The following is a 144,179-nucleotide window of genomic DNA, read 5'->3' as shown; positions in this document are numbered from 1 at the left end:
AAATAAGGTGAAAAAATTCTTCCTTTTTTTTTGATTCTGAAAGTTATGAAACATGAGCACAAGATGAAATAATGCATTGCTAAAACCAGAATAATTTGCAGAAGCATTCAAATCAGATAGTTTAGAGGAAATAAAGCCCTAGCATTAGGTTATGCTAAATATAAAGAGCCAAACTAAGTCTGGATGTAACTCTTTAGGGTTTTGATTGAATAACTTGATACCTGAATGGAATATAAAAATACGTTTGAGTTTTTTACATAGCTAATGCCCTGCTGGCCTGGAAAAGGGATTAGAAATTCAAAGACACAAGGAGAATTGTGGCAGAGCAAGAGTTTGGCTGCAGGGAAATCTCAGAGCGTCTCATAGATGCTTTCGCTTAGTGATCTGTCTATGACTAAATGTCTTCTCCAAACATGAAGTGCAGAGAGGACACTGAATTAAGTATAAATTATTATAGTATTATCTGTCTGACTTGGATTTTTAGACTGAAAATTTCAGACCAGACCAAAAGTTAATTATTATTTATTTGCATTATTAGCATCCTACAATGGTACTATTAACTCTTATCTTCTGAACTTTAGCTGTCTTTTACCAGAATCTAGCAAGGGTTCTGAATCTCCACATCATTGAGAAGGCATGGAAATAGAGCTATGTAACTGTACTATAAGATCATCTCTATACTTTCTAAGCAAAGTAATCATTCAGTGTAAGCTATCGGAAGCAGAGATCCTTTCCTGTTAGTACCATTAGCATTCCTACTATTTAGCAAAAATTTTAAAACAAATATCAAAGTGCGTTAGCCTGAAGTGAAAAAAACCCAACATGTAACAAAAAGCAATCTTCTTAGGTTCTTGACGTGTCAAAAATAGTTAACTGCTCAGCAGTCCCAGCCCTAACTTCTAATAGGATAAACCTAAAAGCTTTGTCAATTAATTAACTTATCCCTACATCTCAAATTAAGAAATCAAATAAAGATAAACATGTAATTTTCTTTCCTTCCATGCTTCAATTCCCAAAAGTAATGCAAGTACATTTTCTATGAACAGCCTCAAATGATGAAAGTGATGCAAAAGGTACAGTAGATAAATATAGAGAAAAATAAACCTCTGAAATGTTTTCTCTATTTGTCTAGAAGAAGAAAAGAGGAAGTGTTGAGCTGCAGAGGTGTTCAAAAGTACGTGAATGAGACTGTACCTCTGAAAACTTACTGCAAAATTCCCAGTGAAGTTACTTCTGCACAGAAAAGGAAGCAAATAAGAGGGCACCCTCCAGCCCCTGCTTAATAAAATGTCAAATGGGGCCCTTCCTTCTGTTCACTTCTAACAAAAAGATAAAGAGCCACTTGTTATCGTCCTCTTCAAAATCATTATCAGCTTAGGACCTCTTCACTCAGAAGTGACTTTAGTCCACATCTGCTGCAAGTGTCCAAACCAATAGTTTTTCAAGAAGGTTGACAAAATATAGTGAAAGTGGGACATTTTCACTTGAAAAGGAGGAAAATAAGTGTTGCTATCAGTGGATGTTCTGCTGCTCTTCTCATGCAGGTGTGTCTCAGAGCCAATGGGGAGAACAGCAGGGTATGGCAGGCACAGGGATCTTTATGACAGTGCAGCTCTGTCCAGCCTCTAGCTCTGTCCTTGGGACCTGCAGTACAGAGATGCCATTAATTGGACTCCTGATCCTGGGACTTTCTCTTTTACTTTTAAATGTCTCTTGCTAATTCCAAAATTCAAGGAAATACGGAGTTGTTAGTCCCATTCTTTGATCAAATAGGCATCAGGGAGTATCCAAGAGAGACAAATTTAGGCTGAGAATGGTGGTGCCTTTCTATCACCTTGAGTTCAGCACTGAAGCTCCAGACTGATGTTGAAAAAGCAACTTTGAATGGGTTCCTCTTGAGTAATTCTGAACTGGTTCCTGTGAGTAACTGTGCTTGGTTTTCCAGTTCAATGGAGGGGTCTTCATTTACCCCTATGGAGCACAGTGCACAGGAGATTTAAGGACTTCACTTCAGGAGCTAGTAATCAGATACCCAAAAAGTTGCAGCTTGGCAAGTGACTCTTTACCAGTCATGTCCACTGCTGGCAAGACATTTCTATCCTCCCAGTGAATTCTGTCCCCAAAATATAAGGATCCTAATTTGGCCCTAGGGAGTTCAAATGCTGTGATATTTTTTTTCCTGAGAAGACAAAAAGAAAGATTGTGGAAAGGGTAAGTATGGGGGAAAAGAATTTGCTTATGAATTAATAGATGATCAAACAGAATGGGTTTGAATGTGAAAATCCAGCTGAAATAAATAAATTCTTAATATACCTAATTTTGACAAGATGCTGGTAGGTATTATAGGATTTTTTTTTCTTCAGGGAGCCCATTTGCTGTTTCTTCTGCAAGCCAGAAGCCTCCATCAACCCATGGTTGTTCTTGAGATATCTCACTATCTCAGGGAGAACCCCTGTTGCTATTTAAGTCATCTTCTTGTCGAACATGCAGATGATATATCTGCACGTGAGACTCTTCTATTTCTCACTGCAAGGTAAGGATATAACTAATTCATGTCAGTAGTCACTATATGAAACAGAAATTATTTCAGATTTGTCTGAATTTGTCTTAGAATTGTCTAAGCCTAAGCCTATCAGCCCAGCAAGGTATTTGGACATCCTAGCTTAAAGCGTATGAGCTACCCTAGGATTTCATGTGATTTAGATTACTTGAGTTCATTTACTGAATCAGGTTGGCATGAAACACTAATCCTTCTCTTGCCTCCCTCTGACGTGTATTACTGTGGATGGCAGGTACTCCAGTTTCACAACCGGGCACAGAATTGCAACAGTAGTTGTGGTTCTCAGAGAAATAGCATTAAAAATGATGCCCAGGAACAGTTTTACCTGTTGCTGCATTTAAAAAGGTGACATACAATTATAGGATTTATATCTAGTGTAAAACTGTACATGCATTACATGTTTGTAGAAGAGATCATACTTTCTAGGTATTCAACAATGACTCACATCAAAAGCCCTGCTACCCAGAGTGAACTGACTCCCTCAAGTTATCCATTGACAGAGCTTCAGTCTGTGGCTGAAATGACTCCTAAGGCCCCACTATTTTGACAGATCCCTTAGACTGCAGCCCTGACACAATTTCTCTTTGGGTTTTTTTGGTTTGGTTTGGGGGTTTTTTTGGTTGGTTGGTTGGTTGGTTGGTTGGTTGGTTGGTTGGTTGGTTGGTTGGTAGGTTGGTTTTTTGGCTGGTTGGTTGGTTTTTGGGGTTTCTTGGGGGGGGTTGTTTATTTCTTGTTTGGTGTTTTGTGATGCAATTATGTCCCAAGACCTACTGTACTGATACCTACAGAAAGAAGCTGTGATGATGGACACAACAGACACAGCCTGTGTGTTTCTGCAGGCACAGCATGCCTGGGGAGCTGGGCCGACATCTAAAAGATGAATGAAGCTGCCACCTGGGAGACTGCTGCTTCTGCTCCTGGCCTGGGGGTCAGACAGGCTCTTCTGGATGCTCAGGCTGGGACAGGCCAAGTGCAGTTAAGCAGGGAGATGTTTTGTGCAGGGGGTGAGTGGCCCTCACCTATCCCCATATTTAGACACCCGTTTGTACACAAAATGGGTTTTGGCTGTAGGCTGTGCCTACCTGAAGGCGTGATCTGTAGGATATTTTTGATGTCATTAATGATTAGATTTGCTCGTGTCTACTTACACCAATTTACTCACCCTGTGTACTACCATGTTGTTAGAAATCTAGAACACATGCCAACTAAGATTCTCCATGGGTAAAGCTTTTCTATTATGTTTATCACAATAAAAGGCAAACTGCCCCCGACAGGTAACTCACTGCGCATTGGAGGTAGGAACCTGAAGCCCCTATGAACAATCTGTTTTACTGCAAAAACTGGATCTGGCCCAAGACCTGATCCAATCTCTTCTCTTGGGATATTGAATTGTTCTGCCAGCCCTCTCCCCATAGCTCCATGCCATGTCTTTACAAGGCCAAAAGGAAGCACCTTCACCATGTAGCCAAAACTCCAAGGCTGGCTGGCAGGTGCCAGATCTGTGCTGCTCTCTATGGCCAGTACTATGTGCTGACCTCTCATATGGCTGGAAACACAACACTTACGTAATGGGAGTACATGGCTGAGGTTTGGGGACCTCCCTGTCACATGGGGAATGATGGCCAATCTGCCTACATGATGGAAACGTATTCTGGCCTGGGATGACAAGGGGCTGGTCTATTCCCCTAGGAAACCTTATCCAGCCTGCTCCAGTTGAGAGACTCCAGCCAGTGATGCACATCCTGATGCATTTTTTATTCTGTTGTCAGTTCCTTCCAAGCCACTGCTTATCTCGTACTTAGTATATCTTTGTGGGCTTGATCCTGCACTCAAAAGCACATTTTTATGCTAAAACCCTTGTTCAGCCACATGAGAACCAAGCACATGCTCAGGTCATTATGCCAATGAGATAAGGTTATTAAGAGAGCAGAATGACCAAGCTCTGCAGAAATATATGCCCAAGCCACCCTTTCCAGCCTTCTTTCTCCACCCCCTTCTCCACAGAAAGGGAGATGTATATTTGCACTGTAAGTGCATGACAACCTCCTTTCATCAGTGGACCCAGATTTTAGACAGAATTCAGCACAGACCACAAGCTTCACACCATTCCCTTAACAAGATTCCCTTAACAAGTGCAGCCACTTAATGGGAGAGTTTAAAGGATCAAGTAACTGAAGCAAATTTATTAAAGCGGAGGCACAGAAATTTCAATTAATGATGGTTGGCATCACACAAATTGCTCCTTTTATGAAATACACGCTAAAAAGTGTCTTCAAAGGAATTATTTGACAGTTTCATTAATACATTTCTATGGTTATAGCTCCCAGACTTATCTCTCAACCTTCTTTATTTCCATTCACAACAAAAAAAAAATTAAAAAAGGTTGTAGGGATTTTATTTTCTGCAGAGGAGTAGAGTTTATATCTCAGAGTTTGTTTTGACGGAATAAGAATCAGGATGAGCCTGGCAAACAGTACAAAAGAGATTCGGTTTTTGTTCATAGAAGGAGAGGAGGTTCCACCTGCTAAAATTGACAATTATACACCACATGAATAAATTGACTCTGGATACACCATGTCATATACATCTCCTTGTCAGATACAAGTAAGTGCTTCTTCGTGCACATGAAATCTTAAAACATTCACTTGTAGCGAAAGAAAATAATCTTGCTTCCAAAGCAGGTGGGCTGTGGTAGCCTAAAGTAATCTACAAAGCAGAAAATGCCTCAGTATTAAGTCTTTTGTTATTCAATGCATGTGCGTTTTGCAATATAGAATGATAGAATATCTCATATGTACTAAGCACATAAATATTTATCATAGTTTTATAATTACGCTTTTGCTATGTGGTTCACTGACACAGGGCTTAGAAATTTTCTGTTTCCCAGTTTTGCATTTAATAAAATGTACACCAAAGTCCAATTCTCAGATCCAATAGTGCTGAGTGAACTGAGATGTACAGACACTTATGCCTGGCTCTCCGTGCACTACATGAAATTGCCAAAGTGTATTTACAAGACAGAAAGAGAGCATCTCAGAGGAGCTACTCTCACACCTTCTAACAACACTGCAGATTTGTTTCAAGTTGAAATCTTCCTTGCTGGCTGCTTCTTCTAGAACTGTAAATATAAACAAACATGTTTAGTAATGACAAATGCTGCTTTCCACATACCAATCATACCTGCTCTTAGTTACAGCAATTTCTATCAAAAAAAACCCAAAAAGCCTACAAACCTTTGCAGCTATATAGACACTTATCATTTTTAAAGCTTGGAGTTAAGCCAGTCACTTGAATTGTGGAGATGTCCATTCCAAATATATTTTCTGTAGTGATCATTGCTGACTTGTCATCGAGATCTAATGGCCTTCTCCAGTTTCTTTACTGCTGAAAAATAATTTTATTTTTCAGTATTTAAGCTCTTCCTTTTATAAGCTTTCTGCTTTTGTTCGCAATATTATTTAACTTGTTCTCCTAAATAAATCTGGAGGAACCTTTGCCTCAAAATCACAATGCCAATTTTATCTCCTTTATCATCCTTTCAGCTGTAGTTCATTCTTTCCGACCGAGTGAGTCAAATTCCCAAGTTCTCACGGCACACTGAACCATAAGCTCTTAATTAATCTCTTCAACAGAAAGTAAAAAAAGAACTTTCAATGCAATCCACTCTGACACATATTCAGAGAATAGTGCGCACTCACTCAGCTCAGAACCGGTCTGAAAAAGGAACCTGAAGCACATTAAGCAATTTCCAATCCTTATACCTGAGTCTGACAGTTTATGATTAATGATAAATTGCAAAAAAACCTCTGTTTTGCATCTGTAAAATGACAGCAAGCAGGGAGGTGTCCAGGCATCTGGCCATCACTGCAGCATCAGGAATACCTGCCTTTACAAGCAAGTTATAAATCACTGAGCACTAAAATCCTCAAAATACTCAGTGAACAAGAAAAAAGATGAGAAAATGGAAGCAGGCACTGTGGCCCTGATACTTGGGGTCCATATGAATGTTTAAAAATGAGAGGCTTACATTTGCTGTAAGGCAAACCTGTGCATGGAAATTGCTGTTTGCCAAATACAAAAAATAGATCTTCAGCCTCTGCCTCGGTTTTCTTTTAAATTAATGGAATATATTAAGAGAAAAAGAAGTAAAGTCTTAGGGGCAGAATATATACACTGCATTCAGAATGCCCTTAAAAACTGAGATATACAAAATCCAAAATCATAGAAAAAGACAGCAACAAAAATTCTCAACTGATTTTGAAAACTTTATTGGTCACAGTATATCTTTCCAAGAAACACATCCTCTTGAGAAGGGATCTGTGTCAACAAAGGAACCATCTTCTTTTGACCAGAGAGCTATATTCTTGATAACAGTGTATCAAAGAACTTAACTTTCTCAAGCTCCTTTTAACATTTTTTATACACAGATTAATAGTTAGTCACTGGGAAAGCAAAAGCCACAAATGCAAGCAAAGCACAGCGAGGAATTAGTTCATCACTTCCCATGGGCAGTCAGGTGTTCAGCCATCTCCAGGAGAGCAGGGCCCCATCACATGTGACAGTTACTTGGGAAGACAAAAGCCACCACTCCAAATGTCCCCCCCTTTTTCCTTCTTCCTCCCACTTTATACACTGAGTATGATGTCCTATGGTGTGGAATATCCCTTTGGTCAGCTGGGGTCAACTGTCCTGGCTGTGTCTCCTCCCAACCTCCCACGCACCCTCGGGCTCCTCACCAGCGTGGCAGTATGAAAAGCTGGAAAGGCCTTGGCTCTGCAAAAGCTTTTCTGTATTATGATCACTGTGCTCAGCACAAATCCAAAACACAGCCCCATACTAGTCACTGTGAAGAAAATTAACTCTACCCCAGCCAAAACCAGCACAGCATGATATACAAACTGCTACCCCCTCTTCTCTGTACATGGGTGGAGAATGGCAAGTGGACCAAATAACATGTCAGAAAACCATTGAAAAGGCAGGTACAGGTTTTTCTCTTCCTTCAGAAATTTGTAAACCCAGACAATGACCGTGAATCTCCAGGAGATTATTCATTAAATCAGACTACAGCCATTAGCACAGCTTAAATAGACTCCAAGCAAGTTCAGGGTAAACAAAGAATAAAGGGTTGAATACAAATACAGAAATTCAGCTGCCATCAGATATGAAGAAAGGGAGCTCAACTACAATGCTCCAAAGGGAGCACAGCTCCTGCAGTGACTCAGCTCTGAGTGGGGAGTGAGACACAGCAGCTGGATCTTCTTTTCTCTGGCTGTAGCTGACAATATTTATAAGTTTTCTATGCTAATTTCCCGCAGGTCCACCTGGATTTTATCAGCTTATATATTTTCCCGAAAAACAGTTTTTACTTTATCTGCTTTACTAACATTGTGATTTACAGCAAGTGGCTTTGTTTCAGTCTAGGGATTTCTCAAGTCTTAACTTTTCATGCTTCCTCAAATAAAGATTCAGTTCTCCAACTGAATAAACATATAAACAGTGCAGCTTGTGGTCTGGTGATTGTATTGTCACAAAACTATTTTTAAAGAAAATAAGGAATCATTGAAAATCATCTTTTCCCTTTAGAACCAGTTATACTTTCAGCTCTGCTCATCCCAGCAAAGAAAACCCTTTTATTTAAGACAAATAAAGCACATGCAAACAGCATGATCTGCCCATGCTATGTTTTTCACTGACAACTGTTTACAGAAGGTATTTTCATCCATCCCTTCTTTTCTTAGTGTTCTTTAGCAGTCTTGTCCAAGACTAGCACCAACTTTAGTAATATTCAGTATACTGGGATGTAAATGAGAGTCCCATTCAGCAGTAGAAAATTGATGTGCAATACCATCTGACATGTTTATAGCAGCATTTAATTATTTAATCAATTTAATAACAGAATATTTGAACCACCATTAAAAAAAAAATCACTGGGCATAACCAATTCAGACTATAAATCAGACATTTTGCTCTCTATTTTCATTCTTCAATTACATTCTGTGAACTAATCGGCAACAGTTGATGGGAATTTAGGATGTAGACAGACTATAACAGGTGGAGCAATCAGCTCTTCACAAGAAATTAATTTGTACAGCCGCTATTACTCTCTCATACACACACATCCCGATTTGCACACACAGCCAAGCAGATAGCCCTGAGTATTGCTAATTGTGATTACAGCCAAAAGTCATAAAACACATTTCATTATATTCAGGGGAATGATAGCTGTGCTCATTCATTTATCTTTCTATTTTCTTTGAAATTATCTTTGTAATCTTCAGATATACTTTTGCTTGATTTTATTCCTGATTTTTGAACAAAATAATTATTTTGTATCCCAGTATTCATACTGGGTTTATTTGAACTTCATTAAAACCACTCTGGTAATTTCTGAATTGAATAAAAAGTATGTTGAAATGTCTAATGATGGTTCTCTTGAGACACAATGAACCACTTCAGTGCAAAAAGTAATAATAAAATGTTTATAACAATATTCCATCAAGACTAAATTTCTCCCATCATGTATCCTCATTTCAACCAGCTAAAATTCTTACTTTCAACAAAGCAAGAAATTCTGGCCCTGGGAAGCTTCCTTAGACATTCAGATTATTTCTCTGGGTGGGGTGCAGTCTTTCTGAAGCCCCCAGGTTCTTCTTCACATTCATGGCACGTCTGCTGCTTGGCCCCCCCCAGCAGGAGCTGGAACTGGTGCCTTGCCCATGGGCTGGACCTCCTCCAGCAAACATCAAAACCTGGCAGGCACTGGCCTGTAAACAGTGCTCAAGAGGGTTCAGCAGCTCAGGAAAAAGCCTCTTCCAAGGCAAACTGTAATTGAACCTCTTTTTCAGAAAGCTGTTAAAATCAGCATACAAAAGATAACACTGCATGCAAGGTATCCTGTGCTGTGTTTGCTGTTCCCAGGGACCCACACTTCTTAATGAGCTGAACTGGGAGTTGAAGGATTGTCTGTGTAATTTAAATTTTAGGGATGACTTGAGGAGCAAAGTGGTTAGTCAAAGCACCTTGTATGAACTGGCTCCTCAGAACTTCAGTGCAAGAATCTGCCAAACAGCCATTCAGCATGGAATTGGATGGAGATGCTTTAATTTCTATCCTGAATAAAAACTAGATATCTCCTTTGCTGGAGCAGGAGTTGCAGCAGAACCCTTGAGAACCTCATAGGAAAGAACAGATACAAGATGTACATTTGTAGCCCGGACAAAAGGACTGGAAACCACTTGTGGTTTCTAACTCCCACTATCTCTTATGCCCCTGGGCATCCCTTCTCAGCTCACCCACACTGCACATCTCCATTCGTGCAGGGGCTCTTTAACAGGAGGGCTCAGTGGGACTTTTAGACACCTGAAGGGAAAAAATCCTCTGCACCCTGTGTTTGAATAGTGTCTGGTCCCCTGCATCACCCAAACACATCTTGTCTGCAATTTATCATCACTGTACAAGAAAGAAGGAAGCATTTACCTTTATAGTCAGATGACTGGAGAATAAAAAGCCACATCAGTCATCAGTTTTGTATCTTGTATTTCAGCATATTTCAAACAGCAAGACATCCAGTTGCCCAGAGACTCTTTATTGGGGTTTATCTTTCCTTCTTTCAACCTGCCATTAATAAAAAGAAAATGGGAGAATATTCTAATATTCTGCAGGTAGAAGGAAAAAAGGAATAAACCAGAAAGTGACCAAGATTCTTCTGACACAACAGGAAGAACAGGAAATGATGCTCAACAGAGCTGAAGAAGAAAAAACTCCTTGCCACGGGTATGTGTCTATCTGAATTCCCAGCAGAGCAGGGACATGTTACCAGGAAAGTTGTGTCAAGGGGTGCATTCTCTGAAATCTGTGCTGGTAGGTAGTAGTAGCTCACATTCAGCCTAAGGTTTGTTGTTGCCATAGCTCAGCAAGATGCTCTGTCTTCCTCTCTCACAAACCTCCTATTTTGGCTGACATTACTGACATTTCCAGAGCAGTCAGAACTACAGATAGAGCCTGGCCGGCAGTCAGCTTCAGTTCCAAGAAATACCTTTGTGCTGAACAGTGTCTCCCAGAGGGTACTTCCAGCAGGGCCTTCTCAGCATCAAACGTCACTCTCCCATCATTAAACAGTCAACAGTTCACTGTTCTCCAAAGCATAAAGAGAAGCCCATATGTCTGCTGTCAGAGGGGAAAAAAATGAGAGAATTCTCTCATAACACCATCCAGATCACATCCATCCATGTGGTTGTGTTATGATACATGCGCCTTATTTGTTAAGAAGTAATCACTTTTTATAACAAGGTCTATACACAAGTTTTGGAGCACCTATAGCAGAGAATTGAGGCTTGTTTTCATTTTATGGGTGTGCAAATGCAAAGAAACACATTTGGGACCTGAATTTACAGCAGCTGCAATAAAGGCCTTTTGTTTTCACTTTCAGCTAAGCTCAACAGGGAATGGAGCACAGTCAAGTTAACTTACTAAAATAACATTTGTACTTAATTAATAGCAAACAGAATGGCTGCAAGTGATAAATCATCCAGACCCAGGGATGCAGAGTGAAGTCTGACATGGTGTCTCTGCTTCACACCATTAAGTTTTTGTCACAGCTTTGGGGGTTAGAGACGGAGAATCAGTCTTAGCTTTAAAATAGAAAATACATATCATTCTTCACATTGTTTCAGTTTAGCCTTTATATTTATATCACCCTTCTTATGCAGAGAGCTTATTACAGTTTTCATTTTCTCTTGTTTTCATATCAATTTTTTCTCACCATTCTGCAGTTTAGAGGGTGTTCAATGATGCTAATGTTAATGGCATATATTACACTTCTGTTCCACAACAGTGCATGTTTTTTAAAAATATGAAGTTCCCATTTTGCAGATGCTTTAACAGTCTCATACTTTTATCCCTCCCTCTACTCTTCAGTTACAAAGATCCTTGACTTGACCAAAAGGGAAGTCAAGAGACCAGAAATATCTAAATTAATTCCATCCGAGATCTCTCACAGTCTCACTGCTCAGATGGAGGGTGGTTGTCCACAGCCTTGTCAATGCAAGGAAACAGCATTCAAAGAGCTAAACAAATGTGGAAGAGCAGATGTCAACAGGAGGAATTGTCTCCCAATTTATCACTGGGCAACTCTCCAGTGTCAGGATATCATTGGAGATCACAGCAGAACTATGAAGGGAATAGGATACAGGCAGCACGTCTGCCTTCGTAGCTTAACACTCAAGCAAGTCCAGGTGGGAAGGGCTATAGTGTTTTCAATAAGGAGATTAAGGTCTTCACCACTCAACCTGAGTTGAGTATTTTCCCTAAACAAGCCTGTGAAAATAAAGAGATTAAAATCCCACTGTGCTTTACACCCCAGAGTGAGAGCTTTTCTCAAGCACTCAAAAAGATTTCTGGGAATTTGTAGAAGTCGTTTCAGAAAAGATCCTCATTTCACAGGATTTTTTTTAACTGCTGCATGAGGCCAATACAAAGGCTCTATCCAACGCACTCTTGGGACAGCTGTATCTGTTATTGCTGCTGAGCACCAAGATCAGGTCTGGTCACAGTGAGAAACTGTTCAGATCCTATTTCGAGGAAAAGAGATGTTCACTTGTATTGCTCTTTTTCAGCAGTAGTGGTCACAACTGGTGGCCAAGGTTTTTGATCTGTTATAGAAACTTGAATTCCCACATAGGCGTGTGCCAAAGGGAGTGGGAGGGAAATGTTAGGGGCTCTTGTGGGAAGGAACGTCATAAAACTGGTTTTTATTACAAACTTAAAATCCTGAACATTGAAATATTAATATTAATTAAGAAATAAAGGGGCTATCCTTCTTCCATGCCTTCCATAATGTCTCTTTTTTGCCTTATTTTTTCAATATAGACTACATATATTCCTCCCCTTCCCCTATATGCTTATCAGAATAAGTGGGTTCACAAGGAACTGATTTATTTCTTGACAGAGGAGATGGGATGCAGTTTTTCCACTGCTGCATCTAAGAAACCATTTGCAAATGTCTTTTTGTGTGTGTCACTACTAACATTGGGTACTTTAACTAATAGATTCTAATTGCTTTCTCAGAAATATGATTCTTTTTTTCCTCATCTGTGAGGAAAACTAGTGATCTACATAAATGGTTCAGACCATGATGTATAACACTGTGGGGAAAGGGATGTAGCGTGCATGGGTGGACCAAATGTTCTCCAGAGGCTTAATCTTACCTCTCATGAATGAAAATACAAGATCCCAGCTGTGGCAACACTGACCAGTCAAACAGGAGAAATGCTATTTGCTGGTTTGCTGGTTCAGTGGCAGATTTTTCACAGTATTGCTTAAAGTACAAACAGCTGCCTACGCACATTCACAGCGGGCTTGTCCCTGTTTCTTGCTTTTCCTACCTACATGCAGCTGTGGAGACACAAACTACAGATTTTGCTGTAACTTTTTACTAACCTTCCCCATTTCATCCAGGCTGTTTCTCTGTTTTATTTATTTTTTTAATTAGTTTTGAGCTTGATGAGGCCCATTAGAGGCAATAATTAAGACAGTCTTATTTTAAGGTTATGCTAGATACAGGTAACTGGCAGGATTTTAGTTCTTTTAAAATGAAATTCAATTCCTCATACTACTACCATTGAAAAAATATTTATTATCCCAAACTTTTTAAACTTTCCAATTTTTTTCCTTGTAAAACCACCAAAGGCAAAGACAGGAAAGTGATATACTGTGGTCCACATACTGCAGCAAGATATAAACACCTGATTGTGTCCTACCGACAAGGCTATTTTAGGCTTTAATTATATGAGTTGTCCTTGCTCATTAGCCATATACTACTGAAGTGCAACAAAAATAAGTGATTCATTGCTGACACATGGCATTTCATGAGCAGTCATTAATTAGCAAAGTAGCACTTGGATATAAATTGGTGAAGAGAATCAGCAAATGGAACTTTAATCAGAGATCACCCTTAACCCTCTTCTTCTTGTGCACCTTCATGGCATCCAGAGGCTGATCTCCAGTGGAAGCACAGCACAGCCCCCAGCAGCAGAGCACTCCCTGTAAAGCATCACCAGTGCTGTGAACCACCAGCACTCCAGCTGCAGCTGTGTTCACATACACCAGCCAGCACAAACAAGCCCACCAAGCAGGAAATGGAGTGTTTTCTTCCTGAGATCAAGAAAAAAGGAAATTTGCTCCTAGTCAAACACCTTCAAATGACCTTTTCATCGTGGAAGTTTGCAGGCTGGGTAGGCATAGAAGTGCAGTGGGCTTTCCTGCTGCACACAGTCCTTTTCTCCTCTCAAATCCTTCTGAAGACTGGCAAACATTCATTCAGCACTTCATGTATTTGCAATTTTGACATAAAGCACATTGAGTGCGGTGGACAAGAGGGCTTCATAGTCAACCACTCTAGGTTCTTTACAAGACACACAAAGCAGGCTCCTCTGCCTAAGTGGGGCTCAAACTTTACCCTGTTTGTATCAGTGGATGTAGAAGGGAGGTCATGCTGCTTTTGCTGTTGAAGAGTGCCGAGATCAGACTGACAACAATCCCAAAGTTAAGCACTTTGAGAATATGAGAAACAATGTATCCTGACAGGAACTTCCACTGGTGAGGATGTGGCAGAAAATGTTCCTGATAAAGGAACCAACAAGTGATAGTACTGATAACTTATCCAAAGCTGCTGAGCTAAAGGCTGCTGAGCTGATACAGCTGGCCTAGAAACATATGACTGACCATCAATCACTTTATATTATAAAAGCACAGTCCCACTTTTTAACAGCAGGCATTTCTAGCATACCCCTTCTAGGAGTGCATGTGGAGATTCCTCACTTGAGAGGGGATGCATCTCAAGGCTACACCTCAAGGCTGAGTGAAAGATATTTGGCCACAGTCATAGGTGGTAGTAACATCAATCTCTCTTAATAATTATTTTGCTAGCATGGAAATTATTGATTTAATAAATAGTGCACTATACTTGTAGCTATTACTATCTATACTGTGTAGTAATAGTATTCAGACTAAATTAAATTCAGACTAAAGTATTTTAGTCTAATCATTATCATCAATTTAAAAAAATAATTAATTGGTTTGCCATCCTTAAACCTGCAATACAAAGTCATATAAAGGCTCAATTACTCTTTTAGACACAAACTGTTGACCAAGTCTGGGACTAGGACTGGATCCAGCCACACCTTGACTCCTCTCTGAGGAGTTGTGAAAGCCAGGGGGTCCTTTCTGCACCTCATGACTCAACAGGAGATTCTCCCTGAAAATCTTTGTCTGAAGCTTCTAGGCACCCAACAGTATGTAACAGTGCTTCAAAAAGAACAAATAAATAAAGGTGAACATATAAAAGCAAGAGCATGAGAAGAAAGCTTTCAATGCCATGGCTTGTAACCTTTTTTGCTAATACAAATGGACTTCATTTTGATAAATTTCACTACTGTGGAAATCAATGGAATTAATGATTTGTCAATTCTGCCAGAAGGCTAGGACAAGTCTCTATTCTATTTTCCAGCCCCAAGAAATGGAAAATCAAACTTTTACAATAACAGAGCTTTGTAGTCCCCTCACAGTTAGTAAAAGAGGCATTTATCCACACGACATTACAAAACTGCAGAATGTCATTTACTCAAAAGTACTACACTTTAAAGGATTTCAGAGCACTTTGTAAGTTCATGTGGTGGTTCTGTGTATTGAGGTAGGGCAACCAGCCCTTGTAGGAATTGTATTTACAAGAGAGATATGAAACTTGTGCTGGTTTCAGCATAGGCTGATTATGTAGTCAGGATATATTTGCAGATACCTAAGGATAACAGGTATTAAACCAGAAGAGTACAAAAATCAAATTCTCTTTCAAAAGTTACTGTTATTTTTCTCAGCTGGAACATCAATTTAACATTTTAAGGGAACTGCTTCCTTTTTAAAGTGACGCTGTGAAGAGAAATTTCCACTGGTAGGTGACTGAGAACAATTTATTCATCCTGTTGTAGCTATGCTAAGTTCTATCATAGATAAAGAGTTATTAGACAGCAGATCCAAGCAACCCCCTTCCTGCAACGGTCCTACTCTCTCTGCAGGAACATATCTGAAATACTGTACCAGCTTTACTCATGAAATTATTTTAGAGACAACTTATCACATAGAAAACCTCAGGGAGATTTTTAGAGGAGTTGTGAGGAGCAGGCATTCCTTTAGAAGAAACTACAGGTTCTACTAAAACAACAACAGAACCAGGAGAGATTTCATAATGTGAGTGGGGAATTTTGGTGATTCCTGCCCTGAGCTGACCTTTACAGTGTTATTCTGGACTAACAGGGGAGAGCAGGTATCTACAGATGCCAGAGCATACTGAATCTACAGGTAAATAGTTTGTTATTTGAGAATTCACACTTGTAACGCCACGGTTGTAATGTATGCAGTGGGCTCTAAAGCAAAGACACCTAAAAATGATCTATGCAGTAAGCATTGGCTCTTGGATTTCAGCAAAGGCAGCCCCAGGTGCAGCTTGGAGAATAACCAGTCCAGTCTGACAGGGAGGACCAGGAAAGGTCAGAGGCATGAGGTCCATCTCCATTAGCTACATCAGTTCAGATCCATAGCAAAGTTTAGCCGTCACAATGAGATGTGGCTCAGCCTGAGGGGATCAGGGGATCAATAAGCAAATGCAAACCCCTCTACCCTCAAGCAACCAGTTAAATTCTTGTTCTAAATGTTGTCATCCATTGACCCAAGCCTTTCATTTGCTTTCTGAGCCAGAGTGAGGGTGTTTTGAATTCAGCTTCACAGACAGATGCAGTGTCACGGCTGCAGACCCTGAATGGCAATAGTAAGACCGAGACCAATGGTTTAACAAACACAAAGACACTTCCCCTTCTGTGGTGGATAATGAAGAATAAAGGAGATGTTTATGGAGTCAGGCATGGATTCAAATTTGGCTTCCTTGCACAGACACCCTTCTTTTCCAAACTGCCTCACAGTACAATTCCCCTTTTACAAATCAGGAGAACAAACACGCCCGTATGTCCAGATTTCCATTATTCCCTACAAAATCCAAAGCTATATAGGAAACACTGGTAAGGAACTGTGCAATATTTTTATTCAAAACAAAGTGCCTGAGGAGTGAAATTTAATTGCTACACTTGCGGCAATGATTCATCAAATGGCTGCTATTTACTTCTGTGCAAGAAAAATATCTTTTCTTGTATGTTATCATCTCTTAAAACTAAATAGCATTCAAGAAAAAGATACTTTTTTTCTCCAACATAATGATCAATCCTGTAAAAACCCAGGGAGGGTTACTATTGAAGTTTCACATTAAATGAAAAGTACACTCTCTTTTGATACAGTCTGAGACACATTTACCCCACCATTAAAACGGATCGGGAGTACTATCAAATCAGCAATTATTTGGACAAAGTAATAAACAATATAGAATTTAGTAGTCAGAAATTAGGTTAGAAATTAGTTCAGTTCTAAATTTTGCACTAAAATTTTAGCTAACAGCTATGGTCAAACCTCTGTGTTTCCTGAATTCATAGAGCAGCCTCTGCAAATTAGTAAGAAGTACACTACATACTCATTACATTTTTGTGCACATACATTACAAAGTTTGTTAGTTTAGGAATCTCTCATTTCAAATCATCCTTAAAACACCTCTAAGTACATTTATACCATTCTGACATACAAATCAATTCCAGGCCTTTCAGAGATAACAACTGACCTACCTAGTTTGTACGGGCTTCTAATGAAAGCTGCTAAATTATATTTGTGGTTTGGTTTATGTTTTAGGTATTTCTGTGTCACAAGAAACAAAAGACATTTTATAAAATAAAGACCAGGGCGATTCAGCACCTCAACCTGTAGTTGAGGCTAAGCATATATCACAGTTCAAAACTTCTTTCGGTATGTAAGGGTGTTGCTTTAAGATCATGCAGGTCTCTATTTGAGACTCAGATGAGATATCACATGAAAGCCAAGCCCTACCTGGGTAGACTGGCTATTCTCCAACCTGTTTGCTGCAGAATTGCTTCATCTGCTTCTAAGGCACAAAAGGCAGGACACAGGACTATAACTCTGCTCCTATATTCTTATGATCCTTGGAAAATCGCTAATGGTTTCCATAAATGCACTGGATTATTATGTTGTAAACTAGTGATCAAACACATACACATGCTAAACCACAAACACCCTCATATTCTGTTCATGTTGGTTGCTGGCAATTACAGTCATATATTTAATGATCTACCAAAGAAATTTGCTGCAGCTCCTGTTCCTGTTGAAGCATCACATGTGACTTTAGGTAACTCATTTACTCCATCTCAGCTACAGTGGCCTTTTGTGAGACTGAACAGAACATCCCACTCAGATGCCTGGAGACTACACTCACTTAAGTGCTGTGTATATTACTAGTGGGAAACAGGGAGTAGGTAGATTTCGGTATATCAACTGGCTCAAATCTAATCATGACACTTAGACAAGTATGTAAGCCACTGCAGCCACACTCCTGAGGTTTGCTGATTATAAATAGGCAGGTAGACAACAGGCAGACAGAACAAGTGTATCTGAATAGGCAGATAAACAAATACATTTGTAAGAGCCACAAACAGCTTTAAATGACAACGCCTTCCATAAACTTTGAAAACTAGCACACACATCTTTGCTGAAAAAATGGGCCAAACTCCATGTACTCTGTGCCACCATGTCCCCCACCACCACCTCACAGAGGATGAGATTATTTATTAGCTTAGCACTTGACTTGTCTCAAACATGGTGAATTCTGCAGTTGCTCAGCCAGAAGTCAGAGCAGGCAGAGGAGACTGAAAACGTGAAACAGGATGAAATTACAACATGAGCAAAAATTGTGCCAAGAACTCTGCCTCAGAAATGTTCTTTGTCCCTGCATCTGAGCTAAGAATGGTGAGTTTCAGAGGGAAAAGTAAGGCTACTATGAAATGACATCAGAGTAAACCCCAGAGAAAGGAAATATGAGACCAATGCTGATACATCCTAGATATATCTATTCTATTTCTCTGATGGAAAGCTGTATTCCCTGAATGTATGAAGTATTTTCTAACTCTCTTGCAGACAACTGATTTGAATTATACAGAGGTCTCAGGGGTATATGTATTGTTTCTCTTCTTTATTTTTGATGCATATATCCTTATTTTCATCTGTGATATAGGAACCATTGTTCCAAGAAGGCAGATTTGCCACTAAGTCTCAATATAGTTACTAGTCATATCCTAAGAAACTAGCATATATTCCTCTAGTTGCATATTTAAGAGAGATTGAGTATGTATTGTTATTCACTGGTCCATTTTAGTTTTTTTCTTTTGCCTATTTTTATGACATTTCTTTGTTAAAAGGAAAAATAAAAAAGATACTACCAGTAAATCATCTGTTACCATTTACATATACATAGCATAGTTGCAGATAAGGTTTCCTTTTCCTTCTGGATTTCAGATTTTATCTTTTTATAACGTCTGTACATCCTGAATTCAAGATATAACATGACCTTTATTTTCTTAGTCTGCTGTGACCTCTGGGATAGAACCAAAAGCCTTTTTTTTCATAAAAGCCAATTCAGATGTTAATTGAGCTGGATACAGCAACTGTCTGACTCATAGAAGTGAAGTGAACATACAAAGCTCTCAGTCAGACTCATTTTATGAGTTTACAAAAGAAAAAAATACTAAAAAACTATACATTTTCTATTACTGAAACCAGAACTGCACTCATGCAAATGAGTACAATTAACAGATTGGGTCCTAGGTTTAGGAAGAGTCCAGATCTAAATCCACCAGACACAACAGTCTATCTGGAAGCTCTCCCCACTGCCCCACAAAAAAACTGACAGATGCTCATCAGAATCATTACAAAATTTTCTGGCTAATCCCTAACAATTTCAAAGCAGATGCTTAAGTCCCTACTTTAACTCAAGATGAATTCAACAACCAAGGACATAATAAAACTGGATCAGGTGGGTATTTAAAAGTATAAATCATAAAATGGTGTGTCAAAGTGCTGTTTTCCCAGTGATAAGAGAGCAGGAAAACATAATAGTGGATAAATGGTCTGTGTGGGAAGAAGATACAATACATTGTAGCCAGCTTCCCATTGATGTTAAAAATGAAGGGCATTGAATTTAAAGGAGAGGCAGGAGAAAATACATCTTACAGGTTTTAAATGGCACAGTCCAGAGACCATTTCATTAACATTTTTGAATAATACGACACTCATTTTGCCAAAGTTTATGACTAAAAAAAAATCAAAATAATTTATGAAACCATTATTAAAACATTTCAGCTTCTGAAAACTTCTTTTCCAAGGTATCTTTTTTTCTTTTATTAGACCATAAATATGTCAATGCAATTTCATTAAAGCCATAATGAAAGACATTACTAGCAACAGTGAGAAATAGGTTCATTTGACAATTTGCAAAACAAGAACTGTCAGTATTCCTCTTGCTTTTCCTAATGACACTTCAGGCTTTGGACTGCTTTCCCAGGGGAAAAAGCAGATAAAATGAATAAATGGCTTCCCCCTAGTGATGTGAGAGTGTGTTGAATGGCTTTGTGACTCTGTGCTTTCAAGGAGCAGGCATTTGGCACAATGGAAGGCAACAACCTCTTCTGAAATAAACCAGGTAAGATTCAGGTCAAAAAAAGGGCTTAATACCTGCCTCCTCTCTGGGTGGCTATTCTTCAAGGGTGAAACACAGCAGCTCATTTCCAAAGGCACAAGGAGCTCCTGGGTAGAGTCACTACATTGGCAGAGGAAAGCGGAGTTGGTGCATGAGAGAGGACCCAAAAGGACAATGTGTACCACCAGATCAGCTCCCCAGGAAGGAGAGGTGTTCCCCACCACCGAGGCAGAACACCAGGATCTGGGCCACCAGCGCTGGGTGCTGGCAAGGCTCCCTAGGGATTTGCCCATTTTCTTTTACTCTCTCCCTGAGGATCCACAGACAGCCATCAGCAGGGACAGGCTATTTGGCACTATTCATTTCTTACAATACCGTGGCTTAGTAAGGCAATCTGTAATTTTTCCATCCTTGAATCCAGAAACCATAGAATGCAGCAAAAGCAGAGCAGAATTTCTAGAAACATTTTTAAAATAATCTCTATTGAATCCAGTGCATTTTAGGGATCTTGTTTTGACCAAAATGCTCTTTAAATCTTGACAAACTATCTCCTTTTCTAAATATACTCCTTCTTCCCACTTCCCTTACATCCCAAGGGGTGACCAGTCTAGGATATTAAATGACATGGACTGAAGCTACATTATGGATACAATTTTTCCTACCAGCAGAAAGAAATTAGAGGAAAAGAGAGGAACACATATTAATTCACAATTCCCTTAGGAGAAATAGCTCCAGACTCAGCCTCCCCCATATATACTGTTACTCCAAGGGTTGCCTTCATTAAAGAATATTCCAAGTGTAAACAAGTAAGTCTATATTTCCTCAATATTGAAAAAACACATTTTAGCTTTGGTTTATCTGAATTCTTCTGCCCTCTTCTAACCCAAGGAAAATCAAGCAAGAAAGCAGCAAACAAACACATCATCCTTCTGCCACCTTTACACTACGCATTTTAATCTTACAATCACTAAATATTTGAAACCTGTCACATCGTGAAACACCACATAAAGCCATGCAGAACGAAAATACTGTGTCACTAGAGATATGCAGCTCAAGCTCAGGCTCATGAAGGAAAATATTTTTTACAGCTTTTCCTGAAAAATTACACATAATTGGATAGCCCCGATGGCGGAGCTGCCTCTTTCTCTGCTGGGACTGAAACCACTTGCAGCAAGGAATGAATTAGTGTCTGGCAGTGGAACCAGCAATACTCTCTCTCTGCGTCATTATGACTGAGATTGGACACGGCCTTCATGTTAACACATCTTGTGTTTGAGCTCCTGTAGTCCACACGCAGGCAGTTTTTGTGATGGAATTCATTCACGGGAAAGCACAGTTTGGGATGGTTTAGGGTTTGCTTAATGAAAGTTCTCTATTACCACTTACTATGAAATATATAGAAATTGCCTCAGTGCTGGTCAGATCATTTAAGAATTGACTGTTCTTTTTCCATGAATTTAAAAGTGGAACAATTTTTGAGAGCTTTTCTGGTCAAATGCAGGCAAGATATTAAATGAAACTGGAGAATATTTTGAAGTGCCAGCAAGGAGGTAACATGAGCGCTTAGGCTGTGGGAAATCTTCAGAACTGTTTGAACACGTTGTCAAAACACATATTAGTCAAAAAAATACCGCCCTCTGCAGCCCAAAATCTGCCAGACAATGAACTTAAAGCTTTTGATTAATCCAAGACAGTCCTCTGAGGTCAGTCATCCTGACTACTGGCACACCTGCCCCAGACTGGAGATGCTGGAAGCTGTGTGGTCCCTCAGCTGGAGTCAGTCTGCTGGTGGATTCCCCCAGAGTCCCTTTTGGTGGCAGATGCCAGAAGCTACTCATGGAAATTGGCATCACTCCCCATTTGTGCTGGAAGTGGCAGTAAAAGTGACAAGAACATCAGTCTCAGTGAGCTGAAATTCCCTGTCCTGGGAGCTTGTCATTTGGCACAAAATTCAAAAATCAGAAAATTGCTTCTACCCCAAATAATGCTAAGATTAAACTCAGAGAGGGAGGGAAGGGGAGGTTATTTCATACAATGGAAGTTTCTCTTTTAGGTTAGCACATCTCAGCGGTGACAAATCTCTCCACAGTACCTGTGGTTTGCAAACACGCCCTTTGCTTGGCTCCAAAACTGCCATGCCATCTTTCACTTCCACCCTGCTTCCCTCCTCCAAGGAACCAATAGGTTTCCAACTCATCCGAATTAATTTGGACGCAATGAATTTCAATCAAACAAGGCTCCTGAAAATGTATTTTTAACACTTCTGATTGAACAATGAAATGAGTAGAAATGGTCGGGAGGACTGACAGAGACCCACTTGGGGAATTTCTCCTGCAAAGGAAATAAATAGAAGACTGTTAGGTACTTCTGCACTGCATAATCAGTTTGCACTGCAAGCATCCCCAGACAGTGATATGTGCAAAGAGGGTGCTGCAGTTGGGATCATTACTCCTTGCTGGCAAAAGCTGCAGCAGCATCTTTCTGACACCAGTTTCCTGCAAGAGACCCAGAGGACGGAGCAGCAGTAAATTATAAAATTGCTGTGAGCATGAAGTTATTGTCCTCTCTCCAGAGTGACCTCCACAAGCAAAAGGTCCTGAAAGTGTAGTTAATAAGCTTCAGATCTCTGTCCTGCCAGTGAGAATGCTCTCCTGGAAATGTAGACTTGGATCCTACCCCAACTCCAAGGACCATCCACAGATTTTACATGAAACAGTCATTGGGTAAAACATGGAAATAGCCAGCAAGCAGAATGACAAGGTGTTGCCAGCCAAGAATCCCCAGAAGTCCTCTCTCTTCCCCATGCATCTCTCTCTTACCCTGCAGACTCCCCACTGCTCTCTCCTTATTTTAGTACCAGATTTGAGCCTCCTCCACTCTGGAAAGGTCTTTCCTGCTATTGCACCCCGTTGTGCTGGGCTCCTCAAGGAGCAGAGTGAGGCACTCACTGTGAACATCCTGAGTCCATAGGAAAAGTATTCTTTTGCTGTAGCACAGCCTGAGGTTTCAAAACAGAACCTCTTTCTTCAGCAGAGTTAAAGCAAAGCTTTGGAGGCTTTCTGTAGTGCAAGTTCCTCTACTAAGTGGAAAGTGCAGGATGGGTAGGAGCTGGGTCCAAGTCTTTAACCAACATGCAGCAAAACAAAACCTCTGCAAAAATATTCAAGATCTATGATGTCATTTTCCTACGTTTGCGAACTGCTCCCACTTCATGGCATTTGAACCACATCTGTCTTCAGAACAGAGACTTCCAATCTTCCACATCAATACATTTAATTGTACCGTGTTCTGGTGCCAGCAAGGACCCTGTTTAGAACTGTTATGAAACACGTAAAACATATGCCCATTACGTAAATTTCTACGAATGCAGTGGAACTAAAAGCTGTGCCATTATGCTAATACTATTGAAAACATCTATCTATATGTATATGAATAGATATATGTGTGTGTGAGTAGCTATACTGATGCAGTAAGTGTACGTGTGAAATCCAGCCTACTGCTGCCAGTAGAAAAATTCCCTGTGGATCCAAATTACATAGAACTTCATCTTGCTTCTAATAAACACATTAACAGATATCCTAGCTGAGATTTTGAAGACCACTAGGAGGAACTGGCATCCAAATTCCATATGGAGCCTCAAAAATCTTTGCTTTGCTTTAAAAATTTGTGTCTGTGTAGTCAACTGCACAAATCAGTTGTCATATTCAACTCCAGGTTGCTGTCAAATTATTGTTCAGTAGCTGCAAAGAATTTCATGTGCACATTTGTATGAACTTTGGTTATGAACATGTTTTCTCAAGAAGCACAGCTGTGAGTGCAAATGTGCACATCCTGTCCTGACAATTCAGTCCTTACCTTGGACCTGCAATTTAGTCCCTCAAAAAAATCCCATAGCAAACAAACAAAAAAGAATTAAAAAGAGTTTCCTCAGAGTTCCCCTGAAGCAATATCTAAAATATACTGCTGGGTTTATCCCTGGTGAAATCTTGAAACAAAACAAGAAAATCCGTTAGATGAACTCCCTGGGCCTGAGCAGATTTAGTTTAATTTGCCGCAGTCCTTTGTGGAGCTGCTGTTCCCAGGAAAGCAGCAGGTCTTGATCTTGGCCTCTAACAGATGGCCTCAGCAATATGACAGTAATAGCATCTGACATGTGTTGTTCCAATGATCTCTCTAACTCTCGGAGAAGTATGCAAGTGTTACATACTGTGTGCTGCTGCAGATTGCTATTTTTGGCATGCTTCTGCTGGCATATGTTATGACGAACCATTCACAACATCTTACATTTCCATCATAAAGGGGAAATAAGAGAGTAGGTCCATGAGCCTACCATTTAACCTTGTTCCCAAGGTAACCTTTCCTTCACGTAAGGATCAGCTCCACAGAAAGCAAAATCCAAACTGCATTTTGAGGGATTAGCTGTATTGCAGGAAGTGGAGTCCTGGGGGTGGAAGAGACACAGGTTGATGGAAATATTTATGGCCCAGATCTTTAAGTGTTTCACACTGAAATACAATCAGTGTTTTCTACAATACACATTAAATAGTGGCAGTCTACAATCCGAATGGCACCCGGTGATTAAGGAGCTGTGAGGAGGGTAACTAGAGGGGACTGAGTGCCCTGTCAAGATGAAGTTTCCCTGCTAATTACAAGGGTAATGAACACGTCCCTTTTGAAGCCCAGAGGATTTTCTTAAGGAACTTGTGATCTTACTCATTGCCAGTTTTAACAAAATAGGATTTGAGACAGGGAAATGCTTTCAAATCTGAGCAGCAAAACCTAGCAAAAGGAAAAACATCAAGGATTTTCACTGAGTGTAAGTCACTGAAATGTCATAGCATCATAAACTACTCTTGATTGCTTTTTTCACAAATGAGCTGCTGCCAAATAGAGGACAGACGGCAACAGGGAAACCCATCTCAGCTGCTTTCCTCCTCAATTTGCAGTTACACCCCCTACCATTTTTCCCCTTAAAAGCTTATCTAGCTCCTCATAAAATTATTTATTGTTATTACCGTGTGGGTTATTTATTCAGTCAATGAAGGCCAGGCTCCAACAGCCCTCCCTCCCCTATCCCTCCTGGCCCTTACCTCTCCTTGACTTCAGCCAATGCTGCCTTTTGCTCTGTCTTGACTCAGCCTTGCTCAGCTCCATAGCCCCATCTCCCCCTCACAGTCCTGTTCCTTTTTAACCACCTCTTCTCCAAAGAAGTAGGGACTCATTTTAGTGCCTCTGAAGGAGTTCTTCAGTTGAGAGGTGTGAAAAAGCTACAGCACAGAGAGAGAGGAGGAAAAAAGCATGGGGTATGGTATGGTTAGTCTTAAAAGAAGAAAGACAAACATTTTGCAGCATAGCCTTGAATTTTTCTCCGTCATGCATCCAGAACAAAGGTACCAAAGCTGGAGCACACAAAGTTACAATATTCACAGCTGAAGAATTAGAGAAGAGGTGCTCCAGGAGTCCTAGCCCCTGTAAGTGGCCACTTTTATAGTTCTGGGTATAGACCAAGAGAACTGCTCAGAAAAAAATGGAAACTAAAAGCAGAGTCCCATTCAAGGGACATAGAGAAGAGTGTCTGACTGCAGTGTATTGAAAACCCTCAGGGAAAAGGTGAGGGAAAACCCAAAGAGAGGGGAAGGGGAGGTTTTCAGTAGAAGAACCTGGGCAGGGAAGGAGACGCGGCGATGGAGACATGGGCAAACACACACCGTTCTTTGGATACAGGGAAGACAGAAGACTTGAGCCTCCAGGGAGCTGCTGGGGTGTCACTAGCAACCCCAACATCTCTGGTTAACAGCACTCAGGGTATTCACAATACTCACTCATACCAGTCTCTGTGATGGCTTGAATTACAGCAGCAGAAAGAGTGGGACAAGGCAGAAGGACAAGAGGCAACCAGCCCAGTTTGCAGGAAGGATGATCTCAGCTGGTGTTGGGGAAAGCTTTCTACCCTTTAACAGCAGGGGAATATGTGAAGGGACTGCTCTCAGGGGAGGTTGCGATGGGTGAGCTGGTCAGATCTCCAGCTCCTGTTTGTTCTGCTGTCACCAGAGGGGCTTAATCCATCAACCACATGCAGGGGATGACTGATGCCTTCTTCCTTTCCATGGCATTGCTCTTCTGTCCTTTGCTTTTGTACCCTGCATGCCCCTCCAAACCTTCAGATAAAGCACACAGCAATACGAGTGGCACTGACATTGAGTGAAACCAGCTGAGTGAGACATTGGTACTTCACTGAGATGAATGGTCTGGTTCACCCTTTTCTGGTAAGGCTGTCTGCAGACTCAAACAGACAATGTTATGTTAGTTAGACTGTGGGAAGATTATCCTGGCAAACAAAATGGTTAGAAACTCAGGAAGTTTGCAAGAAGTGGAGTCCTGGGGGTGGAAGAGACACAAGAGCTTCTGTTCTAACAGAAACCTAGCTTTGGTGCTCTGTGATGCAGCCATGTCAGCCTTGTTAACTCGTTAAATAGCTGATGGACACATTGCAGTTAGAAAAACATCTAGGGGTTTTTTTTGTTTTATTTTTTAATCTGGGAAAGATAGTTTCCATGCTAATTCAAATTGCCACTGTACCTCTGGGAGGAATACTCACTCTAAGCAATGATAGTTAAGGTAAAGGAGACGTAAAACTCAAGTAACTGTCCTAACACCAGACTTTACCTTGCTCCCTCCAGCTCTTAATGCACAGAGCACAAGTTCAGAGCAGAGATGGACTATGCATTGGTGGCTGGGATCTCCAGCCCAGATAAGCAGAGCTGGGCTCCCTTCCTTTGGGCAGAAAACCTCTTATGCCTTTGGTCAATTCTACTTCCAGACAGCTGCTGTATTTGGGAGGAGGAAGGAGACTTTCCCTGCATGGGTTTTAAAAGGGAAGGATCACACATTCCTAATTTTGTGACATTAGTACTCCTGGTTCCAATCACATTGTTCATGACCTTCAGGAGACTTGCTAAGGGAAATGCCTGACTGGAAATCCCATTTGAACCTAAGCAATTTCCTAGTCCTAATAATGGCACTTCTGGGTTTTTTCAGAGATTTAGGCATTGGAAAATGCCAGAGCCAAGCCTTGGGACCCTTAAGGAATTCAAACACCTTCAGGGTGTAAACAGGAAAGGAGGTGGCATTTTCCATGTGTTTTGACTTAGGTGTCTACACTTTACCTAAACTACAGTTTTATACCCTCTGTTTTGACACTGATACCTAAGTTCAGGAAAAGTCCTGTTGAAGAAACAGCTGTTCTCCTACCAATGGTCTGCCACTTTAACTCCTACATGAACAGAAAATTGACAGCCTGATGTCAGTGCTGGTGATATTATGGTTGACAGTATGTGCTTCCCTGTTCCATAATGAGACTGGAACTTCACTGCCTCATGAAAGCAATGAGCAGGTAAGATTAGGCTGGTGGAAGATGAAAATTTATTGGTAGAAGCAATCAAGAAACGTTATAAACAATCTTTGAATAGAAGGAGTATTACTGCAGTTTGCAACTGAAAGGCCTGGTTAGCTGCCCAGCCAGCACCTGACAATCATGTAGCTGCATTAGCTAGCATGGGGTCTCCCAATTCCAGCTGGCTAGGAGCTTGCAAGACTACTGTCCATTACACTTATTATCTCCTGATTATTCTATTTACAAGATGCTCTCTCCAGGGGCCCCCTGGACAAGCTGCTGTAGAACCACTGAATGCACCAGTTGTACTGGGAAGGCTCCTACTGTAAGCACACACCTTGGGCACTCAAGAATCTGCACTGGCAAGCTGTTAGTTTTCACCTATAATTACCAAAATGGCTTGGGATCTGCCTGTCTGTAAGACACTACTCTCCCCAGGTGATCAGACTGTCACACTGGCACTCAGAGGATGAGCTCAAGCTGTCGTCTTACCAGTTTAAGAAAGGGCACAACCTGCTTGCAATGATTTTGCTGAAAAGAGCTGCAAGCTTTGAGATATTTTCCCTTAGCTTGAATAGAAAGGTAAAATTCTCTGGAATCTCTTGACTTTTACAAATACCCCATAAAATCTAACAAAGCTCTTGTAGTGAAGTGGTAAAGAGTAGCAGTGGTAAAGAGGAGGCATGCAAACAGTATCTATGAGTTGGGCAGATTATTGTTTATCTACATTTCTCTACTCAGTACCTAGCCTGTAAATAAAAAGAACACCACCAGATTATGCACTCAAATTAGTGAAATTGAAAGCCTGTATCTTTTGTAGAATTTGGGGGAGAATAGGTAAGGAAGGAAAAACAGAGCATTGACAGAAATAAATCCAGTTAATGGTAAGAGTTGCTCTGGCAAAGAGATTTTACATTTAAGAGTGGGACACAAGATCCCTCCACATTTTCATTAACAAAAGAACTGATCACCTACTATTTCCAAACAATCTGCCCATAGCATACAGATCAAACACTCAAACTATCAACACAATGAGAAAAAAAATTTAGCTTGAGCTTAAGTTGGTTCCATTTTTTCCTTTGTAAATCACTACACATCTTAACCTGATATTCATTTTGCCTACAGCTCTCTATCTAATTTACATTCACATGCCAATATACCTGCTATCAAATTTGCTCACACCATTTCCTTGTAGACCCCAAGAGCTGAGCACAGAAAGTTAATGTTGGTAGTTTAATGCCTTGAGAAGGGGAATTAAAAGCTGTTCTCCTGGCATCAAATTAACCCCAGGTTGTTTGAATATAAAGTATATAGCAAGGGGTGTGTCCCTTGTTCCTTATCAGATGGGTGAAATATGCCCACATATATAGAGATTGAGATTAGCATGAATTTACATAAACCAATGCGGCCCTGTGTGGAAGCGTGGGCTGTATGAGGGAATATAAGCACACACACACTGCCCACGGGCAATTGCTATTCAGTAGGAACAGTCACATTCCTGCCGTGTGATCCATGAACAGCAGAGTAACTGTGTTTGGGAACCGACTGACTTTGGGACAGACCTTTGAAATTAGCTGAAGTCTAGATAATGGGGTCAAAGAGATTGAGAATATGAACTTTCTGACTTCAGATAATATTTTTTTCATCAATAAAGCCATAGCCTTGCTGTATGTCCTGCTTCACCACCTCCAGAAGTTCAGGAGAATGAGGTTCCATCTGTGGCTTTCTGGAAGCTCTCCTAATCCAAGAGATTTGAACACCCTCAGAGCAGGACAAAGTGACCTGGCCTTTGGACTTTGGGCTTTGACACACAAAGCACTAAGAAAATTCTTCTGATCTTTGTCCACAGTGGGAGAATCTTCACAGGATTTTCTTGCTGAGCTGCAGGGGCTGTTAGACTCGTAACTCAAAGCTGCAGCTCACTCTCAGGAATAAACCAGCACCAGCCCTATAAACTTAATGAGCCCTAACTTGCTGTTTTCTTCTGCAAAATTTTATTGCTCCACACAAAACTTAGTTTCAAAAAAAAATTTAAGTTTTCTTGCATCCACATGAGAAGGAGGAGAGAAGAAGGATATGCTGGTGTCACTTTGTGCTATGGCCTCTCCTTCCCCCTCCTGCCTGAGCAGACCAGACAGGGAGCAGGAACTAAAATGCTGCCCATCCTTTGTGCAGGTGTGGCTGTATTTGAAGGTTTTACAGCAACAAAATACAGCCTCCTCACACCTCCACATATGCATCAGCCCCGAGATGCCACTCAGGTAAATATTGTCCTCTGAGGATCCCCACGGGGAGAGCTTCCTGCACACAACCCAAGGACATGAACCACTCCCTGTCCTCAGTGGTTCCCTCAGGTTAATTACCTCCTTTAACATAGCAGCTCTAAGATTTTCAGGATTATATAAACAATGCCTCTCTCCTTATCTATTGAAGTTCCAATCTAGCCTCTCATCACCGTACTTTCTGGGCTGTAACACTATTAATGGTTATTCCTCCTCTCTGAAATAATCTTGACTACACCGGTTAATCAATACTTGGACAAATAAACTGAACCTTTTCTCTGGGCTAGGATAGTAATTGCAATTATGACCTGTGATCAGCTGGCAAAGTATGGCTACTAACACTTGCATCTGACAGAGAAGTGAAGTTTTAAATATCTGTCTGAAGACTCTGGTTTCACAGAGACAGTATTTCTTTAAGTCTAGTTAACCACTTGTCAGAAACCATTATCTTTAGCTGATCAGTTACCATCCTTCTGAGGAACGATGAGAGAGAGTCTAGTGGGCTGGCTCTTGAGATTCCTTGTTGGCACCACCGTCCATCTGTCCAAAACCACTGAGCAGAAGGCATCGCATTTGCAGTGAGGTCACAGGGCATCAAAGGGAAAAGCATCAGAAGGCAGAGTGGAGACAGACCAAAGAAAACAGTAGTTTACTACAAGTTCTGAACACTTTGAGGCATCTGGTAGTCAATATGGGTTAGTTACATTATGTTTGCTCTGTTTTCTGCATGAGAACCACACGTGCAGCTTCTCAGAACCCTGTGCAGCAATTGAGACATGGGAGACCATGGAAAAATCTGCTCGGAAAATAGTCTGGCCTCTTTTTATTTTATGTGTACATACATACACGCATTGAAAAAATGTATTACCTAGCTAAGGAGACACACACAAGATTAATTAGGGCAAATGTCTATTTAAACACAAAAGGGAAAGAGGGCAGTGAAATATCAGCTTGTTTGTTTGCTTTAATCTTCTAAAAAGACCAAAATAGATTCGTTTTTGTTCAGGGTTTTACATGTCCCAGAACTGTGAAATGTCCAACAGTGAAGCACTCAGGCAAATGTGTGAAAGTAGATGTACTGATATCTTACGAAACAACATTTTCAGGAATCTGTAAGAAAGAAAGGCCCTTTCGGCAGTACCAAAGATGAAGCCATCTTCTGAAAAGGAAACACAAGTCACCTTCCACCACACTCCAGGTAACTGAAAATAAGGTTGCTAGAGGGAATCACAGGAAACAAATGCTGCCTACACCAGCTTTGGTGGTGAGAGTGCCAGGGAGGCTGGAAGTGGAGCAGTCACTGTCTTGAACTTGCTGATGCTGAAGAGGGAAATCTTCTGTTTGCACCAGTTGCTTACCAAGAGAGGGGAAATATTTTTTTCCCAGTTTGTGATTTCTGTCCTTTATGCTATGCCCAGTAGAAAGCATACACTCAAGAAATTTAAGGGAATCCAGAGAAATCCGCTGTAGCCCCTTAGTCACAGCAATGGTTTTGTGCAAATTCTGCCCAGACAGCTCCAGAGCCACCATGATATATGCTACTTAGCTCAAAGAGTTACTGCCAAGGACTACCACAGCATGGTAACTCTTCGGGCAGATTTCTCCTGCTCCTCCAGATATGTGATTTATTTCAGAGCTAACAAAATGGCTGATTTCACTTAAATTCTGACAACTGCCAAGGTTTGCGTGGAACTTGATAAAGTCAGAAAAACACAAAGTAAGAGCCAAGCAACTGAATGGAGGCACAAAGTAATGTTACATTTGCAGGAACTGTACCCAGGACTAACTTTACAGAGAAAAGCACTCACAGGTTACACATTCCTTTTCACTCTGTAGTAAAAACCTCATAAGACTAATTTGTCCCTCTTGCCCCATATTCACTCCTATAATTTAAAGAGAACACAGCATTTCTCTGTTTTACAGGGAGCAGATTAATTATACCACTGCAAATCTCATTCACAAAGCCAGCGCTGCTGGCTTGCCCAGCAAACCCAGGCCCAGAGCACTGCTTCCAGAAAGGGCAGCAGCAAATTCACACAGAGACTCAGCAGACATTTAACCCAGCACCTCTCTCCCCTCTCCCCCAGTGTCATTGAGGGAGCCCTGGAACTGAGGATATTTGTCATGTGCATGGACAGAGGTACTCATAGTTTAGGACTTGACAGGAATTTTTAAGAATTTCTAAGGATTTTTTAAAAAAGGATTTTTTTTTCCTTAATAGGCTAGGATTAGGTTACTCTTCTGCTATTGATAATCTTAAATTCCTCTCCCCTACCAAAGTAATTTAGGACTGTCTATCCCTTTTCTGCTATACCCAAAAAGCAGATACTTTCTCTCTGCTATGCAGAGTTCCCTCCTGAGTCTCTAGTAACAATGTGCAAAATGGCACTATGAAATTCCTACTCTTTAGGAGCTCTGATGCCACTGGTGGATACCATTCCCAACAAAGGCAGGTGCCCACTGCTGCCCACCCTACCTCCTCAGCCAGATCCCAGACTTCAGCACCTATGTTGACTGCTGCTGCTGCCATCAATTTAAGGGGCTCTCAGACTAACATCAGTTTTAGCATCAACTTTATACTCATTTTTTATGCTAAGGTAGGCTCAGGTTCTTCCATGAAGTGACTGTCTTGTCACCATCTGGCAGAAGGGGCTGCAACACGTAATTGCTGCGAATGACTTCTAATTTTTTTCTATTTTACCTATGCAATTTGAAATAAGACTCCTAAATCCTCAAATGTTCATCTTGTAATCCTTATTAATAGCTTTCATATCCATTTTTATAGTCATTATCTTCTTTCACCAACCCATTGACGCTCACTGGATTTTAGAAGCTCTACTGAATTTGTACTTTGGGACTTATAAAATATATTTGTCCAGAATCTCCTACCAAATAGTAGTGATAAATACTGATATATCAGAAATAATCAAACTTAACAAGTAATTATACTCTTCTGGGAGGCTCTTCCATTCAAACACAGTGATCCCATGAGCAAGCGATGTGCGCAGTCAGAGCTAGCTCACAAACATTTCCAGATTAAAAACTGAAACTCCTCATAGTTCAAGTGATTTCTATTCTCAATAAAACTGGGGTTAAAGGCAGAAAAATGTCATCCTGTCTTGTAAAGCAGCTTAGCACATTTACTAAATGCCTCTGGGAGAAGCATCCCTTTTTCACCAGAGTTTTGTGTGACCAATTCAGCTGTAACAGTTCTGGCTACTTTACTATCGACAATTTGACAAGTGGACTCAAACGAGAAATGTTTTGTGATTTCCTTTCACAAACCTGGATGGGGGAAACATTAAATAGAAATTGAAAACCGAGCTCCATTGGCATTTTTCTTTTGGACCTATTTTCCCTGGGAATTTAACTTTATTTTTAGAGGAATGTTCCAATAGACCGCAGGAAAGATAACACTTGCTTCATTTCCCTTCCCTCCAGCCTTAAACATTCAGGATTTATACAGTTATTTTTATTCTTTTCAGATACTGCAACCTTGCCTGCTTATAAAATGTAAGAGGTAGACAGATAATTGTACTATTTCACTAGTAAACAGGGAGCTGAACATGAAACTGAGCTCAGAATTGGAAGCCCTGTCAAAGTGTTGGTGAATCATTGTATGAAATAAATTGTTCGCTTTCTGTTCAGTCCATTAGCTACAAGGATGGAAAGAATTGCTCTCACAACACATAATGCTGCAATTGCCTATATTCACTTAGCACTTCCCCTTTCCCTTCTGCAAATCAGAGGCATTATATTTGAGGTTTAATTCGCTGCCTCTAACCATGTTTTCATTCCTAACTTTGACAGACCAAGCATTGCTCAGTGAAAATGCACCAGCTTTTACACAGCATTCGTGAATACAGTACTCTTCCTCCCCACTGGAAATAGAGTAATGGCAAGAGAATTAAATAGAGGCTCCTATGCCATCCTATGTAGCTTTTGTCTTTTGTTTCTCTGGAGTTTTTTGAGAGATGGTGTAACAAAACTGAATCCACATGAACTCCACATCATCTGTATGCCAGATTTTGTGCTGACATTGTGATGAGAAAATCAATACTTGCCTATAGGTATCACACAGTTGCCCATGCCCCTTCCTTATAGGTCTGTGGGCACCACTTACATTTTTAACAGTCCCAAGTATTAGGCTTCCTAAAAAATTGCTGATTTAAAGCAGTTCTGCCTCTGAAGTGGGGCAAGGAAGATTGTATTAGCACCACTGAGCACCCTGAGTGTCCTGGAAGGCTTCCCTCCAGCAGTGAGGCTGGACTTACTGCCCCAGACAGAGCTGTGCACTATCACACTCTACTCACTGTACTCCCTCATGGATCTGCACGAGGCTGCCCACCTCCACACAGCAATGTCCCACCAGGAAAATGCCCTGGGTGGGCACAGCAGGAACAGCTCACCAGCCCTTCAGATACACTGTGTGCTACTATTGGCCTCAGACAAGAGAAGGGCTACAGATGAGAATGGACAGATGAGAATGATGCCCTACAGAGCTTTTGCCTGAGGACTGCAGTGGCAGGGAAGCATGGATGAATGGTGCTGGTGGGCCTCTATTTTGCTTTTTTTTTTAAGCATCAGCCAGGTATGAGAAGATTTGAAAAGAAGAGTTATGGAATAAAATTCTTGGCACTTCCCAACCTCTCTTTATCTTCCCTGTACATATGACAGCATGTGTTAAGTGATCCCACTACATAGATAGCCACAGACAAAGCCTGAGGAGTTACTCTATGCAAAGAAGTCACAGAAGACAAACAGGGGCTTTCCGAGGCCACAGGAGCAGCTCAGAGTGGGAACTCTTCTCTGGGACTCAGGCAGCTTGGTAAGTTCTGCCCCTGTCAAATAGCACAGTTCAAGACTTCCCGTGGATGCATGAACTGTGCTGACCAGAACTGGGAGGGAGCAGTGAAAGGCCATCCCAGAAAAGAGCAGACGATGTTGCCTCTTCACCTTCTGCACACTGCATTTTTATTCTGGAGATAACATTTTCTTTTTAAAAAACCCTGCAAATGAAGTAAGGAACAGGCTTTGCATGCTTGACTTACAACTCTAGCTCCTGCTCCAGCAGACAAGGATCTGTCTCAGAAAACAGTGGCTGGATTGAGACCTGCAGGTAAAATGTAGCCTTTCAGTCCAGCAACTACGAAACCTATTTTGAGCTACATCCAATTGAACTGACTGGCACTGGCACTAAAACATCCTTGGAACATGTGTTCGCTTGGCAGCAGTTGAGATTTTGACTCCCTGGTTCCCATTTGATGAGAGACATTTGCTTTTTCATAACTCCACCTGCAGGTGACCTATTAATCATTAAAAGGGAACTCAACCAAATTGATCCTCCTAAGAGATTCTGCTAGAGTGGCAAATCTACTGTGTGTATAACCTTAAACTCATTTACCATTAACTGACTTTATTCACATCTCTGAGGTTTGCAATTCACTGCAAGGAGGGTGGTGAGGGAGGGTACCACTAGGTGTACCCACCAATTGTAAAGTCCTGGGAAATGGTAACATCACATATTCAGCATTACTTTCACGTAAAGTAGCAAGACTGGGTAGGGATTCTGGTGGCAACTAGAAAAGCTCAAGGCAGAAAATGCTAAGAGCTTCAACCATTCCATAATTAACATCTCTTTATAATCCTTACCAAAAAGTAAAATAGTACCATATTCCAAAAGGTTTTATAGGAAATAAAAGTGGTTTTATTTGTGTCATGCTGATCTCAAATCATCCACATTTTATGCTGTGGGAAAACAGGACTGTTTGGCTCTAGAGTGCTTTATTGCTGCTCTGTTATCAGGATTGTATTCATGCTGGAGCTCACACAGAAGCCAGTGGTGTAGGCGTATTTGGGTTGTTTCAGGTCATGTGCCAGTTTAACATGGACTGAAATCTACCTCCTGCTGATTCACAAACTCAACTCTTTGCCTCCAAAGATGAAGTGTGGCAACAGCAGCTTCTTCTCCTTTATTTTTTCTGGACATTTGAGATTTCTGACTACAACAAAATAATGTCCACCAGAATATCCATCACCCACTTGCATCTTAAAGTATGGAACTATATAACCCATTTCACACTTATTCCACCTGAATAGTCCCCTCTGGGCCAAATTCCAAGAAGATGCCAGCACTTATTTTCAGTCTTACCTTAACATCTCAGCTGTTGGCAAAGAAATACGAATTCTTACTCTAAGGTGTTGGAGGACCTTTTTAAACTAAATGTAGTTGTTTTGAATAGACATTACTAAATCCCGACTATTTTGTGTCTACTTACCTTTTCTCGAGGACCACACAAAAAATTTAACAACAAAGGTTTCATGGAGCATTTCAATTGAGGAGAACATTGTTTCAGGAAATTACCAGTAAGAATGCCAAGGACATCTCTGCAGTCTTTGGTATGGCAACTAGAGGTACTCATTTCTAACAACTTATTTCCTAATATATATTTTTAATAAGCTGTAATTTCTAGTATAACCAGAACTTTTTTCTTAGAGCCCTGTCTCAAAAGTACTTTGAAGCCCAAAATAGGAATCTGTCATTGTTGTCCAACTGTTCACTGAGAAGGCAAGAATTTGTCTGTGAAACATCTCCAGCATGGAGCGACTGATTGCACAGAGCATAGCCATTATACAAATACAGCATTATTTGGATTATTTGGAAATATGATCATGGGTCCTACTAGATAGAAGATAAAGCTGTCATTTTTCTATAAAGACATAGACTATTCTGAAACAAGAAGAAAAGTTTCCAGGCTGGGAAAGCTGATTCCCTGAGTGGAAGAACATTGCACTAATCCTTACCTAGTCCTTAATGTGACCCCAGGCTGGACGGCAGGTGCAGTCCCCAAGTTCCCTGGGAAACTATAGCAGGGCCCTAAACCAAAATTCCCTTCTGGACTACACCAGTGGGTTTCTTTTCCTTGGAAATAAGGAGAGTTAGGGAGAACAGACTGCTCTGTGCCCAGATTTCACCAAGACGCAAGGTTGATGTCTGGCTGGAGCACTCAAGTTCAGCAGCTTGGAAGAGCTTCAAGTTCTCTAGAATGTTCAAGGGAGCACAGTCTTCCTGATAACTCAAAATCAGGCACAGACAGAATGAAATATGAACTTCTATTTTGTTCATGAAGTTGAGCATCTTTAAACCTTGTTTGTAAAAACTACAAATGTTGGTTGCTCACTCTTGGTCTTCTGCCTCTGGGCAGCTGTAACTAGCAGGTGAGTCACACACAGAGCTGTCTTGGGGCTCACAGCTCTCCCAAGTCACTGATGAACTTGAAATAGAGCACCACAGTCAGCATGTATGGCTACACTCTGACCATGAATCCTATTCATTCCCTGAGGAAAGACAGAAAGATGAAGAGCCACTCTTCAGGGTTGGTCAAAGACTGAAGGAGGAGGCAGAAGGGCAGGTGATATATAAATGCTCCACAGTGGTGCCTGTTGACCACTACTGCTCTTATGAGCTGTCTGAAGCCTTTTCCAGGCTGCTGGTCCAAGGGACTTCATGACATTGTATGGCCTCTCCTCTGGTCTCAAGATGGGACTGACTGTGCCAGTCTCTCTCCTGCAAGTGAGAGACAGCAGCCTAAATTGTTCTCTTGAAAAATTATGGAGGCTCTGCAGTCTCCCCAGGCAATCTGTCCCCCATGTTTCACTGTTACATAACTTAATGCTCCTTTCCTGCAATTTAAGTCCAAGCTGTTCTTGAAGCTGAAGAACAGCTTGTCCCTTCCATTTTGCAGCTATTTCTATGTGTTTAAGAAAGGTTATCCTGTCTCCCCTCAGTCTCCTCTACTCCAAACTATGCAATCACAGCCTCCCAGTTCATCACACAGAAGCCAGGCTGCTGCTGGCTGGTGATAGCTTTCAGTAATTGCTGACTGGACTGGATTTGTACCAGCAGCCTGTAGGTGAAAGCCTTCAGCAGCTTTAGCTCTCTGAGCCAGGCTGTCCTTTCAAAGACGTGAAACTTTTTTTCTGTAATCCATTACAGTGCATCAGTAAATACACATTACAGTACAGTAAATTTCTGGAATTTTCTCCATTACATTAGGGTATCCTAACAAGAAGAAAGGAAAAGACACCTTATTTCATGAAAGTGCATTTTAGTGGCCAAACTTAAAACAGGATTCCCAACAGGTCTTGAAGAGTGGAGAGGGAAAACGTAATATACTATGTTAACACCTTCCTCATTCCACCCCCTCTACTGAGCAAATTAAATGAAATGCATGAACCATGTCTTGGTTTGCAAATGAAATTTGGTATTTGTATTTGCTGCCATGTCTCAGAGTGTTGTTTTTCATTTTAGTCTTTGCATGGTAGTAAACACTGCAATGCTTTACATTCATTAAGATCGGGCCCATTTACTCTGTGCAGGCAAAGCAAGTACATATATCTCAGACCCATAAAGCATCAGTTCAGAATTACACAGGAAATAAATGAGACTAAGCCAGAAGTCCAATTTCCAGAGTCCAGCTCACTAAAGCTAAACAAGTACCTTATATAAATATGGCCTATTCCAAATGAAACGTTAGTGTAATTTGATAACTGTCAATAATTCCCTCATTATGCCTAAATGAGCTTGTCATCCAAGGAGATTGCTGCATGGCTGATCTTAATTTGCTAATAAAAACCACAGAGAAGAATTTCAGCTAAGCTGGAACTATGTGATTCATAAAAGTGCAACAGTGCACTTTTTAAAGCATTCCTTCCCAGTACTGGCTCCTGAATGGCTGAAGCCCAAAGCCAGTTTGCTCTGCAGCCTGTAAGACAGCATCTTTGCTATGTAAGAACAATGAGTGATTGTCTCTCTAAATCACTATTATTCCTTAGCCCATTATAGTTAATTTATTTTTAATCATGTTGTATAATAGAAATAAAATCATTGGATTAAGCATATATCTAGCAGCGGGAGCCCATTATCCTTTGACAATGTTCTGTGTCATTGACATTATATCTTCACTGTAGACAGTTTCCTTGCCATCATTAGTCCTAGAAAGACTATTGGATTTCAAGGGTTTCTCCCTAATCCATAATAAGATTTACTTGCTTACAGCACAAAACAAAACAAAGATATGCTTCTATTATTTTACTGCTATGGAATTCTTATTTTAAGCTATTCAGAAAAGTCAAGAATAAATCCAGATATTATAAGTATTTAAAGTTTTCTTGTGTAATTCTGATTCAAGGGAAAGCCTTGGTAACTTTGTAAGCTTTGAATCTTTGTTGCATATTGTGGCTTTATTTTACACAAGCAAGCAACAATACCTTGCCAGTTCTTGAACCAAGTAAGAGCTACTGTTTCTTGCACAATTTTTTCAGACTGGTTAAAGCAAATCTCAGTTCAGTCCATTTTCTCCAGAAAGCACTACAAGGAGTTTTTCAGATTCCACAGAAAGAAAGAGGGAGAAACTTTCCTGCTAAGGTTGCCAGCGATTGCTCTGTGCTAAGTGCTAGCTAACAGTCAGCACTAATGTTGGGAGGTTAGAAACTCCTCCGGCATGCTGATCCCCATGAGATAACTCAACAGCTCTTCATTTGTACCAATGGCAGTCACAGTTAAATCTAAAACTAGATTTTTCCACACCCTATTAACAGCATCATTAGAATACAGCAGGGACTATCCACAGAAAAAAGCCTTTTCTGTTATCTCATAGTTATCTTTGAGGAGGTGGCAGATTTCTCCATGAAAATTATCCTTATAGATTGCCTCTTATTTAAGGATATGCTGGTACTATCAAGTGGTGCCTTTTTTATGCTGAAATTGCTAGCAATACTTAAGAGTCTCTGCACGACTCTTTCAGCTGGGACAGCAGCTTTAGTACCTACTTTCCATTTACGTAGGCAAGCTGTGACACTTTTACCCTTATTGACATGATCTGCATAAGTCATGTGGTTTCCATTAAGAAGGGTCCACACAATATAGTCAACTCTCCATTATCTTGGCTAATAGGAGAATAGAATAACCCAGATAAAGGAAAGACATGCATAATTATTGCTTCCAGATAAAAGCCAGCTCAAATATTTCTGCACTGTGCTCCCCAGACAGAGCTTGTACTTCTGTCAGAGCTTGCCAGCTTAGAGTTTATTAACTCAGGCATTACCTGCATCCATCTGATACAAGCAAGGCAGCTTGGGTGTTTCTATGATTTAATCACTCCACAAATATTCTAGTAACCGAAAATCATCTCAGCTATAATTAAATAACAACTTCCATATTCGCCCTTTTACGTGTTCTCATACTGACACAGTGTAGACCCAGTCATGCATGGCCAAGTCAAGGCTGAATGTGGAATAATGAGGAAAGGCAAACTACGCATGAAATACAAGAGGAGTAAGTTCAAGACACAAGGGAACGCAGAAGACATACAAGGATGTAGAAAGACTTTGGATTCACATGAAACAATGAAATTAAAACAAGTGCTTCCTCTCCTATTTCCAGGTAGCGCTCTCAGAGGAAGCACACTCAGCACTGTCACAAATAACATGTGTGAACTACAAATACATCTCTACATGAACTGTCAGAGGTTTCTTTTTTTTTACTGTGTTGCAATTGCTCAGCTACATTGAACTTTTGTTAGTTGTGAGTTCTCAAAATGTATAATGTTCACAGACCTTTTAGTACCAATACATATCCTTCCTGATCTCTGACACCTACTGGTATATAAATTGTATTGTTCAGTCAGAAAAGACACTAAGTTCTGTTACAGATATATGGACAAAACAGTGCCTTTACCACTATAGAAAGAGATACAGATTTCTTACCAAAAAAATGAAAATGTTGCAAACAAATTTTTTCTGGATTCTTATGGAAGGCAAGGGATTATGAAGAAATAAACTCAGACCTAATGAAGTCAGCAACACCATTTCTTAAACATTGAAGTGAATCATCTTATAGAAACCAAACCATTGCCAGGAAAGTTTTTAATGGTATACTTGTACATGACATTGTGTTGAGGAATTGATGATTATATTCTGCCACATTCCACGTTGCATTTACAAATTAGCATTGCCTTGGTTTCTCTGCACATTACGATTAGACAGAGCTACACAATGATGCAAGCCACAGGCCAAGCTGTAAAGGGAAAACTGATGGGTTTGAGAAATTAGCCATCTCATGTGATGTAACTGGCTACAGAAAGAGCAGCTGACAGCAAATCACAGTGCCAAACATATCAAATCCCTAAATATCTGTTCATTTTACTTAAAGCATCACATACAGTGTTTAGATCACTGCGGAGGTCCTGGACAACATTTTCTATACTCCTGGTATCCTTCAGAATCTCAATGCTTTGTGTATATGGATTGAAATACACAGAGAAGGGACGATTGATTGATTTGGCAAAGTCCCTGAAAGAAAAAAAAGAAAATTAACTTCCTTTATTTTTTTTTCTCCCAACTGTTAAAGAAGAGAAAATTAGATTTTTGAGTCCGGGAAAATAATTTACCTCATCTTTTCTTTGGCCTCTTCAAAACTCTCTGAAACAAAGTAAGCTTCCTGGAAAGTAGTGATAAGGCATTCTTGCAAACAGGTTGTCTTTGGATCGAATGTTTTCACGTTGGCCTTGTCAGAGAGAGCATGCTGCAAAATACACCACAGTATCTGTTAAACTGGAGTTTGATATTGCTGTGTATCTACAGCAGCTGTTCATATATACAGCTTTTATATCGCTGTGCTGTATGTTTCCCACTAATTGGTAACCCATCTTGTTTTACACACAGTGTTTTTTCTGTTTGAAAAGTGAACAGAATTTGTTACTTAAAAAGCTCTTACTGTGGGAGATTTTTTTCCCCATAATAATAAATAATAAAGAGGAGGTTAGAAATTCACCTGCCATGAACACATACAGACCTAAATGTTCAGATGGAAAAAGGAAAGTCACCAAATAACCATTCTTGAAAAATTATCTTATACAATTACAAATATGTATGTCCTCAAAATCTCATTTAACTAGCAGAATTCATCCTTGTCTTGGTGGGTAAATTGGATCTGACTAAGCTATTTACATAATCTGTGCTTTACATTTTCAGGCCAAAATCATATACTATTTTCCTGACAGTAAAAGTGAAACTATAAATTTGAAATCCCATTAAATAATGCCAATGTATTGCATGACAATGAAATGCATTACTCTTCTGCCACACAACCCGAGCAATAATGCTTCATATAGTACTGCAAAGAAAAAATAATGAAACAAACAGACATAGATAAGTACAGAAGAGACGTTGGGCAGAAAAGGCAATTCCTTCTACTCAGAGTAGAGATTTCTGATTAGTCTTTCTCTTTATATGACCTGCACAAGCCACTGGAAAAGAGAGGTTTCAGAACGGAAAATCAGGTACTGAGACATTTTCCAGGACAATCTTTTCTAGCTTCCCTTCCAACTTGAATATTTGTGTTGGCTTTTGGATCTACCTTATCTTCTAGAGCGCACATATTTTCATTCTCAGTGCTCTGTTACAGAAGTAGAGGGTAAGGAAGGAGAGCATATTTAGGTCACCTTTCAACCTTCTTTAGTCCCCTGACATCTACATAGAGTGAAGATGTGCATGAAAAGCATAAAGAAATGACAGGGAGGAAGCAGATCCCTGAGGTCTGAAGGTGCCTCTGATTTCTTTACTTTCTATCTGCATGGACATTCTTTACAGTGGAGTAAAGTATTGACCCTAAGGTATTCACCAAACTTTTATCCTTGCTCTTGCTTATGCTCATTCCTAAATCCATGTGAAAGGCTCTGAAAATATCATACTAGCTCTCAACCTGCAGTCTACAAATAACAGGACAGAAAACTGGAACAAGAGGCTCTTCCTCCCACCTCCTCTCTCTCCAAAAATAAATACATGAAAAATTAATGCATGGAATCTTAAAATGTCAGGGAATTAACTTTCCTTAGTACATGTATCTTTTCCTTCTCACAAGGATTGCTGTTTCTAGCCAGCCATCAGTTAAACAGGTTTGAAAATAAATATAAAAAATCATCTCTCAACCATCATCCTCTTCTAAATGGACTGCAGGAACAGGATCACCTGCCTATATCCCTGTTGTCACTTTCTCTTTGCAGAGCCATGGTGTGGTTGAATGCTTATAAATTAAGGCATTTACCTCCTTCTATCAAAATGAATTTGCATTTTTTCACTAGGAATTATAATAGATTCCCTGGCTGGGTAACTATAGATAAAAAACCCCTCTTAAGGTGCCTTTGTTCTTCCAGGTAAGACTTGATGCCTCAAATGTCTAAAGCACAAAGTTTCAAAACTCTGAGTGGACTGAGTGAAGTTGATTCCTTGCAGGGAATCAAGATTATGATACAGGCCATGATTTTGTAAGAACTAACTACTTCTGGCTCAGGAATTCTTTCCTGTACTGTGAAAGGTTCAACAGGAAGGGGCACAGTGTTAACTTCTTTAGTTACTAATGGCCTCTGATAGGCCAGGCCCAGTCTTTGGGACTGAAGTTATCAGAGTCGAGAAGGGAATCTCGACTGTAGTGGCTCCTACAGTGTGAACAACTGCTCTCATCACTGAGCCCTAATTTTATAAAAGGAGACAATTTAAAGAGAAGGAAAGCTGGACTCTATCACAGGGGATGTCCTCTGAGAAAGCCTTTCTATTATTCTCCTCAGATTATCCATATGAAATGACTCATACTTTCTGGATCCCAGTTTAGTCATACATGAACAGAGCTGCTGCTTCACAACGCAACTCTGCAGAGAGTGGAACGTGAAGACAGCAGAACACATGTGACCTGGAAACCAAGGGTAAAGGGTTCAGACATGCCTTCAAAATTAGGTGACAACTGATCAGTTATTCTTAGGATTGCACTTTGGGAACAAAGGGTGTTAATTGTGATGAATTCCCACCCAAGATACCGTCTCCCTTCCAGGATATGATCTTCTGCCTCTTAGATCATGTAGGAATTGTCATGGCTACCAAAGCAATGTTTGCATCTTTGCAAGTCTGGATGGTGTTTTTAAATTCCACAGCCTGGCATCTGTAACATCTGCTATTGGGTTGATACGCTGACGCCAGCAATGCCAGAGTTAAGCAACTGAACTGAGCCTGCAGATAAACCTTCAGAGAGACCATAAACTGTCTAGTGTGAACTAGAATGGTCAAGACACTGACTCAAAGCTGACCAGAGCATTTATCAGAAACATTACAGTGCTCTAAAATGCTGGTCCTTGGCACTCTCAACATTATGAACTGTATAATCTCAACCAAAAAAAATGGTCTGCTGAGTCCAAAAGCTTTCAACTTCAAGCCTGTATTTTTTTAAATACATGTTATTCACTTATGGTTTGGTTGGACATTCAGTTCTTTAGTGAACCCAAATGACTAAGTGCCCAATACAGATTTCTCCATCAGAAACCTCTTTTGTTATCCACCTCCAATGAGATGTTAGGGCTAACGTTCATATGGAAAACAGCTTTTGGTAAAATAGAGCATCTCACCATCTTGTGGATCTGGGATAACAGCCTCTAATGGCCCCTTCCTACAGACTGTACTGGTAATGCTAATAAAACTATTGGTGAGTCTACTCCAGTCCGAGAAATAAGAATTTGGAGTGAAACTTAGAAATGAATCATCACTGAGTCTCAGGAAAAGCAGCAGTATCAGACAGCTTAAGAATTAGACAATCATCCATACTGAAAATAAGCAGAACAATAAACAAATGCCTCCACTTCCTGCTGATGAAAGGTTAAAAGAGTTATTGAGGTACCTAACCTCAGGTCTCTAAGGCCTAGGCTGTCTGAAGCACTGTACAGAGAATGGAAGACACAGCACAGGATCTAAAGAAGACTTTTAGACATTTCTGCAGTGGCAGCTGGTCAGAAATACTACGGCATGTCAGATGGCACCAGGTATTTACAATGCACAGCTGTGAATCATTTCCTAAGTGACCACTATCACTGACACATGAAAAAAGAGTTTGGTCTTGTAATTTCACCTTTGAGTATAAAAATTGAGTGCAATAATACAACTCAGAGCTTTTCAGTTTTGAGAAAAAATATAAATAAAACCCAAAAAGTAAAACCTTCAGCCAGCAAGGGGAAAACTTGAGATGAGCTATAAATACTGCACTGTCTGAGAAGTACAGGAGGGCAGAATAGGAACACAGGTGAGAAGTTGTGTGTGTGCCAGTACTGATTTTATCGCCTTGTTTTCCCAGGGGTAGTACACAGAGTCTTCAAAAATCTGATCTTAAATGTTTTCCCGCTTATCTACCAAATAAGTTGGGAAACTGACAGTGTCATGATATTAACAGAAAATTTTGTTCAACAGTATAGTTTTATATATTGTCTAGAATACAGAAAAAAACTCTCTTTTTAAAGAGTCTTAAAATGAGCATCTGGGATCCAGGTGTTGTTTTCTTCATCCTCTTCAGAAACAAAGCCAAAATTTGCCTTTGAATCCTTTTGGTTATAAATTCTAATGCTGGAATTTCTTAAAATAAATTATCATTAAAACAAAATAATACAATTGGATACAGTATTTGATTTTTTTAAATTTATAAAGAGAGATTTTAAGTCTATGTCTCTGTTCAATGTAGAAGCATACAACAGGGATACATGACTTGATGTACAGCCAACTGAAGTTGATAGGAGTCTCCTTTAATGAAAGAGTTCAAGAGAGCCTCACACAAAGTAAATGGATTAAAGTTTCCGAAGACATTTGAACTGCCTTTTAGAAATAGTTTTAATAATTGAAATGTACATTATTTCCACCTTATCTCTAAGCCCCAAATACATACTGTGTAACAGTGTTAGCTAGAGTTAACCTGACTATATTAGGCAGAATATTGTATAACTACTAACTGTATTATTCGTTTCCCCCCAGGCTTCATTTTTAATCTTCTCTTTCTCCTTATTTTGTTGTGCTTTTATTTTTTTTTTTACTTGATGCTTCCATAGCATGCATATCAGGAGATGCATTTTTCATTGTCTGAAATTTTAGTCTAAATACTAAGTGGGGAAAAAGATTTCAAGGTAATCCTATATTTATAGGCTGGTGCCCACATTTCTCTAGCTTTTACAGTTCTTTTTTACTAGCGCTATTAACCAGATTTGTAAAGTGGAACAGTGTAGCACAGAAACAGGGATGACTGAACAAGCCATTCACTCCTCTAGACAGCCCAAATATTGCTCACCATTTCTACCCTGCAAATAGACTCATGTATTTCTAGAAATTTATACAAATTATATATAAAATCGGCCACCATTTTATTTCCTGTGCATAGTGCTGCATTGAAAAGAGAGCTAATAGGGACAGCAGTTGGAGAAAGGCTTTTCTTCTTGCTCACAAAAGTATATTAATAAAAAATGCCTGTGCACCCTCAGTAAATTTGCAGAGAACACCACGTTGGGCAGGAGCATTGTTCTGGTGGAGAACAGGAAGGCTCTGCAGAGGAATCTGGGCAGGATGGATTGATGGACTAAGGCCAGTTGTTGAGGTTCAACAAGGCCAAGTGCCAGATCCTGCACTTGGGTGCCACCAACCCCAAGCAGCATTACAGGCTGGGGGAAGAGTGGCTGGAAAGTGTCCTGGTGGAAAAGGACCTGGGAGTGCCAATCAACAGCAGCTGACCATGAGCCAGTGTGTGCCTAGGTAGCCAAGAAGGCCAATGGCATCATGGCCCGTATCAGCAATAGTGTGGCCAGCAGGACCAGGGCAGTGATCGTCCCTCACCACTGGTGAGGCCACACCTCAAGTTCTGTGTCCAGTTTTGGGCCTCTCACTACAAGAAAGACATTGAGGGGCTGGAGGGTGTCCAGAGAGGGGTGGTGGAGCTGGGGAAGGTTCTGGAGCACAATGATGAGGACCTGAGGGAACCAGGGTTTGTTTAGCCTGGAGAAAAAGGGACTCGGGGGAGACCTTCTCACTCCCTACAGTTACCTGCATGGAGATTGTAGCCAGGTGGGTGTTGATCTCTTCTCCCAAGTAACAAGTGACAGGAGAAGTGGAAATGGCTTCAAGTTGTGCCAGGGGAGGTTTAGATTGGATATTAGGAAAAATTTCTTCACTGAAATGGTTGTCAAACATTGGAATAGGCTGCCCAGGAAAGTGGCTGAGTTACCATCCCCTGGATGTATTTAAAGGGTGTGTGGATATGGCATTTGAGGATATGACCTAGTGGCATATTTGGCAGTGCTGGGTTACCAATTGGACTTCATCATCTTAGAGATCTTTTCCAACCTACACTTTTCTATGACTCTAAAGTCAAGGTAAGAAAATTCAACATTTCAAGATCTGCCTTCCTAGTGACAGGGATACGTAAGTATTTGAACTTCTTCTATGGGCCGCAGTCACCCCTGTGTTAAGTATGGCAGTAGTTATTTCTGAAAGGAAATAACTTTCTGTCTTCACTCTGACACCTATGAGAAGTACGAGTGTTGCATGCATGAGGGGGAGATGTCATGGCCATGCAATCTGAGTCTCCTATTCATCCCCACTCACCACTGAAATAGCCAGTGTTGTTCTCATCATTTTCAGAGCAATTGCTGCCATCAATAAGGATTTCAGTTACAATCAGAATACTAATATAATCAGGATCTCAACAACAGTCTACTAGCATGACTTTTCAGACACCTTCAGGTCAAGGAAAAAATCTACCCTCCCAGTAGGTGCTAGGAGGGAGATTGCTTTCCCAAAAAACAGTAGAGAGTGACAACGGCTTGATGCAAGGCTGTGTACCAAAGTCATGGGTGCCCAGACTGTCTCCTTCCTAAGCACCTGCCTAATATATCTTGTTGAGAAGAAGCACATTCATGCCAGGATTGTGGTCTAGAAATGGCTTCTCCCATGGTCATTTTGTCAGAAAACTTAGTACTTTTTTGCATTTTTTTCCTTAATTTTACCTTTTTTTCTACCCTGGAGCACGCTTCCACAGACTTTCTGGAGATTTTTCACCTTATCAGTCCCTTCATGGAGTCTATGTCTACTTGTTGGTGCTGTTCTGTTCCCACAGCACACAAGGGCTTAGTTTCTCAGTAACTGAAATGTCTGACTTAACTAAGTGTGGTATATGCAAGATCTGGTGAAATTTAGTATCTTATGATACACAAGAGGTCAAATCAGATGATCTAATAGTCCCTTCTGGCATCATATCCACAAAATATATATGTACTGTAATAGAAAAATATATAATATTATTGACTTATGGCAAAATTATTATGATATATATCTGGGCACAACACTGTAGCAGATCAATATAGTCCATTAATGTGCAGATTATTTAGCTTTTAGTGTTGCTTTTCAAAAGGATTATTCTTTGTATTTATACTCTGAGTTTACTGCTGAGCAAAGAACACAGGTCTGGGATCAGAAATGTGTGGCACCAAATACGCAGACTTGACAAGAATAATGCATTTGTTTATGACATTGATGGTAGAAGATTTATTATGTTCTTGACTATTCATTTCCTCTTTCTTATGCCCTTAGATTTTGTAAATGATGTGGTAGGCATTTTCAGGGTCATCACCTAGCGACCTTAACTGTTAGTTTAAATAAAAGGCCTGATTCTTTACGGAATCCTGCAGAGTTTGGGGCTCAGCACTGAATGTTGCTGGGCCAAAGGAAAACAAGTGGGATGTGTTCATCTCTTTTCATTTAACCATCTTTGCACTGTGAGCATAAAGCTTTGCCAGACAGATACAGAATGCTTCTGTGGCTGAAGTATGCACAGAACTCAGAGCAACTCTAATGCAATCAAAGAAAAAATACTGGAGATGGTAATTTTCATCAAATTTTTTACTACTAGAAGAATAACAGTCTTACTAATGAGCTTCACCACAACTATTCTCAATTACAGGTAAAACAAACAGCAAAAAGGGACTGAGATACTTCTATTAAACTGCCAGGTAGTTCACTGAAAGCCAGCCCAGGAGGCTGGGAAGATGTTTAAACACAAATAAACAATAGATATATTGCAAAATAGTTTTCAATACTCTTCCATATATGCTTTCTAAATCCAAATGTTTACCTGCAAAGCCACCAAGAGTTCATTTGTGTCCCCGAAGATAGTACTCTTGCCTCTCTTTACCCTTCCCTCCTATTTTGCTAACAGAGAGATGTATTATGTCCCAAAATACTACAGTTGTGACAAAATACCTTTTACCTGTTCCCTATGTTTTCTGGGCATAAAAAGAGGCAATAAATGATCCACTACAAGTAGTCACACCATGCAAGGTGAAAGACTTTCATCCTTAAAAGAATAGGGCTCTATGTATTGTCACACAGGCAACTTTCAACATGACTTTATATTCCTTAATTTTTAATATGAGTAATCTACTGAATCAGGACCTTAATGAAAGTTGTTCTTTTCATATCAATAATTAAGCCACTCAAGTACACTGGATTACTTAGAACAGAATCATGTCTGATTTCTAACACTTATTTGTGGGTATTAAAAATATGTGCTTCTCATCCAAACAAAGCTTTTAGAGCCCAAGGCACTCTTACCTGTTAGAACCCTTGAGCCTCCTTTTACAAGAATTGAAAATTCAAACAGAAATCACTTTTGTAGTTTATAGTTGCTTTGGTACTTTGGGCCTCACAAGTCCATTTCATGCTTCAAGTGCCAGCTGATATTTCAAACACAGCTTTTTAGGTCAATACCATATTTTAAATATAAGCTTTTTATCTTGAGATTTTAACTGTTATTTGAAAGTCGATATATTTATATCCAACTATTATATTGTTAAGATTAAAAGTTGTCTATGCTTTAAGGGTACATACCTTTAATTCTCCAATAGAAGACAGAAGTCCTGCCCCATAAGCACGCAGTTGTCCTTCTTGCTTGCAAAGGCCAAATTCAATCGTAAAGAAATAGCACTGTAAGATATACAGATATTCAGAAATAAATAGAACAGTTGCAAACAGGCACTTCAGCAATAACAATCAGTACCATATTCACTTGCTTGTCCCACTTCTGTAGAATTACCTATTCTGAATATAATCTCAGATAAAGTATTTTATTGCTGCTAAGTAATTGAAATGTCATGTTCAGCAGTAAGGAAGCTTTGCACAAAAATTTGAGATTTTGTTCTTTGTCTGGGCACCCAAGCAGTTCACAGGAATGGCCAGTTAGGAACAGACAAGGCCAGTTAAGAACAGACAAGGAAGATCATTTTTAGGTATCAAAGGTGCTGATAGTAACCCACGGAGATTTTTGAAACCTTGAGAAATAAATGAGATGTGTTAAAATAAAATCCTGCAAGGTAGTTGGCATGACTGTCTAGGAACATCTGAAGATCTCTAAGATCACTCAGTTTTAAGCTCAAGCTGATACCTCTTTAAAGTCTGCAGCATACTTAAGTGCTGTCTTGAGCTAGGGTGAATTTAATTATATGTATGTGCTTAACAGCCTTCTTGAGCTGCAGCCTTAGTCTTCACTAGATTTTACTCTGTCATAAATAAAGAATGAATATGGTATTTAGCTTCTTAAACTGCAGAAAGAAATTTATACTCAGTCAAATGAATTCACTTGACCAATGAATTCACTTGAACAATTACAATTGCTCTTTAGGTCTACATTCAATCAGATAACGTATCTGACCCGTAAAACAGATGACAAACTGTGAGAAGAGGTGCTAAACCAACATAACAGTACTGCACCCAACTTTGCCGTACTCATCCAACAAAGTTAAACGTTACAAATTAGGAAGATCATAAGAAGCACCGACGGCCCACTGTCCACTAAACGCAAAAGATCATGGTCCCTTCTGCTCCTAAAGTACTGAGTCTTACTTTGTTTTTTTTACTACAAATCAAGATTGCTTTTTGATATTAGATCAAACAGTTGAGATTAAGATAGTAACTATTTCTACATATGAAGGTTTTAGGAAGTTGAGTTCAAACATACGAAAGTATTGCGCATCTATAAACACATATCCCTGTACATGTTTGTGTTTATTACGTTATCTGACAGTTTCAGGTTTGGTGCAAAGGGGCATAACTATACTGAACCTAGAAGATTTACATGTCTTTGCAGGAGATATGAATTTAGGATAAGAAAAAAACCAATATTTTGGACTAAATTTTAAGTTTTTTAAATAACTTCAGAATGCATCCTAATACAATGATTTTTTTTCCACTCACTTCCTCCTTAACTCTCAACTCCTCCAGACTGAGTATCATGTTAAATGTAGAAGACCAGAAATTAATTAAAGTTCAACAAATCTTTAGAAATTCAGAAATTATTAATTGCTTAGCCTCATAAAAGTTTCTGTAGATCTAGTGATTCATACAGCATAGCACTATGCAGAAGGGCATAATAAAAAAAAAGAATAAAAACATGAACCCTGTGTCTGATCCAAAACTTCTAAGTCAGCTGAGAAGAAGGAACAGTTGCAGAGACTTCAGATGTCTTAAGTCAGATCCCATCACAGCAGTCAAACACACAGATATCCATGAAGGGAGGTGAAAGTACAGTATTATCAAACAAAACAAAACAAAGAGACAAACCCAAAAAAATCAAATTTTCACCTCGGCTTTGCTATTGACTCAGGTAAATCAAGCTGGCATAAAATTTTTCAGTACATCCAGTGAGCTGATGTCACCACTAAGGAGGCAGCCAAGACAACAGGTTTCCAAAAATGTTGTCTCAGGGACAAACAGCCAGCTACACAAAATAACAAAGGCATCACAGAAGTAATGAGTGAAGCTGAGAGACCTACCACAAAGAGTACAAACTTAGCCTCCCTGCCTAAATATTTTGCCAGAAGAACTATCAGTAGGCCACAGGCCTGGTTGTATACATGCTGACACTGTCAGAAACTAACTACTCAGCTTTACACTTAAATCCCACCAACATCTTTGAAATCGCCCCTCTCTTCCTCAAGGCTCCTTAAAGGAACCTATCAGATAGTGATGTGAATGTTTATGCTCTGACAGACATACAACAGGATTTGACTCCTGATAAAACACAGTGATCATGCTCACTTTCATTCTTAAAACCAACAGCAGCTAAAAAGCAGTCAGGTGTTTGTCTGTTTTAGATCTGTAAGAGCAGAACTTTGTCCCCATATGTGGGGCACCTTTACTACTGGCCTTTCTTAGGCTAAAGAAGACCAAACCAATGTCATGCTGCTGCCAGGATAAAGTCAAATGCCCACTTAGCAATCTATAGGGCCAGCAGAGGGAAGGAAGAGAAACGTTCTCCACTCCTCTGAGGATGTGCATTCCAGGGGATGGAAAGCGCAGAAGGCAGAGAGCTAACACAGGTGCAGGAGAGAGCAATCCCTGTTGTCCAGGGTGAACTGTATCCTGTCCATGAGACAGGTAGGACTTGATTCCACTTCCTCCTTGATGGATAAACAGTACTTAGAGAGGGAGCTTCTTTTATATTAGTTCAAGAGTTATTATAATTGTTACTGTTATAAAAGGGAGTCATATTTATGAGCCAACACTTGCTGGTGAGAGCCAATCTTTAGTATTTATAAGACTTATACTCTCAGTATAACTAAAAAATAAAACACATAAATGGCAATATGTCTGCCTACTACTAACTTGTGGTATCAAACTACAGCATTAAGAAAAGCCCTTCAAATTAAAAGCTGATTTATAAATTTGCCATATGCAACAACTACAATTTAATCTGTAAGAGAGCCGTGCTTAGCCAAGAAAGTGCAAAGCTCACCCAATGCTGCCATCTTCAGATCATTAGTCAGCAATACACAATCCCCCCACCCGTCTGCTCAGACACACAAAGGTGGCTCAGTGCACTAGAGCTTGCCGGCTTTGGCAAGTTGTGTCTCAACCCTACAAACATCGAGGCATACTGATAGGGAGTTCAGATATTAACTATATAGCGACACGTTTTATAGACCAGACACACAGATACCCCAGTAAATGCCTTCTTTGTATGGTAAACTACAGTTGTGATACCCTATATTACACACAGGATAAGCGCACTGGAGTGGGAATGACTGAACAAAGCAATGGCTGTCGAAATGAATACATTTTTTGAAGCCTTGTCTGAAGACAAAGTTGATTATTACACTGCTGTTACATGTAGGCTGGTGAATGCAAGCACAAACAGGGGTATCCAGGCTCTCCTGCTCTGATTTCAAATCTTATACCTGTCTCTGGCATACTCCCTAGACTGTGGCCCCAGATACTTGGTTCCTCTACAAACTACAGCAATATCTGGTTATCTGTCTTTACTTTCAGTTCCACCTCATCTTTGGGGTGAAGTGTGGATTTGATACAACCTATAGATCTAGGCTCTTGAAGCAGGAAAGGTGGCTTTCCATATTGTGTAAATTCTGAAGTTCTCAAAGAGTTTTACACTAAAATGCTGCTCTGTTCGTCAAATCAGCAAAATGAGATGAAGAATCGAAGTGCCAAATGAGGGATTAGAAATAATTTTTATAACAAGTGACATCAGTCAAGACTGTGCCAGGAGCACAAGACAGTGTTCAGTATGATTTTATTCTATTTCTCTTATTTTTTCAAAAATATATGAAAGATACTTTACAGTCATGCTCATGAAACATTATCTAATGGGTTAAAAAATTATTCCACAGATGTATAGAGGAAAATCCAATTAAGGGCTATAAAATACTAATATAGCAGATTTCTTCCTTCAGAGCCCTTGAATCAAAAGTCAATGGCAACTAAAGCAGTACATCAGGAAAATACCACCGTATGGCTTTAGACATACACTGTCCTGCAGATGTCTGCAATTTGCCTGTGTCAGAGCCAAGATACTGGTGTAGCTTCTCTGGCCAAGTGTATGTGTGATTTCAGGAGTCAGATCGGTTGTCCTGCTATTGATAGGAAAGATACAGAGAAGATCAAGCCCTGGCAAGCTCCAAACCTGGTCTCCGGTTAAGAAACAAGATAAACACAGTGTCTATTCTTTTCATTCAGATACTGCCCTGCATTATAAACTGGACTACCGAAAGAAAAAGAAAAAATCAGTGACAGCTATGACAGCTAACAGAAAAAATCGTTATTCGAGGGTGCTTAGATATTTTCAAAGGCAGGAAAAAAGGTCTGAAAGGCTCAATTCTCCTCACCTGTCTGGTTTGTAAGCCTTTGAAAATCCCTTCTCACACCACATCATTTTGCATTTGAGAATCTCCCTCCTGGGACCTGTGCAAAGAGCTTGTGCATGGTGTTGAGTCCCAGAGTCACAGAGTCAGTAGTACAAAACCTGACTTTTTCATAAAAAGGCCTTTCAAGCAATTCCACTTTGCTTAATTTTCTTATGGTATAGCTGGAGACTGACACCTGTGTTCACTTGGCAATTTTCAGCATGACGTATAGTATGAGATTTTATCTGTTCCCTAAAAGTACCTTATAAAAATGTTGTCAGGATGAGTCCTGAGAACACCAAGCATGTCAAAAGCTGATTCACTTGTGCTCCCTGCCACAAGGGGGGAAGAATGAGAGATTGTGTAATTACATGATTGCAATCCTGGTACATGGGCAGAAGACTCACCACTACATGAACAGCCAATGTCATGGGGTTACAGCCCCAAGCTGACATGTAGTAGCACAAACAATCACTTTATATGTATATAAAATTAGCTGCCATGAAGACAATACAACTATTATTATATGTAAGTAATTGCAAGACCAGTGCCAAATAAACATCCTTAGGAAAATGTATTTACCTTGTTTCTACTGGATTTCATATTTCAAAGGATATTTGAATGGACCACTCAATTCAAATGCATGTGATATCTCCACAACATGGAAAGATTAATTCATTTTTCTTTAGGAGTCCTTTGATATTTTAGCTCTAAAAATATTCACCTAGAGATTAAATCTCTCATATAGTTGTAATTATCTCATAAATAAATAATTATATACAATTGAAAGACTGTTAAAAATCCCATTGTTAGAAATTAATCCTAAGAATTAATGAAATAAAAGTGTTTTCATTTTCCCTGTAAAAGGTGCTCAAATTGCAAGCAACTCTCAACTCAGAAATATATGTGGATCTCATTTGTGTTTTCTATCTCCGTTCAGAGCTGGTGTAAATAAATTTTTGAATAGTCGCTTATTTTTCAATCTCAAAGACATCAATAGTCATAAAAAAAAAAACCAAAAAAAAAAAAAAACCAGCTGGCATTTTACATTTGACTGAATTATTCAAAATTCACAGTCTGTTGAGTAGTATCAGGAATGCTCTACTACAAGAAACAGATAGATGTAACACAGGTAACCCAGGCAACTAGCCATACAGCCCAGTATTGGAGCCCAGACCTCAAGCAATACCAGCTATTTGACAGCTATTCATGTGGGAACATTACTGAGTAGAAATGCAGGGAGATTTTTGAACAACAAATAAATCTCATGATGAGCTTGTGAACAGACCAAAAGCAGAAAAGGAGTAAAATTCAATAGCTAAGTCTCATTATAGATGATTCACCTACCTCCAACAAAGGCAGTGACCCTATTCACAACCAACAGCACTTCTAAATTAAAAGAAAAAAATTAATTCTTCAGATTTACCTTCTTGAAAAACTTTGTTTAGTCTGCCACTTTGAAAAGCATTTAGGTTCACTGAAATGAGGTTTCCTTCGGGGATTTCAAAGTGAATATATTTAACAATAGTCTCGTTTTTCCCCTCATCTGACTGCTTTGCATTCAGACCTTTCACTAAGGGTGAATACTTGGAACAATCTCTTTATAAACAATAGTTTGAGTAGATGTGGTGTTGCTCATTAGAGCACTCTGGGATAGATGCACACCAGCCTTCTCATTTCTGTTGACAGTCACAGCACACAGTACCACTGCATGCAAATTCCTCTAACGCAAGGCTTGCCATACTCAGAGAAAGCATGGCCTATAGTGAGCTCAGGGGGGCTTAACCCCTTGTGAATACTTTGAAATTATGCTCGTTTTTTCAGGAGTTTCCACAGGAAAAACTCATAATGGTAACCAAAATAAAATTATCATCATGAGTTTGTAAGGGAGCAGAAAATGTACCTCAAGCAGCACGAGTAAGGAGATAACAGCATACCTCCAACACTGGGGAGCCCAACCAAAACAAGACAATGTGTATGGCAGCTGCCAACCTTGCAGGTGAAATATGACTTCCAGAATAAGACCTGGAGAACGCTCCTACTAACAATTTTTTGTCTCTTGAGAGAATATTTCTGTTGCTCACTCTCACATGAAGGAGGCTCTCTTGCTACTCTAAAAAGCAAGCAGAAAGAAGGAGGATGAAGCACTTCTGGGATTATTCTGCTGTTGCTAAAGAAGTTAGTACCCACATAGATGAAGTCACATAATATCCCACTCCATGTTTGAATTACTTCAAAGTAATCTGAACTTAGGTTTGCTTTGTGCAAAGATGATGTCTGTCCAGCCCACTCATTTTATCTTGGTTGAAAACCTTGGAGTCCTTTGGAGGTGAAGAATCAGGAACCTCGACACTTACGCAGAAAGTCTGGTGTTTCCTGGCAAGGCAGCAATTCCCTTCCACCAAAGCTAGTGGCCACAGAGATGGTGCAAAAAATCAATGCCCCAAAAAACACACTTGCCTGAACTTGCTCAACGCTGCCAGAAAAATAACTCCTAGCTTTTTCAACATAATTAACTAACAGTGCTGAAGCTTAATATGCAGCCAAGAAGATCACTGAAACTAGAAACTGCTGCTTAGATAATTGTTAAACATGTCATTGAAGTCCTAATGCTTTGCCCTTCCTATTTCCTCTTTCCTATCATTTGACTATTATATTGAACAACTTCTAAAACCTGAGGGTTTAAGGTTTATTAATTTCATCTGGAGTTATTAAGAAAAAATGATGTGCAATAATGAGCCCCTTCCTTTCCACTTTATTTTACAGCATATAACACAAATTCACGTTCAGTGCTCCCTATTTTAGCTGAAGTGAGTATTCACTCATTTCTTTTTCAAGCTGTTGGTTCAAATTTCAGTCATCCAGAGACTTCACACAGATAACATAACAGGGACAGTGAGGTTTTTTGATGTATTAGCTGGGACTAAAAGAGATGGCGTCCTCTGAAAGTCAAACTAAAAAGAAAAAAAAATCAAAAAGGAAAAAGAAAAGCTGAGCAAACATATCACTGCTGTCCAACCACACTCTTCAGTCTATGACTGCCTCGTATGACAGGCTTGGTTCACTAAGATCTTTCAAAATTCACAGGCTGCAAGCAGGGACTATCTTTATGGCTTTGCCATTCCTGATTTCCAGATCTTTGTGCTGCTACTCTTACAGATGAGGACTTGGCATTAACACAACCTATCAAAGCAAGAATGGTCCTGATGTTATAGGCAACAAAGGCAACCCATAGTGTTCTCCTCAGCCTTGTGGCTTATGCTGCAGCTTGGAGAGTATGATTCCTGCAACAAAGAGCCAGGGACTTGAACACTGACTGGAGGCATCACACAACTGAGAGCAAAATTTGGAATAAATACACATACAAAGAGATCTTTATCCTTTGCCTGACAGCATACTCATTTTATGGGTCCTTGACCCCAGAACTGTTACCCCAAACTGAGAATTGCTTTGCTTAGAAGAATATCCAGAGAATAGACAAGAACCACCTCAGACAGTTTTCTTCCCCCAGCATCCAGAGCCAGAATCTCTATAGAAGCCTAGGAGAAGCCTCTCCTCAATCCTCAGAACACATTTACCACAGTTACCTGTAGACCTCAGCACCAGTCCAATATTGTTTGTCCCTCTCTAAAAAGACCATCTTCCACTCCATGGCAAGCATGCTAAGCAGGAGGCTCAGGAGAGAAAGCATTAAGTTGCAACATTCCATGAAATACCAAGAAAACATCTTCAGGCTGGGGAGACAGAGTTCATCCTTTTGAAAATGCTGCAATGCTCCAAGGAAACCGCAAAAGGGGAAAACTGGCACAGGATTCTCTTCCACTTATCCTGGGAGAAGCTTTTGACAGACTGGTAAAGTAAATCCACAGATTATCAAGTAGCAAAGGTGAAGCAACTAATCACAGTACAGGCAATCCTCAGTTTTAGAAGCAGGGAGTTTACTGAATCACTGCCCTGTGCCAGTCCCCTGTCAGAATTAATTACTGCAAGCTGTGAGGCCTCTTTAGTAACTACCCTTGGCCAGCCCAGAGACAGACCCCGGTGTCCTCCCTAGCAGGCATTCCCCTGGGGAAGGCACCAGGCTTGTGTGGTGCTTCTCATGATGCCATTCCCCGAAGCAGGCTGTGTCCCCACTAATTGCCAGGCCAATTACTGCCTATGATAGCTGTACTGTAGGGAAGGATGCAGGAGAGCCACTGAGCATCCCATGCCATTTTAGCCAAGGAGGGGTATGAGCTTCTTGTGTACATGATCAGCTGCAAAAGTCCTAATGTATCTACTAATGAGGGGAGGTTATATCTTCAGAAAGGGGAGCAGAAAGGGTCTCAGAACTTTTTCAAGTTCTGTAACTGGGGGGGCAAAAACACATTGAAGAGACAGGGACAACTGGCCAGTGACATTTTAAAACTCTAATTTAAAGGAAAAAATGCACTATTTCTTCACAGTCATATTAATTTCAAATTTATTTCTGAAGAGCAAAAATGGTTAGGACTTCATTCCAAAATTACTAGGATCCACACTAATTTTCTAAACATTTTGAAAAGAAAATCAAGTTCTTGCATCTATTTACTGAAAACTGATTTAATAGCTAAGACTTGTTTTCAAACATCACAGTTTCTAACAGCAACACTGCAATTAAACTCAATGTTCTTTTAATCACATAAACGCCAAGGGACTCCCAAAAGCTTTTGTGACTCTCAATGCATTAGCTCAACCTGCTTTTCAAAAAAGAAGCAAAAAAGATAGGCATAAGCACAAAAGTGTAAGTTCTATTCATGTCAAGCTGACAGACAGATCAAAGAAGAAAAGTAGCTCAGGGAATTTTAAATATCTATTAATTTTGCTACTAAAAATATATCCAAATTGAAGATGTTTTTCACAGCCCCAAACAAAATCTTTTTCAAGGATAGTTGAGCACCTTCTTGCAGCACCCTGATTTTCAGCAGTGAGGGCATGTAAAATGAATCTATCATAACCACAGAGTAGCCAACTGAGTCACCACTGACTTACTTGCCAGCAGTGTGTAAACACAAAGCAAATCACATGAATGTGTAATCAGCAAGGTGGAAAAAATAAACTGAGCAGGTACCTGTGAGCAGAGAGATTATGGCTCTTCACTGTATCGAAGTCAAAGGAATTTACAGGGCCTGTGGTCTGGAAGTGGCTTACCAAATGTGAAGATCACTCCAAAATTGTCACTAGTGATGAGACTCCCATGGATATGCAAGAATTCTGTGCTTGTATAGGTCCTAAATTCATTGCACATGTATAGTATGGATCTGTACATAAGTTAATATGCTTATTCAAAGCTGAAAAATTAATCCTATAAAGGTGTTTACATTCAAGAGATGTAAAATGTCTTGTTAAACTATAATTTTAGCTACTTTTATGTAGTCAAACTATATAATTATTACAATTACAGCCTACTGATTCAAGGTAGGGAACAAAAATCTCAAGGGGAAAAAAAGAGTAATATGCTTTACAGGAAAAAAATTATAATCTGTGAGTACCCACTCTTTCCAGCATGTCTTGAAAAAGCTCTGAGCTCAAACTGCTTTATCTAGCACTATTAGTAGACGCCATCTTTATGAATGTCACAGTTATGACCTATAGAAAATTCTCTACAAGGTACAGACTATATAAAACTTACAGCTAATAACTGAAACAAGGCTCCCCAGTCTAAACTAACGCTATGTCTGACACAAAAGCAAACTAACAAGCAGATAAGAGCGTGGAGGTGTTGTTCAAAATGTGCCCGAAAGGGCACCATCATGGTGAAATTCTGTTGACCTTGCACTGCAACAATTTCAACCACAGCTGGAACCAAACTAAAACAACCAAAATTAACAGCCATAAGGCCCTTCTCTGTAACCTTCTCTTTGGCTTCAACAATGCTTTCAGGTTTAGAGTATTTGCTTTAACTTTCCAAAATCATCAACAAATAAAAGATCAAAAACCTTTACGCAATAACTTCAGAAGGCCTGCTAGATCTAAGAAGTAGCTAACAGAATTTGTTGCATGCTGTACCACACGAATTTAGACAAAGCAAGAGACAAAACTGCAAAATCGTGTCCTCCAGAATCAACATCATCCCCACAGAAACCCGTATTTCAAAATAAGAGGTTTTGGCAAGTAAATTATAAATATTAATTTTACAGCAACAAATTCTACTTTCATTTGGATGTGTACAACTCTACATCTTTTAGGAGATAGTACACAAGGAAATGAGGTTAGTATTTAGCCCACAGACCTAGCTCATTGAAAGCAATGGCAAACTGCCCCCTGGCCTTCAGTACCATCAGCATTGGACCTATAAATATATAATTAAGCTATACTTGCAAAATTATTATGGTAAATCACCCAAAAACATCTCAATTAAAAATTCATGGAACCATACTCCATCCAACACTTTGATGCCACTTGATAGGAAGGTGATGACAGGCATAAAAACCACTTCCAAAGTTGCATCATTAAGTCATTAAGCCCTGGGCATAGTTAGCTCTCTATGGATGCCAGCAGTATTTTGTCTTACTTCCTTACTTTAATCTGTGCATACAAAGAAAGCACTCAAACATGCTGGGTGAGATAATTAGACTGTACACATGAGGTATGTCCACTCCTGTGGCTGTGAACATTAGGTTATGATCTGTTCAGCTCTGTACAGGTACATATTTTAAGACTCTTTCCATATGATACTATTTGGGTTATGCATAATAGCTAGCAAAATTATTTACTGAACTATCCCAGACAGTAGAAAGAACAGTGCATGGTTTGAGAACTTCAGTGAGGCTGAAGTTCTGGAGTGCTGTGTCCAGTTTTGGGCTCCACAGTATAAGAGAGACATGGAGCTCCTGGAGCAATTTCAGCAAAAGACTATGAAGATGACTCAGGGACTCAAAAGCATTCTTAAGAGGACAGACTGAGGGAGCTGGGCCTGTTCAGCCTTGAAATGAGACAACTGAGAGGGGACTTCATCAATGTCTACCAGTATCTGAAGGCAGGGTGTCAAGAGAATGGAGCCAGGCTCTTCTCAGTGGCAACAGGAGGCAACAGGCAGAAACTGATGCACAGAAGTTCCACCTGAACTCGAGGAAGAACTTTACTGTGGGGGCAACCACACCCTGAAACACTTTGCCCAGAGTCATCATGGAGTTTCCCTCACTGGAGACATTCAAGAACCATCTGGAATACAATTCTGTGCAATGTGATCCAGGATGACCCTGCTTGAGCAGGGAGCTTGGACCAGATGGTCCATTGTGGTCCCTCCCCACCTTACCCATTCTGTAACACTTGGACTCTGTGATTACACATAACTGTTTTGTTTTCTGCCCGAGTGCAGAACCTCTTGGCTTTCTTCTCCTTATGGGGTCACTGACCCCGGACATGAGGGTTGGGTATGCAGGGTAGCAGCCATGGTTGCATGGCACAGTGCAGCAGGATGCACAGATCCCTGAGAAAAGGGAGCCTGGAGCTGGCCCACCCCAACACCACTGTAGGTCCCAGCCAGGTAACCAGGCAGCTGCATGCAAGGAGCTGCTCCAAAGAGACCCCTCCCTGCAGTCACCAAAGCTATTTTTGCACAGTACTCCTCAGCTGCTCTGGCTCCATGGAAGGCATGGGTAAAGCCAACTCCTCCACCTGCATACCCACAGCACAGACATTCCCTCAGTCCTAAGCAAGACCTAGACATGGCTGAAATGAGCTGCCGCATTCTAACTCCTTCACTTCCCCATACACCTGTGTGCCACTGCTGGAGGATGTCCACAAATTATTTAAATAATATGTCACAGTGTGAACGATACCTACACAGAGCCCAGGATTCTCCCTTTCCTTCTACATGCTGGTGAAAGCACAGGGGCAGTCAGGAACAGCGGTAGCAATATATTCCAAACCTTTCCTTTATTGCTTCCCCCTTCCCTCCCTCCCCACCCACATTTAAACCTTTATTCCTGCCCCTTATGAGTGATTTGTTAGTAGTTGTTACCCAAAATGTTTGTCTTATTGTTGCTCACTGGAAGCTTATGCTGGGTACTTTCTTTTGTCCTGGTTACATATGTTCTATAAAAGACACCTTATGCCTTTTTGCTAATATATTATCAACTCTAGGTCAAAAGAGAAAACAAATATGCAAAAAATCCTATCAAAATTCATAGACTCCTTTCATCCATTCCTCAACCTATCTCAACTGGATCCAACACAGAATTGGCAGATGCTTGTCACTTGCATGCACTCCTAAATTCCACAATTTTTTCCTAAGCTATTTTTCAGGCTCACTTTCATTACTACTGTAGCAGAGCAAATGTTCAGAGTGTGAGCTATTGAACTACTGGCAAAGATTACTACTGCAGAATCTGCAATTTCTTAATGAAAATGAAGTTGGTTCTGAAAATAAACAAAGGTAATTAGCAAGCCAGTGCTGTGTGAAATTTGCACCATTCTCTTGTTAACCTCTATGTCAAAATGTATTAGTTGTGTGCATGAAAATTTGCATTTGCAGTTCAGTAACCTCACAGAGTATGATCTAACCACTTTTGGAAACAAAACGCTACAAGAAATAAAAGCAAACCCAGTCTCTGGCTGCAATTTGTTATTTTAATAGAGCCTTTTTCTTTAACATTTCTAACAGCTTTGGGCTTGATCTTCATAAATCACATCCTGTCTAAAATGAACTATATTATTTCTACAGTAAAATTTCTAATTTCTACTCTGCTCCCAATTAAGTCAAATTAGTTCTCTCTTGCATCTAGCTTCCTCATTACAGGGCTGTGCCCAAGGATACAAATTTATAAGTACATTATAGAACAACTCTGTTTCAGTTACTTGTAAGCACAAACATGTCGGTTAGGGCAACATGAGATCCTTTCAAGATGCAAGTTACTGACTTGACCAACTGGGCACCCTCATAGCAACAGGTGAGCCCTCTTTCACCTTCTTAATATGTTGAGGGACAAAGCACAAGATGTTTCTTTTCGAGATTAACACATCCTAAGCTGATGTACCCCTTTCTGATCAGAAACTGGAGGGACTCATCCTTGTATGGCGATGCAAGATGGATCCACTGAATCCTACTTTCCTTCTGCATCCAGGCTATTTCTTTCATCCCTAAGCAACAAATTGTGTCAGCTCTACAACACCAGGTCCACTGTTCCTACCATACAAAAGGCCCCTACTTCTATAGCAGATATATCCAAAACTGACTTGACTCCACAGTGCTACTCTTAATCAAAACTCAGGTTAGCGTTCTGGGACTGAGATACCCTGTCTCTTTTTCAGTTCTAGATGGAAAGGTGGAAAGGATTCAGGGAAGGAGTAACATCTGCAATAGCATGAGGAGTGACTAAACAAACAATTGGTTCCCAACCCAGGAAAGAACTAAGCAAGAAAATGTGTTCTGTAGTCATGATGGCATATAGAAGCCTACAGGGATGACTTGATCACTCTCTCTTCATTTACAAAAACCTAGTAGGAATCAGGTTAAAAATAACAAAATGAGACAGTTCACCAGACAGTGAATAGTTGAGCCATAGAGCTCATTGCCAAAGTTACTGCACGTACTAAAAATTTACGTGTCTTCAAACATAAACAGCTGCCTCTGGACAGAAATCCTTTCAGGATAATTAGATACATAGAAGCCATATTTGTGGGAACAAGAGTTCCCCAAGTTCCTCAATGGTGAGAAGCTTGGAAAATATTTGAAACTAATCAGATATGCTCATCCAGTTCTTTCATCGCCTCTAAGCAACTATTTATGATGGGCACAAGTCACCAGCCAGGGCCCTGACCAGCACAAGAATTCTTACAGATCCAAACCTGGAAAAGGACTCTCCAAACCCAGAGTAAAGGCCTGAGCAGACTGCCACAATTCCTGCAGAAAATATTGAGCATTATCTCCCAATTCCAGCAATGGAACTCTTCAATCTGGAGTGCTAATTTAAAGTTGGTTAAGTATCTCTGCTGATATTTTTCTTCTTGTGCCACAAATCTCTGACAGAATGACTGTAAAAATGCACTTCAGGAGAACAGTGCAGATTCTAAAATATTAAATATTGATCCCTGGAATCTACAGTGGGTTTTTTTTCCCATTTACTCCTGTTTTGTGACACATGTACTATCTTTTCTGCCCACCTTTTTGATTATGCATAGGAAGGACTTTGCATCAGTGCTTCAGTGACTTTATTGAAAAGTATTGCTGAAAGAAACCCTTAAAAATGGAGACCATTACTTTTTATTAATTCCTTTAGAACATTTTTCAGAGCAAGACCACAAATTACAGAATTTCTTAGAGCAGCAGTCAGTCAGGTATCCCAGCAATACCTCACCAAACAAAGTAATCCATCAGTAATTGTCCTTACCTCCTGATTCAAACACACTTGTGTGACTTTGTAATGGTCAAGAAAGCCACAGCATTTCATCAGCTTCCACTTCTGCTTCTTGTTAAAGTTTCAGGTTTCATACTTGGACAATTTCCAAATACGTCTGCATGTAGGTGGTTTTGCCTGGTCAAAGGCAGGAATAGAAACATTGTCCAGGCCATCTACTGATGAACAGTACAGATCATAGTATAGCAGGACAATGTCTGTCTATAGTGATCCATCATACTTGATTTCAGCTTTAGTATCCTAGCTTTTACCCTGGGAATTGATTCATGTCCCTTAAGTGACAGACAGCCCAAATCAATGTGATTTCATGTCTCCTGTAAGTCCATCAAAATTTACTTAAGCAGTTTTAAGTCATATTCACTCCCAGCTCTTCATGCTGCATCTTTATTCACTAACTACAGGTATAGTTGGAAGTAACAATTTTGTAAGAAATTCCATTATGTCACCACTGGATTTAAGGTACTCACTGTGGTCACTCTTGGCATCTGTCACACATACATGGCATGCAACTGGGATACAGAAAAAAGACTAAGCAGAGATTGAATGTTAAATTCCAGTATGCTCAGTGACTGCCATAGCTCTTGGGCTGTAATACCATATTTCAGTTGGCCAATACACAATTATTTTTGTGTGTAGAATAGCTTCAGCAGGGGAACTGGTCACAGGTTTACAATGAGGGTCAGTTCCCTATCAATCATTTCACAACTATAAATGAGAAACACACAGGCAGTCTTGATTTTTCAGATGTACAGTGGGAATGTTCGAAATCTCAAATTTTCTTTTCAGCTCCATTTGCTCATCCATGACAGAAGACAGTAAGTCAGTTCACAAACTGTACTTACAGCCTAGCAGTACCAAATAGCCCCTGTAGGAAATCTAATCTGTTGTTTGTGAAGATGAGAGGCTGTTCTATCTAGTGAGACCATGAATGCTAAGTCTTTCCTAACTTATTAAATCCTACTCAGTCTTTATCCAAAATGCTCCCATTTTGTCCATTCTGGTTATCTCCTCAGGAAACATAATGGAGAATTTTCCTGAATTATGTGCCAGATCTTCAGCATGGGAAAAGGACTAGAATGACATCAACAAGACCAGATAATATAGATTCTAAGGGAAGACAGGCAAGTAAAGTCACAAGAATTAGCACAACCCAGAGAGGTGGTTCTGAATGTTGTTTTTAAGCCAGTATATAATTTTAAAATATTTTGTGTGTGATACATACACAGATAAATTAAAGTTAGCTTTAGAAATTAACTATTGGCCTCAGTCATCCTCCAGGCAAGGTAAAACCTTTAGATTCATAACAAGCCTGAAATGCACTTACAAGATCTCATCACACACAATTCCTTCAAACTTAAAAGCAATTTTTGTAGTTTTCCACGTAAAGGACAGCAAGAACTAAAGAAATTTCTTGATTTCTACTGTCCCACGCTGTTAAAGTACAAGAACAAATATTACCAAGAAAGATGAAAAGATGAAAGTTTTACAGCTCTAAAGAACTGAATGTTTAAATGTAACTGCCAGTGAGAAATGACTGGGGAAAAAACTTAGTGCAACTAATTAGGCCCTAATGACCAAATTCTTGGGTGGAAAGATTTGGTGATAAACTGCATCAAAAAGACACCCTGCTAACCTCTTTTCTGAGCTGCCACCCACTGAATTTCACCTACACAAACACATCCTATACAAACTACATCTAGAAGGGGCAACCTGAGCTGTGCTGAAACAACTTAGCAGGAGTCAGGAGTCATTTCTGCCATTAGCAAGGCAGGCAGGTTCCTGCCTTAGCAACTTGCAGTTTTACAAAGACAGCTCCCAAGTCCACAAATTACAAGATAACACTGAAATGTAAAACGAGAAGTACTTTTTGGTACAATTTTCCTGACAAAACCTTACGTTATGTTCTGTTAAATGTTGTAAATTATATACTATATAAATTAATTGAAATACCTCATGTCAAGTCCTCTCTATATTTTATGGTTTGATAGGTAAGCAGAAAAGACAGCCTTTTTTATTTCTGTACTATGTGAAAATAGAAAGACCAGACATGCTGAAAAATCAGCTCAAAAGCAGTTTTAGAAAGTCAATCAGAAAAGGACAAGATATGAGTAATGATGACGATAAAAATTAGAACCCAGATATGCATGGCCAATATTGTATTTCCTCAACCACTAACTGCATTATACCACACTCCATAAAAAAAAGTGGATGGTGCAAATATTTCCCTCTCTTTCAGTAACATAATCTCAGTCACCTTTTTTTTTGTGTCTTTCCTCTTTTCCTCTAAAAGATTGTAAATGAAAATGGAATCTCTCAACAAACCACTACAAACACAGTCTTTTAGGTCTTTCAATATTCCACTCTCATGACAAAGCAGAAGCAATTTCTTTCTTCTTTCCCCCATCTGACTACGAGATCCCAAGAGGATGAAGGGAACTTGCATACTGTCTTTTCAGCTCTCTTCCCCTGCTGGTCCACTCTTCTCCCTCCAGCTGGCCAGCACCAGGGCCCCTGCAACTCTCTCCCATTTAATTCCTGCCCTCAGTGGGGCTGCACAGACATGATTAATTGCAATTTACCAAACACTTCTAATCTGCCCAGGCACCAGGCTCCAGCTTGCTCTATATCCAGTGTGTCAGCCCTGCAGGGACAAAAACCTCAGAAGTTTCCTTTGCAGCTAACAGGGCACAAAGAGCAGATCTATCAAAGCTGATACACAGTGTCTTTTGAGAGCAGAATAGAGAAAAAGATTATGAAATCACCTGTAATAATTCTTCTCTTTCTGGTCTGAATTCCTAAGAGGTGTTTTCTTCTCTTCCTAAAGCCATTGTCCTCCCTGTAATGGCTCAGCACTTAATGTCACTATCTTTTGAAACAGGTCATGCTAATGGCAAGCTTGCTTTGGGCATATTGATTCAATTCATTAATATGCATACTCTCTCTCCATTTGTTTCCCTATTTACTTTGAAGTTGCCTTGTTGGAACATGCAATGCTTTTCTGTGTTGAGACTCTTGGCTAGCCTTTCTCAGCTTGCTGCGTCTGTCTGGTTTTAATCTCGGATGGAAATGGGACTGAACGCGGCAAAAGTTAGTCAATGGCACCTCAGGTGACATTTGGTGCCCAGCTGAATGAATTTCTTGGCCTCCTCACCCTCACTAGTGAGAGATATTCTTTCTACTTGCTCTCAAGTTGGCTGTTTACATTGCACATTTTAGGGCAAGTAACATCTCTGTATTTGTCAAGCATCTGCGCCAGGGGAGCACAGCCCCTCATTGTGCTCCTACAAAAAATAACACCACGAGATCCTTTCCAAATGTCTCTTCCACCTGAAAGAGCTATTTCCAGCATGGGAGGAGTAATCAACTTTGACTCAGATATCAAATTCTCAGTGTGATAAGGGAAAGTGATTCAGCTGTCTTCTTTTATTTTTTGCTTTGTGATTCAGGAGCAGCTCATTGTTCAAATGACACAGTCAGTCATAACTGGGAACTTCTGTGGGGGGGAGGAGTAAAAGCATTTATATAATATTCACAGGTCACTTTATATTAGTATCTCTACCCAAAAAGACCAGTACCAACTTTGTCCTCTGTAATAGACCCATGTCATCCAAGGTTATTTTGGGGTGAAATATTTGGGCATATCATTTTCCTCAAAGTACTTACAGGGACAGCCAGTTAGGTGGTTTCTCCTGAGACTGCATGTTGTGCCAAGGTAGGTCTGCTTCCTACTAAGTCCCTCCCAAGCAAATGTGGAAATACCCACTCAACTTTCATGATTTCTCCATACAAGCAACAGTTTCTTCTCCACGGACATCCATTAGAAAAACCAGGAATGCACCCTGAATCATGTGAGAGGAGTTGGCCATGAGCAAGGTATCGAGCCTGTCTAACTAAGGAGTGAAGCCAGTTTGATTAAATTTAGTGGCTTCTTCTGGAAGGCTACAGGATTCAAATCAAGCAAATGGGTACAAACACCTTTTTTGGCAGATAGGACTCTAAACCTCTGCTAAACCAGTGCATCAAAACTTCTACAGTTTAATTGAACCTAATTTGACTCCACATCCAACACTTATTTCCAAGCCTTTAAAACCCCACTGCGCTTCTTGTATAGAAAAGCAGCAGTATGCTGCAAAAGTTCTAAAGTAACCAATTCCACTGCTCAAAGAATTTTTCAGAAGATAAAAAATGTTTAAACATGGAGCTTTTTAAATGTGCAGTTTTTTTAATCCAATATAGTTCCTTAAATTATTTGCAGCATTAGTTTTAACAGGATCCACAAAAGGAAATACACAGTAAGTCAACACAACTGAACAAAGCAAGTGGTAAAGACCAGTGGTCACTAATTTGTGTCATGATGCAAAGAGTTGCATTCAAGTTACTGGAACATGGCAATAGAGCAGGGCTCACAGGTGGTCAGGAGCAGAGAGTCATGACAACTTGACAGGGTCCCTCACACAAAGGCCATGAGGGTCCAGTAGCAGCAGCATCTAACAGCTTTAACACACAGACAGTTCACACTGTCTGCTGGCTTGTGTGCCTCACTTGATGCAGCATAAAATCCATCTCCCAGCTGAGGCACTTGGTCTTGATCTAGATCTACTGCTGCACAGCCTTGGCTTAGTAACAATGCATTCTCCAAGGGAAGCAGCAGGCAAGGGTGCAGTGTCATCTTAAAATCCATCACACACTGCAATACAATTAAGAGCTGCAAAACTGAACAGTGAGTACAGAAATACCCGTGCTAAGAGCCAAAGTGGCCACCTGTGGAGGAGCTAATAGTCTAGAGATCAGAGCACACATCAAAATGTTTTAGGTTGGGGTTTTTTTCCAAGTTTACCTTTCTTACTCGTTCCCAGCACCATAAAGCAGACAAAATTCATCTCAGCTAGCCCTGAAAATTGGTGATTATTGCAAATAAAAAGTGAAACTGATTACCTAGTGTGATTAGCTTTGGTCTTCTTAAAAACAATGGAATTACACCTAAAGCTCTGTGATTGTCACATCATAGTCACCTGGAACCTGAAAATGTAGTCAGCTCTAATAAGACAATGCACATCAGTTCGTCAGCTAAAAAGGAGGAGAGATGAGAGAGTATGCCACAAAAAGATTTTGACTCACAGTGGCTAATTTCTGAACATCTTCATCAGATGCCCCCAGTGAAGCGAGTCCTATCTCTTGCGAAAACTGTGCAAATTTGGGATCAGCAAGTAGAGGCACATGTCCCAAGAGTTCATGGCATGTATCCCTAAGGGAATGGAAATGAAAAGAGAGTCATTACAGAAATAAATTAATTAAGCAATTATTATGGTATTAAACATAAGCCATTTTACATGGGTCTGATCCCTACCTGAGAAGTCTGACAAGGAAACGTGGTTTTTGTAGTGTAGTTCTTCCCATGGTTTCTATGTGTAAGTAGAAACACACACATTTGCTTCTGTTAAATAGGCTATATGTCATTTAACCCCAGCTGTTCTGTGATTTGCTCATCATTTCCAGATTGAGTGGAAGAGCCTGATCACTACTATCTTTCAGACTTGGTGACATGAAGCCTGAACTGCCCAGAGGAAAGCCAGATGTCTCACAAGTACAGTTTTCAGCTTTTCTCTCCACATGAATCAAAATCCAACATATTCCCTCTTCCTCTTCTCCATTCCTCTTTCTGTACCTGGGTAGCACTCCACATCAAACATTTTGCCACTTGCCCCCAGAAATTTGGGGAAACATTTACAGAGGTTTCTGCGTGCTTAATTTCTCATTTAGTCATGAGATCCTGCAGCAATTACTGGGTACTCTTTTGTTGTGCAGTCTACTTTTCGGCAAGCAGATTTCAGAAGAAGCAGAGAATCCAAATAGTTTCAAAAAGAACAGCTGTTCACATCTGTAAGTGCATTGTTAGTCATGACAAAGTGCAGACATAAGTGTACAAGAAACTGCTAACGGAAGTGCACATGCATCATCTACAAAAGCTTTCAAACAATTCTGAAAGTTTTGCTGCATTTGTTCTCAGGAAATAATGGACTTGGTAGTAAAGTTCACTTTAAAAATCCAATCTGACATTTCCTTTGCTTTTGTCTCTTCAAAGACATTTCTCTTTTTTTTTTTCCCTAAGCTGTAAACAAATGTTTTAAAGGCAGGGAGAAAACATCAAGTTTTCTGCCTTCTATCCAAAATCCTCCAATTTGTCTTTTATAAACTATTTTTGTTTGAAAAGTCACAGAACATGACATTTCAGATAAATCATGAACAGAAAAACAACCCTCTATATCATTTAAAGTCTTCTTACTCAGTATCTTCACCAAGAAGTTTGAACTAATAATGGGTAGGTAGACACTCACAAATAGAAGTTTCTGAATATACAAATGAAGATAAAAGTTTTGGTATCCCTAGTTTGCCTCACCAAAAATGTATCAAATACAATTCCAATACTGGAGGGCCACATACAAGTCTTCCTTCTCAGTCCAAATGGTCTCCCTGACAGATGCAGAGCAACTTTTGCTCATGTTACAGTCACACTTTTTGGTGAGTCAAGCACCACTCTGAAGTTGTGTGTGACAAGTTTGAGCCAACTTCATATGTAATTCATTGAACAAGACCCATAGCCTAGGTGGTAGTCCCTTTCTCATTGGAACTCAGACTGAAAAAAATGGTTAGCTCTTCATGCCTCCATTTCTTTGTTCAGGATGTGGTTTGCATCATTTGACTGGATAATCATCAAAGCTAAAGACCCTTCTTTAATTAACTCAGTTCCAGTCACAACAATTTCTTCTATCACCTCCTGCAAAATTGAGATCACTAACAATGCAAAGGACAGCTGGGAAATGTAGTTTGCAGTCTGACAGACACACCACTTCCCAGTGCCAAGCAATTCACTGGAGGAACATGATTTCTCCAACCATCAACTTCCAACATAAAAATGGGCCACAAAGCCCATTCTCTGGGTGCCCAGCATACCAATTCTTACCTCCACTGAGCAAATGGACACTAATTGCTGAGCATCTGTGCTACACTACATCAGTCCAGACATATTTAGCTTTTTGTCAGTAGTTCAAGCAGAAGCCAAGAAGCTACAGCGCAACTGGCTCCAACTTCCTGGCTCCAGGTAAGCACACTCGTCTGTGGGCAGGCTTCTACAGCAGCATCACTACTACTGGCACCTGAGCGAGCGTCTACATCTCCATTTGCCTGTGCTGAAGCCGCAAGCCCCAGAAACAAATAAGCAAAGATGACTTATTCTCAGTTTGTGGTAGTCTGTTAACCCACTGTTTTCGTGATGCCATGTTCCTCTTCCCGCTCCCCCCTGCCCTAGCCTTGGCCACTCCCTCGGTTTCTCCCTATTCACTCCTGCATCCCAACCCCGCCCAGGGACCGCGCCTGGGCCCCTGACAAAACCCCCCCGCACCCAGACCACGAGGTCTCTCTGTCTCTGGGGATCGCAGGGGCAAGATGTGATTAAAGTCCTCTCAAATCCCTATGACAGACCCTTCTCGCCTTCTTCACCATCACTGGCTGTAACGCTGATAGCTGGCCGGAGCAAGATCACGAGATCGTCCGAAATGGACTACAGGATGTGACCGGGTCGCATTGCCCTAAGCAACCTCGCTGAGCTCTCAGGAAGCTGCAGCCTGCTAAGCTGAATCTAGCGACTACACCACCAGTCCTGCACTGGGACACATGGTCTTTTTTATGTTCACCCTTGCAGACAAAATGAGAACAGACAAAGCCTAATCCCATTAACTTGTCTCTCTTGGCAAGGGGAAGAGAATGAGGAGGCAGAAGATATTTCTCTCATGCCTTTAGCTTGTAGATTCTTCTACTGCAAAGTAGTATTTTGAATGTGCACTTATAAAGAGGGGAACTTGAAGCAAAAAGCTTATGAACAAAAAAAACCAAATACACAAAATCTTTCAGGCAGAAACATGAACCAGCATTTGCGATTGTCATTGGTGTCTCTTAGCTTTGCTGCCAGTCTGGCCCTTTGTAGATAGTCTAAACAATATAATTCTTCACGTAACTACCAAGGCTTGATTCTTTTGTTTTGTCTTATTCTGAAAATAATTAAGTTCCTTTAATTTATTCACACACATTGCTGAGAGAAAATAAGATTTTTGTAATGCACTTTTCACGGCAAAAGATTTTTCTTGGAGTAAATTAGTTGGTAGAGCAGAAGAAATCTACATAGCTCTGTGAATGTTGTAGAAACATAATTAAAATCAGGAAGAAATATGTTTTAAAATGCATATGGTAGTGATACAGATCAAACCAAATGAACTCTCTAATTTGTATCTAGCTCTATAGCTTGTGTGTTAAACCTGATGGAAAGCCCACTGAAGTCAAAGGGAACACTTTTACCAGGTTTATATCATTGAAATGCAACATTCACCAGCCAGGAACCTGCAGCAAACCTCATTATGGCCCCATATATCAACCAGGAGATCTCAGGGCACTGCAGCTACTGCAGAAGATGAAGAGCTGTCTACTCAAAAAAGCACCAGGCTTTCACTCTACACTTCCAGTAACAGTTACTATGTGTTTTATGTTATGGAAAAACCTAAACACATTTTAAAAGGGATTTTCAAAACTTTCCTGTGGAGCTCCTGATAGTAAGTTCACATTACTTAACTAATGTGAACCAGTAGGTCTGCAAGAAGAGAGTATAACATCATTAGAAAATAACAATTTAAATTCTCTGTTAGTCCTATTTAGAGGTGTTAAGACCATAACCTGTATTTTAAGTTCAGCCCAAATAAGGAATAAAAGCCTTCATTCTAATGCAACTGTTGTTATTACCCAGTGACTTGCCAGACAGCATGACCAGAAATGTTACAAAAAAGCAGCTGCCATTACTACTAAGGATCAGCTATGATCCACTGCATAATTCTGAATGTAAGCAGCGTCCTGAAAACTACAGCGTTCTCAAATACACAAATCAATGAACCAGAGAACATTAGGAAAAGCACAGACACACTTAAGTGCTTCCTGGAAGATGTTATTGCCTTTATCCTGTTGGAGTTACGTACCTAAATCTCTTATCACTAGATGAAAATGTTCTTCTAGTTTGTACTAAGTTAATAAACATCATCATTCTTTTGCTGGACACTGGTACATGCTGCAGTCTGAAACACTGGCTTCCCACAGGAGAGGAAATCATTGATGCAATGCCTGGTACTTCCTTTGTATCATTTATTTTTTTGAAATATCTAAAGATATTTTTAAATAGACCAGAAGAGGTTCAGCCCTTCCTTCCATTCGAGCCCTTCTTTCAAGATTTTATATTGTCTCAATTTACCTACAGATTTAAGAGATTAAATTTCTAATTACAGAGGCTATAGAATTGACTGAATTCCTTCAGGGATCACTGCCTCCTTTCCAAAAGAAACCAACACACAAAACTGGCCTCAGAGCAATTCAGCAAGTACTTCACCCAATTCAGATACTGAGGAAAAAGGTAGCTAAGTGTCTTAACAGCACCACCTGGTGACTCTTGCCAGAATAAAGCTACAGCATTTCAAGATACAGCTTAGTATGCCGTGCCATGAAACCTTTTATATTCAAAAATATTACTGCATGGTTTTGGCAGTCGATTCATGAAATCAAACTTAGGCATGAGTCCAAATTTTTACAAGACTGGAGCAGAATACATATGTATGAATCCTTTGTGTAAATTTGGGCAAAAATCAAATACACTCAAGTAGTCCAAGCTGATTAAACCACAGCTGCAGATTCATGCTAACTGCCTGGTGACTGATTCACTGCAAAAAAGTCATTCCTGTGGTTACAAGATCAGCAGATACCTTTGGTAAACTACCTCCATATTATCTAAATGACACGTGCTATTCTGCTATTACTGCACAGAACACAACATGTACAACACAAGACATACAATTTCTTTGGTCTTCTTTTCCCCCAGTTTCCATCAAAAGACTATATGCCAAAATATTTCATACTGACTCTCAATTTTCTGTTTTGGAAAAGCTGCAATGCTGTCCCATAAAAGCCATAATTAAAGTGTTTCTTATTTCTGTCATTATTTCCCTGTAACAGGCTTCATAGCTAATGTTCTCTCTTGGTAAGAGAATAGTACCCCCTGTCGTGCTTGTGCTGTGTTATAGGACAGAAACGAAGTTCAGCTGTGGAACCAGGTCCAAAAAAAAAAAAAAAGGGGAACACAGAAGACCAAATTAAAATTCTAAAAGCAGGTTTTCTCAAGCTATTCAGGGGGGTTTTATCCACAACTTCTTTCTAGTTGTCCAGCAGAAAATAAAATTGTAGACACTTCTTCAGAATTTTTAGGTGAAAACTCTATTTTCCACTGAAATATAACCTAAATAGTATTTATGACCCACTACATAAATAACCCAGTTATTTAAGACCCTTGTCAAAAGTCAACAAAAAAGTCTTTGAATTAAATTCCGGCTTGCCAACGTGAAGGATTTTGTCATCAGCAGTGTGAGAAGAATTTCACATTTTGTAGGAAGGTTCATCTTTTCAATCTTGGCAAATCCAATTGGTTCTTTTAAGAAATTAGTGAGCGTATTTTTTCAGTACTAAAGCAAATGAAGCAACTTACGGTTCTGGCGTGTAGAGGGGATCTGAGCCGTGCCGTATGTACTGAGTACAGTGAAAGACTCTGTATGCTAAGCCAGCTAAAAAATCACGGGGAGACAGGTATCCAGCAACTGGTCTCACTGTGAAGCCAGACCGTTCTGAAGTGAAGGAGATAATAAAAGACCACATTACATATATCACTGTGTCTGTTGTTAATTATTCTACCAGAAGTATGACACAAAGAATCTTGATGATCACTCCACATATTTTTCAATTATTCCATACAAGAAATACTTTGCATTGCTAGCATATGTATAATGAAAACAGCTGGAGATATTTCAAAGTTGGTCTGAATATCTTCGTCTAGAAAAAAATGCTAAGGTACCGTAAGTGATTTCTTAAAATTTTTATGTCAGGTACCAAATGGGAGAGAAGTTTCCATATTGGAAAGTATGCAAAATATGTTAAAAAATTAACAGAACAGAATAGGATTAAAACAAATCTGTCCTCATTTTTACAGATAAATTTTTGCTTGTGTCAATAAAATACTGATTTTTATAGTTGAGGTCCTCATTTAAGTATTCAACATGTTCCTTTGTCAGATTAGTCCCAGAGTGGAAGTGTTTCAGACTCAGTGACTTTGAAAAGCATGTTTCTCTCAAAAATTAATTCTTTATTCTTCCGAAGTCTTTACAGGATAATGTTTCAAGTTTTTCTGCAACAGATAGTACTACCTGCTCTATGTAGTCTGAGAACATATTTCTGAAAGATATGTGAGATTTTGAATTTCTAGCTAGGAATTAAAAATATGTACAATTTGCCGTCATTCCTTAGAGACCATAACACAATATATGAGAGACCCAGAAGGTCACAAGCAAATTCAAAGAATGATGAGTCAGCTATTAGCAAATGCAGGTTTTCACAAACAAGAATTATGGATGAAGCATAGACTGAAGAATGTAAGCCTGTCATTACAAATTATGTATTTCCTTTAGCCTTTCCATATATATATTTGGAACAAAATGCTTAGCTAATTATTCTCTTACCAGCACATAAGTTTGGGTTGTTTTTTTCAAACACCCACCTTTATAATATTTTAGTTCCTGAGTAAGAGGTTTAAGGAACAAATATAAGTATCTGAATGGACCTTTGAGGAGAAATTAAAATCTTAAATTGACTCTTTGGTGGCTTTCCTCTAGAGCTAAAAACAACAGGTCCATATCTCCCACATTCTCCATATGGGATACATTTCCATTACAAATGAAAAATAAGAATTTATTTTCAAACTGAAATATGTAATTCATGGATCCTTTAAAAAATAAAATTAAAAAGAAGCACCACATCACCTAAGGTGTCCAACATATCTTTTTCAACATACAAATATAAGAACTAGCTTCAGGTGGTCTTGAGCTCTCAGGAAAGCCTCATATTCACCAGGCTACACAACAGTGTGCCAAACCTGCTCTCCACTTTAAATTCAGTTATCTTGGCATCTGACTCCTTCTTTTTCCTGCCTGGATATTTGGGGGATGCCCAGTGTGGTTATCAGAAGTCCCCATCAGTGGCAATGAGAGAGCAGCGCTAACTCAACTCTTCCTTTTCACCGTACCAAAGGATTTTCTCCCTGTGCAAGATAACATCATGCTTTACATGTTCATTTCTCTCCATTTCATACTTGCAAATACCTACATAAAACTGTCTTGACTCAAAAAACTCTGACATGGAGAACACCAAAACCAGAATGATACTTCAGACAATGCTGTGAGTCTTTTCATTCAATGTAATTTGTACTCCATACTAACAAAAAAGAGTGTTTTCATGAAACTGCTATCTATTGATAAATCAAATATGAATCTTACCTTTAAGAAAAATTGAAACATCTTCCAACTGAGGCACATTATCTTCCCTGTATCCACAGTACTTGGTCAGCAGAGGAAAGTTTTTTAAATATTCCCGACAAGCATGGGTGGGATAGAGTTTACTGAGTTCCCTAAATACCACCCCCCAAGTTTTAACTTCTTCAGCTGTGTACTCCACTCTGGGAATGGGTTGGCCACTGCAGAAAAAAAAACCAAAATGCATCTGAATACAATTAGACTATAGACAGATTGTAGATACCAACATTTCCACAAAAATTATTATGTAAATAAAGGCAAATTAGACTATTAAAACTATATGAACTATCTTAAACTGATAGCTTGATGCTTCTTCCTTAGAATTATTTCTTGATGATATAATGTACATATTCTATCATTTCCTCAAGAACTGTGTTTCTTACTAAACAATTGCATTATTTCTTAATCTTTGTACACATCATAGTAGAAAGATGGATTTCTTATACACCATGTTCCTACATGAGACTAATATTTTTCCACTTATTGCCAAGTGGATAGCTGAAGATCCTGATTCAGTCTAACATGTAGATTCAGTAAGAACTTCAGCAGACTGCATTCTCTATCCATTCTTTAAAATACATAATATTCACACAGCATCAAATGCTGGGTGAAGACTAGACAATTACATAAATGCTTAGAAGTGTATGGATCGAAATAAAAAATGTCTATTTATTGCTTAGACTGTTGCTTACATGTGCAGATATGTTTGGAACCCCAAATTCATGCAGGACTACATTATGAGAAAGCTCATCTCAGAGCCAGCAGCTCAGCCTAAGTGAAACTAAGCCTTTAAATGCATATCTCCTTTTGTTTTATTTCTGCCCTGTTCCTCTGCCCCCTCCCCCTTGCACCAATGTACAGATATTGCAAAGCAGGAGCCTTCCAGGGTACCTGCAGATCTGTTTCTGACATCCAAGATTTGCCTTGCATAGTTACAGTTAATTCAAAGCCAACTGACAATGTGAACATTGCAAAGAGCTCCTTCCAACTTGCACTACTTTGTATTTAGCTGTAAGGAATTTCCCATGTCATGGTCATGGGCCATCATCTCACGTTATTAATTCCCCTTAGAAATGTTATAATGTTTCTCTGGATTTAATATTCACAATCTAGAATATGTAATCTCTGCAATCTGCCTTCTCCACAGGCATGTTCTTCTGCTGCGCTGTAATTACGTACAGATTGGCAAAGGGATTCACAAGATCCTGCTCTGCTCCATCAGTCCTTATCTCTCACTCTCCTGCCACAGGGCTGGCAATGTAGGCGCTCCCAGCCCAGTGCTGCAGCTTCCCCAGTACCACAGACAGCAGCTGAACAGGCATATCAGGCACGGGGAACTCCACTGCAGCAGGAGAAGCGCAGTGCTGGGCTTTTGCTGGCAGTTCTTGCCCAATTCATAATCCTGTCTCCACTGTACAAGGTAACAAGGAATAAGCCCTCATGTCACATTTGATTGCTGTTACGCAGTCCCTACATGCACAAGAGAGGATCATCTGCCCTACATTCATTGTGGTTGTCCCCTCATCTTTATTGAAAACTTACCATTTAATCCCCCTGCCTGCCATGGTATCAAAGGATTTTGATCCATGGCAGTTATCTGTCAGTCAAAGGCAACTTTGTATGAGGTACTCGTACTTGGTAGGGACTGCTGAATATCCAATAAATGAAGTAGTTCCCTGTCAGCCCCTTTTGCAGACATGACAAGAATTGCAACACATCTAGTGAAGTATTTCTCATCCACAGCAGCTGCTCTGGGTTTGTGCCATCCTGCAGTGGGAGAAAGTCCTTCAGGTCTAGTATCTGTCTTCCCCCTAAACACTTCATCTGCCTTAAGCTGTCTGCCAGCTCATGGAAAGCATAGCACAGCTATTCTGAACTGTACTATGCATGACAGATACAAGCAGGTTGCTACTCCATCCACTTGCATTTGCCAGAATACCCAGCCTCATCCCTTTTCCTTAGGCCTGACCCCTACTATGGATATTGCCAGTATGGGTCAGCACTGGTACATCAAGGAGGAGGATATGTTTTAACAGTGGAAAAACTCATGTTTCTATTTAGCCTGTCACTAGAAAGGCATAAACACAATCAAGGATCTGAAGCTTGTTCACTGCTCACTAAAAGGTTTATAACTTAGTTATTGTTTCAATTAATTCATTAGTACTGAAGTAAGGTTCACTGAACATTAATTCCTTAATAGGCTTTATGCCTAGGAGAGCTGATCTTATTTCCATCTGATCAGATACTGCTTTCTTTATAGAGAGAATCAAGGCAGCCAGACTTCTGGGAGGATCTATGCCTTTTTCCCTCAGCTCTGCAAACTTCATATTTCTTACCTTCTTATTTCAACAAGCAAGATCCACCTTGCACTCAAACATTTCAGTAAATCACAGAAATTGCCAACCTGCAAAGCCAGTTTCCTTGTGGCTAAGATGACTGTACAAGATAACCTAATCTGAATTTTTATTTCTCCTTATTAAAATAGGGTCCTTCCATTTTGCCATGGTCATGAGCTATCAACTCATATTATTAATTCCCTCTTGAACATCATATGTTTCCTCCAGATTTAATTTTCTCAACACTTTTCCAAACCCTAATCAGTCTCAAAGGATTAATTAGCAAGATTAACACATTTTCACTATCTTTAGGATAGAAGCTAAGTGAAGGAGGAAGGAATATGGTGGGTTTTATTGGGTTTTTGGTCCATTTATTTCATACAGCTGATCTTCACTGCTGTGCTCTATTAACATGTCTTTTCCTTTAATGCCTGGCTCCAGCAAATATCTGCTCCTCCAAGTTCACTTTGTAATGTTTCTGTCTCTCTCTCTCCATTACAGACACCACTTCGTGATCAAGCAAAGCAAAGCATCTACCACTATAGAACAGTAGCAATTAATAAAGGAAATGCTGATCTGGGATTTTCAACTCAACTTTTTATGGAGCCAATTCCTTGCAGCCAAATCTCTTTGGTTTTTGGGTTGTTTTTTTTTTTTTAAGGAAACAAATGTGGGTTGTTGTTTTTTTCACAACAGAAAATGAAAAGTAGAAACACATCAAGCCTCAGTAAGTGATTAGGAAGGTCACTTGCCTGGAAGACACTGAGAGGTGTTTATCCCCAAGGAGAGCAGCCCTTGTGAAAGATATGTTCTTTTTGTAGAAATAAGTACATAGTCATTAGACAACTGAAGAGAGTGTGATGAGACTGTGATGTGGTGTCAAGACACCTCTGGTAACTCTGAGCTCCACAGTATTGGTAGCAGAAACAGCCCAGCTGTAGCAGCACAGAGTCTTCCCTGAGCTGATTTGCCTTTCCTCAGCATGGCTTAGGCTGTGCTGCAGCAGGCTACTGGGGGTATCTCCCTGGGCTGTCTCTCCATGGATACCCAGAGACAGACCGGCTGTACAGACCAGTAGATACAGCACGTCCCTGGGGGTAAGGATAACCACTGCAGGAGACCTGAAGTATGAATAAGATTTTGACACGTTAGGTAAGTGCCCTAACCACTGGTCTCCCAGTCTTTTTCTGGTCCCTGGCTAAGAGTATTTGAAGCCTCTTCTTTTCTTTCTGCTTGCAGTAATAGGACAAGTTTGAAATCTTTTAAAGGCTGGAAAGATGAGTGAAGGAGTACATCTGAGCAGTTTTGCTGAAGTACAAGATCGGGTCCTCAAATAACCTCTGGTTTGGATTGTCTAATTTTTATAATGTGCCTGCAAAACTGTTCTTAAGCCTTCAAAATCTAAAGAAGGAAAAGGTTTTCCTTTCCTTTATTTGTCCCATTTTCCAGAAATGTGCAGGTTATTTTGCAAAATGTGTTTCTCTTCTGGTTTCAGGGTGGGAAAAAACCCCACACTTTGAAGCAAAAGACCAACTACTGCCTAGCAAGCCAGCTGCATCACCTTTTCAGCACTTAGGCAGCTGAGAGGGAGAAGGAAGGAAGATGTTACCAGCAAGTTAGCTGCTGTGAAATGCACAGCACTACTGCTACCATCATGGGTAAACGGAGATCTATCCCACTTACTGAAAGAGCCTAAGAGCACACACAGCCTGTCCTCATCCACAGGTATGCACTTGACATTTCACACTGCAATAAATGCTAGGCAAGAAGCACTAACTTCACTGCAAGCATTAGACTAAATAAAGATAACAAATCAATCAGCTGTAAACAAGCATACTGACAAAAAAGCTATCTCAACTTATGTTTGAAAGCTGGCTAAACTCAGGGCTTACCTGGACAGCCTAGAGAGCTTCTCTACCAATAAGCACCTGCCCCTGCAGGCAGCAGCTCAGTGTGCTGGATGGATGTCATTAGCACCCAGCTCAGCAAATACCACTGTGGGCAGAAAGAAAGGGGAAAGAACACTAGCACCTGCACATGTGTAGGACTGGCAGTAGCTTAATGACCAGCATGGGACAAAAGTAAAGGAGAAATATAATCTGAATTATATGGTCACAATGCAGAGTTAATCCTTCTGTCCCCCCCAGCCTTCTGCAGGCTTTATAATAAGCTTATACTGAAAAACCTTCAAAAATTCAGTTTTGACTTGATTCCTGACAGGATGTGCCTCCTATAGGCGGGGAAAAAAACCACTTTTCATATTCTTAAATCACATAGGTAGAAATCTCATAGGAGAAAAAATGAAAAACCTGAAGAAGTGTGGATAAGAAAATGGAAAAGAACATGAAATTAATATGTTCTTTCCCTTGAGAATGAGGGCTTAAACCTGTTGCAAATAAAACCTAGAGTAGGATTACAATTAGTTGAGTGCTTCTGTGACAAGAAAATTGCAACACAGTAGGTGTTTGTAGGTAGAACAGAAAGTTTCCTAACTTCCAGGAACTGTAGCAAATTGAAAATACTGACTTGAAGTGGGAAAAAAAAAATCAGAATGAGAAAAAACTTGCACTATATTTGTGCACAGCCACCAGCTTCTCTAACTACATAGAAATGCACTGACTAAATTGTAAGAAATTTGGAGCTGTGTTGGCAAAATTGATAAATGGACTTTTGCAGTCCAGTAGCATCATAGAACTGTTAAGGCTGGAAAAGACCTCTAAGATCATCAAGTCCAACTGTTAACTCAGCACTGCTATGTTCACCACTAAACCTTGTCCCCAAGTGCCACATCCAACCACCTTTTGAACACTTTCGGGGGTGGTGATCCCATCACTTCCCTGAGCAGCCTATTCCAATGCCCGGCCACCCTTTCAATAAAAAAATGTTTCCCAATTTCCAATCTAAACCTCCCCTTGTGCAGCTTGATGCCATTTCCTCTCATCCTGTCACTTGCTGTCTGGGAGAAGAGGCCAATCCCCTCCTCACAGAACCTCCTTGCATAGAGTGATAAGGTCTTCCCTAAGCCTTCTTTTCTCCAGGATAAATAACCCCAGCTCCCTCAGCCACTCCTCATCAGACTTGTGGTCCAGCCCCTTCCCCAGCTCCACTGCCCTTCTCCAGCACCTCAATGTCCTTTTTACAGTGAGAGGCCCAAAACTGGACACAGGATTCGAGGTGTGGCCTCACCAGTGCTGAGTACATGGAGAGAATCACTGCCCTGGTCCTGGTGCACACACCATTTCTGATCCAGGCCATGATGCCATTGGCCTTCTTGGCCACCTGGGCAACTGCTGGCTCATGGTCAGATGCTGCCAACCAGCATCTCCAAATCCTTTTCCACTGAGCAGCTTTGCAGCTAACCTTCTCCCAGCCTGCATCACTGCAGATTTTTAAGACCCTAGTGCTGGACCCAGCACCTGGTTTGTTGAACCTCATACGATTGGCCTCAGCCCAGTATAGCATGTGCATCAAAAGAAAATAAAAATTTTGGGGTTTAGTGAGCACTTCCAACTATGTATGCTAGATATGTGTGATTCAGAAGCGTGTCAGTTTGTCAGTAAGACATGCAAATATTTGTAAAATATTTTCTAAAGTTTAAGCAGCTGTGAATTAAATGCTAAAGAAAGAATGTTTGCCTTTCAAATGCTTGACTTGCCTGTAGCTGTATCAAAAATGTAACAGGATTCCAAGCATCAGGTTTGTAATTTATAGCCTACACTAAACTAGTCAAAGTTTAAAGGATGACTTTGTCTACTGTTAAACTTCATCCTACAGAATTAAGTAGAGCATGAATTCTAACTAGTCAGCAGCACAGGGAAGAATTATGCCAGTACTTACTATTTATAGCTCATGGCAACATCCACAAAGTACTTTCTTCTCTGTCGATAGACATTGTCTTTAAATCCCTTAAGCAAGGAAGAAGAGAGTCATTTACAATAAGGGCATAAAATTAGCTGTAAGTATTATAAAATAAATCATTAAAATGTTTATTTAGTACTTAGTTGCATTGTATTTCAATTAACACTGTCTACAGGAGCGCAAGAGAAAATAAGGGTTTTTTTCTTTTTTTTCTTCACCAGTTCCACAGGAGTTCTTTCAAGACAGTTTTGTGCATAGGTACAGTCATTCATCCAAGATGTTGAAAAGGGAAACTTTTTTTTATAATTTCATCTCACTCAGGTTTTTCTTGATCTGAACTCAGATCTACACACAGGTACACAGCAAAATAATCTACCTATTCTTAATATATCTGTCTTCACTAGAATCACACATCTAAAGATCATATGCAACTCATTTTGAAGATTCTTTTTTCAGCAGTTGCCATCTTAATCAACACACTAGGAACTGAACCATCAGCCTCCAGCACCAAGCAGGCATATTGCTTCAGTTTGAGTTACAAAGGAAGGGCTCGACCTCATGGGTTACCTTTTCCATATTAAGAGCGAAAGATGTATAACACATACATGCTGGCCACTTACAGCTCTTTGAGCTATTCAAAATTAGAACAAGATCTTTTCTATACCTATAAAATATAAGGACAGTTCAGGTTTGGACTACAAGAAGAGCAAATTATTTTCAAAGTAGAACTGCCAGTCTCTTGAAGATAAAAAAGGGTAAAGAGTTATCTAAGTTCCCCAGTTAGTAGCCCAGAAAGTGCGTTTAAGTTTCCCCCCGTCAGAGCTGAAAATTAAAATGTCTTTTTTCCTTACTGCTCACATAGACAAATGCAAAACACTGAAGCAAATGAAAAGATAACATTGCTTGATTTGAAATACTTGTATGAGCTTCCGTAAAACTCAGAAGACATTTTACTGCCCCATAACCAAAGCTGTGCTGGTGGGGCGGAGTATGGGAGGATTTCACAGGACTAGAGAAAGCCTTCAAACCTCCACTTCTACACAGAAAAGCTTCTTTGACTGGCAAAAAGTTGCTGTAATCTGGGGGAGCCTCCTTGTCTTCTTTATACTTTTCGATGTAAATGTTGAGTTACTCAGCTGAGGACCATTCAAGAGACCTGGAAAGTGATGGAAGACAGCACAGGGGACTTAAAAGCCTGTCAAGTGTGATGAAACTGAGACTGAAATCATTAGCCATTGTGGAGTGGGTTAGGGCTAAGCTGCTGAAGTGGTGCTATCATTACAGGTTCTGTAAAAGGATAATTCTCTTTGGTCCTCTGGCACCTACATGCCACTGCTAAGGAACAGGGCACCTGGAGTGGCCTTTCAAAGGCCAGTCACAGATTTAAAGGTTCTGACCCCATTTCTAGCATCTAGCATGCTGCATAGGCTAACAAATGGTGTGTAAATTGTGTTTGTAAGAGTTCTCCCAAGTGTAAAATATATATTCATATAATGCAAATGTCTGGTTTTTGTAAAATTGAAGGCAAATTTTCAGCAGAGTGCTCAAGTATTTAATGAAGGTACCAGCTCAAAACATAAAACAGTATCTAATGGCCTGTCACAGCCATAAACTCAAAGCTGGAATGAGCTGTCACTACAACTTCTGTTTGAACCAAATTATGGTTAACGGTTGAAGAAAATCAACAGGCTTTTCCTTTCTGAGAAAATGTGAATTAAATCCTAATTTGTCATCAAAAAGTGCATGGCAGAAACCAGGATCCAGGAACATGCTCCCTGACTATGGGCCCTCTGTATGGGAAGGGTTCCCACATGATAGAGGAGGCTGGGAACAAAGCAAGATGATGATGATAATGATGACTGTGGCTGGTATGTGGGCAGGTGACACCAGAGACAGTGAGGCCGCCATGGAGCTTTGTGGTGGTGTCCATTTGGCTTGTGTGCACAGGAGTGAGAATCTGTGCCTGAGCTGCCACCACAGCACAAAATTTGTGCAACAAAAAACAAAGGAGACTATCATCTACAGTAAGAGTTTAATTTGATTCAATTACAATACAGTCTTATGGTCAGATATCTTCGTTTACTGCCTGATTCCTTTCAGCTGGAAGTTTCTGACAAATACCAGTTTAATCCAGCCTATTTTAGGAATTAATACAACTGCCTACCACCAGTATCTTTAAGTCAAGCCATTCAAAGGTAGAAACTTGGATTTATGGCAAGAGAAAATATTTAAACACAAATGCTTTCAATCATCTGCCCTCTAAAGACTCAGAGGTTAAGAATTTATAGCCATTAGCCACAAGAAATAAAACATAACAAACTCCTTTTTCTGTCCTTTGCATGGAGCGTTTGGCACTAGTACAGATACAGCTTGTGTATGCAGGCTTGTCTCCTGCCACCAAAGTCAGGAAACAATGAGAGACACCTTCCCATCTGCTGCATTCATCAAAAACAGGAACATGTTTCTCTGTTTTATCTTGTAATTACCTCCTGAGTGCCAAATAATTCCTTCATAATTCTTTCTTCTCTGACACCTATTGACAATAGCAATTCTTACCGAAGAGCTACTTCTGGCAGAACTGAAGGTCATATTGATCTAAACTCTTTAAAGTTTGAAACCTTCCTCTCAACCAATCATTTTTTTTTAAAAAAGGCAAGCAGTACAAAAGAGGATACACTTGTTAAACAATGAATAAGTTTTCTGGAGGATCTCCTTTTTGTGTACCCTTCTACAGAAAAGGAAGACAAATTCACTGAAACTACCGAAGAGAAACCAGTCCTCATCTTCTGAAAACAATCAGAAGTCAACAGGCTTTTTATTTGACTGGCAAATAACCTGAACAAATTATCTACGGGACAATTTTCTGTTACACTTACCGGGTGATCAGCATCCAGCTCAGATCCATACATCAAAACTCTCTGAGAGCATTTGTCTAACTCAGAGATCTTCCTGGGGAACCAAGGGACACAGTCGAGATCTGTAGGAGACAGAATGCAAATTGAATGTACTGGAGTGCAAGATCATGGAGATATCTGTGCAGAATGTCTGTCAGTGTGTAAACCAAGTGATAAAAAAACAGCCTTGCCTTCTTCATCAGTCCAGATGTTTTCTGGTGGATTGAGAGATACTATATTAGTTTGAAACTTGAGCAACTGGATTAGTTCATTAAATTCTTTCTTACTGCAGTCACAGTCCACAAAAATTTCCACCTCTGAATTCCTTCTCTTTGATTTTCGTGATTCAATATGAACCATACTCACATGTTTTTCCTGTGGAAAGATGAAATAACAGATGAAATACAGACATACCTTGAAGAGCAATATTGGTGGCATATTCCTCGGGAAAGATTTTCCAGTTAATAAAAGGCCTTTTTATTGAAAGTACTCTCTTTTTCTATTTACAGGATTAGTTAGTGACACATAATAAATACTGATGAAAAAAAAAAATCTTACACGTAAAGTAAAAATAAAATTATTATTTTTAATGAAGAAAGCCAAGTAATGATTTCATTTTATCTACCAAGACAATCTCTTACAGAGGACAGTATAACACAATTTTTTTATTATTTAATGCAATTTATCTTTGCTATAAATATTAAATTCTAATGAAATTTTAGTGGGAAATTTACATAATAATAATGTTAATTTAAATATAATTGAGTGTGCTTCTTTAAACAGATGTTTAAAGTAAACCTTATTACATGAGGAAGAAAATTTTTCTTTGAGAATAACTCTGTATCAGTCCTCACCTATCTACTGTGCAATTATCAATAACATGGAGTGTTAACAGTAATAAAATTAAAATCCAACCCAATGTATTCTCTGTTGCAATGTCCCCATCAAACACAAATCATGCAACAAACATCAGAGTGTAAATACTGCTAGCATGAAAACTTCCCTATGGGGTCTCTCTCCCACCACAACTACTGGTCTGCCAAGGGTATCATACAATCACAGATAACTATAACGTGCTATGGCTGACCTGATCTAGTGTGACAGCCTTGCTTCAAAACAGGAGGCTGGATTAGATGGCTGCTCTCCTCTCAACATGACTGACCTTCTACAGACTCCGATTTTCATTTTTCTTACTAGACAGAAACTATCCGTTACTTTTCACAACTATTCTTGCACTTACTCAGTGAAGCCAATAAAACATTTGTTGACTTCCAAATGGGAAGGAATTCATGTCTGTACTTCCACTTCCCATTGTATTTTACATGAATGTCCATTTCAGGTGCAGGTCTCCTCTGGTACAGCCAACCAGCAGTGTCTGCTTTTACACCTCTACGTACACATACACCGTTCCTTCACTGGCATACTCCATAACTGTGTATACAGTGTAGCAACCCAATCGCATAACAAATTCAATTTGGTATTCCCTAGGTTAAGTAGAGAAAAAAACCCTGCACTCCCCCCTGCAGAACTCAAATTGTTAAGTGACTGCACAAATGTGGGTGGATATCCCTGCCACATCTTCCAGACACCTTTTAAGAGACCAGAGTGAATTTTATGCCTAGTCCCAAGAAGGGGTAACAGATGTGCAAATCCAGAATTTCAGGTATGAACCCATACAAGCATTTCAGCCAGAGCTGCAGTTTGACATTTAACTCTTGGAGAAAAGCTGCATTGAAAACACAACTCCTAGGTTTCCGTTCTTTTTGTCAAACACCCTGCTTCCTGGCAGACTCCCTCCTGTGGGTCTAACTCACCTCGTTTTCTTGGCTGGAGAATCTACATGTCTAATCTACATCAGCCTTGAGAATCTGTTCCCAGAGCCTGCTACTATGACTGAGGACTGGTAATGCCCAGTGATCCCATACTTACATCCCTCTGATGGTTTGGCCTGAGGCAGGCTCCAAGCCACCTCCTGACTTTCTCTTCACTGCACTGCACAGACTGAATGACCTCAGACTTTTATCATACTGCTTTAACTATCTTCAGACATGCCTCCAAACATTCTGACCAGGAGTCTGACCGACAGCACTGATTGCATAGGGATCTGTGTGGGAACCAATACTTCACAATTTACATTCCAGTTAGACACATGAAACCCTGAGCCTGTAAGCACTTAAAGGTGTCTCTAATTTCAAGACCAAGCAAGGTTGCCGCCAGCACCACCTGATTGTATGTAACTTAGATTCCAAATTGCTCTCTGAAAGTGCCTCCTTTCATTGTAGTCTGCACAGACAACTTTAAATCTAATTTACAGTGTTGGGAATCACGTCAGAAACCTTAAGTGAATTATGTGAACATCAGCATCACTGTCAAACTACAGTCCAGAAAACCCTTCACAAGCCCAAAATGCTTTGTTCAATGGTCCATAAAATTTTAAGTTACTTTTATTCAGTTCTGCAGAGAGAGTGTAGCTGCACTCTATTCCTTCTGCCACGGTCCATTAGATTTATATCAACAAAGAGCCTGACCTCAGTAGCTGTCCTCATCCAGTCAGCATAAATGATTTTTAAGTGTTACCTGGAAGAGTCGAAGAGCTTTCACCAATCCACCAACTTCATTCTTCAAGGAAAACACCACAGCTGTCTTTCCACCTTCAGAAGCAGATTCACTCTTCCCATTTCCCTTATTCCCTTTCTTTTCCTCATTTTTCCCAGAACTCGATCTGTTTAGCTACAAACGGATAAAGAACATGATCATCTCAGATGAAAATGGGCATTTCCTGCAAGAGAAATTTTTGTTTAAAATAGCTGAACAGAACTCATCCTGGCTAAATTTGAAAGAAAAGGTCATGTGTTTACTTGAAATCAAAATCACAGGTTAAAGGCAGCTGCTAGAGATGATTGTGTAAGAAGCCAGTCCATACAAAAAAAAAGCCTAAGGAAAAGCATAAATGGGATACAAATATGATGGCATTATTTGGGCAACGCTATCATTAGACATAAATGTGAAGCAAATGGAGACAGTCTAAATTACTGGCAAAGCCTGCAGATCAGTTACTGTAACCTGAATATTGCTGCAAAATCACAGGGATGCTATTCTAACCTGTACCAGTCAACTTATGAAGATGTGCACTGGTCTGTATTTTTGAATTAACCAATAAATTTAAAGCCAAAACTTTACATTCTCTCTTGTAGTACAATTAATGTTATCATGTAATGCAATTCTTTCTGAGAAAACAAAACCTCTGTTGATTAGTCAAACAAGAACAGAAATACTTAGACTGCAACAGAGAATATCAAGTTGGAAGGGACCTCAAGGATCCTCTAGTCCAACTCTTCTTGGCAAAAACATGGTCTAGACAAGATGACCCAGCACCCTGTCCAACCGAATATTAAAATCATCTAGTATTGGGGAATCCACTGCTTCTCTCAAGAGATGACTCCAATGGCTCAATGTTCTCATTGTGAAAACCTTTACATCCCACAGAAGATGAGTTAGCTGAGGAACTCAAAAAAATACAGAAAATTACATCATCCTTGGCCACTCTTACATTCTTCTCACAATTTGGTAGTCCAAGACTGCTTTAAGAGAAATTTCAGTCAGCATTTTCCAAAAAATGTCATTTTATCAGCTTAAATCTTGTTGAGATGCCAACAGTACATCCTTCATAGACAATTTTTATAAGATCGACCATGATTTTCAAAAAGCAGCCTGCATTTTCCAATACCTAGGCTGTTACTTCTGGAAAAATCAAGCCTCCAGTTAGATGCTAACTGCTTTGTTATAATCCATAAAAAATATGAAGATAGACATTAAAAAGCATATACTATTTCCATGTTCAAAATGGATTAAATTGTGCTTCAGTAATTTCTAAAGCATCTTATAGAAAATAACCGGAAAATTAAGCTTTTTAAACAGGTCTTATAACACACTTTAAATGGCACTGGTGAAACCAGCCACAATTAAACAAGGTATGGGACATGCTAAGAAGTCTCTGTGGTCTCTTCTCATCATTTATTAGACTACAGGGAAACAATCTGGAAAACCAATTCTGTGTGCAGAATGACATATGAATGGTTTTACAGGTGTTTATTTTTTTAGCATTTGAGCTTATATCATTCTGCTTGTTAGGACATTTCCCTCGGGGATAGTTATGGGGAAGGTCACTTTTGTTTTAACTTCAGTAATATCTGGGATTTGGCTAAGTCCTTTTCACATATATCAAGAACACAACCTCCACATGAAGTGACAAAGGTGCTGTTTTTACAGCATCTGTGTTTTTTCCATGTGTGCTGCTTTCTAGAAGCTATGTACACAGGACCATGGAGTCAACCATGCATCTGAGAAACTCAATACTGTCAGTTCCTCTGAAAACAAGGGCACTTGGCACCTTCCAAGCCTGTCACAGGTTCCCTAATACTCTCAAGAGAGCATTAACCAAAGTGATGACTGAAAGACCCTCTCAAGCATCTGAAAACTAGAATGAATACCTATTTGTTAGGAGCCCAGTAGAAGAGGCTGAACTTGAATTTCATTAGCCATGCTTATTATTACACTTCATAATTAAACAACAACTAACAGACCAACTTTCCTAATGAAAATTAATTATCTGGAGCAAGTGCAAGTCTTCAGGAAATGAAGTCTTTGCAGCAAAACTCAGTGAAGAAACTCAAATGTGAAGACAATAACACAAATTTATTCCATTTAATTCAATGCTTTCAATAAAAGCAGAGCACGCACAAACAGGGATATTCCACATTTTATTATAAAGACAATAGGCCAATTCACAACAGATATAAGCCCATACGTTCTGCTGGTTTTACCCAAGTTGATAAAAATCTAAAATTTGTTACAAAATTTTATAGAAGGCACAGTCTTCATAATCCTAATTATATCACATATTCAGAGCACGTTGCCTTATTTAGGCACACATACATTTCCTTGTTAGCATACAGAAGTTTATCCCATGCTTGAAACCACCCAAGCACCTGTTGCACCCGTATCATCATCCCGCAGAGAATCATTCCTATCTCCTCACAGGGTCTTTCAGCAGTCCCCTGGTACGGTGTTCCCACGTGTCCTTGCACCCCTGCCCGTCGGCAGAAGCCGAGAACACAGCCGCAAATCCATCGGCACCAACGCAGTGTGGGTGCACGGCATTTGTGTCTTGCCAAAAATGCTTTACAGATTGTGCTGTGAGGCTTACGAGCGCCCTGAAAAGGCAGGTTCTGCTGATGTATATAGCCCGCTGGACTAACCAAGGACTTCCAAAATCCAAGCATTTAACACCGTCTGAACTGATGTTTTTCTATTATTCCAGTAACAATATGGTTCATTTCTGCAATAAGGCTTGTATTGCTAATGAAACTTTTTCTGTTATCTGAGACACTTTCAAGGCAGCGTTTTGAACGGGGACCGATTCGACAGCAAAGTTAGTTTCCCCGGCCCCTGCAGCTGCTGAGGAACTGCTGACTTGACCATGAAGCGAGGAGCAAGGGGGACGCACGGCTACCTGGCACCGGGCCCCGGCGGGCCCCGACCCCCCGGCGCTCGCCCTGCCCGCCCCGGCCCCAGCACTTACGGTGAGGCTGCCGGCGGCGGAGCGCTCCTCCGGCAGGGCCGAGTCCAGCGAAAAGCCCCGGCGCGCCCAGTACTTGCTGGAGAACATCATCATGGCGGGCTGCATGGGGCCGGCGGCGGGCGGGGGGCAGCGCCGCGCTCTGCCCGCCTCGCCCGCGCCCGCTGCTTTTATACGCCCCCGCCGGGGCTGATGGAAGCACGATTAGGGGACACCCGTCTCCGGGTGACGAGAGCCGCCGGCAGGCGGACGCCCACGGTCCCCGCTCACCTCAGCCGCCGGGGCGGGACGGGACGGCGCAGCACGAGGAGCAGCAGCCCCGGGAAGCGGTGCCGGCAGCAGCCCCGGGAAGCGGTGCCGGCAGGAGCCGCGCAGGGCCCGCTGCGGAGCGGCTGCCCCCGCCCGCCCTGGAGCTGCCCCGGGCCGCGCCTTCGCCCTCCCCTCACACCTGAGCCCGCCGCGGCCGCCCCGCTCCGGAGCCGGCCCGAGCGGCACGGCCAGCCCGCCCCCTGCCTCCAGCGCGGCACCACGGCACGGCACGGCGCGGCTGGGCTCACAGCCCCGCGAGAAACAGGCTCGAGGGTACGGGGACAGCACGGCAGAGAGCTGCAGGAGCTGAGCTTCAGCACAGGGCAGTCGTGCAGAGATAGCGAGAAATTCTTTGTTGTAGAATTTCATCTCTCTCCGTTTAAGTGAGCCGAAGGCAACTGCTGAAACAATAACTTGACTACAGAGTTACAGGTACTCCAGCTCTCAAATTTACTTGCGAAATTTAGGACTTCTAACTTCTCTGTCATTGTAACAATCATTTTGTGACCTGCCACTGTCACTTGCCATCCCACCTCCTCCGCATTTCTTTAATTTTCCAAAACTTCTCCACGACATCCTTTGAATACATAGGTTACCTTACAGCATGTAGCACTGAACAGCACATCTGAATTGGGAGCACTATTGTCAGTTTCCTTCAAATACATACTCATGATACTTTGTTCCAACGCACCAGGCAGGGGAAACTGTCACCACTTCCCCTTGAAAAGCACCATCAGTGACTTGCCTTGAGCGGCCCGAAAGAGGGGCAAAGTAGCTGAATGCAACAGCTGTCTGCACATGGCCTTAACTTGGTATACACACAGATCACACAGAGAAGAAAAAGTTGAAATCAGATCGACTGAAGGTGGAACATGGAGCAGGGAGCTCCACAAGGCAGGTAGCAGAAAGTATCCCTGATAATACTAAGCTCAGGTCACATCTAACTCGGCTGCAGACTGCCTCCCTTCACAACCTCCCTTCACCCTTGAAAGACTCCACACCTTGTAACTGTCATTTACATATCAGCATCACTAGAGAAACCGTCTTGCTCTTCTACAAGACCAACAAAGAAGCAAAACAGAAGATTTGAGGCTTTTTTCTCCCACAAAATATAATGGAATTATATTTTATCACATTCAAGAAAACCAGAAAAACGTCTAGTCTAAACTGGCTGCTGTCAGTCAGATGCTCCCCTTCTTAAAATGCATGGTCATGCTCCATGTTCAGGACCAGGACAGGTACACAGCTGCCTCAGAACTCATGAGAGGCCTGAAGTAAACCCTTTTAGATTCATTTGTCCAGTTTCCCAGGAGTAACATGTAATAAAAATCCTTTTTTCTTGTCAGCAGTAAGTTTGTAATAATATTTGATTCCTCTACCTGCTCCTTTAATGCAAATCAATCCTTTTTGTTATGCTAGCCCACAAAGTTTTATTTCATCTTCCCAGTCAGAGAAAAGCATGTCTACGCATATTATTAGCTCAGTCTCATATCCTAAGTTGTCAAGAGATGTTTCCTGTCCTGTTTTCTCATTACTTTTGATGATAGGAAAGCAAGTTGTCGTCTTTGGACTTTGATATTCCTACCTGCTGTGCATGAGATACATAGACACTGTTCCTGCAGTCGAACAATTTATGAGTGAGGTTGCTTAGCACTTTCTGAAAGCTCCAGTGACAAAACCGAGCACTACTGAGCTGCCTTTTCACTTCCTGGCGTGACAGAGCATGATTTTATCTACTGATAGATCCTGGCCCTGCAGCTGGAACATCACACAAATCAATGACCCCGCTACTCTGTTATCATTGCACCTCTGTGCAGTAACCAGAGCACAGAAAAGGTTTTGTCTCTCATAACCTCTTCAGCATGACTTGTGAATGCAAAACAAACAAAGGTGCATTGTGTCAGCAGGTGTTAATAACAGGTGGGAGGACTCAATGCTTCAACTATTTTAACCATGCTATCTGTCCATGTGTCCCACAGAGAGATTGCTTCTCCCTAGAAAGAAAGTTCTTCTTTTGCAACTTGTATTTTGTGGGTGGACTTTGCCATATCAGCACCAGATCAAAGGACATTTACAGACTGAAAATGTTTATTTCTTCTTTGTTCTAGCTGCTTTACAGCAGAGCTGGTATATGGCTCTGGGAATATTGCTAAACTGCAAATTTTGTTTAGAGCTCAACTTATTTTTCTATAGTCCACAGTGCTGTGTATTTAGACCAAATAAATTCTTAAAATCACTGACCAAAAAACTAGAAGTTCATTGAAGCAGCTATTCAAAAGTACCTGTTCTAGAACATGTCAGGGTGTCACTCAGCAATGTTATTTCACCTTGGGAAATAAATGTTGACAGAAGAGATGGATAAGCTTATGTTGGGGTTTTAGGAGTTCTCCTGGGGGTTTTTTGTGCTAAAGGAATTTTCCCCATACTAGGGGGGACAAATTGCTGGATATTTAAGAAAAACAAAAGACCTAGCCATTGGGGGTGGGGTGCATCTGGGTACTCTTGTGTTCTACCTGGATGTGTGGGGTTCCCCACTTGGATACACCTCATCTGCCACCCGGGATTTGTGCTCGTCCCTGCCGCTCCAGCCTGCTGTTCCAGCCTGCTGTTCCCGGGGGTCCAGCCGGACACCGGGATCGGCTGCCCAGGGGTTTGTGAAGCCTTTGTTCCATCTTTCCCCGGGATCCCAGGGCCCCAGTGCCGCGTGCTCCCCGAGCTCGCTCCGGAGCGCCCCCTGCAGCCGCGGGGGAACCATCGCACCTGCCCTGCTCACCGGGAGCCGCCAGCGATCCCTGCCGGCTGCGAGCGGAACTGCACCCGAGGGGAAATAGCCTGACAGCCGAGAAGGCTGGGACTGGGTTTGGGATTGTTTGCTGTTACTGCCACAGTTATTGTTGTTTGTTTGACTGGTTATATATATAATAGTAAAGAACTGTTATTCCTATTTCCCACATCTTTGCCTAAAACCCCTTGATTTCAAAATTATAACTCGGAGGGAAAGGGGGTCACACCTGCCATTCCAAGGGAGGCTCCTGTCTTCCTTAGCAGACACCTGTATTTCAAACCAAGACAGCTTACTTTTGTTATCAAAAGGTACCTCATTTCCTATAATCAGAATTCAGAAACTGCAAGGTCCTCTTCACACACAGTTTTTTTTCTTTCTCATGAGACAGCAGTCCCTGTTGCCTGAAATCCTTAGCTATGCACTTTTTAAGCTTAAAAAATTGCAGAATTCTCAAGTGAAATCTAAAGCAAATCTGTGAGATGTTTTCAATATTTGAGTCATTTTACCTCCTCTAGACATACCAACTGCCAGTTTCAGCATATTTTCCTTAAAACTATTTGTAATTTTTACCATAGCTTGATTTAACCAGAGGATAAAATTAATGGTGCAGAGCGGCTAGTATTGACCAAGAAACTATCTGAATTTACCTCTGGCTCTCCCAGATCACCACCAAGTCTTTGTCTAGAGGCACACTACAGCAGGAAGAACTCTCAAGTCATTGTGTGGCAGAATAGAGAAAGAAATGAAGCTATGAAAAGGTATCAAAAAAGCATAAAGATAGATGGCCTCCACAAGGATCTAAAGTGTAAACAACACTATTACTCATCATCAGGTCAAAAAGGCAGGGCAGAGAACAGATGCACTTATTATTAATGTAAGAAATGTTGACACAAGCAGAACATAGAAGTCCCAATACTTTTTCAAACCACAATTTTGTGAAACAATTGACAATTTTGTGAACTTTTTGGAGCAATTGACAAGTGGACTAACCAAAGGAACTTTTTCAACAAGGAAAGAAAGATGTCAAATCTGTTCCTCTTTATCAGAGATACACACACCAGCTCCTAAGTCCAATTCTCTGAGCAATTTAGGTCTGCTGAACAAGCTATAATGACAAAATACACTTAGTACATTAATCACGAAGATATGGGAAGCATGGATTTTCAAGCAGCCAGCAAAACCATCCCAAGCTCTTATAACACTATGGGGATTTTAACCAACTAACAACCATTGGGCAAAGATATCTACCAAATGATAGACTGCCTAGGAAGGTCTGGGAATATAGATGATATTATGAACATAAAGTGAATTCACAATCTTCAGCAAAAGAAAGGTTCTGAGAAGGTAGCAGAAATTGATAATTTCAGGAAAAAAAGGGATTTCAATAAATTAAATTATTACAAGCACCAAGAAGAGGGAACCTAGAGCAGAAAGACAGTTCTTTCTTTGCTCCAGGGAAAACATAGTCTCATCAGAAAACTATTTCATTACAAAGGAAATGTGGTCTTCTACTACACTTTTCGTAGTAGTAGCATAAGTCATTAGTTCACCATTACCTTCAATTCAAAAGAGGACCTTATAGGAGATGAAAACCAGGACCAAGCTACTAAATACAGGCAGAATAACACATAGATGAAGGCTATGGTACAAAATTCAAAGTCATTAATACAGGACATCAAGAGCAACTTTAAAAAAAATACAGCAGCAGCTAGAAGAAGAGAACTATCAGACCACTGAACACAAGGAAAGGACAAAACAAAAAAAACCCCCTTAAAATTAGCTAGGTATTTAATGCGCTTTTTTTACATCAGTCTTTGTTAAAGAATTAACTGCGACCAGATGTCTATCATAACTAATAGCAAGAGCAGAGACATAAGCTCCTTGATTTTAATAAGATGAAACAATGTTGGAGAATATTTGTGAAGAGTCTGATCATAGCAAATGAGAGCACAGAAACCACTTACAGAGGAGGCTCATTAAACCTCTGCCATCAATAACTTTCAAGAACTATGGGGAAGGACAAGTGACAAAAGACTTTTGTCTTTTGGCCAAAATTATGTCAGTCTCTGAGAAGATAATGGGGAGGAAGAAGGGCTGAAGAATTACAGATCAGTCTAATTTTATTTGTTTGAGAAAACAGAAGTACCAAAATTATTTGTAAAGATCCAGAAGATAACAGATGATTAAACAGTCAAGACAAATTTGCTGAAAACAAATTGAGCCAAGCAAATTTCATTTCCTCTTATGACAGTCCTGTGGACCAAGGCAAAACAATACACGTCATTCATCTTGATGCTAGTGTAGCATTTGGCATAGTCTCTCATAACATTCTCACAAGAGAGATAAGGAAAACAGGTACAGATGAAAGTAATAGATCGTACAAAGGGGTGGGTTCACTGTTAAATGGAAATGTGCAGAGAATGAGAGAGTCTCAAGTGCCTACCCCCACACCCACACTGTTCAGTAAAAGCCCTACATGAGTACCTAGAGCCCAGCTGGAAATTCCCATACTGTACCTATCCCAGAGATGCTGTAATGGTTACAAAATTTAAACAAATGCTGGGGCAGAGAGGGCTGCTTACAGATAACCAGCTGCACAATCACCAGGGGAGGCAGGCCTCATGTAGGGAAGTCAGAAGTTACAGAAAAGCTCCAGCTGCATGCAATCACTCCATCTGCCCTGGAAATCCACAAACACCTGAAAATTGCTTGCATAATAGAGTGCAAGATCTCCAAAGGTATCCTGCAAATGGATAAGACAGGCATCTAGCAGAAGACATGCCTTCCAACAGGAGATAGTGTAACTAATCAATTATTGACAAGCTTTTTTAAAAGTGCCTTCCAATATTGCAAATCTGGAATTTTCACAAACTTGTTGTATGTGCATATACAGGTATTCACCACATGATGAAAAAATGTGTGGTGTGATTGATCTGACTAAGATAATTTAGGTCTGAAATTTATCAGCTCCTTTATGCTGTTCACCATATGCTGCACAAGTTAATCATGACAGCATAAAAGGTGTAGTGGCCCAGAGCAGAGTACAAAGAACTGGGATTGCTGCTTTTGGTCACAGTGGTTGTACTGTTTGTTGCTTGAGGAATTATCAAGTCCCTGAACCCCGAAGTTTGTACTTTAAAGACTTTCTTGTTCTCCTGCATCACTTATTTTAACAGTAAAACCAGAGGAGTGTGTGGAGATTTCCAAGACCAATGCCCAAAAGTGGCATGCACTGATGGAACCTAAAGGTCATCTGGACCAACTCATACACCAAGAGTGTGTTGGAAAAATTTCTGGTGTTGCATCTCATAAAGTTATGGCAAGCAAAACAGAACATCTGGATACCAGTTGCTTGTATGCAGTAGAACTATCTTTTGCACAGGTTTAGATGGGTGCTTTAAAAGTGTTCTCTTCAATACAGCAGGGATTTTTCCCTAACATGATCTCAGACACCATCAAGAACCATCACACCAAAGGGGACAGGCTGGGATGGAGTTCACTTTCCTCATAGCAGCCTGTATGGTGATATGTTTGGGTTTGTGCCTGGGTCAGCGTTGGTAACACACCAGGGGTTCAGCTGCTGCTGAACACTGCACAGCACTGAGGTTCTCTGGCTGCTTCCTGGGGTGGGCACAAGCCTGAGAGCACTCACAGCCAGGACAGCTGACCCAAACTGACCAAAGGCACACCACATGCCATTGTGCTTTCCTTGTGGGAGCAGCATTTGCTTTTCCTTTTTAACTGTCATTGTCTCCGTCCACAAGCCTTCCTGCCTTCCTTCTATTTTCTCCCCATCCCATGGAAGAGAGGAATAGGCAGGGGGCTATGTGGGTGCTTGGCTGCTGGCCAGGGTCAACTACAACACTCCGAGAGGAAACAAGTGACCTCCTTTAGCTGAACTGCTGTAGCCTGGGCAGCAGTTTCAGCTCTGCATGCCAGGGCTCTGCCATGGTTTGTTAATGACAAGATAGACCTATAGAAACAGTCTAAGAGCTAATGTTAAGGTAGGGTACGTGTGAGCCTGTATAATCCAAACATACACTATAATTGAATTTTTTCAAAACAAAAGAAGAACCCATCTAGAAGACTTCATTTATTTGAATTACATAGACAGTTTGAAATATATATTTGCTTCAACTGTAAAATTCGTTTTGGATGAGGCAAAAAGTGACATCCTACAATATATGTTTTGTTTGCAATTCACCAGAAAAATTGAATTTGTGCCAAAGATATTGTGATTTAACATGAAAAAATAGCACACATTCTCTAAAAAATGTTTGAATAAAATCCTCACTTGAATGAAAAATTAAATTCAAGCTTAGTTTATACAAGGCCTGCACTGCAATAATATCACTTAATTGAATAGCACGTTTTGAAGTCCCACTAAACATGAAGCACAACTTATCTTTTAACACCATAAAAAAACCCCCAAAACCATTTAAAAGCATCTTCAAATCAAATATAGTATCACACATACATGAAATCTGTCTGTGCTCAGTTATGTATCTGTCTCACCACCTTATCAATGCTCATATACAAAGCTCATAGTCACGTCAACTACCAAGCTAGACATAATTGCACGGACAGAACCAAGGGTTAGTATTTCCTGCTTTAAACCCAGCCACCACAGAGCAGCTCATGGAATTTTTCTTGTAAGAACAAGCACTGACTTCTCTCACCATGGTTCTTTCATGCAGACATGGCACCAGCCACTGACAAAATATTCAGAAAACACACGCAACAGATTTGCAAAATATATTTTAAGACATTTAGCCAACCACAGGCAAAACTTTTACCAGTCACTCTTCTGCAGCCCACAGACCAAACTTCAGTTTTAAGTTGCATCAATGCAATGACTAAAATTGAGTCTGAGGAATAGTTAACACATTTCCTGAACAAATTGTTAATCCTGTACTCAGCCCACTTAATTGCTTTTTTCCAATCCTATTTGTAACATTAATCAATTCACAGATGCACTTTTAAAATGTCACTAACCTCTTCAGCGTTGTCATTTCTGTTGTCCAACAGGGAATGCTTTGAGGAAAACACAGCTTCTTACCTACAGAAATTCAACCCCATCCTTGGTAAGGCTTCATTTGCACCACAGTAGTATGCACAAATCACACTAGTGGTCCCAAAACTAGTTCATAATCCAAATTCTGAATGCTCAATTATTTAAAAGAAAACCTTTTTTTTCAAGTTAGGCAACTGTCTTGTAACAGAAAATGATTTGGACAAGTGAGGAACAAGTACCTCACATATTTTGAACTAAAATATTATCTTAAAAAGTAGAAGCTAGAACAACACTTCTTACAGGTTTCTGAAAAGTTTCATCAATGGAGTTTTAATTTGGTGCTCAAGAATATATTTGAAAGTAATGAGGAAACCAGTTCCTCACTGTTTAGCTGACTGGGGCCAAGGAATTTTGTCGAGTAATGTCTGAGGAAAAACAAAAAAGAATAACTAATGAGGCACTATCAGCATTTTAAAACTGTCCACTAGAAAAATTTAAAGGTTTTGAGAAAAATCTTGTTAGAAACAAAACTGGGCTCTGTTGAACATTAACACCTTAACTTGAATTAAACTATAGATCAAAACGAAACCACTGCTAATATGATCAACATCACACTATTTCTACATCTGATTCTCAAAGCAATCAGGACCTGTTGTAACATATACATAGCCTTAAATTCCTAAGGAAGATTACCTGCAACAACCAATACAAAACCTCCAAATCCGACATGGGTTTGAAGGCCACTGGCTACGACGTTCCCTGGGTGGAAACACAGTCACTGCAGCTGAACAGGACAGGCAGGCACTACTCAATGTAACTGAAGCTTTAAGTGAAGACTGTAGGTAACTTAGGATCACCTTTTTATAGTTTTTAACCTCCCAGTATCAGAACCATTTCATAAATGTTCACATTAGTCCAAATTTCCAAGAAACTTCCACCTCTGCTTTGCAAGCTATTTCCATTTCTCTGTTCTGTAAGCTATCATCTTGCCCACAAACAGAAGGAAGTAACATCAAGAACGTAATTTTAAAATAAATAAAATTGTCCAAACAGGCAAAATGAAAAAAAAAGGTCTTTAAAAGAACTACATAAATGTAGTTTTTACCTTGGAACAGATAACAATGGAAAACTGCTATGACAGAAAAAATATGAAGTTTTAAACCTCACCCATATAAGATAATTATCTTCAAGTGTCAAGCATTAAAAAAAAAACCAGGAATGCAGGAATTAAACATGTATTGCCTCTTTTATGGCCTGACAACTGTAACCAAATTGTGTTCTGGTTTAGTTCATATTTATTAATTCTAAGTAATCGAAGTCATTCACATACAAAAGAAATGTAAACATCCTGAACCTTCAACCCACAGCACTGCATGGCATTTCAGCCATCATGATCCTTACTAAGGCCTCTCACAGTGTTTTTGTAGTCTCCACTGAGACTAAATCCATGCCTAACAATCAGGAATAGTTTGGTGGAGGATGAGGTTCTTCCTGCAACTCTTTGCAAGGCTGCCTGTCAGCAGGAAGGAAAACACAGGTAATGAATGCTGCAAGGGGCCTTTGATCTTATTGTTGGGAAGCTGAGCAAGCCTACGTACCCGGAGCCCCCCACAGCAGCTGCTCACTGTTTAGTTCATTGGCAACCTTCTCATCCTTGACATCCAGGTGCTTTATACAAAGGGAAAAGATGAGCAATTACACCCAAAGAGGAAACGCAAACTTCACTTTAAGGGCTGGTAGATTTTCTTAGCAGCCATAGCTGTAATTCTAAGAAATTACAGAATTCCACTTAAATACGCTTTTCCTAAACTTTTGAATATTCTTGTTCAGTCAGTTACTGTGCTCTTCAAGATCTTAGTACCTTGCATACAGTTTTTTGTGGCAGCACATCCTGAATAACTAAAACCCATGCACATTTAATTGACAGCTTGCTCACTGCATTTCTGTTGTAGACATTTCCCTCCTCCTTCCATAGTTTTGTTTAACACAATTTTTCATGAAAAACATTTTGCAAGTACACTTCAAAGTGAACTAGGTGCTCCAAAAAATACTGAAACTAACTTGCTTAGTATCTTTGAACCAAAGTGTCTAATATTGAAGTTCTAATGCCATTCTGTATTCTACATCACATTAAATTAAGTGCCAAGAAGTACAATGCTCACCAGGGAACAAAGGCATGATGCTTCACAGTAATTTCCTGGGCAGGAAATGAAAGGCTACAGATAACGCTGAGCTGTGAATTCTTGACTTTCACTGCATAGGACTCAAATTCTTATTAACTGATGAGAGATAGCACATTGACAATATTAAAACCAAAATCTGTACTGATTCAACTGTCCAGTGTTTGCTCACAACTGGTGAGAGAAGTTGAATTGACTCCCAAATTATTATAACAGCTTGATTTATCTACTAAAGCCATTTGTATTACTTGTATTTGCTTAAGATGGCACAAATAACATTTGTAAAAGTAAACTGCTCCACAAGAAAAGAAAGCTCTGCCATATCCCACACTTCAACTACCTAGAGAGGAAAGGCGTGTTCCACTCTGTTGTAACAAGCAGGTACTCCCACAGCCTTTCACTACCCACAAAATACGACATATCAATGGACTAACCACTAGCTCTTCCCTCTATCTCATGTTCTTACATTAACAACCAGACAACTAGGTTTTTTTCTCTAAATATGATTTAATTAAAAACACTAAATCAGCTTTGACTTTTATTTTATATATGTACAATAGTTACCAAATAATGAATACACTTAATCAGTTATGTTAAATTTCACATAGCGTCAAAGGACATCAGTATGGCATGGAATAAACTCACTGCCTTTTGCAGATACAAAAAAAATGCAATAATGTTAATGTGACTTCTGTTTTGGTGTGTGGTTTGTTGGTTGGCTTTTTCATAACCTGCTTATTAATTATCCAAATAATGTTGCCATAAAAAGAGTGTAAGTAGTTAATTGATCAGTTAATATATTAGCAAATATGAACATTAGTAAAGTTTGCAAGGTAAAATTACATCAAGTGTAGGACTGAATGTATTCACATGAAAGTTACCTTCAGTTAGAAAAGTTCTGAAAAAGAGCCCAGGTTGGGACTGTGCATTAATTTGGTCAAACTGATTCATATGAATGAACAGTCAAGTTTATTCAGATATTGAAAATATGACTATTCTTTTTAGTATTCACAAACATTTGTGTATATAGTGTGTGTATGTGTGTAAATATATATATGTATATATAAAGTGAAGATATGTTAATGTAAAAATATACTGTTCATCCACTCCCAATTACACAAAATTCAGTATTTGGACATTAAACTGTGCAAGTATGAATGTCCATTTCAAATCTACATTCAACCAGCAACAAATACTTAGAAGTATTTTTGTAAACATTTGAGATAGGGAAAATCCATTTACAAAAGAATCCTCCTTTAGCACATGAGCATCACTTCAGCTTGAAAATTTTGTACAGCAGCTTCAGCTGGCATATTGTGAATCTGCTCAAATCAAAGAGCTCACACTGTCTTGATCAGATCAATATGTATGAGAGCTCAGCAAATGCAGAAATTTCAAATTCATTCTTAATCACCATCCATTTCCAGTTTACCAGCAAAAAGAAAATGCACTTGGCTACAAAAATATTAAGGAATGTTATTGAAAACAAAAGGCTATTTTGGTAGAAGAAACTACAAAAATAGTTGAGTCATGTTGTAAAGCTTTAATGCAAAAGCATTACAGTACAGATTTTCTTTACAACCTTAAAGCTTAATCAACACCAAATTTAAATATCCATCTCTCAAGTGCTTGAACAAAACGTGCTCAGTAAAAGTCTTTCTCCAACGTGACCAAGTGTAATTACGCAGGTGTCAGGCTCTGCGTCTCAGCCACCTGTTGAGCGCCGTCCCTCGTCCCATTGGCAGCAATTACAGGTGTTGAGATACTCTGATACAGTGACGTTGGACAGCTCAACTCAGCTCCACTTTCATCCTCTCCAGTATCTGAATCCGGTGTTACCGAGCTGTTCTCCATCCCCAGAATCTCACTAACTGTTTGAGGCAATTCCTAGAAAGGAGACGGCAGAGAAAATATTAAAAATCACTGTAATTAAATGCAAAAACAATAAAGTCCCCTCTCTCCATCCTGCATTCCCAGTACTAATTCATCTGAGCAATCATTCATCTGAATTTAGCTGTACTGAAAGCATCTCTCTCAGCAATACTTACATTACAGTTACCATTTTCTGTAGCTGCTTTTCAAAAAGACAGCAAAGGGAACACACTCAGGAATCAATTCCTAATTAACAATATAATCTTCATTACAAAAATAAAACTTTAATCAACTATTACACTTCATGTTATTGAAATTACTTTTATTGAGCGACCCACTAGTTTTTGCCTAATAAGTCTGGCATGCTTTCAATGCAATGCACCTTTCAACTAGTTTTTCTCAAGCACACTGAACATCAAATTTCTTGGAGTGAGGTTACCTAGTGAGACTTGAGATATTACAACTAAAAAGCACCATGCAGCTTTCCCCAGTGAAGAGTATTACTCTATAAAATCAATCACACTTGCTCAGACTTTTCAAACATAGGCACTGCAATAGCTACACAACATGCTTTGCTGTACCCAGGCATTTAGTTATTTCACAAGTCATACATGAACGCTTACAGCTAACTACACACTTTCACTGTCTATAAACATTCACAGTAGATAGATATCTTTACCTTGCAATTCATCATCTGCATAGAAATTGCTTCTGCTTTGCAGAGTATATCTTCCACATCAATTTTCATAGACAGTTCATTGATATGCTAAAAATAGATTCACAAGGCATAGTGAGATAAGTGATAACTATGTTTTACCCAAAATATACTAATACTGTACTGCACTGTTAATAAGTATCACCTTATTAGCCTGCCCCTTAAGCTATGAAATGCTAGACATAGTCTATTAGCTTTGAGAAATGGCTACTCAAAGATACAGTATGAAACAGGTGGCTTTCACCAGCATCCAAGGTCTGCAAGAGGAATCCATGGTACCTCTAAATGTGACAAACTATCTGGCCCTCCTACATACTTCCCCCAGCAGCTCACATTTTCAGAGATGATAAATTAGATCATAGAAGGAAAAGCAAAGTTAGTATTAAATATAATAAGCAGTAGTCTGAGGGGAGAACCATTTTCAATCTATTAATGGTCTTACCACTAAACACAGGCATCCAATAAAGCGTTTTGAACGCTTGCAGGATAGACATTCAGTTGACATTTAACCCTTCAGAAGATAGCATGCACCTTTTCCTCCCCCAACATAAACCACAATCATATTGCATTAACTCCAAAAAGTTAACTAATATTTTAATTTAATACGCAAAAGACAGCCCCATATTAGCCTCTAGGAAGACAATTAACTCTACTGCAGCCAAAACCAGCACAATCATGCATAAGAATTTAGTACCTTTAGTATTTCGTTAAAGCCATAGTGCTTGTCCATTATTTGCTGTTTTTCAGATTCTAGGATAGCACAACAAAGGAGAAGATGAAAATTCTGACAAGGCAATTCCGTCCACATGACCTGTTAAAATACAAAAAAACCCACACATGAAATACTTACACTTTTCCTCTGAAAAGAAAGTAGTTCTTAGAAAATAAGTCCTCCAGCCAAATCACTTAACTAACAATAAGCTATTCTTGAAAGCAATTAAATATCTGTACAATTATTTGGAATTTTACTTTTGCCCCTTTAGTGACAACTGCAAGTCTGAGTCACCAAATGTTTATCTGATTCTTAAGACATTTTCCACTATAATGCTACTAAGCTGCTTGAGCTTGTGGTCTTGTGAATGTGTGCTCTGCCTCAGCTCATGTGAAACACAAGTAACTGAAGCTAACAAATTATTTGTGTCGCTTAGAGTATCTGCATTTAGTGTGAATTGGCAGAAGCATGTCATGCTCAGCAATACCTTCAAAAAGTTCTAATGGTTAAAAATAAGGTGCTAAAGTTGTTCCCAATACTGCTACCATGAGAACCCAAAGACATGTACATGCAGGTACTGGGGGTGGGTGGGTATTCCTTTTTGACTGAAGACACACTGGCTTTTGGTCCCATGGAGGACACAATTAATCATTCTTGAGTTCACTGGGACTGAAATGTGCAACCTCAGTACTAATACCCTATTTTAGTACATTCGGGAAACCCTTTAAAAAAAAAAGTATTTGAAAAGAACATGTGTGGTAGGCAGAAAGCTGGAGAACAATTTTGCCAACAAAACCAGAAAGAAGCACTGCTTGCACAAATTGCCCTGACAGATAAAGGGATTTAAGACAATGGATTTACTCTCAAAAAAGGCAGGTAAGAAACCAGACTCCTGAAAGTTCATTACTTCATTAGCAAAAAACTTTTTTCATCATTATTGACAGAACCTTATTATTGATCATATTGATCAATATCATTATTGATAGAACCTTAAAGCTGAGCAAGAGCTTATACTTGAACTTTCATCACTAGCACATGTAACCTGTAAACAGAATTGCATAAATCCCAAAGATATCCAAACCAAGTTCACCCAAAATAAGGTGCAATTAATCTTGAATGTTTCAATTAAGATTCAGTTCAGAAATTAAATTTCACATCTTTTTCAGACAACCAATATTCTGTTAAAGCATTCTCTCACTCCAGGAAAATGACTGGAATGCAAACAGGCTGGAAAAAAACAGCTGCATGAAAATGCCTATAATCTACCAAACACAGTCTGTCTATACACTACTATGTTTTTCTACCCCTACTTCATAAGAAGGACATATTGACAGTTGTGCATTGATTTGGTTCAACATCAAGTTGCTGCAAAAAAAATCCATACATTTTGCTACCATTTTTTTTTTTCCCCCACTGTCTGGAGTGGAGCGTGCACTTAAGGTTATGTATGTAAATGCGTTAACAGCAGCATCCCAATATGCTGGAAGGATGGAAGAAAAGCAATGTTTAAATTATAAGTATAAAAGTAAAAATATAAAAAATATAAAAACAAGGAGCAGTAACTTTTTTTCTTATTTCTCTCTGATAAAGCTACACAAGTAAGGACGCATTTGTTCTAGTGCGACCTCAGCACCATGAATATTCATTACCAATGTATGTAAAGTAACTTATTTTCAAGTCATTCTGGCTTTATGCTATGTGAGTGGCACTAGAGCTAGTGTGAGTTAGCTGTTAACTTGTTACAAAATTTTTATTCTGGGTTTCTTCTAAACAACCCACTGTGCAAACAAAAGATTAAGAACTGGCTGGAATTACCAAGTGATATTGCCTGTCTCTCCAGTGTCAAGGAGGGATTGAACTACTCTCAACTTTGGAACAGCTAAGCAGTGGGTCAGTAGGCTCTCTGGGCTCAGTTTGAGAGGCGCTGCTAAAATGTGCTGTAAGTAAACCCATCTGCTGACAGAGCAGTTTAACCCACACACAAAAGGCATTGCATGTAACATTGCAAATAACTGCACTCACATAACGTTTCTCAGCTTATCCACACAAGGCAGAATGTCACCTCTCTATCATGTACAACTCTGTCACAGAGCAATGAAACAACCACTTACATTTTCTACCACGATCTGATTATGGCTCTTGCTCAGGAACTGCAAAGGCTTGGAGTTAGCAGTTCTCATCATCTGGAGTAGAGGCTATCTCCCACCACCAAGGTGAATGGAGATGGGAGAAACCAGACTAGTGAAGAATCTTTCTCATTCCTTTTTTTGTGATAGAACACTGGAAATCATGAAGCCAGTGCAAACAGGGAAAAAGTGTCTGATACTAACTTAGTGTTTCATACAAGTCAGAGGACAGAAATGGAGGTTCACAAGAATACCCTGAAATTAACAGATGAAACAAAAAAAGCTCCAGAAGTCCTGGAACCTGGGACTGGAATCTCAGATGGTACCTCTCCTTCATCCCATTCTATGCTCTGCAAGTGCCTATGTCATAGGGTAATACTGCCTTCAAATGGATTCCCTCAATTCATGTGCTATTACAAAACAGCACGTGAGGTTTGCTCAGCCAAATACCCAAAGAAGCAGTTAATTCCTCTATAAATGGAAATGGCCTCCTGCGCCTATAGCTTGCCTTTGTAAATACCACTTACTTCACTGATACCAGTGGAGCTGCATGGCTATGCACAGGAAAAAAAAAACCCACTGTAAGCTGGACTGATCAAGGGACACTGGCTTTTGCATAAACACATCAACATAATGCCTTAATTACTTTGTTTGAAAAAGGAAAACAAGATATTCCCTTTCTCATTCCATATCTCCCAGCAAAGAAATTGAATACTTGTAGTAAACATACATTATGATGTGCTATAAGGAACCTACAAGACTATCATATATCAACAGGTTTCCACTGTCTTCCTAAGAGGAAAAAAGATATTTGAGAGAGAAATATAGTGTGTTTCTTTTCTGTATGCACACATATATACACATTAAAACAGAGGTGATAAAAACATGCTAGCCTGGGACTATAAACTATTAAAAAAATATTGTTGTCATCAACTTAAAAAGAAAAATTAGTCTTTAAAACAATACCAAGAAGACAACATAATACTGGGGGGAAGAGTGCATCTCCCCTCCCAAATCATTATAATTTTTACCCTGGAATAGGAGAATTCTTCTGGTTTTGTACATATTGGTTTCCTTATTTATGAATGTTATCCATAAAATTTTTTGTCCGCTGGCTGAAATACCACCTCAATACTCTATGACAGTAAATTCCACTAACTGATGATAAAAAAAGCTAAAAAATATTTACTTTACAGTTTTAAATACTGGTCCTTCTCTTTATGTGACTCCTTTTTCATTAGTGGAAAAAGTGAATAAAGTCTCGACATTATTTTTCATCACACCAGAAACAACATTATTTCTCATTGTAGTAGAAACTTTATGCACCCCAGCCCTGTTCTTTTCATTACCCTTTTGTTCCCCAACACATGTGATGTTATGTCCTAGAAAATACTCCCTCTGTTCATCTGAACACTTATTCTCTTCTTCTGAGTTTCAGTGAATACTGTGCCCTTCTTAAATGCATCTTAGACAATAAACCTGTACTGTTGACACACTTATCAATTTTCTCAGAAAAAAAAATTAAAGACAAAAATATTAGTTAATCTTAATTATTCCATCTGATCCCAAGATCACCTAAATCAAAAAAAGATCTCATTAACGTGGAATTATCAGAACTTGAACATTTTGATGTTTTACATAATGTTATTTGGCATCACAAGGCCTTATCATCAAGATTAACAATCTTCTGATATCATCCTCTTCATGGTTTTAACACAAACTGCCCCGACAGTGCTTCATGCCACTTAATTTATAAAGAATCACTAATACGAAGAAATTAATCAAACAAATGCTCTTCTATCATGAGCTGTTTTCCATTAGCAGTTCACTGGTACTCTCCACTTACTATTTGCACTTAGGAGTCTCAATTGAAGGCTCCTGTCCAAATCTTTTTTGCAAAAGCCAATTTATCCAAACGAGCTCTAGTAAGTGTTTTTTCATTAACTTCCCAAGTTGTTCTTTAGGCTAAAAAGACATAAGAAATGCTCACTTGTCCTCAGATCAATGAACTAATTTTTTTTTTTTTTAATTTATCAGAGCATTAAACACTTTGCAAAATGATCTGTGTTTTTTGTTCTAAAGTCCAACTGCTGGAGTTTTGAAATATTTCCTTACCTCCCAGAGTCGAAGAATATCTTGAAAACTAAATTCCCTTTTAAATCTGATAAGAAGCCACCGGAAGCAAAAATAAAGGTAGCCTGAGTCTTGAGATTCTAGGAATAAGAGTGTGACATTTCAGAAGCATCAAATTTGGTTCAAACAACAGGTGGAAAAAAAAAAAAAAGCAAAACCCCCCACATTTTACAGGTACATGCTCATACCACTAGTTTTTAAGATGGCAGCCCCTTTTCAGAATCAAAGATATTTGCCAGAGTATAGCATATTTTTTAAATTGGTAACAGGATGACCCTGTTTTTTCAATAAGCATGGAGCAATTATTGAAGTCTTTCAGGCATCATTAATTTACAAGTCCTGTACTCATATGATATTGGAATTATATTTAGACTGGTAAGGAACAGAATGCAGGAAGTTGTTTCAGTTACTGTGCATGAATAATATACCCACCTAAATAACTACAAAATCCACTGTCTAGTAAACGAAGCAAATGACTCAGCTGAATTAGTTGTGTCTTCATACCCTGCATCTGTTCTTCAAAATTCTGATGCTGTATGGAATAAAACATTAGCACTGTCATTTTTATCAACTCAATTTTGAGATTTGCAGCTGTTTTTAAAGAAGTTTTGTTATTGCAACCGTGGTTCTCACCCTTTAGGTATTTAATATATGGATATTTAACTGTACTTCGATCTAATGAAATGTCTGCCTTTTAGTGAGAAGTTTAACTAAAGCAATGAACTGTATTTCTCTGCTAACATTTTTGTATGTAATAAATGATAGTTTAAATCAGCCTAAGCTCTGTACTTCCAAGCAGCATGACTGCACTCAGACAAAAAACCCAGCTTTTCTTTTACTTTCATATCAGTCACACACTCTTTTGCCACACACACAAGTCATAAAAGCTTCAGTTTGCAGGAAGACTAAATTGCATTTAACAAAAGCCAAAAGGCAGGTATAACATGAAACCATTATCATGAACAAAATCCTGCTTGAGGACTCCTGATAAATACAAATTTGTCTGTGATGGCTACTTTGGAATACTTAAGGAGCCAAGTATGTCTGCATTGTACAGCAATACTATTGCAAACCCACCATAACCTCAATCAACAAAAGCGTAGTGACTCCAAATATAAAATGACTGCTTTAAAAGAATTCAAAAAACCGAATAAAATTTATAAAGTAAAATTAACCCCAAATATTATCTGTAGCTTATCTGTTTATGTGGGCTAAAAAAGTCTCATTTTACCATTTGATCCATGTATGATACAAAGCACCAAAAGGCATCTACTTCATTCTCCATAACATACAAGACAGGTGACAGCAAGTCGCTCATCCCCTGCACATAACCTTGATGGAGAAAAGGAAGAAGGGGTGGGGAAAAGCAAATAGGAATTTAAACTCAGCAGTTAAACCATAATTTTTCAAGTGTGATGAAAGACTGAATGAAACAAATGTTAGCACATACAGATACTGTAATTCTCCAATTCAACTACCAGTAAAGACAAATTTTTATTAATAGGCACCAACATCCAGCAGGTCTGATAAGATATATCAGCCATTTCTGCCAATCTAAAGAGAACATAAAGCAAACACACCGTTCCAGTAGTTGTTAAAATATGTACAAACTGAGTTTGTACACAATAGATTTTTAGTAAAAATGTTCCTATTTACAACTCAGGAGCATATATTGATATTTTTAAGATTAAGTCTATACCTTGCACCATCACAAACTTGTATATAGTCTCCTTTCTATTTGTACTTGGTTACTTTCTTCTAGACATTTAACAATTTTGAGTATTTTCCCACTCCCCCACCCACCCCCAAATGAAGATTTTCTCCTCAAATTAATTTAAAGAGATGTTGAGTTGCAATTCCAGAAAAACACAGTGTGACAGTTCTTATGAAGAAAAGTACTCACACACTTTCAAGAAAAGATTTCATTTAACTGGAGAAGGAAACGCCCATTAAAGCATATAATTTTTACCAACAGCTGTAAAATTTTAGTTGTATAAAAAAAGTTTTTCAAATTTTTATAGTTTTTTAATGCTTCTTCCAGGTTTCTTGTTTGCAATTAAGTCCATTTAAGTAGAGGATAATGATTTTTACAGGTAATTCTTCCCCTTCTTCCCAACTCTTCCAATTACCACTGATGCTAGTGTCAGCTTATCTACTGCCCTATTGTTGCTGACCTCCCTAAATAAGAGAACACATTTATGTGTATATCTATCATCAGTGATTGGTCCAACATAACATTTCTCAGTTGGCTGACTCTACTTCTTAATGATGTAATTGTAACTGTGTAACTGAAAAGAGGATTAGAGTAAATAACTGAAAATATGGAGCAGCTGTGAGAAGAAAACAGAATAAATAACAGCAAACAGTAAATAATTAAAATGTTAAAAAGAAGTTTTATTCCCCACATATTTAATACTACAGCTAACTAAAACTAAATGCAGAGAAAATTCTGTTCAAGACAATTTAAAAGTCTATTTAATAATAAAACCAATCTCATTAATGCAGACTTACAGAATTAATTCAGAAAAATATTCTCCTAACAGCTGTTCTGTCCCCTCCCCTATCTGGCAGTTTGGCATTATTCAGACCCCTCTAAAGCTGTTGTCAAAAGATTAAGAGCAGCACTGTACCAATGCAGAGAAGCCTTGGACAGTTCCTATGTCAAATTTACTGTATTTCCATTATTCCTGCTTGTTTACAAAACAGAAGATTTATCCACTGCGTACATTTAAGCCATCTAAACTCTGTTTTTAACAGAGTGGGTGGTGAATCTGCTTTAATTTCGCCTATAGTGTCACTGTGCATTAATGAATGTTGAAATGTGGAAAGAGGTGAAACAGAGCTACATATTTAAAACATTAGTTTTCACTTTTTTCAAGCCAAAGATCAAGACTCTCTTTCAGAGAGAACAAAAACCAACAAGAACTAGAGCTCTGCAGCATTTTTACTAGCGGTTAAAGATTTATTCTTACTTTTTGTTTTCAAAATCTGGCGTGAAGTGGCCTTTTAGAATCCTAAAACTTTTCTGATGCAGAATATCCAAAGAAACTCCAAAGCATACAACAGCCAAATGTCATGCCAGGGCGGAGAGGGAACCAACTACAAGTATCTTTTCCCTCCCCCCCAAGACAATTAACAAGAAACCAAGACTTAGCCATCACACGAACACTGCGATTAAAGCAAGATGCTGTTTCCTCTGCAACAGATGCATGCACTAAAATGTAATTTTTGACAGATTGCTAAGTGCACTTCCCAAGAACCAGCTTTCAAAATACTTACAAGAACACCATGTTTACAAACAGTTGGTTCAGCATGCTGAGCTTTAATTACAGCAGTGGCAGCTGGCTTATCATTTTTATTGATATATCAGTCTTAAAATATATATAACACTCAAGCTCCAAAGACCCAAACCCATTTAAAACTCTGAAAAGCAAGCCTACTTCAATTCTATGAAAAATTTTAACACAAAAAAAATCTAAACAAAAAACTTAATGAAAACCACACAAAAACCTCAAAACCAACAAAATAACCTCACAACAGTAGGTCTGTGGTGAAGACAAGCTACCACTTAATTCCCAATCCCACCACCATTGATGAGTTCAGATGCCTGAGATAAGCATCGAATTGAAGAGAGGAAGAAAAACTGAACAAAGTTATCTACATTATTAAATACTATAAAATATGAAATCTTGTTTAAAACATTTACAAAAAGCATTGTGATCAATACAAGTTCAATTCTATTAGTAGGACTTAACACAAGCAAAGCTGCATATCAGAAGCTAAAAAAGCTTTCACATTCAAAGGGACACAACTTACCTAAGTCAAAGTCATACATGCAATAGGTCATCAAAATATCGTGAAGTAAAATCAGTCCTGGATTATCTTCACCTTCATAGAACTTATTTGTTCGATCTGTCCTGTTAACATCTTTTTCTAAGGAAACAGTCCAGATTTAAAAACACTTTCAAAACCAGTCCTACAAAGCCAGTATCAAATTAATTCAGAATGTCTAAGCTGATGATTTCTTCCTCAAACACTATTGCAAAGCTTTGAAGTGTTTGAGACAACTGCATAACTGAATGCCATTTCAAAATAAAGAATATTTTAAAATAAAGAAAATCCTTCCTATCTGCAATGAAAGAATTTGCTTACAAGCATATTTTAAAGTTTTCTGCCTTTTCTTTGATGATACATTTTATGGAAAAATTCCTGATTATAATTCAGCAAAAATGTTTTACACTTAAGAGGATTAAAAACAATTTTATTCAAGTTAACTCTACAATGCCATTTATGAATACCGATGTGATGCAGCACAAGCTATAGTTGGAAAGGTCCCACATGATCAGCTCCAAGACACTGTGACAGTTCATAAAAGCATATTTATAAATACTGTTTAACAAGTTCCTGTAACTCATAGCAGATGAAAGTGCCTCTTTCATCAGGCAGTTTTGATGCCTGAAACATACTAAGCACACAGCATACTTTTTAATAAGGTGAAATTCAAGACCAATATATTTTGAAATTTTGCAAAATTTTTAATGCAGTTTGATAAAAGAAGTATTTTGTAGTTTTGGATCTATTTTACTACATAACCCTAATATTGTCACATACATTTCAAATGCTTAAAAATTAAAATAATTGTTTCCATGGAAACATTTGGCCTTTTTTAACTCTGAATATTATTTTTTTCTGTTGACATTCTCTAAAAATGTAGTTTATTAATCTACCAAGACTAGACTTTGACCCTTTCAGCTTGCCTGTTGAATAACTGCCTGAAATAAGCTTAGTCTTTCTCTCAGAATAACACAGAAATCTTGGCCTGTCTCCTGAAAAAATATTTAGTAATTCTAAACATTGGTGCCCAAATCTCACTACCGAAGAGAACTGAGGACACAAACTAACACCCAGCATAATTTGATGAAATTTTTAAAAGTAGGCGTAAAACTCCAGAAGTCAGACTGCACATACACAAATCCCTATAAAAAATATAAAATATGAACAGACACATTTTCACATTCTTGCTGTATGTCATTTTTTTAACATTTCCAGTAAAAACACATCATGACATAACACAAAATGAAGAGTCTTGTGCTGCTAAGTAAAGGAAGTTTAAAAAGCCAGACAGTTTGTAACACTAATATGTAAAGCTCTGAATTACTCTAGTTGAGAAAGTTTTAATATTACATATATAACCAAGTTTAGACACCTCTGAAAAGAGCAATAAGTTCATTTTCAGAGCCTCTTCATGCAGGCTCTTCAAAAGGGTATTTTTTTCAATTTCATACTAACTTGTAAAAGTGTGTGTGCAGTTAGGTAGGCTTCTAAACATGAATTTACCTATAAGACTCCGGTAATCTCTTAATCTTGAATTTCGCTTTTCCTGTTCCTCACTGACAGATTTCCACTGCAGTTTCATCCTGAAATATTCATCCCTGAAGAAGAAAGACAATTTTGAAACCAAACATCCACATTTCTTTTTTTTATATAAGTATTCATTCATTCCATTTATTCTTTGAGACAAATGGAACAACACCCTGTTTACGTAATGTCTTGAGTATAGCAATTTTTAAGAAAATGTCACATGTTCTTGCATTCAACAATTTTAGCAGCTTTCAAAAGGCTTTCTACATCACTATGTCAAAAAGATGCAGCTTTTAAATTTATTTTCTAAGAAAAAAGTCACTGTACTCACGTTTTCCTTTTTTGCAGATTTGCTCTCTCTTCTTTACTACTATTCCAAGGAAAATACCCCAAAAGAAATTTCCATGCCTCTTTTCTTAAAGTATGGCAGAGACCCTGTGGAAAAATGGATATGAAGCATCAACAGTAAGTATTTCCATGCTGGGAGGAAACATTCCTAGAGTGATACAACTCTTCTCAAAGTAGCATCTTAAGTTGATTTCTTTTTACATTGTAGCCAAGTCTCATGTCCTAACTATAGTATCACACTGGGAGGAAACAGAAGGAAAAGAGTATGGTTAAGCAGAAAACTGTAGAAGCACTGGATTCACACTTAGATAAAAAAAAGAAACTTTAGAAAATAATTTTCTTCCTATATTTTTACTTCACTGTTAAAAAGCATCACAGACTTTAAGAAGCAAAAACAGAGTACCTTTAAAACGTGTGTATATAAATATAATGCTGCTTCTGGTTACAATTGTCAAACTTCTGGTCTTGCTACAAAGTGATCTTGATAACTAGTCTTCAATTTATTTGTTTTTTTAAACAAATATTTTCATCTCACAAGACATGGCCAACCTTCAACGAATTTTTCAGTCAAAAATACTAGCATCTACTCAAGAAGTCTGCTTGTCAGAAATCTTTCCAAGTAATGCTCAACATTTCTAGATGACAAAAATGTATGGAGCCGAATCATATCCTGCTCTCATCAAGAGAGTTTCTTGCAACTCCTGCAGTACAGTCATAAGAATAAGGAACTTTTGCTATGAGAGTCCCCACTTTGGGGATCTTCAGTCATAAATAAAATAGAGCACTCACTCTTCTGGCAGTGGGAAGAGATGACAGGAAAGTGGGCTACAGGAAGAAAGGGTTTGCAGTAATTCTCATGATTGTGGAAGGGTCCTTAGTTGGGCACATCCGGAACACAAATATTAAGGAACAGTCACCAGAAAGGGCCTCCTTTTCACCCTACCCCCTTTACAGTATATTACTTAGTATTACTTAGTAGGTATAGGTCTTTTAAAAACCAGTAATATCAGGGTTATCATTCTCTACTTCTGCTTGCAAACATGCATCAGCAGGTACACAATAAATGCATTAAGGCAGCTAGATTCCCACCAAAATATAGAAATACTGAAGTAACACTAGGTAGAAAAGCTACAGGACATAACTAGTTTTCAAAATTTCCATCACTGAGACTAAATTCACATTCATATTGCAAAACCCCTCAGTTCAATTAAAATATCAGCAAAAGTGTTTAGCACTGCTCTGATGAGGGTCAAATCCCAGCAAACAGCAGGGCAAAACCAGAAGGTTTTGCTGGAGAAGGATAAAAAAAACCTTTTAAGGGAAAAGAATAAACCAAATATCCTAACACTGAAACACTGGTCTTTTCCTGAAAGCCACTTTCATTTGTTTTATCACTTAAGCTTCCTTATTTTCAACTCATTTCCTTTAGCTAGCCACAAGATCTCTCTCCTTGTAGCACTTCATATAGCTGCAAGACTGCTGAGGTATTTGATTGGCATGAAACCATGCTTTATGAAGTCTCTCAATAATGTCTGGGTCATGCTCAAAGTCCTACATGAAACATTACAAGTGTAATGAAAACAGAGTAACTGCGGTTTGGGAAGGGAAGGAAAGTAAAAGCCAGAATCAAGTCAGAGGTCTTGCTGAAATTAGAAAAAAAAGTTACCCCTTTGAATATCAATCGCTTTATGTAGTCAACATCTAAAATTCTTCCTTCAGAGTCCATATTCTTAGCCCATTCTTCAGCTGACACAGGCTCTCTTCTGCTAACTTCAGGCTGTTTCCCTAAGTCAATCTGAAACACACAAAGGCATTATATGAATCCCAGTGAAGTGCTTCAGTAGTTGCAAACAACTGCACAAATGGTACTAAGCTTGCCAGTTTCTTATACTCAGTGCAACTACACTTCCACATGCACACACCTCAGTCAGCAACTCTAAGGATCTAAGTTTGCATCCACATGAGCAAGTAGTGTGGGCCAACACAAGCAGATCTTTAGAGTAAGACACTTGGTGCTGAGGACCTGGCTGTACATCTTAATATTTCAGATTTTGGAGGATCTAAGTGTATTTTAAATAACCTTCTCCACAAATGCCTCTGAGCTAGCTTCCCATAAACTAATGCAACACAGCAAACACATACAATAAGGAGCTCCACTTCACAAACACATTCCTGATACACAAGTGCATCTTAAGAGAGAACTGAAAACCAGCTTGGGTTCAGAGATGGGATTCCCTACACAGACTGAACAATGTGACTGGAAAGATCAGTTTTGGTACACAGCCTCTTAAAAAACCGCATGTACTTTCAGAATTTATAACACCCATCCAAAGTTTCAGTTTGTGCTTAGTCTCTCAGTTCCCAAATTGCATGTCTAAGTATGGGAGAGTTCAGCAGACAGGAAATCCTCACTTCCTAAAAATATTTTTATGATAGCAACCCCCAAACCAATTTGTGTTTCAACCCTTTAGAAGTCCAAGGCATTTGTCAGATTAAGACATATAGGTCAATGTTATTTTCCATATATAGCATTTGTTATACTTTTTCTCATTGATAAATTAACTAAGTGCTAGGCAGCAACTTCGTGGAATTACATAGCTCATGCAGCTACTGCTGCATAGATACTAACACTAGCTTGAACTCAAAAAATCCCCCATACAAAACAGTTTAATGTTTTAAAAATATGTAAGCTGCTTAAAAAATAATCTCAAGCATTTAAAAATAAACCTTTGCCATCTATCTGTAAAAGACTCCAATAGGTGTCCACAGTGATTCATGATCCAGTTGTAAGTTCATTCTAGGTTTGGTTCAAATCGTACATAAATCTGTAATTTATACACCCTAGACATTAATCATCCAATTAAGTATTTTGTTACTTAATTGTAAAAGTAACTGAAAAAGAAACTGAAATGTTAGGAATGATTAGCCAAGAAAGCTGGTTATTAACCTGCCTTCTCCAATTTTACTTAACATAGCTCCCATTGACCTCAGATGAGATACTGAACATAAAATCAGTCACTTTTAAAGGCAGTGCCTCTAACATAATTATAGTCACCATTTCATTAATTACAAACTTCCTTTCAAAGGAAAACTTGCATTTGCATGCATAAAAATGACATATTCAAAAGTAACTGATGATGGTCTTAACTCCTAAGAATAAATGGTAATATGCCACAATTGCATAAACAATATAAATCATCATGCTTCAAGTCCTACCATTCTTTTAAAGGAGCACATAAAAACAATCAATGCATCTGTATCATTAATTTATAGACTCACTCGTGTAATGACTTCAAATCCTGGTTCTTCCTGCTGATTTATCTTCAGCCCTGGAATGGTATCATTGAGAAAGTCTGCCATTTCTGATGGTGGTCGCCTTTGATTTGATGGATCACTTGAACGTAAACTACCAACAATATAGTTTGTGACTTTGGAAAATTTTCCCATTGTTACTATGTATGGATCTTTCTTCCATTTCTGTTATAACAAGGAAAACAAGCAAAACACAAACATTTGTGTTTATAATATATTTATAATATATATATATATTTGTAATCCTTTTACTCAAAGCAAAGCATCAGGAAAAGTACTGTAGATCTCAAAATTATTTAAGTTTCATGTATTGGTAGTAATACAGAACAAGCATCACATGATTAAAAAACATATTTTAACTATGAAGATAATACTGCTAATTGATCTGAAAGATTGGATACCAGTGGTCTCAGTAAGCCTGACCTAAGTATAGAAGTGGACCGGATCCACTGTTTACTAACCAGTGATTCATAGCACAGAACAGCTACCTTATGCCCAGCTTCCCTACCCTCACAGAAAGAGAGAAAACAGTCTGAACCACCATGTACTCTGCTAGAAATTTCACACAAATCTTGATTTGACAACTAAATACAGAAACTAATGTAATTAATTAATGAAGATTTTCTTTAATTAAACAGATCAGTGGGTCAACACTCTGGCCTCATTTAAGTCACTCAAGTTTTGCTGCTGACTTTCACAAGTCCATATGCTCCACCAAATGATAAGCAGTTGTAGTATTAAAAAAACCCATCGTTTTAGCCAATACTGTCCTCTTTGCTGCTGTACTTCCATCATCCCTTCAAAAGTTTCAGAAAATACCAATGAAAATAATATTTAGTCAAGGAAAACTTAGAAGTTATAAATAATACGTTTTAGTAACTCCTAAAACTTTCCTTTCCCCCTTTTCTAGAACTTTCTGTACCCAAATGTATAGAATCACAGAGAACATGAACTTGAATAGGTTTGAAATAATACCACAGAAAATTTAAGAAATTATTACATCATAGAAAACAACTTACAATTAAATGTACTTTCTAGAGTAAGCATTTGGTTTAGGATACAGTCAATGCTTCTACAATGGCATTATTTTTGGCAATAATTAACAACAATATCATAAATAGAATTTTTGCTTCTACAATGGCATTAAATCATACTCAGAGAATATTCCTGTGACATGGGAGGGTGGATTTTTTTTTAATACATGTCTTCCGAATAAAAAATTCAAAGATAATACATACTTGTAATAAGCCATATGATGGTTCATCAAAGAGATTTTCAAAAGACTGAGACAGTGACTTCTGAGTCTTCACAAGAAGAACCCGTTCATCATGTGGAGATCTGCAATAAAATTTAAAAAGGGTGTCTGGGTGTGATCAGGCTTTTCTGTAAAGTTTTCAGAACATTTACTGGTTTCTTGAAGTCGCATTTCAGACTTTGTGAAAAAAAAAAAAAAAAATTTATGCAAGATCATTCTTGGTCCTCGGCACAGGTTAACAAACTAATGCTACACAAAACAGGACCTTCCTTTTTCAAAAGATTAGTAATTTCCGTATTAATTCTGAATTACACTATTTCATTCCTTGAAAAATGAAGCTTTAGAAAATGTTTTGAGAAATTACTCTGGAAGATAACTCCATTTATATGTAGGTGACAAAATTATCTTCAAGTACAGTTTTCTGGTTTTGACAATGGACAAAAAAAAATGTGACACAGGAATTATAGTGAGACACAGTCAGCCTCAACACAATATAATGCTGAAACTCCCTTAACATAACAGAGGAAGTGAAAAGAGCCTATGGCACCCATACAGTTACGGAATTCTTTCTACCAGTTAGTAAATCTTACATTATGGCACCCTGGAAAACATTATATTAAGGAATACAAACTGCTTTTCAATGAATGAAAGCACATCAACAAATTCCTAACCAGTAATACTACAGCCGATCCTGTCAGAATAATTCTAAGGTTCATACTGATAGGAGCTTAAAAGACACCAGAGCCACTGTACTGTAAAACAGAACTATCTCAGTACAGCCCTGCAAATGTATTTCTGTGTAGACTCCAAAAGCTTAACAAACACAAACCTGATTTGGCCTGACTCACTGTATTTGTACATTCCTGCTCAATACAACATTTGCTCCTCAACAGGGGTCCATAGGCAGATAAAAATAGTGACAACAAAGGCAGCGAAACCATGCTGCTCCTAGTAATGAATCTGTTCTTCTGCACTCACACCTACTTCCCCCTGCAACATCCATTTTGTCCCCTTCTTCAGCACAGGCACCCCATTACTTCCTTAAGCAGCTGCTGAATCACCAATTTACTGTTCAGCAGGTGACAGAACAGAGAACAGCTCAGAAAGTGGGCTGACATTCAAGCCTTGGAGTTTGTATCCAGGCAGAAGGCCAAGCACTTTGCCATCTAACCCTAATCCATTGCACAGACTTACATTTATAAAATACCTCTCTAATGCTCTCTCACAAAGTTTAAATCCACTATTTCTAGTCTTTGAAATAAAAACTACTTTTCTTTTTATTAGCACCTGCATCATGTACCACATTATTGAAGTCAAAGATAAGAACTTTAATAAGCCTTATCTCTTTACCATTCCAACAGGACAGGACACTGTTAACGCTGACGGATATGAAATGCAACAAGAGATCTTATTTTGAGACAGTCAGACATCACAGTCATAGTTCTGAGGCAGCAACAGTTAATGAAGCTCAACTAGCTTTTTCTAAAAAGCAGCACAGGGGCAAAGGCTGAGTCATGTATTATGTTTTCCTTAACTAAAAGAACTAAAACTTTGTACCATATCTCCCTTTTAATTACACACACTTTCTGGACAGTCAGGCGGGCATCAACACCTGCTTATTTAATGTTTATTTATTTAATGAATTTGTGAGCTATACACTTTCTTAAACCTCCTCATAGTCCTGCAACTTAGAAAGTGTCATCTGTGCACAAGGTATTTTTTCAATATTAGACTGGTGCAACCAAACTAGAAGACACATAATCCTTAGGGCAACAAATTACAACTATTTTGTATGAGTTTAGTTCCTTCATGCTGATTTCAGCAATGACATGATATTTTATAGAGAATGGTGTTAGAGAAGGGAAAAATCTTTTTAGGTAATAGGAACATAAGGAAATACCTATAACACAAAGATAATTTACAGAGAAGCTAAAATTTCTGCCTTAATATTAATATCCCATGTTTTAAAAAATAGAAGTTGGGATAACAAGTAATTACACTGCCAAATATTTCCTTGTGTCATCCAGACATCTGAGTAAACATACATTATATACTAAGATGAGCTTAGATACATTATATACTGAAGAATGAATAACCATTAGGAAACAACAGAAACACACAGACTGACTCTGTCATTTCCATAACTTGGATGGCCTATTTATTCTTTTTTCTTTCCTTAACAAAAATAAACATCATAATTCATGACTAGATGACAGAAAATAATTTGGTGACAGAAGAGACCTTAACTGAATAAGAACACTAAAATTGGAAGTTCCTGCTCTGGTCAATGCTTAAAGTCATCCAAATTTAATTTCCATAGCTGCCATTGCTTTTTGCTTTAAAGTTCCTGAAGTATCTGCTCTTGCATTCATTAATGCTTACAGCTGTTCAAGGTGGCAATACGAAGCAGCACAGCACATCCTGCAAGCTTGAACATCACCTCAAGTTTTGCTGTCTTATCCCAGCAATTAGTTAGAAAATTTGAAATATGTTGCTGCAGTACACAGGCAACCAATCACACAGATCTGGTATAAAGCTTTCTGCGACTCATCACGTAACACAAGTCTTTTTCCTGTGTTTGCTACATCAGTTGCTCCCAAAAACTGCCCCAGCTTACCAGCAGCTAGTCAGAAGGTATCCACAAATAAGTAAACACAGCAGAATGCTCAAAAAGAAACAGTTTCCTTAGGGAAAAAGGGAGGGAGGTAGGGGGATGGCAGGATAACAATGTTTCCCTATGCCTGCAGAGGCTGGGAAATTATGAAATTAAATTAAAAGAAGTTTAAGGAAGGACTCTCTGGAAACCTAGAGAAAAAAACTCTCAGGATTTAAGAAGAAGTTGTCATACAGGATTTTCTAATCTACAGTTGTACAGAGAATATTCCTATTTACAAGTTCATCTTGTCCCCTAATAGTCTCTCCTTTGGTCTTCCTGACTTTTCCTCTTACAAAGCTCACATAAAATGCCAGTACCATTCCACCAACTGGACACACTGACCCTGCTACCTTCTCCAAGTCACTGAAAACTGGTTATCACAAACCCCAACATCACGTCTTGAAACTGTCAAAGCCTTTCACAAGTCAGTTCAATAAATATACACCACTCATGTCCTACCAGCTTGTTCTCCAGTCAAGTATTCCTCAGTATTGCTCAGCATCAGCCTGCCCTACTTGTTGAAAGCATCTCTGACCTCAGTGATGCTACCAATGTGAGAAGAGCCCCCTGTAAGGATTCCTACAGTCATTTCACTATCCACCTTCAAATCTGTCATCAGACTACTGTGTTGTAAGTGACAACAGCAAAACACTTTTGAAAATAGAGTACATGTTACACAGCAGATAATCATATCACATCTCATTTCTTTCTTCATATTCTATCTAATGTTATTTACCTATTGTCTTCTTAAATTATGCTTATGCCTACGTGATGAGAGCAGAAAATTTTATTTTATTCTGCACTTATGCCATGCTGATCAAAAAAGGCTTTTATCTTAGTAAAAAACCTGGATGTAACACAATATAAATACACAACAACCCCAAAGTATTTAATAGTATGGTAGGGTCTTAACTATATTTACACTCAGAAAGGTGGTTTGTGCAGTAAAGATCAAGAGAGAAACACTGACCAGGCAAGAAATTACAGGGGAACAGAATCGTGGGGGAAAACATTTATATACCAATTGATTTAGTTGAAAGTACTGTACATTACCTTGCACATTCATGCAAATATTCATAGATATTTTGCACAAAGGAGGCAATCTTAAGTTTTAACACAAATTATCCCGTTTTATAGAAGTAGTTCATGAAGGAGTTAACTTTTACACTCATAAGAAGCTTCTGCACCCACTAGAGGGAGCAACTGAGGCATTTGGAGCTAATAATACTTCAGATTCTAAAATACTTCATAAAGCAATCAAACAATTTTAAAACTTCAGCTTACGTTCCAAATGCATATATGAAATCACAGTTTCAGTCACCTTGAAAACTGATTCTACTAATAAAAAAAGGAAGATAAAAACAATCAGGAAGTATTAATCTGAAATTCATTACATGATTTAAGTAAACAAATCATCTGTATTTTACAGAACTAAGAGATGTCTGATACTTACTCATTCAGTGCAACGTGCTTTTCAAGACATTTAATCAATGGTTTGCTATCTCCATGATGAAAGTGAAGAGCTGGAAGCTTCACATCATCCTTCAGACAGAACACCAAATAAGACCATCCCATGCCTTCTTTGTTTTGTTTGATTGATTTCAGATCTGTCAAACTGAACAGGAACGACCACTTGCTTTCACCATTTGAATGAGTTGTAGCATCTTAAAAACAAAATCACCACATGATTTCAGTTCAACTTTCAGTGTTAGCAATTATAAATGCATTATATCTGTCACTGTTCCTAAAAAACAAACTCAACACACCAGCATTGGCTCTAATAATAAAATGCACACTGAAACTGCTATTTCTGGATTTCTCTTTGAGCCTCCTTGTCTTCTCCTGACTTGTAGAACAAGAAACAAGTCCATCAGACTGCTCCCCTAAAGCTGTAGCTACAGTTTATAGGAAAAGGTTTTTCACCCAGAGGATGGTTGGACACTGCAACAGGCTCCCAGGGAAGTGGTCATGGCATTAAGCTTAACAAGAGTTCAAGCATTTGGACAACACTCTCAGGTATATGGTGTGATTCATGGGGTTGTCCTGTGCAGGGCCAGGAGCTGGACTTTGATGATCCCTGTGGGTCAGCTGCAACTCAAGATAACTCAAGATCCTACAACAGAAGTGATCTAGCAGTTAAATGTACAACTGCTGTATCAAATTCCAGCAGCAAGCTAAATCCAACCTGCACCTCCACCAGATAGTGCTACTTACTCCAACTAAACGTGATATGCACTACAATCCTGTAACCTATATACTGCCCACAGTTAGTAGCATGTGTTGTGTAAGGCTGCTACCGAAGTAAGGGCAAAGGAATTGGAAACGTCCCCCTCACCCCTTCCTCCTGCACTGTGCAAGTTTGTATACATGCTGTGCAAGACTGTATATATTCAAGGAGAAGGGATTAAAGTGTACTTTACCAGAGGACACAAAATTGCCAGTATGTCTAGAAGGAATTTGGGACACCCCCTGACCTGCTCCCATCAAATTACAGCAATTGCAAATAAGCAAGAAGTGGCAAAGAGCATAATCCTAGTCAGTAGTGCTCAATGACACTCACTATGGATGAAGACACACTCTGATGACTGGAGATGAAAAAACAATACAAATTAGTGATGTGATAAACCATCTTTACCCAACAGAAATGCTTGGGAGTGTGTGTGTGTGTGTGTGTGTGTGTGTGTGTGTATAAAAGCCAAGGACTGTGCTTTACCCAAAAACATTCATAATCTGACATCCAAACCCTGCACTCATACATGACAGAGATGACATTTAAAACCATTATAAAGATGGTAAAACAAGCACAATAGTTCCCAGTTATAGGTTGTATACATGGATACATGGATACATTTGCCATGTATAATACATGGCAAACAAGTATTATTGCAGAAAAAACACTATGGGAGAATCAGAGAGAAAAAGATTACTTGAGAATCACTGTTCTTTCATCACAACTCGTTTTTCAACATCTCTACTGAAACACTATAACAAAAATGGTGTAGCTATAGAATTACTTTGCCCAAGTAAAGAAAGACCATATAAAAGACCCCTGTACATCATAACTGTACATTCCATCTCCCCCTGCTGCTGAAGTATGGAAAGGCATTTGAGTAGTAAACCACTTATTTTTCCATTTTCATCTCTAACATGACACCTAGTTCAAATTCCATTTGTTTGAAAGAATGCAAGCCCAATGCAGATAAAACTGCGACTACACCTAATTATGAAGCACGCAGTTAGATTTAATGGTCATTTTCAACACAATTCTCTAGCAATTCAAAGAAAAAAATAGAGGCAGATGACAGCTATTCCATTTGTGCATTTTTTTCCACACCCAGAGATTCACTTCTTACCACAAATGAATCCCAGCCTTTCAAGTCCTAATAAATTCCATTTTACTATATCTAAAAGGCAATTCCTCAGTTACAAGTTACCATCATGGAAAAAAACCAAAACACCCTACAAACAAAAAAGCCCTCCACATTTTTTTTTAAGTACCTCCATTTGAATGAGGCTTCTTCTTAAAAGAGACTGTGGTGACCATGTCCCATTCTGCTTCATAACTACTTGGACGGTCTGCTCCTCGGGAACATTTTTCTTTAGGAGTTTGAGTCCACTCCACAACAGAACTGGAATCCTGAGAAAAACAACAAAAGCAACTATCAAAAAACACAAGGCATGAAAATTGACCTAGTTTCTCAAATTCAACACGAAGAATCAGCATCTTTATTTCGTAGATTAAAAGAAAATGTATTGAAATCCTCAGAAACATGATACAGTTCAACACAGGAAATTTGGACTTATGACTAAGACTATGTGGATTTAGTCAATAAATTCCAACATCCTAGAATATCCTTGCCTCTCCTGCAGACCCTATGAACATAACAAACTTTTCATTTAAGTGTAAAACTTGAATCTTTTTTATTTAGTCACATCCTCTTAATATTGCTCAAATACCACATATCACTGCATCTTGGAACCCCCACAGACTTCTATTTTTATTTTGCATTAGAACAGCACCTCTCACTTTTGTATCTAACTATGAAGAGTGAATCACCAAACTACAACACAGTAGATGCAGAAGGACTGGTGACTGTGATATATTTACACTCATTTGGTCTTTACTATTCATAGTTAGACCCCTACTATTTTATTTGTGAACCAAGTAAAACCTAAATACAGTCAACCTACGCATGTATCCTAATAACCTGAACTGGGCTGCAGTCTGCAAATAAGATTCCTACATGTAGCTATTAATACCACTGACAAATAAGTTTTGCTTCCAGTTATGAGATCACCTACGCATTAGTTAACACAAAATAAAATCTCTGGCGAAATATAATGAAGAACACAAATAACTAACAAACAAACCTTTCCAGCACAGAGGATATTGGAAGTGTCCAAAGTCTCATCCAGTGGTCTCCAGTCTACTACTACTTCATTTTCCTATAATACAAATCACAAAAAATTCAACACTACACAGCAAAGTACCTATTGCCATATATAGTCATGGTGTGATTATGGTACAACTTACAGATACATATAAATGATGAGGACAATGTCAAACACAATGTGATGTTTGTTCATTTACAAAATCCTGCACTTAAAAAAGGCATTTAAGATTTGCCAAACTTGTTATGTGCTTTGCCAACAAATATACAAAGTTTCTGTAACTGTATTATGCAAATACCTTTTCTATTACACGCAGTATTCCTGCTATTAAGCTGTCCTGGTCATCATTTTTTCCACAGGAGGAGTGAATGAAAACTCCTTCTTGCTCATATACAACCTATAACAAAATGAGTAATGAAATTTAAAAAAACAAGGTTTTAAAATCATTAGAGTTGTTTATCTCCCTATGGTACTCACTATCATTTTGACTCTCCTACAAAAGTTGAAATAAACACCTCTATCTTGTTAGGTGTTTTGTTATGAAGAGTCCAAGATCTGAATCTTCCACTTACTTAAATCAAGAAACAATAGAAAATGGAACTTGTCAAACGTACCCTCTAAGCAACATACTGACTAATAATACTTTGTCAGAACACCACAACAAAATGCATTCAATACCTAGGATCTTTTAAATCAACAGACACAGGCTCAATGGAAGTCCTACACAGCTTTTAAAACATTAAAAGGCTTTCTTATATAGTCTGCCTTTCTGCCACTTGCCATTAGGCATGTTGAAATTATACTAATTTAAATTAAAAATGGACCAAATAGTGTAAAAAGATAAACTCCAGAGAAATAAAAAACTGCACCCTGAAATTATATGCCTAATTCTACATTCAGGGTCAGCGGAAAAGATTCAATCTGAAAGGTAGAATATGTAACAGTTGGATAAGAAAGGCTTGTAGGAGCGCACACGGCCCACATAACTTTTGCATTTAAGCATTTGCAAAACTCTTCACAGTATTCTGATCATGCTCTTCTAAAAAAATAAAATAAAATCAGAGAACCCTTGGCTGTCAAAATTCAGCAGGCTTTTCAAAGTTACATACACATACTCTTAAAAGCTCTATAAATAATGTAAATGGGTTCTATTTTACACAGCTCTAAGAGTGAAAGGTCCCTTAGATTTTGTGGAAGTGAAATAAATTAAATAGTAACAGTAATTGTTTCAGAACTATTTTCATTTTCACACCAAGCTGTGAACACTGCCTTAAGAAACATATTTTTAAAGGCAAAGCCTGGCAATTTTTAACTAATCAGAGACAGATATTGTATTTTTTTAGTTCTAAAATATCAGTATCTATTTTTCTCATTTGTCAGCTTTTTACAATCATTACATTTGCAGTCAGGCCAGTAAACCAAAAGGTTAGGTGTGTAAGCTTAACTAGCCAGAAGAGAAAACACGGCAAAGAAAAAAAAAAAGAGCAATAAAATTCATTTAACTCATCCTTTCTGCTTTAGTTTTACTTCAATTTCTCTATCTTTTACACAAGCAAGAAATTTCAGGAGTGTCCTGTTTAAACACAGAAATATCACTTGGAAGAAATCTTTAAAGGTCACCTAGTACATCTCCCTCTTGAAGGATTATTAACATCATTACCTTTCAAATATTGGAAGTCTTCTTTCCTGTTCTCTACTACAGTTTATTTCTCTTTTCTATCCAAAAAGATCCTCCCTCTATTTCTACCAACTATCTGTTTTCAAATTTAGTCTCTGTTCAAACATGGCAACCTTGAAATTAATTTAAATTTTACCTTCTAGCTATTTGGACCTGATCCATCACAAAAACTAGTCAGAAATATAAACCAGTTATCAACTACTGGGACAACTGCTCTAGAAAAAAAACCATCTGTTTGTATCAGAGTTATACTGGTAGAAGTGCACTTCTGCCAAAAATGTTAGCATCATAAAGTATACCTTCTCAGTCTAGAAAGTAAGCCATCTAATAACTGTTTTTATTATTTTCTGCCCATTAATCTCTCAGAAGGACAAATGTTTCCTTTCATGGGAAAAGAAAATGTGTTCCCAATGCCACAGTTGTCATGCAACTGAAAAATCCTACACTGCTCCTTGTAACAGCTCCCTGTGCCATGCTCCACCAAAACGGATGATAAAAACAAAGAACACGCTCAGAACTCCAGAAGGCGTTTGTAAAGCTTGTCACAAGGCACCTTATTCCCATTATACTGCTATTCAAGAGAAAATCTTCTCCAAGTTTGAAAGGCCGGAAGGCCAAGCTGCTGGGATTTTTCTTTACCAATAAAAAGCGTGATCTATTTATTTTTTCCAACTGTTAACTAGGGTCTAGAAGACACAATAATGCAACTAATTTGAAAAAAGAGATAACATTGATCATACAAAAGAATATCTAGATGTTTTTCCACAGTTGGTCCCTCTGCAAAACAATCTGGAAGTTGCCATCTTGAATGCTTCAAAATACTGAGCCGCTCTATTCAGCAGTACTTTGTAAAGTAACTGCATAACTGCATTTGAACAAACTGAGTTTTGAAATGTAATTCTATAGTGGCAGCACCTAGAAATTAGCTACACTGAGTGGCTATACTTCACACAGTGGTCTTAGCAAGCTGAAAATTCAAAAATGCTATTAAGTATTCTCATAGCACCTTACAGTAAAATGTAGCTTGTTACAGATTTTTGTTTTCTGGTACTGCAACACTGGCAAGCTATTCAAAGTCAATTCAAAGACAAAAAGTAACGTCAAATTACATGTACAAGTAATTAGTACTAAGGAAAGTATCAAATTCAAAGACAGTATACCAATAGTGAGATTTGAAGAAAAGCCCACCCATCAGTAGATGACTGCTACTACACTGTGTAGCTCAATCTCACACACCATGTGGCTGGCCTGCAAAGCTTTTTGCTCAGTGTCTCTGCAGCCCAACACTCAGGGAAATGCCTGGTCAGTCAGCACACTTGGACCTCTTAAGCATTCAAGGAAACAGATTTCAAAACTAAGCAATGGCATCATACACAGCCTCTTGCCTAAGCAGTAGGTTACAGCAGAACATGCAAAAAGGCAGCAAATGTTGGAGGATGACCAGAAGCATCAGTAAAACACCAAGGACTTGTGTAAGGTCTGCATGCAAAATCTATGTAGTGAGATCCTGGTACATACCTTCCTTAGTAGCAGTTGAAGTAACTATAATCCCTCCACACCCAACCCAAGTCTGCCTCTGTATTACCTGTCAATACCCTCAGCATAGGAAAGCAACCCAATCTCCTTTAAATCTTGCTCACCTTTTTCCTTTAGTGAACTAGGAAGCCCTCCTTACCCACTGCGTGAAAGAATTCCAAGAGTTTTTAAAGAATACCATCTGTTCAGCTAGTCCATTATGCTTTTTGTATTACAAGACAGGAAAACACACTACTGGCTCACCACGGTTTTATACTATTCATTATTTTACATATTCATCATGGGCTCCTTTACAAGGGTGAGAAGTAGGTAGAGTCAAGCTCAATCTTTCATTTTCTTTTCATATGGTAAGAGCCATCACTCCTCCCCTAAGTCTACAAAAAATCAGTAAGCCCATCATGAAAAACGACAAGTTAATGTTAATAAGTGCACACCACAGGTCACTAGGTAAGTTGACACGTCCCTAGGATTTTATTACAATCCCAAAAGTATCCCTCACCCCAGTACTACAGCCCTTCCACCCATCCAGCTGATAAGAATTCTGTGCTCTGCACAGTCTATCCAGTGGTCCCTGAAACAGAACCTCAGGGAAAAAAAGCCATGTATGTTGCTCAGATGCTCTAGGCCAAAACAGCTCTCCAGCAATGACAGGCCTCACTACTGATTTAAATAGTGGTTGTTCTGCTTTCTTCTGTACCCCTTTGCAAACACCTACTGAACTGTGCACAGAGATGTGTATTTCGCAGGTTTAGATGTTATTACCTACATGAAAGCCAGACTCTGCTGGTTCCACAACAAAAACACAAATGAAAAAAGAAGTGTTTATCAAAAGCACACACCAATGCAACCAAAGCAAATGAAGATGTAATGTGACGAGATGAAAAACTTGGAAAATTACTTGATTTCAAATAAATTTTAATTATATCTTGTGGCTTTACATTGGAATTACTGAAAGATTTTCAGACGTTTTACTAGCTTAAAGCTAGTTCTGTGCAGAACAGATTTATCCATCTGTGGTATCCTTAAGTTCCTAGAATACTTCAAATCGTAAGCATTACTTAAGGCAACTTAAGGCTGTAAAAGCATTCAGTTGGCAAATTTTTTCCTAAGAAAATGATGGAGACAGTAGGAAAAAAGTTTGTATGATTTAAATATTACTTTTTAATAATCCTAAAGTTTCAAGTTTGAAATAAGATGTACCCAAGAAGCTTATGCTCATAAGTCTTTTCTGCTTGTCAAGAAGTCCATGCTGGCAGCCTGCAAGTCCGATTCACAGCACATTTATTTGTCCAGTTCAATTGAATGAAAACTAGACCCATTGCCTGTCTCAGAATCCCACCAAAAGCTGAAAATTGACTCAAGTTTCCAAATGCTAGTGAGCCACCTTGACCTGTTTCTTTTTTTCCATGGGTGCTACAGAGGTCAAAGGCAAATTCACAATTCATTCTGATCAGTCATTGAAAGCACTGCACCACACAGAGACAACAGCTATTCCAACTCCTATACTGACTGAGGGTCTGTAAAAACAGAGAACCACAGCAGAAAATTCAGGAAAGTTGCACAAAGCAATAGTTGTCTACCCACCTACTATAAAAAACAGATGGAAGCAGCAGGATACAGGTTCAGTTTACATGTCATGGCATATGCTAGTTAAGGTTCTGGAAAACTCTTCAAGTATTTATAGTCTGTGTACAGCAAAAAAAAAATAGGTTTCTGAAGTCCCACCATTGCCCCAGTAACATCTTCTGAGAAATAAATTGTATCATTCTTAATACCACAAGGACACAGCATGGACAACACGTATCTCCGTATTTCTATTGCAGTGCTTACAGTGAGCAGTCAACAGGCAATGTTTGTATCTTTTTATTGTCAAAGACATGTATGAGCAGAAGGCCTTTAGCATGCCACACCAACAACTACAATATATGCCAGAATACAAGCAAAGCCTTTTGATTTAATGCTTGCCATTTGATAGCAATTTACAGCCCTGTGCTACCAGCTAGTGAAAGATGACAACATTGCACCCTAAGACAATGAAGTATAGACAAGAAATAAAAGGAGAGCTAAGATCTGGGGCTACCACAGAACAGGATGGTCCTGCCATCCTCACCCATGTATTTTCCACCCTGCCTGTGCTGGGCACCTAAGTATTAGCTGTCACCATGTGCGCTGATTGTTCGTATCTTCTAACTCCTATTCCTAGGTCTGTCACATACCAACAACCTGCCAAACACAGAACACTTGAGAGAAAGGAGAAGCACTGCAACTCTCCCAGCTAGTTTGTTCCATGTTTCAGACACTTCATACTCTCACCCTGTGTTCTTGGAGAGTGTGTTCCACTCACTCCCCTGTTGTGCCAGAGAGTACAGCTTGAGGCCAGCACTGCTATGCCAAGATGCCATCCAGCATCTCATAACAGACACAGCTTGAAGCACTTACATAGTGAATTGGCCACTGCTCTGGAGTCAGTAAGTAACTATGGCACTGTGTAAATACTGATATTAACAGCTTTTCAGCAGCAGTTACTTCATTTTTTGCCTCATGTTAGAGAATCAGGTAAAGGACCTCACCAAGAATGCAACAGCTGAAGCAGCAAGCAGGCATGTTCATAAGGGACTGAGTAAAAAACTCTACTCTGCAGACTTCTAATTAAGGAAAAATGGCTCTGTCCACAAACATTAGGAACAGATATAGCAGCTGTGCAGCACCTTATTTCAGATTCTGATGGAAAGGAAACAGAACAAAGGATGCAATAATGTAAGGAAACAGTTATAGACCAATAAAATTAATTCAATTTAGATAATGGTTGGCCTAAGTGACCTTACACCCACAAGAGAAAGCATCTTAGTTTAGAACTACTCATTCAGTAACAAGAAATACAACTCAATATAAAAGTCTACATTATACTGCTTGAATTTCCATCTTCCTCTTTGGAACAGCTGATGTTTGCCCAAAGCTTATTCACATATCCACTGCTAAAGTGTCACTGGGCATGTGGAAGTACCTACTGCATCAAGAGTCTGTTGCCAACGACCAGGTGCCAATACATTTGAGTGCTCCACAAAGCATCAAGCTAACATCACTTGACCAGCATGACCTTCTGCTCCACAGAAGATATGCTACAATTTCTGGCATTCGAATTCTATTAAAATACGAATCAGAGAATGGTTTGGGTTGGAAAGGACCTTAGAGATCATCTAGCTGCAAGCCCCCCGCCATGGGCAGGGAACATTCCACTACACCAGGTTACTCACAGCCCTATCCAGCCTGGTCTTGAACACTTCCAGGGATAGGGAGTAGACAACCCCTCTGGGCAATCTGTTTTGGTGTCTCACCACACTCAGAGCAAACTTCTTCCTGATATCCAATCTAAACCTACACTTCCGCTTCAGCTGAAGGCCATTCCCCCTTATCCTATCACTACATACCTCTGGGAAAAATCCCTCTCCAGTTCTCTCATAAGCCCCCTTTAGGTACTGGAAGGTGCTCTAAGGTGTCCCTGGAGCCTTCTCTTCTCCAGACTGAAACACCCCAACTCTCTCAGCCTTCCTTCACAGAAGAGGTGCTCCAGCTCTCTGACCATCTTCATTGCCCTCTTTGCTCCATTACATCTATGTCCTGCTTATGGTGGGGACTTCAGAGATGGACACAGTACTCCATGTGGTGTCTTATGAGGGCACAGTAGAGGGGCAAAATCACCTCCCTTGAGCTGCTGACCATGCTGCTTTTGATGTGGCCCAAGACACAGCTGGATTTCTGGGCTGCAGGTGAACATCTGAGTCATACTGAGCTTTTCACCCACAAACACCCACAAGTTTTCTCCCCTGAGCTCATTTCAATCCATTCTCCACCCAGCCTGTACTTGAGCTTGGGCTTGCCCCAGGGACTTTGCACTTGGCCTTGTTGAACCCTGTATGTCTTTGTTTGCTGAGACTATGGCTCAACTTTTTCCCCAATAAAGTAAAATTTCACAGTCTGCTAGTCTTAAAGTCTTAAAAACACCAAATTTCTAAGCAGGAGTTGGGTAGAGAGGGGCAGAATCCCACAAATACTGTTCATGTTGTGACAAATATGAGAAAGCTCTCAAACCCAGGAAGTATGTATCATAAGAAAATTTTCCTACTTGACAACAGTACATTTGTCAAGCTCTGCCTTGTGCTCTGAAGATTTCTTGAACCACAAGGTATTTCTGCTACTTATGCAACAATAGTGGGATATCAGAGAAAATACAAGTCTATTCAGGGAACTGAAAGCAAGAGCTTGAGGTAGTAACTGGTCCTATTGTGACCACTTCTGCAAAGAGAAATCCTTAACAAATAGAAAATAGAAAGAAAATACAGAAATTTCAGAATTATCACTGAACTGCTTTACATTCAGGCATAATGAAACCTTAAGCAAATTCAAGAGAGATCATCTTCTGCTCACAAAGAAAATCCATTAAGCGCAATATAATAAAAAAGAATTCTGATTGTGTTCACAGTAAATTATAAAGCCTGAAAAAGTTATAACAGATATTTTAAATCAAATGCTTAATAAAATGGCACAACAATGCCCAGTACAGGAGCCTCTGTGCACTCAAGTTTAACTAGTAGAAGGTGGAGCAAGACATTGCCTATCCCACAGAATAGATATACACCTAAAATAATTCACCATATCAGTGCCAACAAACTACCTGAAGGATGCAAAGCTAATCGTAACATACCGTATTTAAAATCCCTTGGCTAGTTCCTAGCTACAAGAAAAAAAGAAAAAAGAAACCAAACCAAAACTTCCACTGCAAACACAAATTCCCTCCCCAAACAATACAGCATTAACACCACTACTGTTTAGTAATAGCTACAGTGCTCCTTGAACACTTCTAGTTACTGAACTGGCCAGACATCTGAGCTTAGAGGTAAAGCTCAGATGCTTGGCCAGTTAACACCCTGAAACTTTAACTCCAAGAGCAAGAGCACAGGCAAGTGAAAAATAACTTATCTGACAGCCCATGTGTCAATTGGTAACTTAAGAAAGATCTAACAACCCAAGTGCTGAAGATACTCTGAACTCCAAGAACATTAAAAAAATATCGTTACTGTCTTTAGACCTGCTGCAATAATCACCTATATACTGACAGACTGAAATTGAAATTTGTACTTCTCCCCATACACACTTTTTAGCTCATTTTTAACATGGTTTTCTGGTATAAGGGAGAATCCAGAGTTGGTTCTCCGAAATACAGTAAACAAATTGCCATTTGCTAAGAAACAAAAAGAGGGAAAATATACCTGTTTTCAAAAAGTATAATATATGTATAATATATAAATATACCTGTTTGCATAAAGTAAAAAGCTCTGAAAACAAGAGGCCTTATTACCAAGTTACTTCCAGAAAAAACTGGCAGCTCTAAGAAAGGGCAAAAAACTGAAGCTCACTCTGTTCTAGGGCAGATGGTCATTAATAAAGAATGAGTCACGACTCCAGAATTCAACTGCATTAACTTTTCCTGAACCAAGTTAACCATCCATATAGAGAAAAACACTGATAAGAACCTCCTGAGAGGTTCAAGCAAGAAAAAAATAACAGGACAAAAGTCCAAGTAAAGTAGTATGTGAGGTAACCAAATTTATAACTCATATTCCATTAATGTATGGAGCAGAAACCAGAGACTACATGAAATAGCTGAATTCTGAATCCACTGATATTAATAATGTCTGAGAAATAAAATTTAAAAAAAAAAAACAAACAAAAAAATCCACACCAAAAAAAAAAGAAAAAAAAACCTGCAATAGAGAAGAGAAAGGCAAACAGGGTAAAAATGTAATAGAAACCACAACCTTATATGGTTTGCTAAAACAATGCAGGTTATCCCAGCTGCTTAACATACTACCACGTGCATTCCATGGGAAACACTCTGTGTAGTAATTTGCAGAAAAGAGCACATACATTAAAATACATCACTTTCATGTGATAAGATCTGCCATGCGAGACTAAAGCACCCCACAAACCAATGCCTACTACTCTTTCAGAAAGCTACCACCTGAAACACCTCATTACAACACTGCAGTTAACTTAGGACACCTACAGCTTGTAAAGACACTGAACTGCAAAAGGCCTGAAGTGAGAATGCTGGGTCTGTACCAACCTACACTGCATTTATTCCACCTGGAGTGAAATTTCATTAGTTTGTGAGCCCTTCCAAAATCCTGCTGCCACTCAAAGGAACAATTTGTGGTCCAATGTGCCCACAACAGAAAACTAACCCAGACAAAAGTAAGCACAGTTGTACGTATTATTTAAGCTTGCCAGATCTAATCACTGACAGATCAGATAAGTACAGTATCCAAGAAAGCAATAGTTCAACACACAGGTGGGGAAATACAGAGAAGGATGGAACTGCTCCTGAGAACAGTGAAGTGTTAAACCAGCCCAGCCACTTCATGAAGTTTGAGAAAACAGAACTTTTTTCTCTTTATTAAAAAAGACATGGCAAAGAATGTTACTGAATTAGAAGTTGCATTAAGAAGTTGCATTAGTATTGTGGACGTGCATTACCAAAACAGTTTTGCAACATCTTAGAGATTTAATCTCAGGCAAACAGGCTTCTTTGAAAGGAACAATAAATACATAGCCAATTTACAAACAACTAATCTACAATCGTTTTAGCATCTCATATAAACCATCATAATACAGCTGCTTTCATGAGAAACATCCTGAAGAAGATCCTGAAAAAAAACGAAGTGGAAAACAAAAAATAACCTGAAAAATTAAAATATTAAATATTTATCTAAAAATTAAAATATTTCCCTTCATCCAATAAACTTCTGAATTGATATTAAAATGGATAAAACCAGAAGAGAAACTTCTCTGTATACATAAAAACTGGATGTACATAGCTAGAAACAGCTGGGAGGACAGTATGGCAATCTTTATATTTACAGACCTAACAGCAGTAAAGAACATAAAAACGAAACTGCAAAAACTCGAACTGTACAAATTGCCTGCTCCAACAATTCTGGTTGAAATGGGTATGGTAAGGTGGCACACAGCAAGATCTCTACGGTATTTTCATACTATAGCTAAGGGCACTCCTCAGCACCCTCGGAGAAGCACAGACGTGGCTAATTACGTGTGTTCTCTTATGCCGAGATCAGCATGAGGTGAAACAATCATCTTCTGCCCTATGCTGGAAAAGTGAAACCGCAGACTATCACACACTCACCGTGGCTACTACACACAATCGGACACTGAGATTTTAAATCCTAAATAAAGCATCCAGGTGCTCGACAACACCAGACTGCAAAGCAACTCTTTCAGAAGACAGTCATGAAATAAAAACATTTCTACAATAAAACAATACGGGCACAACTCGTATCTGTTGGCGGGGGCGGAGGGAAGCAGTGGGTGTTGCCTGTCCCTCCCCCTCCTACGAGCTCAGTCCGTCAAGCAACACTGTTTCGTTTCGGAACACCCAGCAAGGATCCGTGGCATACAAAAATTTTCATATTACCGAATTATCGGACTGACAAGGCTTTGTACCCACGCCTGGGGCAGGTTCCCGCACACTGCCAGCGCACAGGCCAGGGGAAAGACCACTACGGCCCATGAGCACCTCTGGGACACGCGGCCACGTAGACGGGACAAGCGTCGTTCCTCCACCTCAGGCTGAGAGCCAGCGCGGCCACGGGGCTGCCCTTCCCCGGCGGAGAGCGGCCTCCAGCTACCCCGGGGCCGGAGCCGAGCTGCCGCGGCGGCGCGGGGCGCTGCCCGGGCGGCAGGTGCGGGAAGGGCCCGAGTCCCACCCGCCGGCCGAGGCCCCCTCCAGCGCAGAAGGCCCGCGGCCGCTGCCAGCGCCCGGCCCGCCCGAGGCGGGGACGGCCCATGCCCGGAGGGGCGGCCCGCGAGGCGACCCCCGCACGGCGGGGGGAAAAGGCACCCGCCCGGCAACAGAGCGGCCCGACCCCCCCTCTCCGCAACTCCCGCCAGCCGGGGCGACCCAGCGCCGGACACGGCGCGTCCCGCGGGGGGAGAAGGGGGGAGAAGGCGGAAGAAGGCGGCCCCGCCGTCGCCCGCCCCCGTTACCTTGCCGCTCGGCGGCGCCGCCATGTTGCCCACGAGTGTTTATGGTGACGTCGCACTCCTCACGTGCTTCCCCGCCGCGGCACAACAACGGCGTCACAGCCGCGGCCGCGCACGCGCACTGCGCGGGGCGGGGCGCGGAGGGGCCGCGCCCGGGCAGGGGCGAGGAGGGGAGGGGGCGGCGGGGCCGGGGCCGGAGGGCCGCGCCCCGGGACGGGCAGCGAAGGCTGGTACGCAGTGTTCTCTTCCAAAGGCTGCGCGCGGTCGCCGTGGTCCCGTCGCTCATTTTGAATCCCTGGCACGCATGCAGCCCTCCAGGAGGTTGGCGGGTGTCCAGCCGCGGGCCCCGCAGCGGCCAGAGCAGCGGTGACCGCTCCACGACAGCGTGCGCTTACGGCGGCGAGGAGGAAAGGGGATTGTTGTTCTTTTTTTTCCCATTGACCCTTAAAGCCTTTTCTGAGCTCCTTGAGGTTGCAATTATAGTTCGAGCAATGCGATATAGTTGATATAAAACACACATCATACTCTCTCGAGTTATTTTCTTTCTCTTTCCGCTGTTGTCCAGTCATAGAAACACAGAATAGTTTGGGTTGCAAGGGGCCTTAAAGATCATCTAGTTCCAATCCCCCTGCCATGGGCAGGGACACCTTCCACTGGACCAGGTTGTTCAAAGCCCCATCCATCCTTGGACATTGCCAAGGATGGACACCCAGGACTTGTCTTTGCAACCGGTTCCAGTGCCTCACCACCCACACAGGAAAGAATTTCTCCCTAACATCTGTTCTAAACCTACCCTCTGCCTGTTTGAAGCCATTCCCCCTTGTCCTATTCCATGCCCTTGTAAAAAGTCCCTCTCCAGCTCTCTTGCAGGCCCCCTCTAGGTACTGGCAGGTGCTGTAAGATCTCAGTATCACGGTACCCACAGGCACTACTAAGCTGCCCCACTACTCATATACCGGATCTTTAATGTTAGTGAAAAATACACTACTTTCAAGATGATGGTTTTCAACACATAATGCATTCAACACATCCTGGGACAAAGGTAAATCTTAATTACAATCTCATCCATATTAGCAAATATTCAGCTTTTGTATGTGTACAGATTTATAAAGTCTGAAGGAATTCTCCTGCAGACATCAACGGATTTTGATTGGTCTTCTTTATCTGGAAAAGTATATAATGTGGGATATTACTTTAAAAAAAATTGGCTTTCACTTAATGTCTGCAACATTTGATGCTGCTGAGACCCATAAATAAAGATGGTTTCTAAGACATTGGTTATATTCCAACAATAGCACAAAATATTTTGAGCAAGTAGTATACCCCTAAATACCATTTATTTGAAATAGACAAATGAGATACTTGCAGGGAAGTGACTTGCTACTCTGAAAGAGCAAAGGTAATTTGTTGGGTTTTGCGATAGGTTTTGGTTGGCTGGGAGCTTTAATTTCTGTCATAAAGTGGCATTATAATTCCCTTCTGACTTCTCAAATTAAGAATGCATTTGGTTAGATTAATACCCATATGGTACTTGCCATGGAAAACCAGATTTGCAATTTTCAAGACAAATACTAATCTGCTTCAAAGTTGGGAAAGCCTGTTGTGGTGACTCTTTGTATGTAAACCTGCATAAAGATGAGAAAATTAAATAAAAACACAGATCACAAGTTTTTGTACTAGTATCTAGGTCTGGAAAGCTGCATCAGTGTAGCAAAAATGGACACCTTAGCTTTGGTGGTCCTTTTCTTTAAATTTAATAAGAGCACGACTTAGTGTTACGGTGAATACAAGGGAGAAGGCCACATAATAAAAATACATCACCATAAATTAATTGCTTTGAGGCATGCAATTGTTTTAGCCATCTTCCACATCCACATAGGTTTCATCTCATTTTGTCTCCCATGTGTTCATTTTCATCTTTTCCTTTTGCTACCCTTTTCCTTTATTTCTTTCTCTTTGCAATATAATCATACATTAGTTACACACCCATCTGTTATCTTATTCCCCTCTGTACTTTTCATCTCTAACCTCCCTGAAATTTGCAATGAACATTGGGGACTTCTTCTGTTTAGTTCTATGGCATCCCCTCATTCTGGCCCTTCAATGAAACTGCTGTGTCAAGGTTTCTTCCCTGGGAGAAGTTCAAATTTGAGATTCACATCTCAGCTTTGTTAGTCAAGCCACAATCTACAATGGACTCCTTGAAGTCTGCTCTCTTTACTGGCATGATTGCCATCTTCTAGTTCCCCTGTCTCTTGGACTTGATCATTAGCATATTGAATCAAAGCCTCTGTTTCTTTGTAGGAAATTGTGTCCACAAATACATATCAATCTCATGACTCATTGCCATATTTCTACTACAGCCATTAATTCTGATCCAAATTAAAATCTCTTTTTATCATCTGCAGACAGCTAACAGACAAGATGGTTTTACTTTCCTCCAGATTCTCTTGGCACTCATCTTTCTCTCTTCAATATCAATACCCATCTGTCTCCAAGGTCCACAGCTTGTTTGATGCCTTAGTCTTAGAGAACTCTCTGGACTCTGTCTTTCATGTTTTACCTAGCTCCCTTGCTGACATTTTCTAATACAACAGCACCAAATCATAGCTTTCCCCATCTATTCATACAGCTAAATATTTTTTCTTGCAACATTCTGTTTGCTGACAGTAACTGATACCATTTTGATATGTCCGGACTTCTGTGGAACGTTTGTGTCATTCATCCAGCCCATATTATTTTAACCTTCTCATCTAACTCCTCCTGTTCATCTACCCACTCCCACCCTTCTACAGGGCCCAAGACAAAATGCCATTACTCATTTTGAGGACAATTATCGCCCACTCTCACTCACTGCCATAGGTCCTGCTTCTATCAAGTCAGCTCAGTCCTAGACTTTGCCTATTACTTGTAAAATTTTCACACAAGTGGTGTGGAAGGCTTTTTCCTCAAGCTGACCTTCATGGAGCTGTCAAGTAAATAAAGAATTAAAAGATAAATCCCATTTGTATTACTGTTGGACATCAGTTAACTTTTAATTTTCCAAACTTAATAAATTTTGCTGCAACACATCACTGGAATATGCAGTCCCAGAATATGTGTGGAAAGTCTTCAACTTGTCATCTATTTAAAGCATTAAAACTGAGTACATTTGTTTATCTGACCTTAGGAGCACCCCAGTCCTTGGGAACCACTTATTACTCCCAAACATAGGTATCAGTCCAGTGAATTGCACCCCTGAGTTTCAAATTAATCTCATTAAATGACAATTCTCACACAACAACCAGGCTTGTTCTTTTTGTTTCCCAGGTATGTCTTTCATAGTTCCTTGAAGTCAAGCTTGAAACTTCTCAGGCTTAACATTGATACTTTTCTTTGAGGGACATGCGCTCAGTGCAGCTCCCTTCCTCTTCCAGCAAGCATAGGAAAGGAGCCTCTGCTCTAAGTTACTTTGATGAATGATTAGCTGGTCCCACAGAACTCACCTTGGGGCTCTTGTCCTACTGTGCTGCTCTCAGCGTGCCAATTGCCACTTACCTCGGTGTTAAGAAGGCCGGTATGTTTCAGAGAACTCTCAGTCCCACGGACCAATTTACTCCATGAGATATATATGACAGTCTTCTAGCTACTTATCCAATCTTTTACACATCCATCTTGGGCCTTCTCCCTTGTTCTCTAGCAAATTATCATTGCATAACAATGTGTATATTGTTACTCAAGATAAGGAGCAAAATTACTTTGTTATCAGGTTGCACTATCAAAGATTGAAGTTGGCAGGAAACTTTAGAGATCATCTAGCCCAACCCTCCTGCCTAGAGCAGATCACAAATGATTGCTCAGGGCTTTGTAAAGCTTGAGGTTTGAGAATCTTCAAGAATATACACACCACAACCTCCTCAGTCAAGCTGTTTCATCAGTGTTTGGTTACTTTTGGAATGCCAAAGGTTTTTCTTATGCTTAAATGGAATTTATTATATTTCAGTTTGGATCCATTTTGTCATGTTCTTTCATTGAATATCCCTAAGGAGACGAGGTATGCCTTCTTTACTCTCTCTCATCATTTACTTTTAGACATTGAAAAGATCCTCTGAGCCTTCTAGAGACAGAACAATCTCACATCTGTCAGTGTATCTTTGTATGACAGATGGTCCAGCCTCCTAATTGCCTTTGATAGCCCTTCACAGGTCTCACTCCAGGATGTCAGTATCTCCATTTTACCAGGGAATCCAGCACTAGACCCAGCACTCCTGGAGTCTCTCACCAGGGCTGAGAAGTATCATCACCCCTCAGCCTGCTGGCAGTGTTCTTCCTGATGCAGCCCAGGATGGCTTTCTTTTCTGGCTCATCACTGACTTGTGCACTGTTGTTGACACTCAGATACCTTTGTGCAAAGCTGCTTCCCAGCCTATATTATTGGTGCATTACATTATTGCACTTTACAAACCTGAATGATACACAACATCAAGTTCCAGAGGCTGACATAGCTAGCAGGTTCCTCTCCCTTCTCCATAAGCCCCTTAAGAAAACAATGGGACAGTCTGTAGCTCTATGCTAAAGTCCAACCTTTCACACACTACACAGATGGGAATCCAAGGAGGAGGGTATCTTTAGCCTGGGGGCTCACTCTTCATTGGATTTTAATTAACCATCTGCTCTAGTAAGGAATAAAAGGTAGCCACAGCACACCAGCCAGCACTGAGTATGCAGCTAGAGTGTTCCTGGCTTTCCCGTGGCTTCTGTTGCTGTCACAGCTGCAAGCATAGCTATTACTGCTGTGCCAAAAGCTGCAGCAGCTGCTATTGTTGTTGTTCACACAGCTATTTCAGCAGAGTTCCAAGATACTTTCCTGTATTCAGAAGTGTCAGCTGGCCACATGTTCAACCACATGAAAACCTGGCCCACACAAGACAAGCACAGATTCTGTCAAGTCCGTCCTTCCATCACAGGCTTAATTTGTACAAACAACCCCACAGCAGAGGAACAAAGAAAAACAGTGCCAAAAATATCTTTCCCTTTGATCTTTACTTCTCCTCATAGGAAATGGATATATTCCAAGCCTTGCTTTGACAGATGCAACCCACAATTTTTCTAGGCTACTCCAGTTTGTCACAGACCACAAGTAGATAGTAAAGGGGGTGCTCTCCTAGACTCTGGGTGCACAAGACACCCAGGAGATAACTGCAGACTAGGCTTTTCAAGTTCCTCATATTTTAAGAGGTACCAGTCCCCAGCACGAACTGTATTGTAGACAATAAAGGAAATAGCTGAGGATTTAGCTGTGAAATGCTCTTATTTTCCCCATGCAAGAGGAAAATATTTTTAAAAAATCCTCCAATCCTACTCCACAATTAGGAGAGCAGGAAAGAAATCAGGCCCTGGCCTGACAAGTCAACCAAGAAAGCCCCTGGGGTACCGACCTACAGTCAGCCTTTCCATTTTGTCATTAGTTTGCTCTTTTATATAATTATGGACCATATGATTTAAGGTTTCTCAGACTAATACCTAGAGACAGGGTTGGGAACAGCACAGCCACTCCAAGCAGGCAGCATGTAAATATGATTTAAAGGGCAGAAGAGGACTAAAGCACCTGGATTAAAGCTGTACTGTGCCATCTGCTCTCAAGGCCAGAGCTCCTTATGCACCCTGGCCTAATTTATTTGCCGGTAAAAATGTAGCCTCTGGAACTACTTAGGATCTTCTCTACTCACCAATTGTTTCTACCTCAAAGCAGACACAGAGAGATGAAGATATGACAACCTTTCTAAGCTGTTTTTCAAAGAAAACATTAAAGAACCACTAACATGCACAACATGTTCCAAGCTTAGCTGCCTTCTGCCACAAGGTTAGACAAGAATGGGGACAAACAAAGTATACATAGACCAAAATTAAAAGGAAGGAAATGCCAACCACCAGCAGCATTTATTTGTATTAAGAGTGTGAGGGCATGGACACGAAGGCAGGATGATGAGATTTCTTGAAGCACTTGCACTGACATATTTTGTATATCCTTAAGCACAGCAGTGAGTTAATGTTTGTGAATTTGATTTTTTTTTATATCTGTGTATCAATACAATTCCAGGATATGAATCAACTCAAAACATACAGGAGCTGTCACATAAGAAAACATTATGGTTCATGTAACTGACCATCACTTTACAATAGCTTTTTTCTCTCAGTGGGGCATAAAATTGTGAGGTTTTCAAACATAAAAGAAGCAGAGCAGATACTAACATGAATGCTCCACATTTGTCATGCAAGGATAAATTCATGATTGCATCAGCCTCCACAGAGGGTAGCTGGAAGCTATCCGAGAGTGATGACTAAACAGAAACTGATCTGTTGTT

At 39.5% G+C, this 144,179-nt stretch overlaps 2 protein-coding genes and 1 long non-coding RNA gene across 5 annotated transcripts; all 3 read right to left on the bottom strand.

Annotated features, from left to right (window-relative positions):
• Positions 1-24,528: 24,528 nt before the first annotated feature.
• Positions 24,529-28,814, bottom strand: LOC138104649 (uncharacterized). The gene is made up of 3 exons (XR_011148188.1): positions 28,746-28,814; positions 25,283-25,459; positions 24,529-24,633 (listed from the first exon to the last, which is right to left on the bottom strand). It is a non-coding gene; the product is annotated as an uncharacterized lncRNA (long non-coding RNA).
• Positions 28,815-40,500: 11,686 nt separating this feature from the next.
• On the bottom strand, positions 40,501-97,112 carry TPH2 (tryptophan hydroxylase 2). 2 transcript variants are annotated; one of them, XM_068999172.1, is made up of 11 exons: positions 91,397-91,649; positions 88,393-88,545; positions 86,007-86,190; positions 85,798-85,898; positions 82,901-82,968; positions 76,692-76,888; positions 74,855-74,990; positions 69,406-69,532; positions 49,605-49,700; positions 41,318-41,451; positions 40,501-41,219 (listed from the first exon to the last, which is right to left on the bottom strand). In XM_068999172.1, exons 1-11 carry the CDS (start codon positions 91,499-91,501, stop codon positions 41,045-41,047), a joined length of 1,476 nt encoding a protein of 491 aa, XP_068855273.1. In that variant the 5' UTR covers positions 91,502-91,649; the 3' UTR covers positions 40,501-41,044. The 2 variants fall into 2 exon arrangements, with proteins under 2 accessions (XP_068855273.1, XP_068855277.1); XM_068999176.1 differs by lacking the exon at positions 91,397-91,649 and adding an exon at positions 97,070-97,112 and having other exon boundaries at positions 40,503-41,219.
• Positions 97,113-102,211: 5,099 nt separating this feature from the next.
• TBC1D15 (TBC1 domain family member 15) lies at positions 102,212-137,942 on the bottom strand. 2 transcript variants are annotated; one of them, XM_068999153.1, is made up of 17 exons: positions 137,839-137,942; positions 126,862-126,960; positions 126,543-126,617; positions 125,670-125,808; positions 123,625-123,835; positions 119,499-119,598; positions 118,228-118,425; positions 116,615-116,743; positions 114,932-115,035; positions 114,577-114,671; positions 113,056-113,172; positions 110,471-110,571; positions 109,672-109,771; positions 109,222-109,319; positions 104,963-105,079; positions 104,233-104,319; positions 102,212-103,568 (listed from the first exon to the last, which is right to left on the bottom strand). In XM_068999153.1, exons 1-17 carry the CDS (start codon positions 137,860-137,862, stop codon positions 103,362-103,364), a joined length of 2,001 nt encoding a protein of 666 aa, XP_068855254.1. In that variant the 5' UTR covers positions 137,863-137,942; the 3' UTR covers positions 102,212-103,361. The 2 variants fall into 2 exon arrangements, with proteins under 2 accessions (XP_068855254.1, XP_068855261.1); XM_068999160.1 differs by lacking the exon at positions 126,862-126,960 and having other exon boundaries at positions 137,839-137,923.
• Positions 137,943-144,179: the final 6,237 nt, after the last annotated feature.

This window comes from Aphelocoma coerulescens, chromosome 1A, assembly GCF_041296385.1.
Source record: "Aphelocoma coerulescens isolate FSJ_1873_10779 chromosome 1A, UR_Acoe_1.0, whole genome shotgun sequence".
Taxonomy (NCBI): Eukaryota; Metazoa; Chordata; class Aves; order Passeriformes; family Corvidae; genus Aphelocoma; species Aphelocoma coerulescens.
The sequence above is the reverse complement of the archived record's forward strand: the minus strand, read 5'-3'. Positions and strand labels throughout refer to the sequence as shown.

Excerpts from the sequence above, each read along its gene's own strand:
- TBC1D15 (XM_068999153.1), bottom strand. The coding sequence starts at position 137,862 with ATGGCGGCGCCGCCGAGCGGCAAG. Across the intron at positions 116,744-118,227 it reads GATTTGAAGTCATTACACGA|ATTGACTTAGGGAAACAGCC; the intron begins GTGAGTCTATAA and ends TGTGTGTTTCAG. Across the intron at positions 109,772-110,470 it reads TATCATACATGGATCAAATG|CATCAGAATTTTGAAGAACA; the intron begins GTAAAATGAGAC and ends TATTCCATACAG.
- TPH2 (XM_068999172.1), bottom strand. The coding sequence starts at position 91,501 with ATGCAGCCCGCCATGATGATGTTCTCCAGCAAGTACTGGGCGCGCCGG. Across the intron at positions 85,899-86,006 it reads CATCTGGACTGATGAAGAAG|ATCTCGACTGTGTCCCTTGG; the intron begins GCAAGGCTGTTT and ends TGTCTCCTACAG. Across the intron at positions 41,452-49,604 it reads CTTCTATTGGAGAATTAAAG|CATGCTCTCTCTGACAAGGC; the intron begins GTATGTACCCTT and ends TGTATTTTGCAG.